At 43.2% G+C, this 144,179-nt stretch overlaps 3 protein-coding genes across 13 annotated transcripts in view; all 3 read right to left on the bottom strand.

Moving 5' to 3' along the window:
• Positions 1–13,583, bottom strand: part of eppk1 (epiplakin 1) — a 19,178-nt gene extending 5,595 nt beyond the window's left edge. Inside the window, exons 1-3 of the mRNA XM_079175935.1 lie at positions 13,505–13,583; positions 8,666–8,784; positions 1–7,463 (exon numbers count right to left, since the gene is read on the bottom strand). The exon at positions 1–7,463 is cut by the window's left edge and continues 5,595 nt beyond it. Coding sequence (XP_079032061.1) covers positions 1–7,457 — 7,457 coding nt within the window. The 5' untranslated portion in view covers positions 7,458–7,463; positions 8,666–8,784; positions 13,505–13,583. The remainder of the gene's footprint in view (positions 7,464–8,665; positions 8,785–13,504) is intronic.
• A 19,714-nt stretch (positions 13,584–33,297) lies between these two features.
• On the bottom strand, positions 33,298–113,553 carry pleca (plectin a; the record flags this gene model as incomplete). Of its 11 annotated transcripts, none has more annotated exons than XM_079175928.1 (35): positions 33,298–34,108; positions 34,189–41,126; positions 41,701–45,048; positions 47,028–47,126; positions 47,947–48,051; positions 48,128–48,211; positions 48,454–48,810; positions 48,939–49,077; positions 49,174–49,352; positions 49,611–49,768; positions 50,209–50,229; positions 50,416–50,599; positions 51,489–51,615; positions 51,710–51,864; positions 52,107–52,259; positions 52,407–52,532; positions 53,439–53,534; positions 53,693–53,797; positions 53,893–54,054; positions 54,288–54,365; positions 54,752–55,094; positions 55,532–55,686; positions 55,779–55,872; positions 56,499–56,626; positions 57,016–57,111; positions 57,209–57,328; positions 57,928–58,034; positions 58,164–58,279; positions 60,449–60,615; positions 63,656–63,748; positions 63,876–63,953; positions 65,746–65,835; positions 67,042–67,056; positions 68,529–68,590; positions 113,380–113,553. In XM_079175928.1, the coding sequence occupies 34 exons, from the start codon at positions 113,468–113,470 to the stop codon at positions 34,938–34,940; spliced, it is 13,620 nt and encodes a 4,539-aa protein (XP_079032054.1). In that variant the 3' UTR covers positions 33,298–34,108; positions 34,189–34,937. The 11 variants fall into 11 exon arrangements, with proteins under 11 accessions (XP_079032054.1, XP_079032057.1, XP_079032058.1 ...); XM_079175931.1 differs by lacking the exon at positions 113,380–113,553 and adding an exon at positions 98,504–98,627; XM_079175932.1 differs by lacking the exon at positions 113,380–113,553 and adding an exon at positions 81,290–81,418.
• A 17,673-nt stretch (positions 113,554–131,226) lies between these two features.
• Positions 131,227–143,322, bottom strand: eif3eb (eukaryotic translation initiation factor 3, subunit E, b; the record flags this gene model as incomplete). Its single annotated transcript, XM_079176219.1, is given in 17 exon segments — positions 131,227–131,306; positions 132,572–132,641; positions 133,806–133,919; positions 134,132–134,234; positions 134,531–134,640; positions 137,557–137,559; positions 137,563–137,601; positions 137,603–137,653; positions 137,730–137,810; positions 137,812–137,844; positions 138,186–138,248; positions 138,250–138,324; positions 139,231–139,356; positions 139,488–139,592; positions 140,253–140,295; positions 140,507–140,608; positions 143,318–143,322. Coding segments are annotated over 17 exon segments (1,203 nt in total).
• Between the last annotated feature and the right edge of the window lie 857 nt (positions 143,323–144,179).

Here is a 144,179-nt window from a genome sequence, read left to right as displayed (position 1 = left end):
GTTGTTGTTGTAGATTTCAGAATGAGTTTTGTTGCTTCATCAACAAAGAAATAAAACTCGCCTTTCTTTGCAATCACCAGTAAGCTAAGGCCTGTGATGGGATCTGTGATACACCTCTCAACCAGCTGAAGATAGGTGAGATTCTCTTTTGTGTTGGGGTCAAAGAATCCCTTGGTGTCATCATCAGGGTCAGACAGGATCTGGTTCATTTCTTCATCAAAGTATCCTCTTTGGTACGCCACCTGTACAGGCACTCTATGGCTGTGGACTGGGTCAATTATGCCTCCGGTGGCAATTTGTGCTTCAAGAAGACGGATTCCATGATTTTTGACAATGAGATCCTTTTTCAAGGCCTGGAACAATGAAATTGTGTCTCCAGTGTAGGGATCTTTGTATCCTGTAACTGCCCTTTCTGCTGAAAGCAGCTTGTTTTTCCACTCACTGCCAACCACCCTTTGAGCTACAGCTTCCTCTACAGAAAGTTTCTTGTTTTTCACTGGGTCTATGACAAATCCAGTGGCAGCTTGGGCCTCCAGCAGGATCAGAGAAGTACCAGGAGTCAGCAGGCTTTTGCTTTTGGCCTCATAGATGCTTAGTGTCTCTTTGGTGGACTGCAGGTACACTCCTGCAATGCTGTTGGTCCCTTCAAGGTACCTACGCACTGAATCCATTTCACTTACTTCTGTCACTGTGACACTCCCAGCAGTAATATTTTTGTAGAGGTCCTCATTGATGATTTTTGATTCCAGCAGCTCAGCAGCAGTGACGTCCTTTCTGATTCCATGGAAGTTTTCAACTTCATTTGTCTCTGTGACTGTAGTAGTGATGGTAGTTTGAGTTGTGCTGCTATCCACTTTTGTTTCTGGGGGTTGGCACATGACAGTTGAAGATGATGAGGTTGACGTGGTCTGCTGCTGATTGATTGTCAGGATGATTTCCAAGAAGCGTTCGATTGTGATTGATCCAGACTTATACTGCTGCACAAGCTCTCTCCTCTTCTCCTCAGTGATGTATTTGGAGTAGAGCAGATCCCACAGAGACACTGTTGTTCCTTGATATTTCCGTCCTGCTCTGGTTGTTGTTGTAGATTTCAGAATGAGTTTTGTTGCTTCATCAACAAAGAAATAAAACTCGCCTTTCTTTGCAATCACCAGTAAGCTAAGGCCTGTGATGGGATCTGTGATACACCTCTCAACCAGCTGAAGATAGGTGAGATTCTCTTTTGTGTTGGGGTCAAAGAATCCCTTGGTGTCATCATCAGGGTCAGACAGGATCTGGTTCATTTCTTCATCAAAGTATCCTCTTTGGTACGCCACCTGTACAGGCACTCTATGGCTGTGGACTGGGTCAATTATGCCTCCGGTGGCAATTTGTGCTTCAAGGAGACGGATTCCATGATCTTTGACAATGAGATCCTTTTTCAAGGCCTGGAACAATGAAATTGTGTCTCCAGTGTAGGGATCTTTGTATCCTGTAACTGCCCTTTCTGCTGAAAGCAGCTTTTTTTCCCACTCACTGCCAACCACCCTTTGAGCTACAGCTTCCTCTACAGAAAGTTTCTTGTTTTTCACTGGGTCTATGAGAAAGCCAGTGGCAGCTTGGGCCTCCAGCAGAACCAGAGTGGTACCAGGAGTCAGCAGGCTTTTGCTTTTGGCCTCATAGATGCTTAGTGTCTCTTTGGTGGACTGCAGGTACACTCCTGCAATGCTGTTGGTCCCTTCAAGGTACCTACGCACTGAATCCATTTCACTTACTTCTGTCACTGTGACACTCCCAGCAGTAAGATTTTTGTAGAGGTCCTCATTGATGATTTTTGATTCAAGCAGCTCAGCAGCAGTGACGTCCTTTCTGATTCCATGGAAGTTTTCAACTTCATTTGTCTCTGTGACTGTAGTAGTGATGGTAGTTTGAGTTGTGCTGCTATCCACTTTTGTTTCTGGGGGTTGGCACATGACAATTGAAGATGATGAGGTTGACGTGGTCTGCTGCTGATTGATTGTCAGGATGATTTCCAAGAAGCGTTCGATTGTGATTGATCCAGACTTATACTGCTGCACAAGCTCTCTCCTCTTCTCCTCAGTGATGTATTTGGAGTAGAGCAGATCCCACAGAGACACTGTTGTTCCTTGATATTTCCCTCCTGCTCTGGTTGTTGTTGTAGATTTCAGAATGAGTTTTGTTGCTTCATCAACAAAGAAATAAAACTCACCTTTCTTTACTATGGACAGTAAATTGAAGCCTGTATTTGGGTCAGTGACACACCTCTCAACCAGCTGAAGATAGGTGAGGTTATCTTGTGTGTTTGGGTCAAAAAAGCCTTTGGTGTCGTCATCAGGGTCAGACAGAATCTCGTTCATTTCTTCATCAAAGTATCCTCTTTGGTACGCCACCTGGACAGGCACTCGATGGCTGTGGACTGGGTCAATTATGCCTCCGGTGGCAATTTGTGCTTCAAGGAGACGGATTCCATGATCTTTGACAATGAGATCTTTTTTCAAGGCCTGGAACAATGAAATTGTGTCTCCAGTGTAGGGATCTATGTATCCTGTAACTGCTCGTTCTGCTGAAAGGAGCTTTTTTTTCCACTCACTGCCAACCACCCTTTGAGCTACAGCTTCCTCTACAGAAAGTTTCTTATTGTACACTGGGTCTATGAGAAATCCAGTTGCAGCTTGTGCCTCCAGCAGTACAAGAGATGTGCCAGGAGTCAGTAGCTGTTTGGTTTTGGCTTCGTAGATGCTCATAACTTTCTTTGTGGACTCAACTCTGACACCTGCTATACAGTTTGTAGCTCCAAGGTACTTCTGAATCGATTCCATTTTGTTAACATTCTCTTCAGTTACTTCCCCTTGTATAATCTGTGCGAAAAGCTCCTTTGAGATAATCTTTGACTCATACAACTCACTGGCTGAGACCTGCTTTCTTAGTCCTTTGAACTTTCTTTCTTTGGATGATACCTCTGTAATGATGACAGTGAGTATTTCAATGATCTCCTCCATTTTCATGGCTCCTGTCTTGTATTGTTGTATGAGCTGTTCCCTTTTTTGTTTTGATATGTATTCAGAGAGCAACACTTCCCACAATGTCACCTTTTTGTCTTTGAATTTCCCTGCATTCATGGCGATAGCTTTGTTTTTGAATGCAAGCTCGATCTGCTCATCTGTGTGAAATACATGGGATTCTTCTTGATACAGGGGTAGAAGAAGTATTCCTGTTTCAGGATCTTTCTCGCATCGCTTTATCAGCTGAAGGTAAGAGAGGTTTTCTTTGGTGTTTGGGTCAAAGAATCCATTTGCGTCACCAGTGGGGTTCAACAGAGTTTTTCTTATTTCTTCATCCAGATGTCCCTTTTTAATAGCAACATGAATGGGAAGCCTGAGACTTTGATTTGGGTCAATGATTCCTCCAGTTGCTTTCTGTGTCTCAAGAAGACGAATACCATCACTTCTTTGAATCAGCTGTTCATCCATGGCTTCAAACAGTGATATTGTTGCGTCTGTGTATGGATCTTTATAGCCAGTGACAGCACGTTCTGCTAAGAGAAGTTGCTCATGTACATCTGGTCCAATTACTTTCTCTCGTGCTGCCTCATCAACACCATAGAACTTGTTTTTGAGAGGATCAATGATCCATCCTGTTGCAGCCTGTGCTTCAAGCAGTGCAAGTGCAATGCCAGGTGTCAACAGATCTTCTTTTTTTGCGTCATATATGCTCATTACTTTCTGGGATGGATGAACCTTAATTCCAGCAATGCTCCCAGTTCCCCTTAGGTATCCTCTCACAGGTTCACTTTGGATTAGTGCCTCAAGAGTGAGTTTTCCTTCTTTCACCTGTTTGAATGTATTTGCATCAATGATATCAGAATCCAGTAGTTGTTGTGCAGAGACAGGTTTTCTTAGGCCCATTATCATTTTGGGAGTTTCATTCTCCAGTTTTTCAATGGTGGAAATCACTATTGTGATTATGGTTTGTGTGGTTATCTTCCTTGTTCTGTATTTTTCAAAGAATTCAAGCTGCTGATCCTCAGTGAAGTACCCAGAGTGAATCAAGTCCCACAGAGAAACTGATTTTCCTGCGTAACGTCCTATTAGTATGCTAACAGCTGTCTTTTCAAACTCTTGCTTTATCTCTGTGTTAGTGGACATATTTGTCTTTGTTCCCATAGCTGTTGGTTTGTCATTAAGTGGCAGAAGAAACAGACCTGTTTCCTCATCTTTTACACATCTACCCAACATCTCCTTGTAGGTCAGATGGTCTTGTGTCTTTGGGTCAAAAAAGCCCTTTGTGTCATCAGTTGGGTCTGATAGGATCTGATTAAGTTCTGCATCAAAATATCCTTTCCTGTATGCAACCTCAAGGGGCAAGTGAAGACACTTCAAAGGATCAATGATACCACCTGTAGCAATCTGGGCCTCAAGTAAACGAATGCCATGCTGCTTGACAATTAGATCCTTTTGCAAGGCTTGGAAAAGTGAGATCTTTTGACCTGTGTATGGATCACTGTAACCAGTGACAGCCCTCTCTGCAGACAAAAGCTTTTCATGCATCTGTGGACCAACCACCTTCTCTCTGAGAGCTTCTTCCACTGTAAGTTTTTTGTTTTTCAGAGGATCAACAATGAACCCTGTGGCCGCTTGTGCTTCAAGGAGACAGAGAGCAGTACCAGGTGTGAGAATGCCAATTCTCTGTGCCTCGTAGATGCTTAGCTTCTGATTGGATGGTTGCAGTATCACCCCAGCCACGCAACCTTTCCCTTGTAGGTAGGTTCTCACACTCTCCGTTTTCATCAGATCTGTGCTTGTCATCTTTCCATCGACCATACTGTTGTATGTTTTTTCGTCCACAATTTGAAGCTGCAAAAGATCCACAACAGAGACCTCTCCTCTGAGACCAGCAAAGCTCAACCCTGCTTGTCGTTTTATCTCCTTGCTCTCAATGACCTCTACAATGGTGACAATGAGCTGCTCAATTGTGATTTTCCTTGACTTGAAGAGCTTAAAAAACTCCTGTCTTTTGTCCTCCGTCACATACTCTGAATTGATAAGATCCCACAGTGTTGTGTGCTTGCCCTTGAACCTGCCATACTTAACAGTAATTGTTGTTGTTTTGAACGTTTCCCTAATATTATCATCTATGCTAATTCGGCTGCTTTTGCTTTTGAGTGGCAATAGGCACAGACCTGTAATGGGATCTCTGACACATCTGTCCAGGAGCTGCAAGTATGTCAGGTTCTCATGGGTGTTGGGATCAAAGAATCCTTTGGTGTCATCACTTGGATCAATCAGGATCTCATTCATTTCCTCATTAAAGTATCCCTTCTTATAGGCCACATGGACAGGAATGCGATGGCTGTTCACTGGGTCAATGATTCCACCAGTGGCAATTTGTGCCTCCAGAAGTCGAATTCCATGGTCTTTTACGATGAGATCATTTTGCATTGCTTGGAACAAAGAAATTATTTGGCCATCATATGGATTTTTGTACCCAGTGACCGCTTTCTCTGCTGAGCGCAATTTTTGGCACACATCAGGCCCCACAATCTTTGCTTTGACAGCATCATCCACTGAAAACTTCCGGTTTCCAATAGGGTCAATTATGAACCCTGTTGCTGCCTGTGCCTCTAGTAGAATCAGAGCAGTGCCTGGCATCAGCTTTCCTTTTTGTCTGGCCTGGTAGATGGACATAATGCGAGAATCAGGAAGCAGAATGCCTGCAATGCTGTCTTTCCCCTGTAGGTAGACATTTACATTTTCATCTGCTATCACTTCCTTCACTGACATTTTTCCCTTTTTCAGATCCTCCATAACCTCCTTACTAATGATTTCTGCTTCCACAAGCTGTTTGGCTGTGACAGTTTCTCTGATGCCTTCAAAGACAACATTTGTTGTTTTCACTGACTTTTCTATGACTTCCAGAACTGTTGTCATAATCATCTTGATATTGATCTTCCCCTCTCTGTACTTCTGAATGATGTCTTGCCTCTGGTGTTCATCAAAGTATTCTGACATCACGAGTTCCCACAGAGATACTGTCATTCCCATGTACTTTCCACATGTCACGTTCACCTTCTCCTCTTTGAAGGCCATTTTAGTTTGGTAGTCAATGAAGTTGAAATTCAGCCTGTCTGACTTACCAAGGAGAGGGAGGAGGCACAGTCCAGTGATGGGATCAATGACACACCTTTGCATCAGCTGAAGATAAGTTAGATTATCTTCTGTGTTTGGGTCAAAGAAACCCTTTGTATCATCCCCTGAATCCTCTAGTATGGCGTTCATTTCTTGATCAAAATAACCTCTCTTGTAGGCCACTTCTGTTGGTAGCCTGTGACTGTTGATGGGGTCTATTACTCCACCTGTGGCAATTTGCGCCTCAAGTAGGCGGATCCCATGTTCCTTAACTATGAGGTCATTTGACAGTGCTTGAAACAGGGATATCATTTCGCCTGAGTATGGGTCTTTGTAGCCAGTTACTGCTCGCTCAGCAGAACGCAGCTTTGCATGATATTCAGGGCCAACAAGTTTGTTTTTGATGGCCTCATCCACAGTGAACTTTTTATTTTCTACAGGATCAATCATGAATCCAGTTGAAGCTTGTGCCTCCAGTAGAACTAGTGCTGTCCCAGGCATCAGTACGCCTTTCCTCATGGCTTCATAAATGCTCATTCTCTGATTGGATGAGAGTACAGCAATGCCTGCGATACTGCCTTTGCCTTGCAGGTATTCTTTTACTGTTTCCATCAACATCACATCCTGTGTTGTGGTATTTCCCCTCTGTAGGTCATCAAATGTTTTTTTGTTAATGATCTTTGATTCAAAGAGTTCAGTGGAGGAGATACCTCTTCGCAGACCTTTGAACGTGATGCAAACGGGAAGGAGGACCAGGCCTGTGTCAGGCTCCAAAGTGCATTTCTCTAGGAGGTTTCGGTAGTTAAGATTTTCTTGTAAACTTGGATTGTAGTACACTTTGAGCTCTGACATCTGGTCATTGAGCAAACCTTTTTCATAGAAGCCCTTTTGAATCGCAGATTCAACTGAAATATTTGACTTCTCAATTGGATCAAACAGGCCTTGAGTGGCGATCTGTGCTTCCAGCAGCCTCAATCCATAGTCTCTTGGGACTAAATCTTTTTGCACAGCTTGGTATAAAGATATCATTTGGTTGGTGTAGGGGTCTACATAGCCATTGACAGCTTTCTCGGCTGTGAGGAGTTTCTCTTTCATCTCCGGTCCAACTATTCCCTCCTTAACAGCATCAGCAACGAGAAGCATTCGATTGTTTATTGGGTCTACAATACCCACTGTGGCAGCTTGTGCTTCAAGCAGGGCTAATGCTGTTCCTGGCTTAAGCAGACGTTTCTTCATGGCTTGATATATGGTTATCTTCTCCTTTGTTTTCTCCAGAAAAACGCCAGCCACAGGTCCATGGACCTCTGTGTGGCCATTTTGATTAGAGTCCATCTTCTCCTATAGAGCCATATAACAAAAAACAGTTGCTTAAATTGGTTTAGATATTGCATGCATTGTCTGCACGTAACATTAAAAATATGTTGTGACCTCTACAACATTTTATAGATACATAAAAGATGTTAGATGGATGATAGATGTGGACAGTAATTTTGAAGGCTGTAATTTATGTTGCTGTTGAGTAGTGTTACACTGAGAGGTGCTTCTACTTTGTATAAATAAAAGTAGACTATTTTCGAAAAAGATCAATGGAATTCAACATCACCTCTGACTACAGTCTCAAATTTTGCATAGACGTTTTGTAAAATGAATTATTTTTCCATTTCTAGCTCTGTTTTTTTTCCATTTTGAGTTAACAGTACGGTCCACCTATATATCTAATAAAATGTTAGGGTATTGGCTGCTCTTAAGGTTAAAGTGGGGATTATTTTTAATATTTTGCATTATGTTGTAGTTGGTTTGCATCTTTTTATTCCTTCACACAGTGTTATGTTGCTAGCTTTGCCTGGTTGACACTGTTTATTTGTAATCATGCACTAATTGTAAACCCAGGTTTCATTGCGGCGCTGATTACTGATCCCCTCCATATCTGCATGAATACGTTAACATCAAAGACAAAGCTTGTCTGATTCCAAGCTTGTATTGGTTGGCTAAGAATTTGGATTTTGTTCAGTCAGTTATTTATAGTCTGTAGAAGTCATAATTCAAGACCATTGCAGTGTTTGAATGCCTAAGTTACCTAAAAAAACTGTAAACCCTGAATGATTGAAAACAGCTGCTCACTACAACTTCAAAGCATTTTAAACATATAAACACTATGGTTGCTTTGGTTGTCTTATAGTGATTTAAAACTGCAGCTTACTTTTATTTCTTTTAAATTATTTTTGTCAAGATAATGCAAACACTTTTTCAGGGAATGCAAAAGTTCTTAAAACAAATCTGTCCACCTTAGACCTTAAGGGAATATGTAATATAATGCAGCAACATACTGAAGGTAAAATGTTGTCAGTTTGAGACCATTCATTTTCAAAATAATGAGGTAATGCCTTAAAATCACCAGCCTGTGGGGGAAAATACAAAGGTAAATAATAATTTGATCACATCCAAGGTAATGATTTTTAGTTTCCCTTAAAGTTCAGGAAGTGAACTTGAATTGCAGCCATAAAAAAAAAAAATTTCAATATGGGATCTGTCTTCCAAACCTTTCAGTTTCCTTATGAGTCTGTGGGCAGCCTCAGATCCTCGGGTGCTCAGTTTCCTTTCCAAAATCCAGGATGAAGACCAAAGGTCTGTAGGCATTTATGGTCATGAAACTCCGTTCCTGTAGAGATAAGGCAAGTAAATATCATTTTGTTTATCAAATCTCTTCCTCATAAGCATGTTTATCATTTGACGCTGTTATTTTATGATGTTTAGTTGTTGTTTTTTATCGTGTACTCGTAAGTCTTTATTGCACCTGTGTATTTATGTTATATATGTTCTTTGTTTTAAAGCAACACCATCAAATTCAATTGATAAACACAATATCAGATTAATAATCAACAAAGACAAAGATTATAATTATAATGAAGGTGATATTGATACAACACTGGCCCTGTGTATGTTACGCTCAATCCAATAAAAAAGTAAATTACCAAACTAACAAAAAAGAGAAATTAATATTTTTGTGACATGAATAGTATTTCTAGTTTGACATTACAAACTTAATTTTGAGTAGATATAAAAGGTAATTCATGTAGAACAATTATTTATTTAGTTTCAAACAATTTTAAAAATCTTAAATAATAAAAGAGGTCTACCTTGTAACCACCTGCAATTAATTGTAGTTACATTCCAATTGAGACCTTTATTCTACAGACCTTACAGATTTCAAGCACGGTCAAATTTTAATTTCCGTCTGTGCACAGATTAGACATGAACTCTGCCAGTTCATGAACTTCTTTCATCATGTATTTGCTTTGGCATTATGAGACATATTGCTTAACAACTGGAACAGCCAGATGCCCTGTGTTGTAACAACAGACACGGAACACAAACACTTTGCAAGTCTTAAGCCTTTAACCTCGTCTTTACATTTCTCAATGTTCACCCTCCTTTTACCCTTTGTTTTTGGCCTCCACCACCTCCTGAGGGAAATATCTGGCTCTTTAAATGCAAAATGCTCCACAATGTTCACCAGCTAATTGCTAACTGTCTGTACGCTGGTTTTCTGTTGCTAAAAACAGCTACCTGCTGCAGCTGCAACAACATTGATATGTGCAGAACAAGATGCTAAAATGCTCTTAAAGATGCTAATTTTCACTAAGAGCACTTCCTTTTACGTGCAAGTAGTCATGCAATCCAGTAATTCATATGAAAGTATTGGTTCTAGCCACTTCAAAGGGGTGGAAACTGTAACATTGGAGTCATACCACGTGCAGCTGCGATGGCTAAAATCAGTCAAGTCAGTGAATACATCTGTGAGGTATAATCAGAATCCAACTCTAGAACACAGTTTTATACACCCCCAGTACTATTAAATCACCTCTTACAAATAAGGACAATACCCAGCAGCTCATTCCACACCTTCTGTGGAAAGGTTAATGGATTTTATATGATGTCATTGCTTTCAGTAGGAGTGAATATTTCTCACTCTCAAAAAACAGGGTGTGGAGGGGAACGCTGCCATGACGTTCACAAACCTGCTCACCGTTTTAATGCACAACTGAAAGGGTAAAGCCAGACAAAGCCCTATTCTTTACACTATTAGTTCCATATGTTACCCACTGTGGGAATTCTGTCAGAAAATCAACATTATTTGCTTCACTGCATGAGATGGAAATCACTCAGCTACCGCTCAAGCCTTTTTGCACAGTAGCCTATGAGCACCTTTTAGTTAAAAACGGGGCTCTCCTGTCATTTCTTATCTCAGTGGACTAAAGGTGTGTACTGCTTTACGACACCTGTAAGGTCGCTATCCTGCAGTTACAGCATCACCTGTATTTGTATCCTACAACAGCAGTCATGCAGTGCAGCAGTATCTCTGCCTGCTGCTGCTGAATGCTCTGTTTGAGACCGTCACCCACTTTGTAAATGTTTGAATGTCTATAAAGATGTTGAACATTTACTTTGCATTTATTACGCCGCAAATGCATCACCTGCATGAAGCGTCAGAGTTGTTTAAATACCATGGATTCACTGTGTACTGTTCGCTATAAGTACTTAATCAAATTTACTTTCCTGCCCCGGAGGAGGTAGTGACAATGAAGTAGACTCAGTGTTACACTTCTTTCTGTCGCGAAAAGCAGTGGCCCCCTTGTATGATTTAATGCAGCGCAGCACAACAGCTCTGCCATAACGTCATAATATCTAACTCCTAATGTTCCACTTTGTGTTGGCACTGTCAGAAACGTGTCTATTCAATTACAGGTTATTTATTGAGGTCCTATAAAGGTGGTGTTGAACTGGACAGCATTTTTTTTGTCACTCCCATGTACAAACATGAAGGGGGGCAGAATATTTCAAACACCTCTAAATATAATGCAGTCCAGTACAACACCAACGTGCTAAAACATGTCATTTAATTAGCACTTCTATGACAGTGTCAACAAATTATAGGTGTTTTAAAAGCAGAGGATGAATGCACCTCATTATCTGTTCTGAATCTATCACGAATACAATGCTAATTACAGCTGCTATTAACTATTCATCTGCCGATTGATTCATCTGCCACCACATTTGTTTTGTAGCCCGAGTTTACATCTTCAGGTGTTTCCTTTTGTCCGATAAAGATAAACACGTGAAAGTAGAACGTTCTCACAGTCAGGAGGCTGGAGCTTGGTAATGTCTGACATTTGTGCTTGAAAATTTAATGCAAAATAGTTGTCAAAGAATTTCCTGTTGATCAACTAGATCAATGACTCTTTACAGCTCTAATTTGAACGACATCACCATTACTTTTAACTAATGTTTTCACTAATCCTTTCAGCCAACAAAGAAAATCTGGTTACCTTTAACTTTGACCAGATGTTAGATACCAGTAGTTTAATTAAGGAACAAGCGGTAACGCTTTCTATGACGCCCAATACAAACATACATATAATGCATTATGATCTGCTTTTAACACGGTATAATTAAAGTTATAAGCCTTCACAAATATATTTAAATAAATATAAATATCATAATGCTTAATAACAATAACCGTAACACACATTTTATTAGGTCGAGTATAATACTTCATCATTTCTGGTCACTCTCGGACATTTGGATCATTGTTGTAATACGTTATAATCTTCGAATGATGCATTAAAATGTGATTATAGGTTACTCTCAGTGGTCATTGTTTGCTTTAAATAGAGGGAAAAAAGATAGCATTAAATCTATGCAAGAACAACACACAAAGCGTTGTAGAATGAATGTGTTGTTTAATGGGTCATATCAGAAATCGAGTAGTCCAATTTGACTCAACTTTTAATGATGAACAACTGAATGATGGACATTTACATTTCACAAATATAACGTTTCCCCAAAAAACTAAACACTTAATTGACTCAAAATACTGTCTTTATCGTACATGAAACCATTTCTACTTCACCTGTAGCTGTATATAACGGGCCATTATTTGAGTCAGTTGGTTCCTTAGAATTAGAGTTTTTTGGGGAAACATTACATTAGTGAAATGTAATGTTCCATCATTCAGTTGTGTCAAATTGGAGTACCTAACCATTGTCTGTTATGACCCGTTATATACAGCTGGAGGAAATAGAATAGTTTTCAAGTATTATCTATATTTTGAGTCCATTGAGTCCTTAGAGTGGGTTTTTGGGAAGACAATACATTTGTGACGTCGGTTTAATTATATATTTACTCACTTTACTTAAAGCAAACAATGACCACTCACAGTGACTTAGAACCAGCCTGTAATGTATTATATCTGCCCAAACATCAGAAATATCATTACTTCACCTAAAGCACCCAATGGCCACTTAGAGTAACTTGTAATCACGCTGTAATGCATTATCAGAATATTATAATGTATTACAAGTTTGTGAATTATAATACACTATGAGTCAGTGATTATGAAGTATTATAATACTTGATCTTATAAATCATTCTAAAGCATATTTATGAGTGCTTGTCATTATAATTACACAACCCTATAACCAGATTTTAGTATTAAATATGAAATATTCAAGCATTATAAGTAAAACTGATTCACTGCACAATGAGTTTGACAAGTCAAGCCTCCGTGTCTGAATAAGTGATACGGTTTCCAACTGGACAGGGACCAGCTACCTTGTGTGTCTTGAAGAAAAAGAAGATCTAGACCCAGTGTTTCCCCTCCCATTGTATTAGGGGAGCGCATAAAAAGAGTTCAATGTACAGTTCAAATACTTGTTCAGCTGTTATATTGACTGCTGTCATTAAAAGAAACACATGAACACCAAGCTGTAAACCCAGGGGAAACACTGTAGAGCAATTTTAAGATTGACACCACGCTGCAAATTGCCGATCTGTTCTCACCCTTTGTATCTCACATAGCACACATCATTGCATCATGTATATGACACCCAAGTCTTTATCATTGCATTCTTGACACTATCTCAGCCGTAAAAGAAACAGGAATGAATGAGGCAATGGAGTATCAATTGTTACGTAATAGTTTCTGCCGCTGTAGAAAATGTTGGATTGCCATCATGTGTGCCAACAGCCCAGAGGGGAATGTAGACGCAATGTTCAGTCTTGTCAAAAGCCGTCACAGTTGCACACAGGCTGTGTAAAACTATATCTTAACAAGTGTGGTCAAAGGTAATCAGTGAGGAATGTTTGCTTTCCCTTTTTATCAGAAGGGAGTTGGCTGACAGTGCAGGATATTGTTTTTTTCAACACTACCTCGGTCCCGCTCAAAAGAAAACTAAGCTGCAGCTTAAATCTGCACTTTACTCTGGATTAAACAACACTTTCACTAAAACAATTAGCTTTCCCCTGACCATTTTCTTTAGAACTTAGAAATATTGAATTTCCAATCACCAATCTTAAAATGATACAGTATTTGCTCTAACCTGACGTTTGTAGAAAGTCCCACTCGGGTTAGCAGTCGGTGTGAGCCGGTGTGAGAGGGGACCTTGATGTGCTCCCAACGTCTCAGCGGTATAGTCCTCTGTGCTCACCGGACTCTTATACAGCAGGTCCAGCTGTTAAGTCCCTCCCCTCCCAACGAACAGCCTCCTCTCCTCAGGCTGTGACGAAGGACTTTTACCACTGAGCTCAGGGTGCCAGAAATTCCTGCAGACTTCCTAAGAACCATGTCCATTGTGCTATTAGACAATAACAAGCAAGCACATTGATCCTTTCTTATTGTGCTATAGGTGAGCAGATAATTCAACTGACAATCATGTAACCGAAGCTCAAATAATGTTACTTGTGTAAAAAAAAGTCTTAAAGATTGTTCTGGGTCAAACGCAGGTGTCTTAAACCCTCTTTGTCTTTTATTGACGCTCAGTAAATGATTTTTCTTTCACATACTAAAAGTGAGGTGGTTATCTTCCTTATCTTGTGGGACAAGCAGAGCCGGATGCGTTGGTGATTACAGAGAACTTTGTCGTTCCCTCAGGTTTATCAGGTTTTCAACTGTGAATACCAGAGACATTACAGGGGGGGGGGGGGGGGGGGGGGGATTATAGTGTTGCGAAACAAAACAGACACCCTTTCCATAGAATATATTTGATTAGGTGCATAAATCAGATGCGGAGACATTAGTCACATTATATTGTTAGTGGAAACATCCTGCCCAGGTGTGTGCAGCGACAACAGGCGATGACGACGTTTCACTCAATCAAGCGTGAGAACACTTCAAATTAGTGTCTCAAAAGAGCAGAAGTCACCCTTTAAAAAAGAAAGAAAAATGTTCTATAGAAGTTGTGCTCCAAATTTGTTCTTTAAAATAGAAACCAAGAAACAAGGCGATTAACTCACGATTAGATCTTGAAGACTGGGTGCTGGATCCTTCCAAAAATGTCCAATTAGAGTAGAGTGCAGTTCTGGTTTTTCCTGCTTTAATACAATTCACTAGCTGATAAATGGGCCTTGATTGTGGGTTTCTCTAAAATAAGACAGAACAACTTGATTGTAAGTGACTCGACATATCACAAAAGATAGAACTCCATAAACTAGAATAAACTTCTTTCTCAATTGTGCATAAAACTACAAATCCAGGCTTTAAAAAAATATTTAAACTGAAAATGTTCCTTTTTTTAAACTAATAAATGACCTCTTATGTCAAGAGAAGTAATAGATAATGTTCATAACCTTTTTGGTTTTCTGAGGATTGAGCTAGATATGCAATCTAGATCAACTTGACATGATGAAACCGGTACTACGACATGTTACACAACAAGTGACTCTCTGTGGTAGAAATTTGCTACAAAACCAAATAGCTAATCACGCCAACACACTTTTGGCTATCAAGTGCTTTTCTCACTGTCTTCTCACATTTGTCCCCCAGAATCATCAGACTCAGGTGCCTAATTAAACCGGGTGTGGTAGCCAGGAACTCTGGGAGAAGGGAGGATGTTTTGATGACTGAATGAATTTGAGCAACTTGGAACCAGACTGATAAGGTCACGGGGCAAGTCTCTCTTTGTTTGCTCTGAAGGAGCCAATTATAATTTTTCTAAAGTAGTAAAGAAGATTGTCGTTGCCAGCTAATATTTAAAGGTCGGCAAATTACTGGTAGAGATGAGATCCAACTTGCAATAATGATTTGGGATGGTTTCAGTGATGAACTCTTTGTATAACAAATTGGCCGGCATGATTCATAAGCTACAGGGCATATGTTACTTTACTGCAACTTACTTCAAACACCGCCTGTGCACACTCTACAGTATGTCGGCAGTTAGAGTTACAATGACTTTGTTTCATCTTACCTTACCAACCTGTAGTCAGAGATGGGCAAAAATACATCAAAATGTATTTTGATACAAAATACAAAATACCCCCAAATAAATGATTACAACAAAATACAAAATACAAAATACTGGTGCCAGAAAATGTAACAAAATACATGTATTTTGTATTTAAAATATAGGAAATACTTTTTTCTGGATTTTCCGTTTTCTCACAATGTGGTATAGCAGAGCATTCAGGTTTATATAATGTACATAAAGCTCTGGTGAACCCCACAAACAGGAAGAACAGTCACAGAATGTCAGTGTAACTTAGCAAAGCTATTGAAAGACAACTTGATTATGTATATATATATATTTGTATTAATGGGACTTAACAGCCCATAAACTTTGTTTTGTATCAACAAGAACATATTCATCACATATGACATACAAGCTCCCAATCTCCCTCTTCCTATAGCTAGCTACTCGACTGATAAGCTAACTTGCTAAACACTGGCTATGCACTAGCCTAAACAGCATGCTAGCGTCATTAGCATGTTAGCATCGATGGCTAGCTTGATATTATAACCATCACCATGTTTATACAATAGGCTATGTAGCCAGACCCAGACATAAATTATACATCAAGCTAGTTGACATCTGTCACACTCAGATACAATATTTACCTTGGCAGACAATCCGTTGAACTTGAAGATCTGAAGACTGAACTCAGTGAACTGTTTTTGATTCGTGGAGAAAGTATTTTGAGTGTTTTAAATACAAAATTACTCCACTCTGAAGTATTTTGTTACAAATTACGTTCGACTTTTAATCGGCCCTATCAAATACAAATTACAAAATACTCAAAAGTATTTGAAATACGTATTTCAAATACAAGTAATAGAAATACTGCCCATCTCTGCCTGTAGTTGTATATTAGACTTTATAATGTAACAAACATACATATCGAGGGTTGCTGGATTTTAATCGAAGACAGAAGAGAAAAAATGTCCTGCATTCACATAAGTTAAATAGAGAAGCATTGGCAAAATATACCTCATCAATACTTTTCTGATATATTTCTGTGGATTTGGAGGATGCCAAAACAGAACTAAAAAGAGAGTGATTATCGGACCTCTATAACGTCAAATTAATGCCAACATTGCTTTGAGTCTGCTGGCTGTGTGATTGTCATACACTTTAAAAGATGATAATATGTTAGTGTTGTGTTTACAATTTGTTTCTGCTGCCCCCAGGTGGCCAAAACGAGTTACTGCAGGTTGAAAGTATCAAAAGTCAAACATACTTGTTATACAGAATGGTTAATATGCACAGTTTATTACAAAATAATAATTTAAGCTTTTTATATGCCTTGGTAATGTCGTATCCCATCTAGTTGGAGCTAAATAACCACTTTCTATTTCTATATTTTGTTTTTATCTACCCAACACGCTAAATTAAAAACGTGTCATATGTTTCGTATATAAAATATTTATGCAAATATGTAACTATAGCTGTCGGACAAGAGGGAAAAGCAATATTTCTGTCTGAAATGTGGTACAAGCATCTCAAAACTGTGCTTGAGTAAATGTACTTTGTTGTATTCCAACCCGAGGCACTACTTACAGAACTTGAAATGAACAAGTGCTTTTTCTTTTTCCAGTCTCACTCATAATCCTACTGAACACCTACTCAGGCACAGTGTGTGGTTCCTCGTTATGTGCTGTTCAAACAATCTGAAACCACACTGTTGCTTTACACGTTCACGCAAAGAGGAACATGCTGTTGCATTTACTTAAGAAATTGCTTTGATGGAACCATGAAGAGATTCAACTTGAGAGTGCTAAACTACACACTACGTTACGTTACGTAAAGGTCATTCTTTATAGTTTTAATTACACCTTACAACCTTTTTCAACAAACCTGCATAGACTTATTAGGATGCCCATGCCCTTGCCAGTCACAATAAATAAATATTTACTTGGCAAACAGCCTGTCCAAACAGGACAAACAATGTTTAGAAAGGTTATTTGCTACCTCAATATTTACAGAAGCTCCTTTTAATCATCAGGCCAAAAGTCACGAGCACGAATGAACATGTTGAATGTTCTGTTCAGCACAGAGGTTATGTGACACAGAATTACACTATCGTTCAAAAGTTTGGGGTCACTTAGAAATGTCCTTATTTCTCAAAGAAAAGCACTGTTTCTTTCAATGAAGATAACATTAAATTAATCAGAAATACACTCTATACATTGTTAATGTGGTTAATGACTATTCTAGGTGGAAACGTCTGTTTTTTAATGAAATATCTACATAGGAGTATCTGGAGCATCACGTTTGTGGGTTGGATTATACTCAACATGGCCAGAAAAAGATAACTTTCATGTGAAACTCGCCAGTCTATTCTTGTTCTTAGAAATGAAGCTATTCCATGCGAGAAATTGCGAAGAAACTGAAAATTGACACAAAATTGTCTGGGTGACCCCAAACTTTTGAACGGTAGTGTATTTCTGCACACTAATGTGACAGCAGACAATTCTCTATTTGCATATTCAGCAGACATGGAGCAACAGCAGCAGTTATTGGGAGTTGATGAATCTAAGACCAATATTTAATTGTATCTGTTTTGGTCTCCACCGGCCTCAGTTTGTGCCTTTAGTGTATTAACATTACGTTCTCCTCCCAAAGCTAAGCATAGATGTCTCTTAAACATGAATACCTGGTATTTTCTCGACTGTTACTGTTGTAAAGATTCTTCCTCTGCATTGAAAAATATTCTGTTCGCTCTTTTTTCTAAGTCGCGACTCTTTTTCTCTATCCAGGTAGCCGGAAATTACATTTTCTATGACAAATGAAAAATGTCAAAGTGTTATTTTTGTATGAAAATATAAAATAATAGGAAGGTTAACTGATAATAAAAGTATTACATTTTGGTTTACATCATACAAATTGAGCACGAACATGCTATGGGATTTGTATGGATTAAGAAAAAGAGAAACGACATAAAATATTATTTTTGGCGTGCAGCAAATTGAATATTGTTTTCATCAGGATGCTAAGAAGAGCTTTTGAAGATTATTCAACATATCTTTGTCTGTCTGCTGCTTGGTGCTGGGTAATGTACGGCGGCGGGTTTGAGAGGAGAGTATGCAGGCTGTAAAAACAAAACTAAGAGCCAAAAGTGGCTAAAAAAAACCCGATAATGATGACGGGAGCTGCAGGGCTGGATGGTGCTTCTCTAGGGGTTCATCACTATGAGAGACCCCTTTCACACTGCACGTATTCAGTTGATCCATTGCTAATAGAGACAATATAGATTGGAGCTTTGTATTTAAAAGAACTCACGTCAGTGATCGCTGTTTTGTGGCAGGACACAGAAGTACTTTGGCCGCCAGAGGCCCCGGTCATTGTTCTAATACTGAACCAAGTTTGGGGCTTTAACTGGAAGCTGCACAAACCTGACTTTGTGCTGTACTACTTAAAAAAAACACCAAATTACCACACCGTAATATAGAAACCAAAAGAAATCCCTGTTGTGCAAAATCTAGGCACAATTCCAACAAGGATAGATGGGGATTTTGAAAGGCGCTCCTTTCATTTCATTGCACTCTGCATAGCCCTCCTCATATGTCTGTCATTGCCCACTTGTGAGCAGAGGATTTCTTCCTTTAGCTCTCCACATTGTGGAATCTGCTGCAGGATATTGCTCAGTCTGTTCCCAGTCCGCCTGATACTAATGCACCGGGCCAGGAATGTCAAACCATTGTCCGTTCTTGCCGGCACCACACCCAGCTCCCTCTGCTCTGAGAGCCCCTGACTGCCTCACCACATTAATATCTGTCCACTTTTCTTTAGCAGCATCTATAGGCAGATTATATTAAGCCTAGATTATGTGCTTTTGTTCAGATTATATAAAATCACAACAACTCTCTCTCTCTCTCTCTCTCTCTCTCTCTCTCTCTCTCTCTCTCTCTCTACTGACAACAAACATTCCTTACCTTCCTTACTTCCCTTAAGCTCTGCACTGCTTGCATGTGATCTCTCTGACCTAACCCTTGTGCTAACGGCCACTTTAGATCTAAACCAGATTTCTAATCTGAAACTAATCCCCTGAAGAAGTGATAAACCAGGCTACACAAAAATGTGACTCTACAACTCTAAAATGCACGAATCTCGATGATCTGGATCAAGAACAGTATTCTGCTGAAACCAGCGTGAACATATTCACCAGCTTCTGTCCCTGAGCTGTGTTGATTTAGCACTTCGTTAACGTTCATTTTCTTAGTTTTGACTGAGGACTCATTATTATCTGTTGACTGTTGAAACGCTTTAATCCGGGCAAAGCGTCTTCCAACATGAGGCCATGGTCTGCATTCCAGGACCACACTGGACAGGTTTGATCTGTTATCTTGGGCACGCCCAGCCTTTCTCTTTGCATGCGGCTGGACACCCTGACGGTGAGCTTGATCGCACATGTCAGTAGTGTGCAAGAATGCACGCAAAACAAATCGTGAACATCTACTTTTCTCCTTCTCTCTCTTTTTATTTGATCTCGCCTTCATCAAGGTGACACCACCCTGATAGAGTCAGAGTAGCTGAACGCATGGTGCGCTGGAGAACAGTAGTGAGAAGTATTTCACAAACTGTTTGAGGTTATTTGATATGAACCTGTGCCTGGTGACAACCTGCTTATTAATGCTTTGTATTGATGATAAAAAAAAGTTTGATCAAATAGTTCTGAGGCTGATGTGTAGATAAAAGGCATGACTGTGAGAGGATTAGTTCAACATCTTTGGGAAATCATGCTTATATAATACTTAATATTATAATACTTGTTGAGTAAACGGACAGTGTCGACTCACAATAAAACTGCGCATGAAAAACTTCAACGTATTTGATACATCCCACCTGTGCAGAAATGTATGTGGTGTATTCATGAGGGTGCCACAGATGTGGAGATGTAGTTACATCTCCACATCTGTGCTGCACATCATAGTTGGTTAACTTGTATGAATCACAGTATAATACAGTGTATCTAGTTATTCAGATTTGATCTGTTAATATATAGAACGGGAATTTCATTATTCATGTTTTTTTTTTTAACATCTGGTGAAGTTACACTAACCTTTTTTTTTTTTACTGCAAATAGAATAATAGTTTAGGTTTGCATGTTTTTTAATTGCATTATTTTGTATTAAGTTGAACCATAAAACGATTGTGTCGTAATATTTAACAGCCTGTATGAGTATTTTCACCTCTGCTAACCATCATGTTTATCTTAACATTTTGACTCAGAAGCTCTCAGACAACATTGAAGCGTCCATTGAGATCCAGTTCCAAACATTGAGATCCAGTTTCAAACCACAGTGAAAGTAGAACAGAGCCTGTAAGGTCATGTGGCGTCTTCCACAGAAGCTGACAAGATGTGCGGAATCTCTTTTGAACAATACTCGGCTTGTTTGAAGACACACCTGAAATGCATTTATGCATCTGTAAGCGCAGAAGGAACCTCTAAGTCTTGAACAATTATGGCTCGACCTGCTTATTATAAAAGCACAGTACATTTAGAAGCCTGTGATCGTTTCTCTTCGCCCTCATTGCCCTCATCTTAGATGCTCGATTGTGTAGTAATTGAGATTAAGCCCAGATTCTGTTTGGCAGAACATAAATCATTTTTTAATAAGGTGTGGGCAGATTTCAATGCTCAGACTTGAAGACTTCTCCCACTGTTGCTTCACTCATAATTGTCTGATGTCCTCAAATCACAGTCTCACTCCAGCCAACGAATACAGAAAGCAATGGCGGATTTCATAAGAACCAATACTTGCAGAGGTGTTGACATTGTTGCACAGATTAAGACAAAAGAATTAGCTGGAAGAGTGAACACGCTTGATTATTTCCTCGTTGTCGCCACCACATCAACAGCAGATTCTTCCCCTGTCATCACATTTCAGAGAAAGGTGCAGAAGGGTGGAGATTCTGGAAAAAACCTTTTTGTTTTGTTTTCATTTTCACTCACTCACATGCATGCCTCTTTAAGGCGTGTATCTAAAAGGTCATTTTAGGAGTGTTTTGCCATGATGTCAGTTTATCTGGCACATTCCCATCGGTGCAAGCCGCAAACTGCATTGCATTTCTACAAGCATTCCGGCGGAGCCTCCTGTGGCAACCTCAGCCCTTTCACAGCAACCAGTGCACTCTGTGAACTGTTCAAATATCTATTTGTTTTTTTTATGCTTTGCATATGATCATATGGCTTCTTATTGGCATACGACGTTGATACAGGTGTTCTTTTCCCAACAAAGCCCATATTGTGTGTGAAAGGAACTGCTTTTATACTCATGTATGGGATTTGAACGCCTGGTTGAAACAAATTCCCTCGCCGTTATTAACATACTTTCATATTAATGCATTCATTTTGAAATAATCCAATACTATAAGAATGCAACGATGGCAGGGGGCATTTTCACTTTCACTTTTTATACTTTAACTATATTTTGCTGACGATACAAAAAGGAAACAATCCGAGTACTCTTCTTCCACCACTGATGTGTTGGCCTGAAAAGACTTTACGGGTATGAAGGAGCTGAAGGACCAAAGCTGTGGCTCAGCTGGCACAACCTCTGCAGAAATAAAGCAGTGGAATTTTTGAACATTTCTGGAGTATTACAGTAGCTTCAGCCATCCGTAAAATCAAAAGCAGCTCCTCTAAGCTGCTGTTGGGTTTGCTGTTACAGAGTTACATGGAAGCCTGTCTGAAGTTATGTATTTCCTCAGACTTGCACATGCGAGACAATCGCCTCTATTGACATGCATTGTATTTCATCTGGTACTGCGTCCAGTAAACCTACACATTATACGTGTGTCGCCATGGCTCTACCAGTTCAATTAAATTGAAATTTGGAAACATTCTGAGCAGTGTCAAATCAGATTCTGGACTGGATTAGGCCGTGACCATGTTTTTCAAGATTGTGAAGAGTTTGCAATTTAAAAGGTCATATGCTAGTGTTGCTATTTCAGTGGACTTTCAAAAGGCCTCGGGCTCTTGGAGACTATGAAGACCTTGACAGTAAACCAGACCCCACTCAGAAACTCCTATCTTTGCCGTCTTTTCACTCACATTCGAGTTTAAACAAGCAAAAACTGAAATGACAGAAATCCTCTTACAGTAATGACTGAAGGTTCAGGTCTGAGGCAGATAAGGTGGTGTTAATGCTTTTATCACTTACTCCCACAAAGATCTAGTGTTTGCCGTGTCGAACTCTGGAACATGTTCTGCAGATGTATATTCAACAGCAGTGTTGACCTGCTGAATGTCGTATTTAGTCTGTGCTGACTGATAGGAGTTCTTTTCTTTGTCCTCCTGACCTCCTTTTTTCTTCTGTTCTAATCCCCAAAGTTTTCACTTATCCAGTGAAATTTTTCAACATTTCACAGCAGCAAGGTCAGCAGCAAGTGCTCATTCAAAACGGCGATCTCCACCGAGTTGTGACGAGTTCGCAGGTGTGACATTTACTAGATAGATTGGCACACATCTTTGAACAGACATTCATGGTCCCCAGGGGCTTTGGGGATCTTCTGACTTTTCATCTAGTGCCACCATGAAGTTGTCTCTTGTGTCAGAAACCAGCATTTGGATTGCGATGACATTTGGTCTGGCCTTTCATCCTCATCATTTAAAACCTTCAGTTTGTAAATTATTTTGATTTACGACTGAATACTTGCAAAGCTAATAACTTCCCCAACAGCCTTAGTTCTACGTTGTGTTTAGTGCTACTCAGCACATATTTGTTAGCATACCTGCTAATATCAGCATGTTACTATGTATGTTAGCATTTAGCTCAAAACACACATGTGCCTAAGTACAGCCTCACAGAGTTGCCGAATGGCAACAAACGGTTCACTTTGGCCCCATTCTGCATGCTGTTTTGTCACACCTGGCTTACCTTTTTCTTGCAGCATTTTAGACTGATAATGATCCTGAAGGGAACGTCTCCACCCACATCCACCCCCACCTGCTCGTCTGGAGCTGGCAGCCAGGTGAGGCGACGGCTGGAGTTACTCCACCAGTGCAAGGCTGTAGGCACACATCAGCCCCCAGAGTCCTCAAAGTCTGTGTCGACCAGCTGTGTGGGGGATTTTTCAGCCCCTGTTTAACCTGAGCCTGACCCAGGTGAGGGGGCCGGTGCTGTGGAAGACATCATGCCTTTTCCAAGTGCAGAAGAAGGCGTCTCCTTATGAGCCAGCTGCCCTGATATCTCATGTCATGAAGCTCATGGAGAGGCTTGTTTGCCACATCTTCGACCTTTTTTTGCAGCCAGTGAACAGAAGTTACTGTAGTTGGAATGCGGACAGGTCGCTTCTCTGATAGTAGAAGCGACCTGTCAATCACAGTAATCCCACCCTGAAGCATTCCCTGTTTACTAATTGAACATCATGCTGTCTTGAAGAAGACTTGAAACTAGAGATTGAGACCATAAACTCATGTTTACAATGTTTACTGAGGGAATAAATCAAGAGAGAAGTTGAGTCATTTTCTCACAGACTTCTATACAACCAGAGGAGTCGCCCCCTGATGGTCAGCAGAGAGAATGTAAGTTTTAAGACACTTCTGCATTGGCTTCACGTGCCACCAGGTTGGAGATGACGATGCCATCACCTGCCTGCTGCAGCGTTCTCACTCACTTCTGGACATGACAGAAAGCACTGTGAGGATCATTTCTTTTTCTCTTTTTTTACTTCTCAAGTGCCTTCAACACAATCCAGCCCCAGCTGCTGAGTGAAAAGCTCCAGGGGATGCAGATAGACTCCTCCGGCATCTCCTGGATTACTGACCACACAGACAGACGGCAGCCTGTGGAGCGGCATGTCTGACACGTTGATCAGAAGCTCAGCAGGGGGCCGTCACCTCTCCTGTTCACTTCACACACCTCAGACTTTCAGTACAACCACCAGTCCCTGTCGTACGCAGACATTCTCGGATGACTCCGCAGTTGTTGGGTATATTAAAGGTGGTCAGGAATCAGAATACACGGTGGCCAGCTTCACCGAGTGGAGCAGAGGGAACCACCTAATCCTGAACATGACTAAAAGATAGACTTCAGCAGAACCAGGACTGCTATTGATCCCATCAACATTCTGGGAGAGGAGGTGGCGGATCAAGGGTCTTGGAGTTCACCTCGACAACAGCTTGGACGGGAAATGCAACACTGAGGCCGCTCACAGGAAAGGACAGAGGAGACTCTACATCCTGAGGAAACTCCGGTCCTTTCATGTGTCTGGTCTTGTTGCTGCATGCACTACTCTCTTTGCTGCAATGGGGGCAGTGGCATCGGGAACACCTTTTGTATTGAATGAGTACAATACATCTATGTGCATGTTACATAATCATCCTTCAAGAAACCAAAGTTGATGATTTAACCGTTTGAATTGCTCAGTCACAAATGCAGGTACATGCGGTTGTCATCACAGGTTATATTGTATCCCCACCCACACAAACATATACAGTACATACTTATCAGCCCCCTTTTTTGCTAAGCTGCTGTAACTGAGACATTTCCTGCTTATTGATAAATATCTATCCAACTAGCAAAGATGTCTTCACTGTCGCTCAAAGTCCCCTGAGGATGTAGACGGAGAGAGACACGGAGAGGGAGAGAGCTGAAGGTTCATTTGGATGAAGTATTCTCAGGAATTCAGAAGCCCACACACACACACACACACACACACGCAACACACACACATAACACACACACTCCTCAACTCCAAGTTGCTGATGCCGACATGAATCACTCTGATGACAATCCCACAAGGTGTCACACTACACGCCTCTTCCCGGAATGCTTCATACAGCCCCAACACTTTAGTGACACATTTCACCAATGACCCAACATAGTGTGACATCGCCTGTGGTCTTCTAAATCACCTGATCTACTTTTAGGTTTAATTACCGAGGGGGTAAGAAGTGTAGTGATTGATTTTCGATGTTGACTTTAAGACTTGTGTTAAAACTCACCCTGACTGCTGGCTCAGTAACTGTTATCTATCTGACTCGTGCTGAGACACCCCAGGATCTCACTATTAGGAACAACTCAGCAACCAACACCCACAGAACACAAGAGAGATTGGATTTTCTTCAGTTCATGTCGATTTATTTGCATCATAAAGTGTACAAGTAAACCGAGCTGTCCGGAGTCAACTCTTCACAGTGGAAATGTAGATCACTTCATACCCTCATTCTGTCCTGGTCTCCTCCCTCCTTTCCCACGTTTCCTGCTCTAAACTTTTACCCAGACACGTTACACTGTGTACCCCGGACATGTCAAAACAGAGGATACTGGATTTGGATATTTGAGGAGTCACAGTCTTCTTCCCCACTCGTCTTCCTCTGATCTGATCTGGCCGTAGGACGAGATGACCAGCGCTCGTCTTTGCCCTGTGAAAACTTAAAATGACCACGGGCTCCACTCCCCAACTCGGTGCATCTGAAACAGAGAGACGGTTGACAAGCAAATCCTCCCGTTGATGAGTTTGGTTCGTGATTTATTAACTTTTAGCAGAGTGGCGCATATTTTTGTACAAAGAAACCTAGACTCCCTAATCCTTCTCCCTTGACCGTTCTTTCACCCTCTAGCAGAGCATCCTGTTGACTTACAGAATGAACTCTGCATGTATCTGCATGTAAAAAGAGCACAAGCACCCTGCCTCAGTGATGTGGATATGTGACAAAGATACAGACATCACAGTATGATTGTGAATATACATGAATACATTTCAAACTATGAATATGAGTTTAGACAAATATATTTCGAGACACACAGAAGTATTAAGAAGAGTACTCCACAGCAAGTAAAAGTCCTGCATATTTTATTTATTTATTTCATTTTATTTATATATTTATAGAACTGCTAACAACTCACGGTCATAAGACACAAAAGTTAGCAGCCTGTGATATTGTACAAAGCTGTATTGTGTTATAAAACACAGCTTGTCATATATATTTTTTCTGTAAAATCTGCAAAGTAACTAATAACTAACGCTGTCAAATAAATGTTGTGGAGTAGAAGTTTAAAGTAGCATGAAATGAAAACACACACGAATACAAGTACCCCCCAAAATGTACTCAAGTACATGACTTGAACAAATGGACTCGGTTACATTCCAACACTGATTTTAGAGTTTGAGGAGTTTTACTACCAGTGGGGATGTGACGCTTAACCTCTCTTGACAGATCTTAAATGTTGAAAGTAAAAACTGCATCACAGAATAAACTAAAAAGTAACACTAAGTGTGTGCTTCTCCTTCTTTAAGTTCATGTTTCATGTGCAGGTGGAGAAGCTTAGACTGGTGGAGTGAAGCTATTAGGAGAGACTCAACGTGTGTCTGACACACTAATAACTGTTAACTAGCTATGGTACTTTAATGGGATTTTGAGAGAATATTTAATGGATATACGAAGGGATTGTAATATATTTTGGTATTTTTAATGGAATATATGCATGTTTTAAGGGGTTCTTAAGGAGGTTAAAATATGTTTTTGTAAAAGAGTGAACCCAATGGAAACCGCACCTTCATTTATACTTTAAAAGAGATTTCCATTTTTTAATGAAGGTGGAAATTCCCACCTGTCCATATGAGTTAGAGCATGACTAATACTGCTACAGTCATTATTCAAATGCTTTTTATTTTAATATTTTCTGTCGTGTAAAAAAAAACAAAGAACATGTTTGTTTTTTCAAAATGAAATGAAAGTTGTCGTCTTCAATATGATCCGCAATATGTAATGTTTCAATGACTAGTGGAATGACATTAAAAAAGATAATGCTTCATAAAAGAGCTACTGGTTACTAATAATACTAACAATGAAATAAAGTGATGGAATAGTTCAATTGTTGAAATTAGGCCAAATTAATGAATCATGCTTGTTGTTGTTTTGTTTTTTTATCTCTAAACTACTTTTTAGTTAGTATTACATTAAAGGTTAGCAGGAGGCAATGTCAATATTATTTGTGAAAAACATATTGAATAAACGTCTAACAGTCTTATGACGTGCCTCCTTCAGCCACGTTCCTTCTTTGGTTGCTGCTCTCTGTCCTCCAGACGCCTCAGACTCCACCTGCTCACCTGTTTCCACTTTGCCCTCGTCAGCGCTGCAGTCTGGCCCTTTACACTCATTCCCTCCCACATCTGCAAAGTCGCCCGCTTGCTTTCTTGTCATTTTCTTTCAAACCTCTGACACCCTGTCCCTGTTACCCTAAAAGTAACTTGACCGCTTGAACCATGGACTCTCTGCCTGACCCCCCCTTTGGAGAAGTGGGCCTTGTTTGGACTGCCCTCCTGGTTTTGGACCATCATTCGGTGAGCTAGTTCTCTTCCATGTTGTGTTTACATCCCTGATCTGTTCCTGTCTGCTCTGTCTTCTGCATCTGGGTCACTCTCCTTGCTGCCTTGCATGCATCCATATGACACACCAAAAAAATATGTATATGAACATTTTATTTGTCTTTGTAAACAAATTGAATATCAATTCAAAACTGAGACATACAAAAAGAATGACTATCGTGGACCTGGCTTCTTTTGATCAACAATGCCACAGCTTCATCTTATATCGATATGTTACAAACAAGCAGTGTGCAGAAACATTCATGTCGGCAGTGTGAACAGGACTTGTCAATACTTGTGTCTGAGTTTGTTGTTTGGTACCAAACAGCAGGGAAACAAACAGGTTTGCCAACAAACTGCAAAAAAACAAAACCTGGAGGAAATGGCTCAGTTCTTCTAATGCAGTCCCCCCTATGAACCTGCTCACTGTGCTTTAATCCAGCTCGTCCACATCTGGCTCAGTGGGTTTGGACGGAGTAGACGGTGGGTGCTGCCAGGACATCGGCTCCTCCTGGGGGGGCTCTGGGAGCGCGAGTGGTCGGAGGGTGAAGAAGACCGGTCTGCAATCCTGACGTATGTAACAAACGCATACATTGTTTCATTAGGTCATAATATCAGTTTGGGTTTACACACCTCACAGCTGGCCTACGGTATTCAAAGAGGAGCGGCCGTCTCACAGCAGCAGGTCCAGGCCCCTGTGGAGGCGGGTAATGCAGAGCAGCCGGCTGGAAGTGGGGGAACATCAGGGGCCCGCGGAGGCTATTGTTGTAAAGCCCAGTGGGCACGGGGGGCCACCACGGCCTGTTGAGCAGGAGGTTTGGACACGGCCCGTAGCCGCTGGGGTAACCCGACATCCACGGGACGTGAAGAACAGGCAGAGGTGCAGTCGGGCCAAATTCACCAAAGTAAGGGACATCTGGAAGGAAAGGTAAGACATTATAACACACTTGAGCATTCAAATCTACTTAAAGATACATTTTGTATTTGTTTTAAATATCATATAAACTGGTGTTTCGGGGGGGAGGGGGGAAGTTTCTCCATGTGCATTTACATTAGGGCCAAAATTCAACAATACGTACATGACAACATCACCAGCTGCAACTGATGATTCCACCATTTCATTTAATAACGTGCGATGAACAAAAGTGACAAAATATCATATATATTCCTGAGTTCACGGTGACGTTTTCAAATTGCTTGTTTTGTCGATCATATAGTCCACACTCCCCTAAAATGTTTATTTAAATATCATGTGTGGTAGAGGAAGTATGTACACTCTTTACTTAAGAGTAGCAATATTACATTGTGAACATATTGCTCTACAAAATGAAGTTCTGCATTCAAAACTCTAAATAAAAGTGTACATATTTACTTGTAAATATATTTATAAGTATTAAAAGTAAAAGCACTCGTGCAATACAATGCTCCCTGTTATTGTTTTGCTATGATGTTTGTGGATTCATATTACTGCTGCATTCATGTGCATGTTGCGTTTTACTGCTGTAGATTTGAACTCCTTCATATAATGTTTGGTATCATTTACAGAAATGCATCATGTTCTTTAAGATCGTCTCACGTTTGCAGCGTCACTGTCCTGTGAGAACCACGTGTCTCTAGAAAGACTTCGTGACGCTGCATTCTCCAGAGCTTTTAAATGTAACGAGTAACGCTGTCGTGCTATACTGTAGTATTTCCATATGATGCAACTTTAAAGTAAAGTAACTTGAGTCAGTGCTTGGCTTTTTTGATTGAAAAATGACTGAAACTATTGTATATGTCATAGTGCTTCATTGTAGTTGATAACCGTATCGTTTATTCAACTAATTGTTTTAGCTCTAAAAATTCGATGATATCTTATTTGGTTCCGTATATTTCTTTATGGATTCACGTACTGGAAAGTTGATATGGATGAAAGAAAAAAACGTTATCCATCAGTTTAATAGAAAGTGTGGAGCTCTGAGCATCCGAACGCTTATAATACGAGCGGAGTGCCCTCTGGCGCTCAAAGTGACTCATAACGAACGCACCCTGCGCCGCTCACTCCACGAGCTGCTCCGCTCATCTGAGCCACAGGTGTCCCATTAATGGCCGTTGATGACGTCAGCCCACCGGACATTTGGCCGCTGGAGTTTTTTTTTAAATACGCTGCAGTAAAACTAGTCTCGTGCCATCCGGAGTCTATAAACTCTTTACTCGCAAATCACAAAGTTGTTAATGAGGATAGAAAATCCAAAAGTGTATCGATTTACTCACAGGCTTAAAATATCATTGCATGTTATTTGCTACAACACACGTTGTGTTATCTGCATTGTGTCCCGTCATGTTCGTGATTAACATTATTTTTGGTGCTTTAAGTTAATTTGTTGTTTTAGGGAGCGAGCTCCGTCATAACAGTTCAGCTTATGTGACGAACCTTCAATATTTATCCAACAGTATCCTAACAACGTTATCGGTGTGACGCTATAAGAGTTGTTTAAAACATGTTATAATTAACGGTAATGATAAAAAATAACTTACTAAAGCGGGTGCGAGGCTCTTCCTCACTGGAAGTGAAGGGCACCACCTCTCCGCTGTCCAAACCGGTCGACTTCTGCCCCCACGCGGCAGGCTTACTCCGGGTAGCGGCGGCCAGCTCCAGGGCCCCGTCCGTACCCAATGCGGCCGACAGACCGTCTTCATCCGGGGCCCTGGGGCGACAAGTCTCCTTAGCCGCTGGTTTCCCCGCGCTGACGGCGGTGTGCACGCCGAGTCGTTGCTCTTTATTTTGGGGGTTCTTTGAGGCTTTCTTCAGACTTCGCTGGAGGGCCGTGATGTGAGTCCGTTGTGTGATGATATAGCACTTCCAGCAGTCACATTTGAGAAAAGGACAGAGCTTAACGTGGCCCTTCTGCAGGACGATGATCCCATGGTGTCGGCACCGGGTGCATTTAGGCTGTCGCGGTTGCTCTGCGGCGGCTACCGACAGTTGATCTTTGGATAAGGACATGTTGAAAAGTATAATGCGCTTTATTCTAGGTTTGAACCCCTCCTCACACGTGTGGGGGCTTTTATACAGTCCATGCTTATGACCCAGTATGAACTTTGTATTAAATGTATCATTTCCATGCGTGGGAAAATGACATTGGCCCTCGGCCAGCGACCATTGAGAGACCACTCAAGCGCTGATTGGTCGGTCTGACCCATGGATACATTGAGAACCGGTGTCTTTGCACATCAGCACTGACACTACGTCCGTGACAGACAGGTTTGTCAAAGAGTATAGAAGCGAAGAGACGCTGTGGTAGCGTTCTGCAGCCATTTTGAAATAAAAACGCCGATTAATGTGTAAATTGACGTCTGCAGAGAGGATAACTACTCCCAACACTCAAACACACTTATTTAAATCATAATGTCCTAACAGTTGTGAAATGCACTGAAGTAATCAAGAGTTTTTTTCCCTCGACATACTATACTATGACTTTTATTTTATTTTATTTTTTTACATATACTATGACTTTATTTGTTATATTATGGCCTGTTTAAAACTGTTTTCGACATTCTTTTTTTCTTAGAATTACTATACGATGGCTTTTTTTTCAACATGAAAACTATACAACTATGATTTTAAAGAAATCATTTTCACGTACTATACTATACGTAGATATTTATTTTAGTTTTTTTTCAGATCTACTATATTATGGCTTTTTTGAAACTTCTTTCTGACAGACTTTCTTTTTTATACATACTATACTCTGTTTTTTTTCAACATACTGTAGCTTTTTGTTTACTTTTTTCAACATACTATAAAAAGATTTAAAATAAAATCTGTACAATTTTTTTGTTACTTGTTACGACATACTATGCCATGACTTTTTCAAAAATCTTTTTTAGACACATCATACTATGAGAATTGTTTTCTACATACTATACTGACTTTTTAAAAAACCTTTCCACATTTGATACTTTTTCTCTGTTTTCTTACATTTCAACATAGTAAAATATGACGTTCTTTTTTTAAGACGTACTATAACATTTCTTAAAAACGTTCCTCAACATACTATGCCATGACTTTCTTGTATCGACATACTATGACTTTTGACCTTTCTTTCAACACTATTCTATTACTACCGTATAAGTCTTTTCATGCTACACTATAAAACAATTCCAACAGGTTTAAATATGAGGTGTTGCTATATATTAAATTCCATAACAGTATATCATTGCATTACATTTCGCATTGATAGTATAACAGTGATGTGCTTCTGCCTCAATGAGTATCGTTGAGTATCACTGAGTTTACAGTGAACCCCCCCTATAACATATATATTACCTATAACATCAAGAGCACAACCAGCTGTGCTCCCAGTAGACCACACAACACTAACACAACACCAAAAAACACTAATAATCTCTACAATAATTACACTGTGCAATACAAAATACTCTGTCTGTATATATAATCTTTTATTATAATTTTTTGAGTTTATTGTGAATTATTGTTTTACTTAGTTGATATTCTTTACTGTTTAATATTTGTATTACTGCTGCTCTTGGTTTTTACTCTGTATCTTGTGTGCACTGTCCACTTTGCTGCTGTGATCCTGTCAATTTCCCCGCTGTGGGACTAATAAAGGATTATCTTATCTTATCTTATCAGTCGATTTTGTCCACAAGAGTTCACACACAACACGTTCATAGAGATCATAGACAGCTGTGTGTTATGTTGTTTTACTTCAGTCTGCCAGCAGATATATTTACTTACTTTTTACTTTCTGAAAAATGAGTTGTTACAAATGTATTAGTTAAAAATGCTTATATTTATCTCTGTAAAGTAATAAATCATCATGTCTTTCATCATTATGTCATTATGAAAGTCATGTCTATAATGCTTTATAAGCACAATCCTAACACATAATGTATCTATAAAGCCTTATAACCAGGCAGCCTATAGGATAATCTCATCACAGGTATCACCTGCATTAACTTGTCACCTTTTCTTTTTGGCTGGTTTCAGTAAAGATTCTGGATCTTTCTCTGGTCTTGTTGTAACAACAATCAGTCTATTGAGGAGGAAACTCGTTTGTTTGGAACTTGTTTTTGTTTTTTAAAGATCCACAGATTTTATATCAAAGTCTCAATTCTTCACAATCTGTAGTTGCCTTAAAGGAAGACTTTCTTTCAGTGGTCTTGGATTAAAAGTGTTCCTGTCAGTGGGTTTAGTGGGAATACTTGTTTGTAGTTTTTTCACCATTTTCTATTAATTTAACATCTGAAAAGTTGATTGATCCAGAAGTGAAATTTGTGTCAAAAGGTGAGTTGGCGTCAAACTGTTCAAATACATTTTGAAGTCTTCCAGCTTTTCTAACTCGCCACTGAACTCAAGACAAATATCAACATATCAGTATCAACATCTTTGTAGACGGTGAAACATGGCACTCAAAAGTAAAGGTAAGCTGTGCTGGGTGACTTAACACACACATTTGTGGATAGTAATCATGTTAATTGAAATGAATCTGCGATCATCTGATACAAACGTAAACAAACATTTTCATCAGCTTTAAATTCAACATGATCTGTCAAAATGTAATAATGACTAAACCAGAGAGAACTTTCATTTTCATGTTTATTTACATAGCGTACGGTGTTACAATAAAAGTCCTTGTCACCATTTTATTATAAATACACCCTTTTCAACAAGGTTCGACAACCCTCTTTAAAATAAATCCTTCAAACCTTTTGAAACGTAAAAGAAATGCTTTAATGGATTCAACTACTTTTGTGTTTGCACCTTTTTTAAATGTTAGTAAATCATGCAAAGCAGAAATAAAGAGTACGAAAATAAAATGATATAGATCATATGTGTTGCTTTACAAAGGACAATTCAAATAAGTATATGCTGTGGAAAATACAAATACTGGGTCTGGTGGCAAAGCTTAAAGATCTTTCTCAATCGTCAATGTACATTACATTACTATCTGTGTAAGGGGGGGGGGGCTATTGTTAGCTATTAAACATTCAAACATTACATTTGAGCCCTGTGTGAATACATTTATGACATGAAGAGTTATTCTTGGATTGTGAGATGCTGTAGTTGGACTATAAAAGAAGCTTACCTGATAACACAGTAAACATACCAGTATGGGGAGCGTTGCTCAGCCAGTCATGCATCAGCCAGTTTGCAGTGTAGCACTGCACCATGTTATAACACTCAACAGCACAGTTAAGTGTTTCAGAGTACTTTTGCAGGCATTTACAAAGCATGGTATAGGCCTTAAACAAATTGAACATTAGAATGAAATGTCATAGAAGCAATTGTGTTTCTGTAACTGTTCGATAAACTCATGATTATAATTAAGGTCAGAGTCCAAATGAATGCGAGGGGTCACTGGAGCTGGAGATGAACTGTGGAGGCAATATCTGAAACAGAGAACAGCGACATTAGACTTTGGAGCTTAGAACCTAAATGACACAAATGTACCAAGAAATAGTAAACGTACCTTTTTAAAGTGTTCAGAAAGGCGGGCTTCTCTGTCAGATGGTGTTAACGGTCATAATAGGCTACAGAATCCTTCCATTTATGGGAGCTTGCTGTTTGAGGATCATCACGAGGTTAGCATGTTGCTGTAACTCCGGGTTATATGACAGACAACTGGGAATGGAGTAGATAATGGGAGAGAGTATATGCGGCAGTGTAGCCCGGGAGAGAAAAGATCTTGAAGCTTGGCGTTTTTAAAGCAGACACTCTTAGTGTTTATTCATCTTGGGGGGGGGACTCCTTATTCTGCTCTGCAGGGTGGCATTTATCTTTCTTTTGCAAACTTTTTTCTCCCCAAATATTCAGAAATTTACACATGTACAGAAATGTTTGTTTGGTTCAATCAGGTAATGAGCGGTTATAGTGTAACACGCACAATATTGTAAATAGAATCCTGTTTGTGGAGCCATAAGAAAAAAATAAAGCATACACTTGAAACTTTAGCGATAGATATTGGAAATAATAAACAGCTCTTGCGTATGCTGCTTACAGTACGGTAATCAGAAAGTCTGATAGAATAGCATAGACATAACTAAAAGTAAATGTGACATAAAATAAACAAAATGATTCAACTTGTATTAACGTCCTGTAATAACCACATGCAGAGCAGAATAAAAGTAGTCCATATTCCACTGAGAAGTAGGCATCTGGTGAGCACTGTGGCTTTTTAGTGTATCCTTCCCCTAGAAAATCATTGCTTGACTTTCAAACTCAGTATCGGCGGCCATAGCTTGGTGAACTAAAGGAAGAGGAAGAGAAGGTTGTTGTAAAACTTGATCCTGTGGCATCAATGCTGCCTCTTCTGGAACCAGACCTTGAGCCGGACCGTGACCCAGAAGCGGAGCCCGACCCGCTGACGCTGTACGGACTGTACAGGCCTTTGCTTGATTGGGACGATGCTTCAAGTAGTCGCAGACCAGTCCCCTCCTCTACCATGCTCCTTTCCATAGCATCCTTGTAAGAGATCTTCAGCTTGGTTTTAGGGCACGTGAGGTATTTTGAGTATGCACTAACATCTCGTAACTTCTGAGCAGTGCGTGCATCTAAGGTTCCCTTCTTCACGGCCTCATCTATGGGGACTCTGCTGGTAGCATCTGGTTCAATTAATCCACCGGTGAGATACTGGACCTCAAGGAATCGCTGGCCAGCCTCATAGTATAGCCAGCCTTTCTTTAGGGCTTGGGCTGCTGACATTTTGGTTTTGGTTCTGGGATCCTCAAATCCGTTGCACGCCTTCTGGGCGAGACTGATGCGGTCAACCATGATTTTATCCACAAGCCCCTTGTTCATTGCATCCGCAACAGCAAATTTCTCTCCCGTATTTGGGTCGATAATACCTCCTGTGCAGGCCTGAGCTTCCAACAACCTTTGACCTGTTATATTGTCAACAAGGTTCCTGTGCATGGCCTCTGTGATGGACACCTTCTCCAGAGTTTCTGTGTCTAAGATTCCAGCCACAGGGCCAGTTTCCTCAGTTGGGTCGTTCCATGTGGTTGCTGGTGCTTTTATAGAAGGTATTGGGCTCATGGGGTAAGAGGAAGAGGAGCCAAATGAGGATGACCGTGATCTGACACCGCTCGCGTTTCCAGATAGCATGTCTGCAAACTCAGTGATGGACAGAGTTCCTGCACGGTAGTGTTCCAGAGCTGACTTGTCAATCAGGCCCCTTGAGATTGCATCATCGATGTCATACTGCCGACCAGACCTTCTGTCAATGATCATGGATTTCACAACTCCATCGGATGAGGTGATGGTAATTTCCTCCCACTCACACTCTTGCTCAGCCAGCTCAAGATAGGTCTGGTGGTCAATGAGCCCTTTCTGGTACGCCTCATACACAGACATCTCTTTGCCCGTCTCTGGATCGACGATGACGACCCTGCGCTTGCGAACGGAGGACTTGGATGATGTCTTCCTCTCGCGCTTCTTCTCTTTCAGCAGCAGAAGAGCGAGGCCTGTTTCTGGGTCTATCATACATCTCTCCATCAGTTGCAGGTAGGTGAGATTTTCCTCAGTGTTGGGGTCAAAGAAGCCCTTTGTGTCATCGGATGGGTCAGTGAGGATTTCATTCATTTCCTCATCAAAGAGGCCACGTTCATATGCTGTTTCAACTGGCAAGCGATGGCTCTCCTGTGGATCAATGATTCCACCAGTAGCAATTTGAGCCTCTAGCAGACGAATGCCATGATCCTTCAGAATGAGGCCCTTTTTCATAGCCTGGAATAGTGAGATGATCTTGCCAGAATAAGGATCCTTGTAGCCTGTGACTGCTCGTTCAGCTGAGTGGAGTTTATCTTTAAACTCTGGGCCAACAACACCCATCTTAACAGCGTCAATGACATTCAGTTTCAGGTTCTTAATGGGATCAATTACATATCCTGTGGCGGCCTGAGCCTCGAGGAGCTCAAAGGCAGTCCCTGGTCTGATCATGTTCTTCTTCATTGCTTGGTAAATAGACAGACGGTCTTTGCTAGATTCTACAAACACACCAGCAATACAGCTGGTACCCTCCAGGTATTTCTTCACATCTCTGCTGACCTCCTCCACTGTAATGGTACCCTCTGTGAGTTCATTGTATGTCTTTTGGCTGATGATCTGTGAACGAAGCAGCGCGTCCACAGTGATTTGCTTTCTGAGACCCTTGAAGAGAAGTCTTCTATCTGCTAGTGAAAGTAGCCGCAAACCACTTGCTTTATCAACTCTACATCTTTTCAGTAGCTGGGCGTAGCTCTGTTTTTCATCTGTCGTTGGATCAGTGTAGCCTTGCACATCCTCAGTCTGTTCAGATATTCTGTCGAGTGTCTCCTTGTTGATGTATCCACGCTGCATGGCAGCATCTGTAGGGAGGCGGAAGTAGTATTCAGGATCAATTAATCCACCGGTGGCATTCTGGGCCTCCAAAAGCCTCAAGGCATAATCCTCAGGAACAAGGTCTTTTTTCATTGCCTGGAAGAGAGAAATCACTTTCCCGCTGTACGGATCCTTGTAACCTGTAACTGCCCTTTCAGCAGAGAGAAGTTTGTCATGAAGTTCAGGGCCCACAAGCCCCTTGCGCACAGCTTCATCTACTGTCAGAAGTTCATCTTTCACTGGATCGATCATGAATCCGGTCGCTGCTTGGGCCTCGAGGAGATTCAAAGCAACTTCAGGTTTAATCTGTCCGCTCTTCATTGCCTGGTAAATGCTGATCTTTGGAGGATTGTCTGACATGATTCCAGCAATGCAACCTGTACCAAAGAGGTACTGTTTGACTGATGGCATTTCCATTACCTCCCGAACAGTCATCTTCTCTTGTTTTAAGAGGTTGTATGTCTGCAAGTCAATAATTCGAGCACTGTATAACTCTTCAATAGTAATTCTTCTTCTGATTACATCACATGACATGCTCTGCTCCGACTTCAGAGTCTCTCTTTGTTCAATGATTTCAATGATGATGATTAGCATTCTTTCCTTTGTGATTTGTCCCGAGCGATACTGCTCCATGAGGCGCAGTCTCTCCTCCACAGGAAGCATATTTGAGTTCATGATTTCCCAAATGGTCATAGTCTTTCCTGCAAAACTCTTATGAGGGATCTCAATTTGAGTGTTAGCTAGATCCGTTTCAGCTTGCTGCTCTGTGTACTGATAGGATTTCTCAACAGGAGCAGGAGCTTCAACCTTTGACAGAGGCAGGTAGCACAGACCAGAGTTGGCATCTCTTACACATTTCTCCACCAACTGTTTGTAAGTAACGCTTTCATTGGTGTTGGGATTGGTGAAGCCTTTAACATCGCCTGAGGGTTCATTGAAGGACTTGGTCATTTGTTTATTGCAAAAGCCACGCTGAATGGCCACATCATTGGGAACACGATGGCTGCTGACCGGATCGATGAGCCCTCCTGTAGTAAACTGAGCCTCCAGCAGAGGAATAGCATGCTCCCTCAGGACAAGTTCTTTCTTCATGGCTTGGAATAGAGAAATTGTATTGCCTGTATACGGATCTTTGTATCCAGTCACTGCTTTTTCAGCTGAGAGAAGTTTCTCATGAAGCTCTGGGCCAACAACTCCATTCTTCACAGCATCATCCACAGAGTATTTCTGATTTCTGACCGGATCAGTTATGAAGCCAGTTCCAGCTTGGGCCTCAAGTAGCGCAAGCCCCGTGTTTTGCTGCAAAACATTCTTCTTCATTGCTTGATATATGCTTAACTTCTCATTTGAATCTCCCATAGTGATGCCATCAATGCAGTCTGTGCCCTGCAAGTACTTCCGCACCTTATCAGTTTCACTAACCTGTTTAGGTGTCTTTTTACCCTGTTGGATTTGGTCAAATGTCGCCTTATCAATGATGTTGGAATCAAGCAAAGAGCTGGCAGTGACTGGTGCTCTAAGGCCTTCAAAACAGGGCTCTTCCTTTGTTTTGTCTTCTTTTTCGTCAACCATTGTTATCACAATCGTTATCAACTTTTCAATTGTCACCGTCCCCATTCTATACTGGCGAATCAGCTCTATTCTTTGCTCCTCAGTGATGTATTCAGAGTGTATGATCTCCCAAATTGTGACTTTTCTGCCTTTGAAAGGGCCACAGTCCAGCTCCATAGTTGAATGGTTCAAAGCCTCTTTTGTCTTCGCCTCTGTAACCTGTTTGTCTTCTTTTGGCTTTGCAGCCTTCTTTGAAAGAGGAAGCAATAGGAGTCCAGTTTCCTTGTCTGGGACACATTTATCCATGAGCTGAGCATACGTTGAATGCTCTTGTGAGTTTGGATCATAAAACACCTTTGTGTCATCAGTGTTTTTGTTCAAGGTTTTGCTGGTTTCCTCATCAAAATAGCCACGCTTACAGGCCACCTCATGCGGGATGCGATAGCTGTTAACAGGGTCAATGATTCCACCTGTTGAGAGTTGGGCCTCAAGCAGCCGGATGCCATGGTCTTTCTTGATGAGGCCTTTGTTCATGGCTTCAAACAGAGACACCTTCTTTCCTGTATACGGGTCTTTGTAGCCGCTGACGGCTCGCTCTGCTGACAGGAGTCGTTCATGGAGTTCTGGGCCCACAAGTCCCGACTTAACCGCTTCATCAACAGGGACCTTCTCATTTTTGACCGGGTCGATTACAAACCCAGTCGCTGCTTGAGCTTCAAGAAGGTTTGACACAGTTTCTGGTGACAGTAATTCTTCCTTCATAGCTTGATAGAAAGGCATTTTCTCCTTGGTTGGTTCATTCAGTAGTCCGGCAATGCTCGATGTTCCTTGTAGCGCCTTCTTCACAGGCTCCATCTCGGAGATCTCCTTCACCGTTATCTTGCCATTACTCAGTTTGTTGAACAAGTCTTTGTTTATAATCTTAGACTCCAACAGTTCACTGGCAGAGACTGGAGCCCTCAAACCACTAAACATGTTTTCTTTATCCTTCTCCTTGTCTTCCATAACAGTGATGACAATTTTGATAATTTTCTCTACCGTGATCTTTCCTGTCCTGTACTGGCGTATCAATTCTCTTCTTTGCTGTTCTGTAAAGTACTCTGAATTTATGACTTCCCAAATGGTGACGGTTTTGCCCTTGAATCTTCCAAAAGGCACAACAACATTTGACGTACTGAACAAGTCTTTGGTCTCCACATCTGTGTATGTTCTCTCACTCTCAGCAGCTTTCTCGCTTACTGGTAATATCAGCAGTCCTGTCTCTGCATCCTTGGTGCATTTCTCCAGCAACTGTTTGTAAGTGAGTTGCTCCTGAGTGCTGGGGTCAATGAATAACTTGCAATCATCACTGGGATCAGTGAGTTTCTTGTTCATGTCTGCATCAAACTGACCCTGCTTGTAGGCAGTCTGAAGTGGCACTCTATGGCTATTGATGGGGTCAATGATGCCGCCAGTTGCAAGCTGTACATCCAGGAATTTGGTGGCCGGCTCCTTTTCAATAAGTCCCTTCTTCATGGCCTCAAAGAGAGAGATTTTCTCTCCGGTATAGGGATCTTTGAAACCAGTGGCCGCTCGCTCTGCAGAGAGCATCCTGTCATGAAGCTCGGGGCCGATTAACTTATCTTTAACAGCCTCATCAACAGTGAGGAGTTTATTTTTCACTGGATCGACGATGTAACCAGAAGCTGCTTGAGCTTCCAGGAGCATTGTGGCAGTGTTGGGAGTGATCTTGTTCTCAGTCATAGCCTGATAGATGCTCATTTTCTTTTTGGATGGAGTCAAGACACCTCCTACACAGCTCTGACCCTGAAGACATGATTTCACTTTATCAGTCTTTCCGAGGTCTTGCACCGAGACCTTTCCCTTTTTCAATTTGTCCAATTCCTTTTTGGTCAGGACACCAATGTCATGAAGCCTTTCAGCAGGAACTTTCTCTCTAATTCCATCAAATGCAAACGGTGATTCTGCAGCCTTCTTCGCTGCGTCCACTTCAACAGACCCATTGAAAACTTTCTTTGTCGTTCCCACCATTGTCATGGCAACTAACTCCTCCTCAGGAACCTCATCAGTCTGGACTTTAATGTTCTTCGTTTCGGAGGCACCCTGTTTGGAGGCCACCTCAAGACTCTGGAGTTTTTCCCTGAGCTTCTTGTTTTCCTCTCCCAGGAGTTTTTCTTGCTCAAGCCTTTTCTTTTCGAGCACTTCCATTTCTTTCTGCTTGTTTTTCATCTCTTCTTCAGCCGCCTTTTGCTTCTTTACAGCTTCATCCAAAATGGCCTTAAGTTTCTTCTTCTCCTCTTCCATTAGCTTCTGCTGACGTTCTTGTTCATCTTTGAGAGCTTTAGCCTTGTTGACTTCATCCTCAAACTGTTTCTCAAGCTTCTTTTTCTCATCTTCAACAGCCTTTTCTCTTTTCAACAACAGTTGCTTCTCTGTGAGGAAAGACTGCTGAAGAATGGCCTTCTGTTGCTCAATTTGCTCTTGTTGGGCATTTGCCATCTATTTGGAAAAAAGTAGAAGACAATCATTAAAATGTCATTGCATGTAACTTATTATTCAGACTAATAGTTCAACAATTTTGGAAATATGCTTTCTTGCCGAGAATTGGATGAGAAGACTGACCCTATTCTCTGTATGAAGCTTAGCAAACAGACTAAACATGGAGGGAAACATTCAGCTCTGTCCACAGGTAACAACATCTGCCTACCAGCAGCTCTAAAGCTGATTAACATACATGCAAAGACCAAAGTGAACTTAACAAGCCAGGCTAGCAGTTTCAAGTCTTTATGCTAAGCTAACATCTCCTCTTCAGCTTTTTCCTGCTTCTTTCTGCAAGAAGGTGAAGAGTACTTCACAAAAAGTCCTTCAATGTTTTACTAGTGACCATTTGAGCTGTGCAGTATTGTGTTTTGAATGGCATTCATATAAATTGCTGATTGTTACTTTAATTAAGCTCTGCAATTTACATGAAATGCTACATGTTATCCCACAAATACTGTAGTTAGAGTGTTGACTGTGTTAATTGGAAAGGTTGTGTAAATTGATTTTACAGTGTTAATCTATGTCAAAATACCTCTTTAGATTTCTTCTGAAGTTCCTCCGCCTCCTTCTTCAGTTTCTCCTTCTCATTTTCAAGGCCAGCAATGGCTTCCTTCAAGTCACCAGCCTCTCTGGTGCTCTGCAGCCTCTGTGTCTCCAACTTCTGCACGACAGTTACTGTAGTTTGCTTTTCTGTCTCCTGGAGACGCTCCTTTGCTTCATCTGCTTGTTTTTTGAATTTCTTAGCCTCCTTTTCAGCTTTTGACTGAGCATCACTGAGCTCTTTCACCATCAATTTCAGTTTCTCCGCCTCAGCTGAAACTTCAAGCTGCCTCTTTCGCTCAGCCTCTAATGATTTTTGGAAGTCCCCTGTCTCCTTATCAAGGCGCTGCTGGATCTGCTGTTTGTCCTCTTGTAGTTTTTTAGCTTTTTCCTGTGCCTGGTTCTTCTGTTTCTGGAGCTCCTCTGCCTCGGCTTTAAGTTTGGTAGCCTCTTGGATGGCCTGCATCTTCTCCTTTAGCATTTTCTCTGCAAGTGCCCTCTGTTCCGCCAAGTCAGACTCAGTGGTCTGTCTGTGCCTGGCTGCTTCCTCAGCTTCCACAGTGAGTCTGGCAGCATCCTCCGCCAGGCTCTTCATTTTCCCTGCTTCCTCCGCGAGTACTTTCTGTGTATTATCTTTGTCTTTCTGCATGAGGCGGCGGTTTTCTCCCTCAATCTTAAGCTTAAGTTTCAGGAGCTCGTCCATCTGGATCTTAACTTTGGACAGTTCCTCCTCCACCTGTGCCTTTTGCTTGACGGCATCATTTACTTCACCTTTAACTCGCTGAAGCTCCTCATCCAACACAGCTTTCTGCTTATTAGTCTCGTCCAGCCGCAGTTTGACCATTGTAAGTTCCTTCTCAACCTGGGACTTCTGCTTGAGTGCTTGTTCGGCTTGTTTCTTGTGCTTGGCCATCTCTTCATCAGCCTGCTTCTTCTGCTTCAGTGCTGCCGCCTCAGCTGCCGCTCGCTTGGAGGCCTCCTCCTCTGCTTCTTTCCGGAGTCTCTCCGCGTCTTTTTGAGCCTTGGCTTGTTTTGCGGCTTCATCCTCTGCAGTTTTTTTCTGCTTTTCAGCTTCTGCAGCTTTTTGTCGGAGCAGGGCAGCCTCTTTCTCTGCTTTCTCTTTGGCCTTCTCCGCTGCTAGTGCAAGCTTCTTCGCATTTTCAAACTCATCTTTCAGCTTTTGCTGAGCGAGGCCGTCTTCTTTATTCTTGCTGAGAACATCTTGGGCTTTCTGCTCTGCTGAACTGCATTTCTGTGCTGCCTCTTTGGCCAGAATAACCTGCTTCTCTGCATCTTTCTCCGCCTTGTCTTTCTGTTTATTTGCTTCAGCAGCTTTCTTTTTGAGACGTTCCACTTCCTCCTGAGCGACTTTGCATTGTCGAGCTGCCTCTTCCTCTGCTGCAGTAATCCTCTTCACCTTCTCCTCAGATTCTTTCCTTTTCTTCTCTTCTTCAGCTGCAAGCTTTTTCAGTTTCTCAGCCTCTGCCTCAGCTTTGAGTTTGCTCTTCTGGGCTTCCTCAGCAATACCCTTCAACTTCTTTAAATCCACCTCTAAAGCCGACTTTCCCTTTGAAGCTTTCTCAAAATTGATTTTAATTATGTGAATTTCCTCTTCAACGACCTTCTTTTGTCTCAGAGTTTCCTCCACGATTGTTTTTTGTCTCACCAACTCAGAATCAGACGAGCTCTTCAGGTGTGTGATTTTCTCTTGTATGTCTTGTTTATGCTGAGCAGCTTGATCCTCCAGCAGCTTTCTCTGATAAGCTTCGTCCTCCGCTTTTCTTTTCAGTCTTTCGTTTTCTGCTTCTTTGGCTTTCAGGGCAATCTCGGCTTCAGTCTTCAGACGAGTTGCCTCGTTGATGGCGGCCAGTTTTTCTTTAAGTATTTTCTCTGCCTCAGCTCTCTGCCGCGCTGCCTCATCCTCCGCGGTCTGCCTCTGCTTCTTTGCCTCTTCGGCAACTGATCTCAGTCTAGTCGCTTCATCAGCAAGTTGTTTCATTTTCAACGCTTCAGACTCAAGAAGCTGCTTGCTCTTTTCTGTGTTCGACATCGTCTGCTTCTCAGTTTGAAGCTTCATCTGCAGAAGAGCATCCATTTCACTTCTGACTTTGGCCAGCTCATCTTCCAGTTGCTTCCTCTGGATTTCGGTAGCAGTCACCTCATTCTTCAGACGCTTGAGCTCATTATCCAACAGGCCCCTCTGTTGTTCAGCGTGGTCAAAGTCGGCCTTCAGTCGTATGCATTCCTGTTCAGCAGACAGCTTTTGCTGGGCTACTTGTTCTGCAAATTTCCTCTGCTTTTCCAACTCTTTCTCTGCATTCTCCTTCTGTTTAAGAGCAGCATCTTCAGCTTTAGCCCTTTTCTTGGCATCACGCTCAGCCTCTACCTTTTGCCTCTCTGCATCCTCTTGAGTCTGACTCTTCTTTTGAGCTTCCTCTTCAGCTTGTAGCCTCAAGCGGAGCGCCTCATTGGCTTTTTGTCTCCATGTTTCAAGCTCTTTCTCTGCTTGCTCCCTAGCTTTGTTAGCTTCCTCTTGTTGCTTCCTGAGCCTTTCAGCTTCCTCCTGCAACTGAAGAACGGTGCCCTGCTCTTTCTTAAGGGATGCCTCCAGTTTTGTTGTCTTCTCACTGAACGACATGGAATGGGATTGCAGCTGTGTGGCGGCACTCTTTTGTGCCACCTGCTCTACTACTTTGATCTGCCTCAGCTTCTCCTCCTCAGCCTGTTTCATGCGCCTCTCTGCCTCCTCTGCTTGCATTTTGAATTTCTGCAGGTCATCCAGTGCCTTCTGCTTTTGCTTGGCAGCCTCTTTTTCTGCCTCAGATTTCCGTTTCAGCTCATCTTCTGCATTCTTCTTCTTCTGAGTCTCTTCAGTCACTTGCTTGCGAAGCCTCTCTGCTTCTTCCTGAGCAGCTTTCCTGAGCTTCTCGGCATCGGCAGCCTTGTCTCTGAGCTGCTGTAACTCGGCCTCGGCTGTGCCTTTCTGTCTTATGGTTGTCTCCAACTGCAGTCTAATTATGTGGATCTCCTCCTCAATTTTGGTATGACTGACTAGCGCCTCCTCCAGCTGGTGACTCTTGGACTTGATCTCCTGCTCGGACAGACTCTTCAGATGATGCAGCTCATGCTGTATGTTTTGCTTCTGTTTCTCAGCATCCACCGCGACATCTTGCCTCTTGCTGGCTTCTTCTTTCATCTTCAGCTTCAGCTCCTGGGCTTCTTGTTCCGCTTTGGCTACTGATTTAGCATGAGCCTCCGCCAACTGTTTCTGTTTATCTAACTCGGCTTGTATCTCTGCCATCCTTCTCCTCTCCTCTTCTTTCAGTTTCTCTGAAGCTTTCTGTATTAGTAGAAGCAAAGAAGGAGCAAAGGGAATTGAGAAAATGTTAGAGGTGTTAGACTACAAAATAAAACATGTAGGTACATGAAAATGTAAATACATGAGAATATGTTACAGTTAATTATCTTAATTAACAGATACAGTTCTTTTTAATTAGAGAGAAAATACAGTATAGGGAAATGCTTGTCAAGTTAATTTAATATGTGGCACACAGAATGACTTTACTTCACAACATCACAGCACGTCACTACACTTTGCTCTCATGCACTTGAGGTATTTAAATTGATCAATGTTTTGTATAATCTGTGATGCAGCCTGGTTATATTTTATGGGTTTGTTGTAAATACAATGATGTATGTAGTGTGATGTTGCTGCTTTGGAATATTTCATGTTTGGGTTTCTAGAGGAACGTTGTTGTGTTATTAAGTCACCATTTGATATTTAGGGTTAGACTCCTCCATCTTTACATTCATACAGAGCAGCTTTCTGTAAAATGTGTAGACTCATTGAGAGGACAGAGGCAAGGAGTAATAAATAATTAGCAGCATGCAACAAAAGATAGCAAGGACAGCAAGTCAGAATACCCCCAATAAGAAGAACAGCAGAATGATGCAGCAAACACAGCATGATTCAAATGGAAGTGACGAGACATAGTAAACTCTGACAACAAACATCAAGAGACGACTTCTACTCTTTAGTAACATGAGCGATGCATTGTGTAATTGTACAGGTGATTGACATTCTAAAAAGGAAGGTCCAACACTTTAGAAACCTGTCATATGTATCTCTAGTTCAGCTCTGGGTTAGAACAGTTATTTCTGGTATATTTGGTAGTAAAAAAAAAAAAAGCTTTACAGCTGCAACTGACAGAAAAATAATTGCCAACTACTTTGATAATCGGGGGGCAAGAAAATAGAGGATGTGTTGCCTTTCTTTGTTGTATATCATTTAAAGATCTTACTTTTGACTCAAAGCTGGAAAGTTGCGATGGGCACGTTTTCACTATTTTTTATTTCATACACTAAAAGAAATCAATTAAAAAATCAATAAATAATGAAAATAATTAGTTGCAGCCCTAAACGGTATTGATACAACTACTAATAAGTCCTTTAAAAAGTGCTTTTATGACAGTTATTATATTAAAATAGTAGAAATACATAAATCTAGTGAATTTCATTAAAGGTTGACATGTCGCAAAGCGAAATCTGATGCCAATTGATTTCAAATTGAGACTTCTTAACTCAATAACGAAAGGTCTCCAAAAAAATCCTGAACCTTCCCTTTAGTACAGACAAGGGTCTGACACGGATGAATGACATGAACTGTGAGGTTTTTAGTTCCTTCTTTTAAATACCTGGTGCTTTGGGGTTAATTCATCTCTTAAGCGTGAGATTAATATTCATCATGACAAAGCACTGGCGAGCAGGTCAAAAGGATCAAACACAATAGAAAGTTAGAAAAGGGTGGGGGGGGGGAGAAAGTAAAAGGTAAAGTAGATTGAAAAATGATACATCTGAGAAGGCAGGCAGCCAAATTGAAGCCTTCAAATCACAAGTGTGGGTGATTTCAAGAGGAAATAAAGAAGCGGATACTAAATCAAGCAGTTGCAAAACGTAAGTGAGATCAGGGCAGATGGCTGCAGCCAAATCAGAGTCATATGTTCTGCCTATGTGACATGATCTGACTAAATACACAGTGTAGGGGAATGAGAGACATATACTGTAGTGGGGATGTGATGCGCTGAAACACCAGGATGAAACCGTTTGCTTCACCACTGAACGCTCTCCTGTCATTCTACACGATGAGTAATCATGTTCAAGTTTTGAGTGCCAACATTTTAGGGAGGAGTTAATGACAAAATGATTTCCCATACATCAAATTGGTTAACAGGAAAAGGGTGGCATTGTTTACGTTAGTAGAACTTTTGGTTTTTGACAGAAACCTGCTCCCGCGTGTCTCCAGAGTCTGTGTGTGATTACCTCGTCATCCTCCAGGCGGCGCTGCGTCTCTGTCATGAACTTAATGTACTGGCTGGTGAGGGTCATCAGCTCACTGTAGCGGGTTCTCAGAGTAACGTACTGAAAGAAATGCAGTGTATTTATTTATCAATTTCGCGCACTCTTTACAGTATATACTTGGTCCCCAGGATCATGTGTAAGCGTTACAGGGATAGTTTGAAAAACGTATTTTAGAGCCCTATGGGGGAAAAAGTGTAGACTGTATATCTAGAACATTTCTTCAGCTTTACCTTGATGTCAGACAGCCCTTTCCAACGGAGAGCTGAAGCCTTTATCTGTGCTCTCCTCAAAAGCCACAAGACTCCATTGCTTTAAAACTTAAAACTTTATTACATTTGTCTGGGTGCAGTGTCTTACTCATAGACACCATGCGGGCAGTAGGAGCCAGAGAACCGCCAGCCTTGTGATTCATGGACACGCCGTTCTACCCGCTGAGCCACAGCCTCCCAGCAACAATCACTCCACCTCGTAAAACACGCGAGTTGCTGGTCTACCTCGACCTCGACTGGTTAGTTAGTTTGTGTCATTGTGCGACTTTGGTGAATCCGAACCAACCTTTTAAAAATACCAAACTATTAAATCGAGGCAGCGGTAGACCAGCAACTCCTGTGTTCTGTGAGGGAAAATGAGGGTTTTCGTCACAGGAGTCTGGTGGCTTTGAAGAGAGCATAGATGGATATTACGGCTTCAGTTCCACGTCTGAAAGGTCTGTCTGTCTGTCGGCAAGTTAAAGCGGTGAAAATATTTTTTCTGTTTTATGGATAAGTACCTCAGGCAACCTCACTTCAAAACATCTGAACTCTCCCTTTAAAGGCATTTTTATAGCAGAGATTCATACCAACTGGCTGTAAGCACATCTTTGCTCTTCTGATAAACTTACCTCTTGAATGATATCATCAGATGCACACTCCATTTTGGGTTTCTTTAAAGGAGATGCTATGGGCTCCTGGAGGGCTTTGTAAGTCAAAAGCTGGAGCTCGTAATCCTAAAAAAAGAAGAAAATAATCTTAAACCCAGCCAGAAAAATAAAAAATAGTAAAGTTTAAAGTATTGGCACATACCTTGACTGAATCAATGTAAGCCTTTGCATTTTTCTGGCAATTTTCAACCTTTTCTTTGTTTTTCTCAATCTCTTCCAGGAGTTTCTGTCAGTAAAAATAAAAACATTTAAAAAAAAACAGACAATGTTTCCCTATTAAAAATGACTTTTTTACATTTTCATTGTATATTTCATAATGATCAACACAAAGCCACATCTACTACAACAGCCAGTAAGTTGTTAAAATCAGTGACGTGCACTGTAACTGAATCTGTGCTATCACTGTGACCACCAGAGGGCATAATGACCTAAAGTCCCCTCACAACTCATTCCTTTCTTATACAATACCTTCTCCTCCGCCAGTTGCTCCTTGAGAGCCTTGCTGTCACCGATGGGCACAGCTTGAATTTTCTCCTGCCTCTGCCTCGCTTCTCCGAGCCAGTGGATGAGCCACTCGTAGCTTCCGTTGTAGGAGTTCATGTGGCGCCCGAGGAGGTCGAGCTCCCGCTTCCTCAGGTCCATCTGAGCGAACACGGCCTGCCAGCGATCCAGCAGGCCGTTGACCAGCTGACGGTAATGCTCCAGTTCAGCGTCGCGCTCGCTGTGGATCCTCGTCATCTTGTCGTTGACAACCGTCGCCTTCTTCAACTCGTCCTGCAGGCGGTCGAAAACAACCTGGTCGCCCTCTGCTTCAGCTTGCATCGCCTGTCAGACGAAAAGAACAAACTCATCACCTATGCAGTCCAGTTTGGGAACAATCCTCGTATAACTTAGAGTTCAATCATAGTATAAAACAAAATATGTACATTGATCTTTCAAAGAAGAGGAAATACCTTCAGCTCACTGCGCTGGTCCTCCACCTCCTTGTCTTTGGCTGGCACTTTGCTAACATCACGCAGACGAGTCTCATAAGTCTTCAGTGTGTCTTCTGCGTCTTTAGTGTTTCTGATCACGACGTCAATGGTCTTCAGCCTGAAATCAAAGAGGTTTGCACTTATATTTTTAAAAAAAGCACAATACCAGCTGGAAATGCACCGCGAAGCGCTCAGAGAGTCACAAAAGCCTCACTTGTCCAGGTAGACGGAGGAGAGGCCGTAGACGTGGTCCATCTTCCTCAGCGTGACGTCCAGTTCGGAGCGCAGCATCGGGGCCGAGCTGGTCTGCTGAGGAGACACCAGGACCTCCTCGGTCTTCTCACTGATGGAGTTCAAGTCTTTCTTTAAGCCCTCCAACTCAGACTGGACTTTCTGTCATTGAAAAAATGGAGGTGGGTTAGAGAACTAATATTATAGCCAATAATATAAATATGTTGCCATTATTTTGGCAGTAAAATCCAACAGTATGTAACAGGATACCTGATGAGTTTTTAAACCCATCATCACTAAGTTGATGACACACTGCTGAGCTCTCCAGGAACACAGTTTCATTTAGGTTACTAGCTTTCCTTCCTGACTTTGTGTTGATGTTGTAAATCTCAGTTTGTTTGCACTGATGTCCGTTAGTACCATTTGCTCTGCAGTCTTCAAGGCGCAGGCTTTGAGCGGCTCCCGGTCCACAGGCTGGCGGAGACGCGTCATTGTTCGGTTCTCACAACCCTCCAGCCTCAGACGGATGTCTTTGATCTTCATCAGGTACGTCTTACACACAGACTCGTCTTGCTCTCCTGGTTGGATTAAAAAAAGTATTGAACTCAGGATAAAATAAGCTCGTTGTTACTCCAAGTGTGATTGTGTGTATTACATTACAAAACTACAGGGTCTTTAGTGTAATTATTGTCTATGATTTGCGAAAGTATTAATGCCACATTGTGCACAGTAAATGTACTTCTTCATGCTTGATTGGTTTCACGTTGATTATTCGTCATAGTGGTTAATTGATCAGTTAACTGATTTAATCATTCAGTGCTAAAGATTGAAAATCAGCTGCTGTTAAACCCATGCAGAGACAAGAATGCAACGATGAGTGAAGTTAGGAGAGGCACAAGTGAGGAACATGAAGCTGATTGAGTTAAAGGATGGGATGAAACATGACACACACAAACACACACACTCCTGTTCAGCCAATCAGAAGCTGCTGCTGCACACTGTAACTGAGGCACCTTACCTGCTCTGGGTGGCACATAGCCTGTAATGTGAATCCAACAGTCAACTTACACTCAAATGACCATGGCTGAATTTCAACACAAATGTCTGAGAAATGATTCGATGAGAAACCCACTAAAAACTGAATAAGTGTGTCTCATAACCATTGAACGACCATGTTGGGGTGACAGAAGAACCGGTGGTCCATGAAATACTGAACAGTACACACCTTGCTCTGCAGAGCTGACCATTGTGTTGTAGTGCTGGTTGGCTCTGTTGTAGTTGGACTCGACCTGCATGCGGTCCTCCGCCCCGAACATCTGGGAGTCCTGGCTGTCTCTCAGGAAGTCCTGGTAGTGCAGCTCCAGGTTCCTCAGTGATAGACGGTACTCCTCCACCCTCAGGGTCTTAAACTGCAAGGGTGCAGATAAGGGGGGGGGGGGGTTAAATGATCGGCAGTATAACAAGTAGAAGAGAGAGGCTAAACCAGATAAACCAAGTTTATTTGAAGTCAGATTTGTGTTTGCATGGTAAGTATGAAACTAGATATGATGAATACTTGTTTAAATGAGGTGAAACAATAACCCTGGCCCCTTCATCTGAATTTAAGTTTACTGAAGCCCTGAGAGGAAAGAGAGACAGAAAAAACCCTGCTGATCTAAGTCTTATATAAATAGTTTTCTCTCTTCCGTTTGTGACTTGAAGGAACATTGTGTAGGATTTAGGGGAAGTTTTGGGCATTCATGTTTTCTTCCAGAGAGTTTCAATCTCTCCATGCACTCTAAACACAAGGTACACATATTGTGTGTTAGCAAGTTGTGTACATTAAAACTCACCGTGAAGAACACATGAATGCTTTTAGAACATTTGGCAGTGGTGCACTTCTGCCTCTTGTGGCCAAAATGATCAAAAATTCTAAAGTTTTTTTTCACCATTTCTTAAGTCATAAACACAGGAGAGAAAACAATTGAGATCAGACATGGATCACCAGAATTGTACTTTCTCACTTACCTCTCTGGGCTTCAGAGTAACTGAGGGGGAACTCATCCGTTTCCACATATTAATGTTAATTGCAGCAGATATAAGAGCAGCAGGTATACTGGCTCAAACAATATCATGACTAGCAGACAACGTTTAATGACAACGTAGATGCTGAATATATTAAAGTTAATAGATTTCTCCCTCCCGTCTTTGGTAACAAGTTCCATTCATTGTCACTGTGCTTCATGGATTTTCTAACAACTTAAAGGCACTGGTAGTGCATTCGTTTTTTCTCTAATACGGTATGCCCGGTGTTATTACCATGGTGATGTTCCAGGTCTTGATGATGTTGATGTCTCTCATCAGGTACTGCCAGGACAGCATGCTCTTCATGTCCACAAACATCGTCTGCCACATCGTCTGCAGCCGCTGGAGGTTTCCGTCCAGTCTGAGGAGGGTTAATGGAGATCAGCACTTAACGCCACACTGTGTGCATGTGAATTTAGAGTTGAAGTAATCTCAGACGGCGACTCTCATCTCACCCGGCAACGCTGTTCACAGCGTCCTTATTAGTGGGTGGAACCAGGAAGCAGATGGACGGCACAGACGCCTCGCTGCCTTTGTCGTTCAGCACCCTCCACTTGAAAGGCTGCGAGTTGTTCAACAGAGCGCACTCGTCCCCTCTGTGGACTGTGATCTGGAAGAAGGTAAATAAAGACTGACTCAATCTGCTACTTGATATTCCTTTAAATTTACTGGTGTTTACCAAGTAAATGACTTCACTTCATGAAAGTGAACTGAAAGCTGGACGCAGCTTTTGAACTCATTCATATTCTCATATTCAATATTAAATAATGTAATCAATTCTGGTTATATCCCAAAATATGAAAGAGAATGAATTAGTTAAAAATAATAACTCCATGCAGTTGAGAGGCCTACCTCCATCTGTTTGAAGTCGCAGACGGCCTGGACGGGCTGTTTGCCCTTTATTGCGGTCGCGGGGTTTCGTGGTTTTAGCTGGATGATGGTCTTGGCCCTTCGCTTCAGGCCTTCCAGGTGAGTTTTGAATTCAGTCAGTTGCTCTTTTTCATCCTGTGAAGATTTAATAAATTGATGTTTTATGGTGTCCCATGCACAATTATTATGGTTAAGCATTCTCTTTTCACTACAGAGCTAAGGTACGATAACGGTGTCTTGATGTGTTTGGTAAGGAAACAACATGATGGTGAAGGAACCCACAGCTGCGTCCTGCAGTAGATCTTCCAGCCGCGTGACTGTGACGGAGCGGTCGCAGGTGTACCTCCTCTTCATTGCGTCCTGCATCTTTTTGAGCTTGTCCTCAGCCTCCTTCACGTCAGAGAAAAACTAGACGAGGACGAAAGTGGAAGAAGTTAAGCTGCAGCGTTGAGAACTCGCCCTAAATACCCAGGCAGCAACAGGTGGTCAAACTAAAGGGCGACACGCGTACTGATGGACAAGAGAGCAATGAAGAATACTAATCGTGCTTTCATTAAGTTAACTCTTTATAGATAAACATCGAAGGGACAGTTGAAAAATGAACGACACATATTTTTCCACCACAAGTGCTATTTATCAATCTAGATGTTCGTGTTTAGTGTAGAGTATTGAAGATACCAGCCGATGTCTTCTCTCCAGTATAATGTGACTAGTCGGCTTGAGGCGCTCAAAGCACCAAAACAAATGCATTTTAAAAAGTCAACAGTGACGTCTCTATCCAGAAATTATGACCCAGTTACTGAAGATAATTCAAAGACCTTGTTGTGAGCCGTTTCATGTCGGAACTATCTTCTTTCTACTAAACTACACGCTCCAACAGTATCAACGCGCAGAATGAAGAATCAATCTAACCTCGATAGCGCTAAATAGCTAACGTTATAGCTCAGGACACCATTAATGTTTACATCTCGCGCTTGCGTGGAGATGTAGTTCCGTAGAAAGAAAAAAGTTCCGACATGAGGAAGGTCAGTGGATAATCTTGAGAAAACGGGTTTAGGATTTCTGGGAAAAAACCCCCATTGCTGTTGAGTTTTGTCTTTGTTTTGGTGCTTTGAGCACCACAAGCCCAGTGCCATCTTGTTCCATTATGCTGGAAAGAAGGCAGACATCTCCACCACTCACACCAAAACTGTCTGGATTGATAAACAGCACTACAGGTCAGAGGATAAATATGTATTTTTGATGTTGGGGGTGAACCGTCCCTTGAACTGGGGTCTTGTGATCTTGGGGTCTTGTGTAAGTTAGTAAACATACCTGGTAGTAGGCGGTGTTTTCTTTCAGGTGGGTTTCGACGCAGCAGCACAGCTGGAGGATCCAACTCCACTGAGTCTGCAGAGCTGCAGTGAAGGCCTGAGCAGGGAGGGTAGTGGTGGAGAACAGGTGTTTTGATGAGGAGGGTAAACATCTGATTTAAAACTAATATAGTCAAAGGCTTTAATTAAAACGTCTACAATTTGACATGGTGTTGAGTAGTCAAGTGAGTCCTTCTCCGTCCTGAATCATCGTACCTCTACAGTCTTCCTGGCAGGGTGACCGTCCCTCAGCAGCTTGTCTCCTGTGGCCTGGACTTCGTTCATCTTCCTCTCCCTGAGCTCCAGATCTCTCATCAAACCCTGCTCGGAACCGAATCACATCACATTCATCATCGTCACGATAAAAGCACTGCCGGTAAACTTGATCAGAACACTGCGTTGCATCGTCACTCTACCGAGTAGTTGTCTTTCTTGGCCGTCATGATGGTGTTTCGTTCGCTCCAGTCGTAGTTGACCTCCTCCTCCTCTTTGTCGTTCAGCCACATCAGCTCTTTGGTGGCTGCGATGACGAAGGCGTGGAGCTGGTCCAGGTACTGCAGACGGGCCTTAGAGGCGTTCTGCAAGTGAGCGTATGACAAAAACATTATGGTGCCTGTTGAGGGACTGATTCTGAAGAAACTGGATGGGAACAGAGCCGCTAAAAAGTGACATCATGGTAAAGTTTCATGCTGTTTTGACTTTACTGAACCTCCATGAGATCAGCTTTATAACATGCACACATAACTTGCTTAAGTTAAAGAAATGAATCTCTTTACTCAGGATCTTTTTTCATGTATTTGTCGTAGCTTACCAGGAGCTTGCTGTACTGCAGCTCCAGTTTCACCAGATACTCGCGATAGGCAGCTTTACTGGCCGGTGAGATCTGACTCTGGAGCAGGAAGAGGCAATAAGAAACATTCCAAACAGGTCAGTCAAGATATAAATGGGAAACAATTAGAAAGAAAAATACTTTAGTTGATTCTGACGATTCTGATTGTTCTAATATTGAATATTAGAGTCTTCTTCACAATGGCAGCAAAATGACTGTATATTATCCAAACCACTAAAGAAAGACAGTTAAGGAAACAAAAAAAATAAAACAGGCAAGTGCAAGAATTTACAACTGCCCTTCCTTTTTTACTTAAATTCTTAAAATATCTATGAATGTCATCATCATCAATGCTACCAGCTTGATCTACTGCGGCTACTATGCTACACCCAATAACCCAATTTTCCCAAATATATCTCTGCTCATGTCAGCTCAGAAGTCTGTACCTCATCCGCCTTTGCCCTCTCGATCTTGGAGCGGAACTCCTCCACAGACTGGTGCAGGCCACGGTGGCTGCCCAGCTGGGACTCGACGGTGGGCAGGTCGGTGCCCCACTCGCCGTCATCCACCCGCCGTTGGTTCTCCTCCACCCAGCCCAGCAGATCCCGGATGTAACGCATGGTGACCTCATCCAGCTCATGCCGCACCCTCATGGGGGCCTGCTGCAGGGTGGTGACCTGGGCGGTGTGGATCTGAGTCATGGGGATCTGTGTGGTGGTCACACCGGACTTGAGGCGCAGGTTGTACTCGCTGCGGAGGTTCACCAGCCTCTCATGGAGACGATACACTCTAGAGCCAGAATAGCAACACAGAATGTCAATTCATTCATTGATTAATCGAAAATAAATCTACAATACTTTATAATTGGTTCATTGTTTAAGTTTTCAAGATCATTATTATCTTCGGGTTCTAGATTATTGGTTCTACAAATTTCACGACAGGGACATTTTATCAAATGAACAATGAATAGAGTGCTGCAGGGATGATGTATTTCTGCCTATACCTTATGTCAGGCTTCTAACCGAAAGCTCATTAAAAAAAGAAAAGGGGAACTGGAAGTGCATAAAACCAAACTCATTTCCAGATAGGACTGAATCCTGCAGCACTCTATTGAGTAGTTAAAAAGAGAGATTAGCAGATCAATTGATAATGAGGAATACTCATTAATTGCAGCCCTCATGTCAAAGGCTGGTCATTTTAAATGTTGCAAAGTTTGATTTTTGCACCTGCGATACATCTGCTCAGCCTGAAGGTGGCGTCCGTCTTTGAGCAGCTGAACATCATTGAAGAGGAAGCGGATCATTCCTTCTGCTTTGTCCAGGTCTGCGTCCATCTCTGCTGTGTGCTGAGCGGGTCTCCCTGAGCTCAGCATCCTCACGTCCTGCAGCACGGAGACAAACAACGTTACATGTGGCTCTAATGACTTCCTGGTAAAGCCGTCTGGATTTGGTGCGTCCTATGTTTGTGTCTCACCGACTGCAGCAGAGTCTCCACCTGGTTGAGCTGCTCCTCACACACCCCCGACTCCATCTGGACCTTACTGACGACCCTCTGAAGTCGCTCCAGCCTGCAGAGGGAGAGGGGGAGGTCAAGGGTCAAAAAACACTTTAAATAAGGTAGACTAACTGACAGTCAAATTAGCCTCCGTGGTACTTTCTAGCTTTTTGTCTGATGTGATTAACGGATTATCTGTTGACAAGGTAAAGTCAGACTAGTGAAAAGAAAGGAACTCACTCTGTCTTCTGGCGGAACAAATACTTTAACTCGTATCCCTGATGCATGAAAGCCATTTTAGAGCCCTGCGTGTTCACTAAAGTAGAGTTTGTGTTTTTTAAAACTCCCCACAGCACTTTCTCCAGTCGTGAAAGCAGCAAAAGCAAAGGCAACGCCCCGATAACCTTGTGATTTTTTTATGACTATATTATTTTTGAGAGATTGTTGCCATGGCGAAAGGCACAGTTGTCATGTGTTTGCCCAATTACTATTTTCACTTCCCATCCCACAAAGCCACCTCAGTTTCCTTGTATTGCCTCAGTGGACTTTATCATTGGGAAATGAGTCATCGTCATGGTCACACAGTAACCAGCTGGTGAATCATTTCTGATCTTTATTTCTGAATATTTGGTTTTTTTAAATGTGGAGTTTGCTTTGGCAGCAGAGCATGTGATGAGGTCTAGATCGTGGTCTACTCACCTCTCAAATTCGATCCTGAGGAGACGCTCTCTCTCCAGTATGGCGATGTGCAGACGGCCCCATTCCTTCTCCACATCAAAGGGATGGTAACCTGGCGGCACCTTCACGTGTCCTGCCTGAACGGCACCCTGCACAATAAGAAGCACATTAGGGCTGCAGCCAACCTTCATTTTCATTATTAAGTGATCCCCCGATTATTTCTTGATTAATGGTGTTGAAATGTCACCAAAAAAGAAATCACAAAACGCAAGTTAACATATTCAAATGTGTTGTTCTGTCCAACCGTTTGCAAAACAAAGTGTCACATTTTAGTAGCTGTAACTAGTCACTAGTCACTAAACAGTAACTGCAACTATGAAACAATTATCAGAACAGTTGCAGATGAATTTTCTGTCAAAGGACTAATCGAGTAATTGATTGATTAATTCAGCACTAAAACAATAAAAACTAAAAGTAAACTGAAGCTAAACTGAAGCTAAATGTTACGATTCTCTCAAACGTTGCTGAGGAAACTCACCTCAAAAGACTTGAAGATGTGTTTGGAGCGGTTCTTGTCTGCCTCTTTAGCAGGAAGCTCGGTTTCCTTATACTTCAGAAACTGACGCCACAGAACCTGCAGATTAGAAAAGGGAATAATAAATGTATCGTCGTCATTGCTTATTCTGCTGTTAGTCGAAACACTTTAAGACTTGAGGCCCAGATCCACTCACCTCGATCTCCTCATAGCTGGTGGGGAACTTCCTCTCCTCAAAGACGAGGATGTGGTGTCTGATCCACTGCAGCAGCATGGTGACCAGCTCATAATACTCCTGCCAACGAAGCTCCAGCTCCTGAAGCACAGATACAGAAAGAGGTTCAAGTCAACAGATTGTTTTATTCGTCATTATTCATTTTTGAGGCATTTCTGCGTTGATTTGACGGAGTAGAAATGAGGGAGAAAGAGGAGAGTGTACCATGCAACAACGGTCCCACGGCTTTGAACCCAGGACGTTGCAGTTATATAGCATGTGCTGCATCCACTCAGCTCCCAATGCTCTCCTATTACACACATCTTTAAAGCTGCTGATGTCGTGACACTGCTTTTTACCAGACTCATGCTTTCTTTGAAAAGGGATTATAAGCTTTACTTGTCTCCTAATGTCAATCCTGCTTTATGGTTTCATGGTGATGATGCTGATAGAAATATGTTATGGTAATTTGCAGTCCTGAGCGGGTGCAGACAGCTGCACAGATAAATAATAAAACTCCGATTTGCACTGTTGCAATCATTGTGAACTGCTCTGTTACGCTACAACTACGCCACAGCTATTACATAAATCAGTAAGGTGATCATTTAGGCCACGTTTAAAATACTACTTCTTGTCTCTGCTGCAAAATGTCTTTATAGTGCTCCGAGAGATGATGTGATGATGAGGAACAGGGGACTCACATTGGCTTTGACACCGTCCTGAACGTCTGGTACCCTCGGCATGGCGTCGTACATAGAGGAGACGTATGTGATGATGGATTTCTCATCTGGATGGGGCACATCCACATCTGTGGATAGAGGTAAAAAAAAAAAGCATTTAAAAAAATAAAAATAGAATTTGAATAGTGTGACGCTGAAGACAAGAAATGCAAACAAGCTCAGATATTCCCTGAGTGAAGCGTTCAGGATTCTCTCACCCTCGGGGTCCAGCAGTCGGGTGACGCCCAGGTCCCTCTCTGCCACGCTGAAGGCCTGCTCCAGATTCTGCTGGTTGCTCTGTCGGTACACTTGGCTCATGTCGATCAGAGTGGGCCTGCAGACAGCAAGCAGCCAGAGAGAACCGTGAGTGCAAATTGGTGGTTACGCTGTTATAAATGTCAATAAAGACTTAATAAACGTACATCATGTGTGACGGCTGAAAGTCTCAGAGAGAAAGATACTCATTAATCACCTTTCAACATTCCTCTTTCATTTTCTCACCTGACAGCCATAATTTCATGTTGAAGGCTGCCAGGTAAAAAAATATTTGACATTTGACATATTTGATGTTGCTGCAGGGAGGTTTGATCACGTGTGTGTTTCCTGATACCAGGGAGGGCAAGCAAAAACATGAGTCCTCACTGCCAGAGATGCTTCAAATTCCCCCATCAGTTTATACACAAGGAGGACAGACACATTGCCTTTGAGTGAACTTTAACAGGAAGATAACTGCAGTCTAACATGTCGCCACAAGTTCAGAGCATAAAAGATAAAAGTGCCTCTCATGCCTACAAACAGCAAAGACACAGATAACTTTCAGGACACAGATTGTGGAGTAAATTCTGCACATTTAAGCTTCATTGGAAAAAGTATTTTGCATACGCTTGCACGACTCTCTGGATGTAGTATTCTCTGTGTGCCCGGGTCGGTTCCTGCTCCACGTAGCAGGCCTGTCTGTAGGACAGCCTGTCCCTGCTCAGGTGGAGGAGGTGAGGCTCCGATCCCGACTCGTGCTCCTCGCTCTGGGAGACTCGCCGGGAGCGAGCACCGGGGCTGGTGGAGCCTCGGCCCGAGTCGAAAGAGTTCTCGGTGGGGATGTCCTCACACAGCATGACCACCCGGTCCTCCAGGTCACTGACTGAGCCCGCTGTGCTGCTGGACGCACTGTTCAGACGCCTCTTTGAGTGAAACCTCCTCTTTAGTTTCATCATTGTAGCAACGGTCAAGTTTCGCGGCACTTCCAAGTGAGTGAGGTCAAAATGTTTGCTTTTATATAGCAAAAAAAATTAAATAAATAAAAACTATGAAAAAAATACCACTGATTTTATTCTGGCTCAAGTCCACTGGTAATTCCTAATTATATCCAATTCTCTTCTTATTGTGAGTTGTTGGTCAGACTTCTGTTGCAGCCGATCGTCGCCGAGACTCCTCGCTGCAGCCGTTAAATCTCTGCACGTCCTGCTCTTCCTCCTCCAAGAAAGAATCTATGGTGGAGCAGTCAGCGTACCTGTGTTTTGCTACAACCTGCCGAGGCTGCAGCGAGCATAGCTCCAGGGCATCCTTTTCTCAAATGAGATTGATACACCCACACCGGGAAAAGAAAACTCTCTCTCTATTCAAACCGAAGGAAGCTTACTCAGGTTGTTGATGTTATTTTTGTGTTGCGTGGTACGCCCTCCTGCAGGGCTCATTGTGGTGCTCCACCCAAAATATATGGTTTGAGTAGAACACGATCGCCTGCTGTAGGCTTCTACATTTTGTAGTTTCTGTATTGAGGTGGTCAGCTGGTTTTCACAGCAGGAAAAAGTATTAAATCGTCTATAAAAGCTTTTTAAACTTCAAACAAAAATCTTTTTTTTTACACCTAAGTATGTTCAAAACAGTCTTATTTCTACCTAATTACGACTGGTATTCTAATGGACGCAGCTTATTCAGAGTTACCAGAGAGATTCCAGGTCAGAAGCCATCTGAATGAAAATAAATCACTGAAACGACTGAGCTGTGGTATTTATCTCGACGTTTGATTTACAATAGCCGAGCCACATTTTGTCCCGACAAGTCAGGTGTGCTGCTGTAAAACTCAAATAGGATTTTGGCATTCCTGCCTCTGTACAAGTGAAATATGAAAGGTCACAGAGAAGATTTTTGAAGAAAGTGGAAATTTCATGTCCTACGGTGTTACAAGATCCCAAGTCCAGGCAAGCTCTTCTAATCAGAAAATACTTCTGCGTGGTTTTAAAAAAAGAAATGCTTCAGTGCAACAAGCTCCCATGGCATCCCTTCTTAGATAATCCTAAGGCAGTGTTAATCACATTTTAGCTCCTTATGGCATTGTCTGTTTATTGCATGTATGCTAAATTCAAAGTTTTGTCTTTCTTGCCCTTTTCCCCTTTAGCGTACCATTTTTGTCCAACACTTGGTAAAGACCAGACGTAAGAGGTAAGAGGTTTGACTCAAACTCCTAAGCCTGGCAGCCTCCGTCTACTGAGCATCGGCGTCTCACCTGTGTTTGTGTATGATGGCGTTGAAGAGCTTGCCGTCCCTCCAGCCGGTGGTGAAGTTGTCGCAGCGCAGGCCCTGGTATCCCTCCACCATCCTCTGGGACCAGAGCAGCAGCTTCTCCTTGGCCGTCATGTCGTCCGACTGGCCGTTCACCTGAATGTCTGAGATCTGAAGGAGGAGACGGTGCAACTAGTCAGAGATGGTAAACTTCCATTTCATTTCTTTTAAAAAGTTCTGATGAGGTTTAGCTCTGGATACTTTGGAGTTTGAAGCACTTATTTTAAGTCACTTTGGATGAAGGTAACTTGAGTTTCGAGTGAGTTTCGAGAGTTTTTCCTAATTGTTACATCTAACGCTTCCACCAACACCGTTATATTTATAAAAGTAAAAATAAATTGACTTTTTTTCCTCTTGGTATCGACTTTCTTTCCTTTGATGTTTCTGTATTGAAGGAGATTGAAATGTTGGCTGAAGGGCTGGATAACTTCCAGTTTGCCCGCTGATTTCTTCCAGACTTGAGATGAGTCACGTTAGAAACCTCAAATAACAACCAGAACTTTTACTCGGAGGGCAAAAGAAACATTTAACTCACTGTTTTGGAGAGAAACACAAAACCGTTGATTAAACGCCAGAAAAAACAGAAATCATAAGAGTGAAAAGTCACAGATCTTAAAAAGTTATACTGTTCCAAACAAACATGCTCAATAAATACTCTGGCTGCTGTGAATGAATGTTGGACTGTGTACCAGAACCTCCACAGGCTGATCTCTCTTTCTTTAAGAGCCGCGAGGCTCAGCTCTGCAAGAATACACTACTGAAAATAATCACTCAACAATGTGTCTTTTCTTTGTGTGAAAGACAAGACTTCAAATAAACCTCAGGTTTAATCAGTCCAGATGTCCTCTTAGGTTAATCCTAGCGCTGCTATGAATTTGACTATTTACATTTTGCAGCCGTTGACTCGCTGTGTCTATTTTGCATGAATCCATCATCCAGTAGTGTCTGCCGGTGACATCTATCATCAGATGCACAAACGGTACTTATTAAAAGTCCTCGCTGTTTGTTTTGGTGTGCTTGACGTGCCAGACGGGCGGGGCTCTCTACAAAACTAGGCACAAGTCGTAAAAAGTCCCAACAATCACAGGAAAACCTCTGAAAGTGAACTCTGTATGTTTGATACTTGAGTTGTCTTGATGCAGAAAACTTTACAGACTCCGTTCAGTTCAAAAGAAATGTCTGCAACTCGGGGTGTCTATGTCACTACTTGGGGATGTTTTTACCCAAATATAAGACCAGATATGAATTATATATTTTATATATAATATATATATATATATACACAGAATATACTGTATATATATATTTCATTTTTTATCCAAAAGCGAGGTAAATTTGTTGTATGTTCTCTGCACATTATGCGTGAAGTGAAGCTCACAGTCTCTTACTGGAAGAAATGTGGTTTTATAATCACGACATACTATTTCCAGAGTTTTTAGGTATGACGATGAGTCAGAGCAGAACTAGCAATTTCACTTACAGGCTCTTCTCTTTTTTTTTTTTTTTTTTTGCAGGAAAGGGTGGAGGAGGGAAAAAAGAATGCATCTCTTCCTTCTGCTATTTTCCCTTCAGAAGGGAAACCCCGGTGCTACAGTGTGGACGTGGGCACAGAGTGACTCAGAAGCTCAAACAGGACCTCCGCCCTCGCAGCCTCTTTTTTAAAAGTGTCGAGAGAATATCGGCTCCCTCTGTCAGGAGACGGGACCATTGTTCACACCGGTGTATTAGTGAAATGGGATCTGCACCTGGGGAGCTCAGGAGGAATACACCATTGTGTGTGATGACCAAAACAAAGAGGTTATGGGTTTGTTTTTGAAGAAATAATAGCTGCCTGATGACTAAGTGCATCTACATGGACGTTTTGTTTTGTTTTTCTTACTTATGTTCAGGTAGATATCAGAGAAAATATAACTTTTATAACATTCCTGTCATTTCCACTGCAGCTTCTGAGTCACGCCCACGTCTCCTTCCAGCTTTCTCATGGGAATCACTGAGTCACACGGGATGGGGAAAAGGATCCCACATCCCAAAATAACCATCATACCCATCAAAGAATCTCCACGTACTCCCACTGCTTCCCCCCGAAATCTACCAAACCATCAGCTAAATGAATATCCAAACACGCCTCTTCTTAAATCAGGAACACATCTGCCCAACGACGATTTCTTTTCTCCATTGTGGCCTCTGCTGCTATAGGTGGTATAAGCAATTTCATACTGTTAATGTTTGAGTGAAACATTTTTAATTTAATGGTAACCTACAGAAAGAAAGCTCTGAAATGTACCTGTGAACATCCTTCCTGTAAAATGAATGAATAGCTTTTTTTTCAATGTTTAGACTGGGTGTACTGGAGGACAGGAGAAGCGGTAGAGGTTGTATATAAAAGCCTAAATGCTGCCAAATGTTCAACGAAGCCCATTTGGAAATGATTGGCTGTTGGACTCTGTGCCGTACTGTAACTGCTGTGTCAACATCAGGAGAAATCAAGGCTGATGATTGAACCCCGAAGAGGGAACGGACCTCCGAGCCGCGGAAGCAAACTAATCACAATGTAATGAAAGTAAACTATGAAACGCATGGTACTCCTGCAATGGAAGAATTTGATCTGAAGCAATTAATGTGCAGTTTAAAAGATAAACAACACATGCAGTTCAGGAAATGTGAGTCAGCTGCTCCCAACAAGGCTCAGTCAGTCTACTTTGAATACATGCAAAATGCAAGAACATGCAAATTAAATAACGACTGAGTTTTTGTGTCCAAAAGCTTCTCTCAAATCTCCTAATTTAACTTCACTGTCGTACTGACAGTAAACTAGGGCTGGAATGTTTTGTGTATTTAAACTGAACCGTCACTGTAATTTGATTGATGCAATTAGTGCAGAACCGAAGTTCACACGCCCAAATTCTGTCTGGAAACTGTTAACGCTGTACGAGTCAGTCCAGAAGAGATGCTTTTAAGTTTTATAGTCTATTGAGGACTGGTGCCGATTATGAAAGTATTTGTTCAGTGTTTGCTTTGAATTTTCCGTTCATCTTTGAAACCTGCACCAGTCAGTTTGAAATAAATGAAAAGAAATGGATCTTTATGCATTTGCGTTTCTTGCATTGCGTGACTTCTGTGTACCGTTACACACCTACAGTGTCCGACATACCTGGAAGTGAAGGATGATGGTCCATATCAGCCCCAGGGTCAGCTTGGGGTTTCCATCTGCAATGTCGTCATTCCTGATGTTGACCAGTTTGACCTGAAAAGGTGCCGTTTTCAGGTTAGCGCGGAAAGTTGAAACAGAGAAACGGAACTCAACAAGGAGGAAAACAGAAACATTCAAATGCTCGTTTTATGAAAATGTGCATGATTAAAAATCGACTGACCTGTCTGCGTTTGAGGAAGTCCAGGGCGATCTGTACATTCTGCAGCTTGTGGAAGCGCATTCGGCCTTTCTCCCGCGGCTGCAAGAGAGGAAGAGAACTCATTAAAGTGTGTTGAATGATCGACAAACAGCAAGGCCCCATGACTGAGGAACAAGGTGTCTCGGTGTCCAGCAACACCTTGCTTGTGCTTGAAACAAAAGATCTACTCTACTGGATAAAAACAATCATCACAGTCATGGTCTGAACTTAAAATTAAAAATACAGCAAATTTGAAGTGCGATTTCAAATTCTGCGTGATTGTGATCAAAGCGTTTGGTCAGATCTGACCCTAAATGACGCCAGAAATGCATTCGAACAGACCAGCCAGCATGTCTGCAGGTGAGAGCATGTTGATGAATGATACACGATCTGAGTGATTCCCCCCGATCATCCTCCTCATTTTCTATTAGACCTGCAATCAACTTTCTTCTGCACCATTGTTCTGAAACACCTTTTACATCTTATACTGTCTGCAGTCCAGTCGAGCAGGATCTCTGATTTCTAAACCTGCTCAGAGTTACCCAGCAGCGCCGGGCCACGACATGCATTGGTGCTCCACGTCTTAAGGCGGTAAGAAGCTTTGTTGCAGAATTAGTCAACATATCAGCTCGCATGTGATGGAATTTGTGCCTTTGCTTTCAATGCAGTGAAGGAACCCGATACTTGACAATCTTAAAGGAGCATGCCAGTGATGGTCTGTATGTTTAAGTAAAAAAAAAGGCCAGTTTGATATTTAACTAGCAGAGAGACAAGACATGTCTGAGATAATGACCGAGATCACTGATTCTGCTTCATTTTTTTTTTTATCATCCTGTCCTGGTGATGCAGGCGCACGCCGGAACCATTGTGTTAAGAATCTCCTGGTTGGTGCGTTCAGGTGTAATCCAGTGATGAAAAGCTTTGGATTCATGAACCATTTGTCAGAAAATTAAACAAATCATGTAAAAGGATCATGTGAATATTGTCTTCTTCTTTTTTTTCCTGCAAATTCTAAAATCCAGGATGTACGGTCGGGTCCTTTAAGTATGTTTTTTCAAGGTTCCAATTGAAATTTGAGTGAAAACTTAAAATTGAAAGAGCTGATTATTCGACTCCACATACGAAAAATAACTACCCTAAAATGCATTTTAAATAATCAATGCCTGTAGAAATGATCCCACTAAAACCCCTACTAGCACCTCCCATCTCCTCAAAGACTCCTGACCTCGGCTAGCTCACTGATAAAGTGGAGGACGACGATGTGGACACAGAAAAGGGAACAATACAGGGAGTGTGACTGTCATCATGCACAACCCAGCAGCCCGACGCCCGCAGTCCTGGCGCCACTCACCAACCGCACGTTCCTCACAACGTCGCGCTCCCTCGGCTACCGCAGCAAGAGCATCGCAAGAGAGGAAGGCGGAGGCACAGGGGAAGAGGTCAGGGCAAAGGTCAGCAGGAATTAGATAAAAGGAAAATAAACCAGGGGTCAAACAAGTCAGTGCAGAAAGGTTACGAGATGGAAGCAAAGAATGAAAATTAGTGTCTTAGGGCGACATCACCGGAAGGTGTGTTCCCAAGAAAACAGCTACGGTAAGAAAAGTAAAAAAAAAAAGAGTGCGCATAACCGCAGCATGTTCTGAAATGTCCAAAAAACCTCCACAGAATCAAAGTCAACACATGCTCAGAAAAACATATAAAGCGGTTCACGTTTACAGCTGACTGGACAGAAGAACAAATACGGCAGCAAAATAAGTCAGTGGGACAAGAGGACAGGTTTGGACAGGACAGGGCGGTTAAGGCAGAAGCAGATGTCCTCACAGCTAAGGGGTTAAAGGTCACCAAAGCTCACCAGCGTCTCTCCGGAGAGCACCTCCAGCAGGGAGATGAGGTTGTGTCCATCTCTGAGGTCCTCGTACAGGTCAGTGATGTGTCTCTGGGTCTGTGGAGAGAAGACAGGAGGCAGATGTTCCTGATAAGAATATTGATCCACACATTTGAGTCAGCGTCAGTGGAGAGCCACAGCTTAACGTTCACACATGATACAAACAGCACTGGACCACCTCAACACAAACAGTGGGGAGGGATTGGACTCGGCACAGACACCTGTGACTGAATCCCATAATGTTATGTAAAAATGAAAAAAAGCAACTTAAAAGGAAAGTGTGGATGTTTTGAAGTGGGGTTGTGTGAGGTTCTTATCCAGAGTCAGTGTATTGTGGAGTACCAGGAGTACCTTAGTATCAACTGAGGTAGAGTTCTTTAAGTAGCTGAATAGGTTCTGCTGCTGTGCCCGTCCACAGCAGTACATGATGCTTCAGTGCTGGTACCCCACTCTGTTTCTTATAACCGGGGGCCTTGCCCACCGCCATCTGCTGTGGATGAGTACCTCATACAACCGCACTTCAAAACCATTCCTTAAAAGGATGGGGCACAACAACAACTGTCTGCCTCCTGCAGCGGCAACTGCGTCCACATTTGGGGTTCTTTTAAAAAGTTTTTATGTTCATAATTTTGGCTGTGATTCAGGTGAAAACCACAGTGAGTACTAGAATGTTGGTTAAAATCCCTCATTGCATAGTGAAGCCGTGTACAGAAGGTCAAAGTTCAACCCTGAAGTTCAGTAAAGCAAAATATAAGAGATTCTTTTCAAATGTTTTTTGGGTAAATAAGTTTATTTTTGCCTTCATTTTCTTTGGTCGCTTATTTCCCATCATCCTCTTGGATGTGGTGATGTTGCCGTATCCCCCTAATCACAGCGATAAAGTTGATCATCAAAATATTACGTCATAACCAAAAGGACGGACATCAGAACTATTATCTGTATAAAGGTATATATTGATGACACGTCCAGCTGACTTTATTATTTCTCTCTCTTATTACTTCATAAACTGTATTTGTTATTTCTTTTAGCTGTTGTAGTGAGTTACAGAAGGTGAAAAGACAAGTTGCACTGCAGAAAAGGCTCTGACAGGAGTTAGAAAGGAGGCCGAGTGTTAAAATGAAGGAGGAAAACAAGGGTCAGGGGTTAGAAGCTAAGGAGCTCAGGTAACGGATGGGAGGGAGAGAGGGTAGAAATGTGTACACAGACATGCAGGCAGGAATGAATGTTTGTCCACTCAGCACTCTGCTCACTGACAGCACCTACCTCTGCCTTCCAGTGCTGATGGGAAAAGGATGGGAGGACAGGATGAAGGATGGAAAGAAGAAACAGTTTGATGAGAGGAGGTATAAAACAGCAGGGACTCGTGAGGGAGGAGAACAGACGACAGACAGCAGACGCTGGTTGGATTTGACACACAAAGACACTTTTCCTGTTTGTTATTTAATCGTTTGATTTGACTGGTCCCATCCAAAACGTTCTACAACTGTTCTTTCAGCATTGTTTTTATGAATGTTTGTGGTCTGCATTCGCAAAAGTGAAATCAAACACAGACCTACGTCTGGTCTTCCTTCCCTGAAATCTGAAGACATGCTGCAGTAGAGACAGCTGGCGAACAAAAATGGAGCGTTCATGTAGTTTAATCCCATGACTGTCTAAAAATGCCTCGAGGGCAGCCAGATCGCCGACCCGCTCGGGCTCTTTTGGACCCAAATCTGAGGGATTTCCAGACAAAGGAACGAGGACTCGGACAGGACGCACACTGAGAGGACAGCAGACATTCCTCACAGTTTAACACACTCCAGTTCCTGTGTGAAAACACTTGTCTGTAAGGAAGTCACTTAACTGTGTCTGTTATAACCGTAGACTGTATGAAACATTTTCATTTAGTTGCTAAAAGTCTTCATGTTTTAGTGGATTCACTTCTTAATCTTTTAGTCCATAGAAGGACATGAAATAGTCAGAGCCATCTTCACATGATAAATCACTTGTTTTCTGTCAAATGACTAATAGTTTTATTCATTAATTGATATGTAAAATGATTGTCATTGTAGCCGCAGCCCTTTATTCTGCACCTGACTACATAGATTGGGGCTTGCATTACACATAGGAAGTGATTCCTTTTTGAAGGGTCATGGGCCAGAACCCTAGACGAGTATTGCCTTACAGTACAGTATACCCCCCCCACAGTTCTGCTGTGGAGGTCCCTGCTCCCCTGCAGAGCCCTGAGACTGGAGCCCAGATGTAAAAACCTGAGCGATGCCGCTGTTCCTAAAGCGAGGCCAGGTGTCCGTGACTCACCCCCTCACATGCATACAGTTAACACAAAGGAGGAGCGATTTGTATAAGGGTTTTGGGGTTTTTTTTCTTCAACTTTTCCAAAGAGGGTGAGGGTTAGGTTTCACTTGTTTTGTCTGATTTTGCTTTGTGTATCCGTTTCCAGTTTATCTGTTTTTACAGCCCTTAGACTCATCGATCAGACACAGTGTGTGTAATTGAAGCTATTGTAACCAGGTGGGATATGAAAGTAACTGCTGGAACTGAACTTAATCACAGCACCCTTTGGGGTCATTTAAGGACAGCTGAAGTCCTTCTAATTACCGGGAAGAATGCACTCAGTTACAAGCTGAAGTGACGAGTTTATTTACCTTTTTTTTTCTTCCTTGTTTCATAATCTACATCATCTCTAAACAAATGTACATTTGTATGACAGTAAGTATTGCGTTATGAGTGTTGCTGGAGACGGATGTTACCTTCATCAGGTGCTTGTTGACCCATTTTGTGAAGGTCTTTTTCTGAACTCGGTCACGTTCATCTGTGGAGAGACAGATCACACAGACGCTCAGTTCAGTCAGCTGTTACAAAGCAAGAGTTGTTACTCCGTTAGCTACACCCATTAGTGGTGATCATTTGTCCAAAACATTTACATTAATGTCAGCATGCTAAATGTAAATGATCTCACAGGGACATAAAACACATATACTTAAAAATAGATCAATAATCTATCACTGTATCACTAGTTGTACTGGATGTTTAATGATTGCTCAAAGAAAAAAAGAAAAAATGCAAAGATATTTTTGTTCACATAGTATAAATGAATCAAGGGCTGCCTGGAAGACCTCTCTCTATAGAGCAATGCCTCCCAAACGTGTGGGTTTACGAGCTCCTCAGAGGGAGCCATGTCTTCTCCCAGTCGTCACAGACTGCACATGTCTACCAGCTTGAAAGAGTTAGCCAAAGGGTTCTCATGGATTTAGTCAAATGATTTTTAGAAGCCCGAGGCAGTCAACTTAAGCAGAAATTGGACCACGTCATTAAAAAGAAATTCCCATCCCATACAAAAATAACAGTGAAATCCCAGAGGGGTCCTGACCCACGAGTTGGGAACCACATGCTGTAGAAGATGGTTGGCGGTAAACATAGTGAGGGTCCCACATCTGATGAGACCCCTCCTGAGCTCATCACTTAGGTTAAGAAAAGAGAGACAGTCTGATCCCCGAAGCCACAAGGCTGAACATGAGACTGCACAAGCTGCTTCGGGTGACACAGAAAGGGAACCACCCTCCCTCTTACAGTAGTTTAGAATGAGTCCATCCACACAGAGGAAATAAAAGGTGTCTCGTCGCTTGTCAGGTGGGATGTGTAATTTACCGCCGACATCCCTCAGATTAGCACCTCTACGGGAGCGTGTTTCTACTTGCACCACTGGTGCTCTTGTGGTTTTCACTTCACAGTATGATTACTACAAACAGGGCTCTCGCACACCAGCAGGTTGATCTCGTGCAATGTTTCCCCTTCTCTACCAACTGCCACAGGAACACTTTCACTTCTTCACTGTGGCGATGAGAGTGGCTGTCAAACACAAGAGGCCGGTATGACGCAACAAAACAAGTCTGCCTTTGAAGAATAAGTGATTAGGGACCTGATCTGAAGACACAGTGAAAGCATTATGTTGTCATTACAATGATTACATTATCTGGATGGATTGAAGAGATCAGATGAAGAGGGAACAGAGAGAGAGCGAAGGAAGCGGCATCCCGTGGTGCCGACGCCCATGCCGAGGTGGCATCAGGCCGCTGACTCACAGGCGCGCTCGTGACTGTTTCAGAGTCTAACCACAGCAGTGAAATAAACCCAAAAGGCAGAGGGATTCCTCAAGTTAATAATAAGTTCCGTAGAAAACAAATGAGCTGACATGTCGGCTGTTATTCCGGCTGCTCGGGACACTGTTGTTCATGATCAAGGTCTAACAACATTCAAAAACTCAAACAGGAGAAATGAAGGACACCAAAGCTAACTATACCCGACTTCCCTCTAACAGATAACGTGTGTGCTTAGCAGCAGGCAGCAGGCCGAGCTGTGGATGTTTCCTTTCATCCGCTCAGTCAAAGGAACCTTGAAGATGAGGTGAGAGATAACGAGTCTCCTGAAAGAACAGTTATTGGTTGTTCATCGCGGCGCGCTGTAATGTGGAGCGTCACACGGAAAGAGGACACACACTTTTAATGAATTAAGTTTCTGGCACAAGAAAAAACAAGTCTGGTTAATGCATCTGATAACTGGACTAGAAGAATACGTTCTTTTGTCTCTAAATAGGCAGCCTAGTCATCTGAGCTGCAGCCAACCTAACGGGTAGTTAGAAAGCGAGTCCTGCCAGATATCGTCACTGCTTAGTCCGTCTATCGTACCAACATGGGTGTCAGCACGTGTGACCAATAAAAAGAGGAAACGGCGTGACACATGAAGGGGCGTGGCCCGTTTGATTCAAGAGATTGCAGATGACCACCGCAGGGTAGACACGACGCAGATTCTACCTTTCAGACATCAAACTACATTTACACCAGTTCTTCATAGACTAACACAGAATTTCACCCTGGTGTGATGGACACAACCAGAAAACGTACAAATAAAACTAGAATTAAATTAGCAGAAGGAAACACAAAAGGCCTCCACGCCTGTACAACTGAAACAATGTAAAGATGACTCTACCTTTCCTGTGATCCATGGCTTTGAGCATCCCCTGATAGGGGGAGTCCTCTATGAAGACCACGTCGCTACCCACACTGTCAGAGGAGTAGTTTCTGAATCTCCTCTCCATCGCCATGCCGGCCTTATCTCAGAGATCAACAACAAATCAGCAGGTTGAGAGACGACGGTGTCTGCTTTTTGACTTCTTCTTCTTGCCTGAGCCTCTGCTTCACAGTGTCACCCTGTAGTTAAGTGGGAGTGTTCAGGCCACTGATTCAGTTCTTACTCCCTTTTTTTTTTCCTTCCTGTGCATGTCTCTTGACATTCTAGGCTGCAATTTGTTTTTCTGTTTTTTTTTTCCAGCAGCTCTTGCAAAAATGCCTGCCCCGCGGGCTACGATGTCAGAAGCTGTCATTCAACACGCAGGCAGTGATCTGTGGGAGGAGAGGGAGGATTCTCCCCTCCTGGACCAGCACTGTTATGTAACCGCCCACCAAACCACACACCAGAGACCTCCACTGAGCACAGACCCCTGCACTGATTACATGTAGACCGGCATTAACTTCTGTGTGTCTCCAAGTTTACTTTACAGTCGCACAAATAGTCACTCAAGACCAAAGACAGGTTTTTGTTTTACATGTTGCACTTCTCTTATACTAATGACAAACATTTTCAAACTCATATAGTTTAGGTTCATTTCACTGCAAGCTTAGTATTTTCAAGGATAGTCTGATATTTCAGCAGTCAAGCAACTACGTTCTTAATGCAACAAACAACTTAAAAAAACAGATCCTTTTCACATTTTATGTTCTAGCAACAACGCCCAATTTCCACAGCTGTCCACAAAATCTGGTCCTCAAACGCAAGATCTGTTTTTGTTTTGATATAAAAAATTCCTGCCTGTGTATCTTGAGAGAAAGGTCAGAGGTCAGGCTAAAAAACAGAAGCTTCAACTCGGTTCATCTTAGGGAGGAAACCATGCTGTTCCAACACATACAGTGTGTGTCCTTGAGACTCGTTTGTTAAAAAGACAAAGGGGGGGCATTCCCTAATATAGACCCAGCTGTACAGAAACGGTCCACTGGAGCTTGTTAACCCCAACTGAGCTCCACGAGCGCAGGCTGGCAGTCACCGCTGTGTGGTCGGAGGCTGGCAGGCTGGACCATGCCACACAACCACAACCCGGAGCCTCAATGAAAAGCCTGTTCCTCCACACGGACGGGAGGCCGGGGCGATGGAAACAAACGTCCGCGGCCATTTCTCGTCACGGAACAATCACAAGGAAAGTGAGCGCTCTTCCACCATCAGGACACAACCAGAGGGGGGAACTGGCTCTGAGGGGTTTGTTTCCGTACAGCGCAGCAGCAGGAAGTATAGAAGCAGTTATAGATCTCTAATGAGAACAACCTGCGACACCAACATTTTGGTTCTCCTATGATGAATTTCCAATTTTCAATAATTTGCTTCTGGTGAGCCAGTGGCTTACAAAAACCCCCAACAAAGATCTTAACAGAGTAACCACGCTGATCCCAGACACAGAGCAGCTATTGTGGCTCTGTGTGGACTGAACAGTGTGAGTCTATGTGCATGAGTGGAAAAAGAAAAAAGGAGCATTGTTACGGCATCTTTTTCATGCAATAAAACTTGTTTCCAGCCGCACAACAGTCTCTGAACAGTTATGCATTGCGGTGCTCTGAACTAGCACCTCCCTCACTCCCACATTCATGTCCCAGAGCACCGAAATACCTGCACCCCACCTCTCACCCTTGGGAGCATCAATATTCCGTGCAGATACTGACACAAGACGGACTCAAGGAGAGATTGTTTTTTTTGTATGCCTACACAGGGAGGTGGCTTGTCAGGACTTGTGTGTGGAAGCTGCAGCCCACAACTTGACACTATCGGCTTTGTACGTGCTGAAAGCGTAATCCTAGGATCGTACTTTTGTCATGCAGCAACCGAGGACATTACATTTAATTCAATTCCAAGTTATTTTGTATTGCACAAAATCACAAATCACAAAATGATTTAGTGGCTTTAGAATCAGAAAAGTACAACGTGTACAAAGTTGAACTTTTGCTGTCGTGTTGTGCAGCTTCCAAAACACTGCATGCTGAACTCTGAATGTGTGCAGATATCAGCTGATTGAAGTCTTGACACAATCAGATGCAGTGAGATTAGTTGTGATTCATTAATTTAAAACACAATCCTGTATGATGTTTATGAAGCACTTTTAATGTGATGCAATCATGTGGCTCTTATCAGTAAGGGGCTGATAGGCGCACACAGTGCAGTACTGTGTGGTAATAAAACCCAGAGCATCGAGAGCAGATAGGAGTTTTATGATGACAGTTCTGGCGTGAGAAGCTCGCAAGTCGATGCATTCCTGAGGGCGCGCCCGCCCTCCCCGCAGACAGGGGGAGCCGCCTTTCTGAGATAAACCCCCCCCCCCAAAAAAAGAAAGGTAAAACTCTGTCCGCCTGCTCTTTTGTGCAAGTGACAGCATGCGGTGTCAGTCCCACCAAGGACAGGAATGTTGGCGTGACATCTGGCGAGCAGGTCTTCGTGGAGTTCATGACTGAGGGGCGATGGTATGAACGTTGGACAGTTCGGGGAGGAAGTTTGCCAAGGTGAGGAATGAACGCCCCAGGGCATTATGGGGCGGATCTAACCTGGAGCTGGCAATGAAGAGGGCATGAAGGCATGAACCACCACCAGAATAAGACCGAGCTGTCTGTTGTTACATCTGTAAGGAATGTGTTCCTTTTCAAAACAAACTCAGGTGCTGATAGGCGGTGTGTGTGTGTGTGTGTGTGTGTGTGTGGGGGGGGGGCTTCGTGAGATGCAGATGGACAATGCACCCAATGATCCCAAAAAGCATCAATGAGACATTTAGTTGTCCTCCAAGTGGCCCACCTTATGTCTTCTCTCCATAATTATTCAGGCCTCCAACTCACTTTTGCAATAAGAGCATAATCTTTAGGGAGGGTGCATTCAAAAACCGACGTGTAATTAGCCACATGTGGTGTTTACAATCTTGCGGTGATACGAGGACAAGATAATTGCTATATTTATGATCTTCAGATGGGACAATTAAAGAGCAGACGAGGTTATTACTCCACGCGGTTTGTCTCCCTCTTCTGTTGGAGAAGCTGCACTACAACACACGAGGAGCCTGAATGTGCAACAATGATAAACGTCTAACTAGCAGCTGACGATCATCTCAGACCCAGGCCCTGATCAAGAGTTTAACTACTGTTAAGAAAGTGAGAGGTCTCCTGGGGCCCTGCGGTGTTGACGGACAGTCACTGTGAAATATGGGAAGAGTGTTTTGTGAGAGTGGTTGCCGTGACAACGCAGCAAACACACACAGCCAGAGTCCGTCGGTGTGTTTACAGAGGAGCGGGTTTGGTCCTAAACCTCTGGAGGAAAACAGTTAACCGTCACAGAAACTACAAATCATCTTCGTGACACGTTCAGACGGTAAAGCAGGAGGTAAACAAACAAACAAACAAACCTCCATTAGTGTGAGCCTCTTAGCACACACACTGAATGTTTACACAGTCACTGACGGTTAGCTCTATTCAAATGTGAGCAGTGGGCGTCACTAACGATTTTCTTTTCATTACTTATGAATCTGAATATCATTTTCCATTATTACTTTCTTGTTAAATCATAACTCACTTGGTTTATTATCAATAATCATAAAATAGTTGCATTATAGAAGCTGGAACCAGAGATTTTTTGGTATTTTTGCTCACAAAATTACTCTTTTTTACATTTGTTTTGCTTATCAAAATGTTTTCGTTTTTGGAATCAACTAAACATTAAGTCGTTTCAGCTCTATGTTACAGTATGTGGGACACAAAGCATTACTCAGAGACGCCCACTCCTTTGACCCTCGAGGCAGTGGCACGGAAAGGGTTAACCTCATCGCCATCAGCACCCCCAACCCCCCCACTCCGATGCCCCTCCCAACCCGGTCATCCTCCTATTACAGGCGCTGAGCGACGGGGGCGGCGGCGGACGGCCGGACCTACCTGCGCAGCACATCCGACTGTACAGATGAGAGCCCACTTCTCCGCAGCTCATCTCGTGGATGTAATTCGTTCGTCGGTAGATCATTGCGTCGCCGCACCAGGACGGCGCAGCGGCGCGCAACGTATCCTCCACCTCGGCCATCCTGGTGTGTGTGTGTGTGTGTGTGTGTGTGTGTGTGTGTGTGTTTTTGGGCTGCGCGTAAAACCAAACGGCGCGCTGGACTTTCCCGGAATAAAACGCGCCCCCACTGATTCGCGTGTTTCTCGTGAGTGGTACCAGCCCTCAAAAACTTCTCTCTATCCGAGCCACATGGAGGAGGAAAAAAAAAAACACACACACAGTGTCAGATTGCAGACAGTTTGTCACAAGCCCAGCCCACTTTTGTTCTGTTTAGTGAGATGACCGGGAGCGCTCCATCCTCCTTTGTTACCGCCTTCGTGCGTTAAAAGTTGAAGCGCGTCTGAGAGGAACGTCCCCCGAAATAAACTAGCGTTGTATTTACTGCTGTCGACTGTCACGCTGTCCTTATTTTAGCGCGTGATGTGCGCCTCTCCCCAGATTACACAACCACACAGACCCCTAAATGCGAAGCCGCTAGAATAACTTCTGCAGGACACTTTTGATAAGAGACGCTCCCACCTATTGTCTCACTGAGGGCACTGGCTGGTAACAACAAAGGGCAGAGAGCAGGTTAAACGTTGGCTGCTGGGTAATAAATTATCACTCCTCTCTCCCCCAAGCCCCCCCCCCCCTCCGCCTTCCTTCCCGCACATGCACAGCAGCTGTTGGTCAGGAATAACTCCCCCATAGGAGTCCTGTTTTCTCTTTCCTTGCAAACACTTAGAAATACTTCACATTCACAGGCTCATTATATTGGCTCATGTTCAAGTTAAGGCAGCGTACAAACCGCCATGACAAGTACAGTAGATCCACTTCACTTCTGCTATCTGGACTGTAATATAAACAATAAAATAATACAGCAGCCAATAGAGCTCATTCAACAACTTCACTCGACTTAAAGGGACAGCCATCTGTAGGTTTCTCCATTGGTTACAAAAGCACGAATAATAAAGCAGGAGTAGAGATCTCGGTTGAACACTTTTTTTACATGCATCCACTGTTTGATTATTCGCCTTTTTGTTTGCATAAAATATTGTAAAGTTTGGAAGAAGAATCAACACATTTCATTACATCTGATGTACTTTTACATTCTCTGAGGATGTTTACAGTTTTTTTTAAAACAGGTTTTTTTTATCTCCGACAGCGATATTTCAAAGCAGGAACCACAACTCAAAGCCTACATGGCTCTGTTTCATCCTCTGGATCACAACAGCACGGTTCAAATGTTGCAGCAGCAAACCACGGCCTGTGTTTACCAATAACTGACTTCAATAAACACAGACACGTAAAAAATGAATTGGATTAAAGCAATTTATCCAAATAAATGTGTCTTTAATCTTTAAGATAATAAAAACTTGGACTGATGGAGGATGCATGTGTTTTAGACGTTGGCAGGAGGAAACACAAACTCCTGCCTCGACACGGGCACACGGTGTACTGTGTGGCCCGACTACTCGCGAGGTTTACCACTAATGTGTTTCACGTTGCGTTGGCTATTGTATTGTGGAGGCCGTGTGGGGACACGGTGGGCGTCCTTCAGTAATGGCATGTTTTTTTTTTTCCACTTTCCAGTGAGAGCAGAGTGGGCTCCCCCCCCCCCCCCCCCCCTCCAGTCTGTTATTACTGTGCCAGTGAAAGGAGAGAGGGGAAGTGAGTCACGGCTGCACACCACCGGCCAGAAAGCCCAGTCCTTCTGTGTGTGGCGTGTGGTTCAGCAGACGCCGGCAGTCTAGTGGCTCCTCCATGGACACTGGTGCAGACCTTGGGTGTGGCTTCCCAAATGGATTAGACGTGTTTAGTGTTGTGAAGCGAAACGCAGCTTTTCTAATCTTTTGAGCGCCTCGCACTACAATTGTTAACAGAAATCTCAAGTTTGAAGTCGAGCTTAACAAGAGAGTGTGCAGAGTGTTGAAGAGGAGATCAAGATCAACTGAAGCCCCCTCGCAGATCTCATAATGGTTTATCACTCTTAATTATCCAACAGAGAACTCAAAAAGATCCCGAGGATCAGGGTGAGGCCACGTGAAGGAGAACCATAGGCCTCCTCCTCCTCCTCCTCCAGTTTGTTATGACCGTATCCAGGACACACAGTCCACCCACCCCAGTGTCGAGTTTACTACCATTAGCCGGCCGCCATGTGTGGCACTTCTGTGGGCTTTTTTTAAACCCTGCCTCTGGAAATCCCTTTTACCTACTTCCACCATTCACCCTGTGTCAAAGGCACCTTGTGGCTCCGGCACACTACAGTTCAGACTCACACCCAGCCGCCGTGTGCTTACATCCAGCGTGTTTGTCACATTACAGGCTCGGTACAAAATCAAGCGGCCAGACATCGATCGAGCCACTTCCCTCCTCCGATCAAAATACATCATTAAAAGCGCTGGGAAGAGGGAACGAGAGCGTTGCTGATGCACAGGGAGCAGACTTGTTGTCTGCACTGCGGCAGCTGAAAGCAGATCTCTTCATATGAAAATGGGCTGGATATTGACAGAAGGTAGAGATAGCACGAGGCCCGCTTTTGCAATGCAATGTTTGATCAAACTGCTCTTCCAGGAAACCTTTGCACTTGAGCTGTGCACGGTTTACAGAATGTATAAACTCACTGCACAGATGAGGAGAGGAAGGTCACTTTCTCATGTCTTTTAACTTTTTGCTTTGGTTCTATGATTTGCATATTAAGCGGTTTTATGGGCTTTTTATCCTTTTAGAAGTAAGTTAACTTTTTCTGATGACTTGTCACTGCGTACTCACTACAAACAGGCAAGTCACTGTTGTGAAAAACTGCTTTTATCTCATCGAGACGTGTCCTCCTCGACTTTCTGTTTTAAAAGGATTGTGTTGTTTATTATCCGACCTCGACCCCTGGGAGCGATAAGGACAAAGTACACCGCCTGGCTTCAGTTTGGCAAAAACAACCCGAACATTTCCGGGCGGTGGGCATCCTGTAAGATACAGTTTACAGCTGGATTGCTTTCAAGTGCAGGTGGAGCAGTTTAGATGTGATTTGGGGCTACTTTATCGTTTTAGGCTGCTTGATTGTCCAAAGTGAGTGTGCTGAATGTTTTTTCAAAGGTCCTGTTTGTCAAACTGGTTTCTCACACTACTTTCAGAGGTGGGGGAAAAAACAATTGCCCTTTATGAACACCTGCAGACCGTCAGTCAGACATCCTTGGCCTCAGGGCGTGTCCCCTGCAGGGTGTGTTTGAAGGCCGCCATTGTGCCAAGCTGTGTCAACAGCCAAAAAAACAAAAAACAAAAAGCCTGCGTGAGGTGTGTCTGGTGACATTAAAAGCCACAGGTGTCTGCAGGTAACCTTCAGCCTAGTCAGTGGGTCTAATAGAGAGTAATTGTTCTTCGGCTGACAGTACACTTTAAAGCATTCCAAGAAGAAACTGGCGGAACCGGTCTCTTACCTATGAAGGCATAACCACAAAGATAAGAAGCTCTGTCTGGTCAAAGGCTCAAACTCACATTGAGTCACCTTAAGGAAGCCACGCAACTCGAGACGCAACTCGAGCCGCATCTCGACAAAACAAAGAACTGAAAAAAAAGGGACACTGCTCAAGGACAAAGCCCAGACCAAAGCTCTGACAGAATGCTGTGCCTCCAAAGTCATCACATTCTGACCAGCATTTACGGGGTTAACAGCAACATCTCCATACCACAGGAAACCCAGAGTGTGAGAGGGGGAGAAAGAGGAGGGGGGGGGGGGGGGGAGAGAGGAAGAGAGAGAAGGAGTGTGCGCCATGAAAACACACGGAACAGGAGAGAGCAGAGACGACGGACGACGACAGCCGGCGAGAAACTATTTTGAACGGAAAGACCTTCCACGCACGCTCCTCTCATAGCACCGCCACCTCTCCCGAAGTAAAGAAAGCCTCCCCGGCTTCTCTTACCTTGCTTCTTCCGTACTCTCCACTGCCAGGCCAAGATTAAGGTAACAATGTGGCCCGCGACCACCAGGGCCGGGAACACACTTCCAGGGGGGCTTGCCGGCATCGGGCCTGGTGTAAAGTGGAGAGTCCCGGGCTCTGAAGACAGACGGACGGGAGCGTGGGGAGCGTGGGCAGGGGAGGGGGGGGTGAAAGGTGAAGGGGGAGTGGAGAGGTGTGTGCGCCTAGGGGTGTGTTGCCATCCCGGACTTTAAAAAGCAGCCAAGTTGTCCGTGACTTTCACAGGAGAAAGAGAGAGAGAGAGAAACAAACGAAAGAGCACCCCCCCCCCCTCCCTCTCCTCTCGTCCCTGTGACTCAGTCTGCTGGCGCAAGTGGCCGAGCTCCCTCCCTCCCACTTTTTCCCCTGTACTTTACTCTAACAGTTCCTCTCTGTCTCTTCTTCTTCTATTCTAAATTGTACTTATTTCAAAATCTGCTCTGAATTCTGCCAGCACAAGCAACTTCGCAGCTTTAAAGTAGTTTAAAGAAGTGTTGTCCGCTGCGGCTCAAGTGACTGCGCTGGTTTCCTCGCTCTCTGCAGCCTATCTGCAGGAGTTAATAATACATGAGGCAGGCTGCTTTGTGGGACACACACACACACACACACACACACACACACACACACACACACACACACACACACACACACACACACACACACACACACACACACACACACACACACACACACACACACACACACACACACACACTCACTCACTCACTCAGCCTTGATAAGAGAACGAGTGAGATCCACCTTGAGACTATGTCAAAGTTTCCAAACTCACTCCATAGGATTTTCTTCTACCCACTGAAGCCCCTTCAGTTATTTTCCATCGCGGTTTACGACTCACAGATCATCTCGGGACAACCCCTTCCTCCTCCTCCTGCCAAATGTTTATACTGAAGCCATGCTTTTTTTTTTTCCCCTTCACACAATAATCCACTCCCTCTCAATTCATTCTCGTTATGCAAACTTCACTACTTCTCCCTAGACGTTACTGTAATTGCTTCCGTATGTTTGAGCAGCATAGCCGCTGCCTCTAAGCTTCCCAGAAACCTATTTAACATACTGTTCTACCACCAAACCCTTACAAAATCTCTCTTGAATTTAACCCTATCATTTCAGACATGGCGTTTCATTTCCCCCTCGGGACAGGTCCTGTTATTTGAACACTGAAGAGCCTCAAAGGAAAACGTCTGCTTAAACCAGACTGAGCCGCCTCTGACGTCACCGTAGACATTTTCAAACCTGTTGTCCAGTTATAAATAAAACTCTGATCACCAGTAGATCCCTCTCTGTTCTCAGCAACACACCTTTCATATTCAAGGTGTTCCCTTCCCTCAGTGTGTAGTGCTGCATGGACTGTAAGCCCTTGACATTTAATGGATGGCCTCTGATAAGACTCATGTTAACTGCAAAAATACACACACACACACACACACGCGCAACACCTGCTTGCATCACTGTCGAGACATCAAAATCTGCTTGCTGCGGGCAAAAACGGCATCTCTGCCAGAACATCACGCAGGGAACATTACTCTATCGGTGTGCACTTCAAACATTGTCACGGAGAAACTCGACACCAAGACCGGTGTCACGATCCCACAGCGCCGGCAATTCAATGCCACACGCCAGCAGATACATAACACAAGCAGGAATAGACGGCAGAGCCTCGACCTCAAGCCGCCTGAGCACAGCGTGACTTAATGTACAGAGGAGAATTCAGCAGAGTCTGTTTTTTAATAAAAAACTGAAAGAAAACTTGGGTACTTCAAATGAATGAACACAAATTTGCCTCAAAAGAGCGTCCGGGAACAGAAGCTTAATGTACGCTCTCAACAAAGAGGACAGTGTAACGGAGTGATTTCATCTGAGGAGAGACCTCGTGTGATCCCCGTTTTCAAAATGTCCTCCTAATCCCCAGAGCCTCAGAAACTGGCAACTCAAATTGGAAATCATTCAGAGTGAAGACTGGGCAAAGGGAGTAGAAAGCGAGGGAGCCGTACAGATGTCTGGAATAAATTCAATCCACCACTCCTTCATGGGAGGAGTCGGCCCCCTCCCACGCCCCTCACATGGTATGCGTTTGCTCAATGATTCCCATATTGTGACACATGCCCTGCATACCCACACAAAGGCAATAAAGCCCAACTTCACATCAGTCTAGTTGAGTAAAAAGTTCTTCATTTCATTTAAAATGCCTCCAATCACTATATATATATATATATATATATATATATATATATATAACAGAGATATTCCAGGTAAGGTGAGCAATGACAGGAATGTTTTTAATCTGAAACCCTCTACAGAGACACTGGTGCTGGGAGTGGCCCTGTCCTCAGATGGCATACATAATGCAAGAAATACAACTCTACTCAGTTTGCCCCCATTGCAGCATCCCTCAATGCAGCGATATAGAGTTTCAAATGAAAAGGCAAACCTACCGTCCGGAGGTGCAGGACACAAGCAGCAGCATAAGTCCATCTTTGCTCAGCGTCTTCGCAACTTTTAGAGGAAGCACTGAACTGAACTGCCAAGGAGTCAAATCTGACCTCCCGACATTGTGTTCTGATGAAAACCAGGGGGGCGTGCTGAAAAAGCAAGCAAGAGAAAAAAAAAAAAGGAAAAAAAGAGAGAACAGAGAAGCGGAGGCTCGGCTGGGAAGTGAGAACTCGACAGCGCTGCGAGTTTTGACTTAATTCGAGAGGCTTCCTCAGTGGAAACAGCGTCTCATGCGTGGTGGTTTCTGACGAGCGCCTCTGGATGAAATCCATGCGCAGCGCTGCAGAAACTCCCAGGGACACATTTTCTTACTGCATTTAGACAAAGAGCGGAAAACGAGATTTGTTTTGCCAGCCAGCTACTATAACAAAGGCTTCTCTGTGGAAGCCATAAAAGAGTGGAGGACAGTTAAAATATGCGCCCACATCCACAGGATATGGATCATACAAAGCTAAGACAATGGGAGCTGGGAGATTAGACTGATATTAATAAATAAGTAGAATTAGAAAAGGAGGATATTGTTATCTAAAGATATTGGCTGCATTAGCACACACACACACACAGTAGCATCTTTGTATAAATGTATTGCTTCCTTTGGTCCTCATGATGGTTTAGTTGTGTTGAACTTTGATTTAACATTAACTGAGTACTATTCCTTGTACTACGCAGTTGCAGTAACTTTTATGATAAACGGTGCTGAAAAAACGATTTGTTTTGACAGCCTTTGGATTGATGACCGGTTCATTACGCAAAAATGACAAACATTCCGGTTTCTCAAATATGAGAAATATGCTTTATATGATTGCAGATAGTCGAACACCACAAATGAAATGAATTTACCATCTAAAGCTCTGAACATTCACATTTGATCAACTAAAGGATTCATCAAAAAAATAAAGAAATAAATCATTAGTTCTGCAGATAACTAAAAATAATTGGACAGTCTGTGTATCTTCCAGGCATGCTATCTATGCAGCTGTGAGCCCACCCAGGCCTGGTTCTTCACTGTGGGGGCTTGACCGCACGATCTTATGCAAAAGAGGAGAGATGTGGAGCAGCCAGTCAGGGGCCCTGCTGCCGCCCACGCCCGCTGGGATTTAGCACCATGGAACATGATCCCAGACACTGCCGAGCAGCGTGGGTGGTGTGTTCTTCAGCGTGAAGTTACAGCATGAACTACAATCTCCTTCACTGTTATTCTCTAAATAAACACATCTGGGATCAGAAAACCATACACAAAAAACACGTATGATGTGTCGTCACAAAGCCCGGTCCTGGACTGTTATCTGCTACACTGGCAGTGAGAGACACACCCAGACCTGCTGCCTCCTCTTTGGTCCCCTGCACTGAGCCCTCGCCATAAAGTACTTCTGTGCTGACACCTTTTGGTAAGAAGACAGAACTGTTCCAGCAGCGGAGGCTTCCTACCTTGGCCGTGTTGAATCAAAGCCTCCATGAAGTCTCTTGTGTGATTCATTGTCCGTCGCAGCTCGAGCGGTGTCTCGTTTGATTTCCTTCTATCACGTAATAAAATGCAACCCACAGCACGATGAGACTGGTGACTCTCAGCGCGTGCGCTGCCGTGGCTGGTCCATTCAAGCACAGTGCAGTCTGTGTAAATGTTGGGAGTTTACGTTCATTGCAGGCTGGGCTAACACACTGAAGGGCAGATGAAAGGTGGCAACTGCCACATGTTCTCATCTGGACTGCTTCGCCCCTTCAGCAGGAAAAAGCTGAGTGTGGCTTAACTGGGCTCACATTTCCCGGTCGCTCTGCTTAGTCATGTGCACCGGGCCCCGGCGACGGAAAGTTTGCAGGCAGGCTGCATGTTAAGGTACAGCACGGAGCTTCCATGTGCGGCTTGTGCAGAAGCTCTGATCGTCATCAGGCTGAAATTTTGTGTGAGTGTTTAGCGATATGGGAGATCTGGAAAATGCTGCGTGTTCTGCAAGATGACGAGAGAATGACTGGACGGTCTGTGCACGGAAGCAATGTGCACAGTGCAGTAGCAGGACAGCATTTAAAGCAGCTCACTGTGTCCCCAGCAGATGGCAGAAGGAACCCCATCAGTCCTTAGTGTGCAAAAACAACTCAATATCAACAATATCTACATGTACGTATATTATATGGAAAGTGAAATATCAACACTTTAATAGGTTCATTTATTCAAATTTGTTAAAGGATGCACAAGCTGTGAAAAAAAGTAAACAGTAAAAAAACTAATATCTACAAAATACCTACAAATATCTATATAATAATAATAATGTTTACATCCCCTGATGTAATAAAGCTGGTGTACAGAGTGATACAGCCTGAGACCAGTTCACTATGAGGATACACTGGATGTGTGAATTCATGTGTCAGTATAGAGTATTAATAAAGAGGGTGACTGTCTGTCTGTGTGGAACAAACATGTAACAGCATCATCTGAGTAACATGTTGGAGTTACTCAGGAAGTGTAATAAGTCACGTTTTACTCCTTTAAAAAACACTACTTATTTCCTGGTATCCAAAGTAATAAGTTACGTTACTCGTACATTACGATATTACTTTTGGATGCGTCCGGTTACCGGGGCCTCTTTATTTTTAGCAAAAGTAGCGTCTTACGTTCTAGCCTTGAAACACATTGCAAACACTTGTATGTAACAGTGATTATTAAACTATGTGACCATGTGCAAGGTGATACATCAGAATTATTGCTAAAATAGTGTGGTCTCATGAACCGTTTGGCCAAATCAAATTATTTATTGTATCATTACAATACCTGATGACTACCTGATCATCCTCCATCTGAAGATCTGTGGCGATGTGTGTTCATGACCATCCGGACATGATGTGCAGCTTTCTGTTTGCTGATGTGTCGTCAGTACGTTTGACTGTGATTGACACGGCTGAGCTATGAGACCAGCGCCGTGACTGGCTATCTAATAACCATCACACCGCTGACCCATGTTTATCTTCAATTGGCCGTTTTGCACGATGCGCTGCTGCACAGACATGAACCAAAACAGAAGATGTGCATGGACCATGGATCGCATTTATTATTCAAATTTCAACTGAGGTTGCAAAATGTTAAACTGAGGGTGAAATACATGCGTTTGGACCCTCGTAGAACCGGACCTGTCTCTTCCTCGGCTACAATACGATCACACATGTGCTCAAGGCGATAATCGCCTGGTAGTCCACCAAAGATCATCTTGACACAATACGTGGACGCCTACTGACCTGCTGCGTGTTCACATCATCGAACCACAAGTTAACCTGCCACAAAATACAAAACGCCTTCTGGATTAATAACTGTAATATAACTACTGTGATGGAAAATGTAATCCCCTACACTACTCGTCACTGGGGAACAATATTTGAGCAACACTGATCAGCATTACTTAACTGATGATCTGCTACCTCTGGCTAACATGCAAGTCACAGCTTTCTGTTTGAACTTGAAAACTCTTGCCTGCACAGAAGCCCCCTTTTTAACAGAAAATGAACTAACAATTGTGCAAACATCTACACAACACTTCATAAGCGGTCATGCAAGCAAACCGCAGGTTGGCCCAATACTTCATGCATCCGGCAAAAAGACAGTCTGGTTATTATTTGGCTGTATGGAAAATGACAAGGCCATTACTTTAATTGCTAGAAGATCAAATTATCCCTCTCTCAACCTCCCAAACACAAGCAGTGCCCATAGCAACGCCAAGATAGCCTCTGCTGCAGACAAGAGGAACGAGGGGGAAACGGATGACGAAGAGGAGGAGAACGAACTAAGACCAGCTCAAACCTTCCAGGAAGTCAGGACCCTCTGAACATGCTGCTCATTCTCAGGGTCCTCTGTGAGGAAGCCCTGGTCTCCCTGAATTAGTGTAGTCTTCAGGGCAACAACGGGACACTCCGGAGGGACAACAGGGCCGGACCCTGCCTCAAAGGCTGGACTGGTGGAGGTCACTAGGGCGATATTAACCTTAGACATGGCTGTCATAGCAATGCTCTTCTCCATGACTTTATGGGTAATAAGAGCAATGCCATAATCCACCACTTTTTCTGTGGCTGTTGATGTAGGTGTTGCTGATTTAAGGTTGGGATCAGAGTTAAAGGTCTTAGCTTTGGTCACATAGACAAAGAGCTCAACATTCAGCTGCTTCATCAACTCAACATCATACTTCTCAACCGTTTCTTCAGTCGCCACATCAGCTTCCTCACCTTGATCGTTAACGTCCTGTCGTTCCTCCTTTTCAGTAAGCTCTGTCAACAAAGGGATTGTGGGCCTGTCCAGGTACTCTCCAGGTACCTCAGAGGCTGGGTTGGGGGATTCTCTGGGATCTGGGATCCATTCTTCTGGGGTCCCCTTAATCGTATCCTCCTGCATCTTCACACACTCAGACTCTTCAAAAGCTGCAGATGGGTGAGCAGCAGTCATTTTAACAAACTTCTGCAGGACTTCCTTGACTGGGGCACGAGGAGTCATGTGAACGGTTGGTATCTCTTTGGAGGACTTTGGTACAATTGAAGACGAGGAGACAAGAGAAATGGGTAGCTTGGCCTCCTTGGACGAGTCGGGACACCAGGTGACTCTGTCCTCATTGGGGAGATAGGAAGCTCCAAAGCTTTTCCGGTTACCCTCATTGGCCCAAAGTTCCTCTCTGCAGAAACCCTTCTTGGTCTGAACACAGAGCTGGCCGACAGATGCATCACAGTGGTAGGAACCTCTGAAGTTTTTTGGAGGCCTTTCAGATTGCTCTCTCTGCTCTCCTACTCTCTTGTAGCGGTAAATGTGCCTGTCCTCTTGGATTTCTCTTCCAGGCTTGGGTTTCGGGATGTACGATGTGGGGCCTTTCACGGTAAGGACTTGAGCGGAGGACTCAGGGCGACGAAGGCGTTGAAGGGGTGCAGGCATGATCTCTGGTGGCAGGTGCAGGTAATCTCGCAGGTATGCAATTCCTTCATTGGTAAGATAGTAGTAGGCATGTTTCCAAGTGAAAGTCTCCCTGACGCAGCCCTTGGATTTGAGGGAGCCCATGGCGCGGATCACCTTCAGGTTGGTAACCCCTGTGAGGTCAGGGTGCATGGACTGTGGACGCTTGTCCTTCTTGGCCACAATGACACCATCCCGAAAAAGAAGCTCATAGATTGCCTTCAGGTCGGCTAAAGGCATTACCATTCCAGCCACCATTTTGACTTTAGCTCTTTGAGGAATATCTTCTCAAAATATTTCTGACAACTACAACTTCAATATACACTGTTTGCGTGCAGTAACATCACACAAACAATATTTCCTTTTGCATTAGTTTTGCCTCACTGTGATAAAAGACCTATCTTCCAAATTGGCATCGTGAGTCAGCACGGAGACAGCGATGCTCACAACCCCTCCTACCTTTCTCAGTCCCAGTCGAAAGAGAAACTGTGTAGAGGAGAGTCAGGAGGGAAGAAAGGAGGAGAATTGGAGGGGGTGTGTGCACACGGGATGGAAACAGGAACCAAAAGGATCAGACGGAGCTGCGTAGAGAAGGTTGGTGTCCTGTGTGCCTGATGTTACTGCTACAAACCCACCACCGTCTCATTAGCCAATCTAACCGATGAACAAACACACCAATCCTCAGCTAATACTGTCTCACTGTTGCTCACACATGTAAATAGCCTAGGTCGCTCTTTTCTAAATATGAATTTAAATGTAATGGGCAAGGATTAAGGAAAATAAATAACGTAGTTTTAGTTCTACTAAAATATTCTGAAAGAAACTAAAAAATAAATATATATATAAACAAATAAAAATATATAAAAAAATATTCCCATAGTTTCTTATACAAATCAACAACCTCAATATATTTTTAGAAATATAAATGCCATAAGTATCGAAAGTATTTTGTTTTGAAATAGTCCAAAAATTGTAATTCCGTAAGTAATTTTGTAAACATTGTGAAAGCTTAGACTTATCTCTCTAATGGGTTTAACAATGTGTATTACTTTGTGAGATGAATAGCTTTTGTAGACTGAACAATATTTTTTTTCTAGATAATGTAAAACAATAAGAAATAAATTCTGTGTTTCAGGCCTTAAATAAGTCAGAAACATTGAATATTTTCATATATTTTATCATATTTCTTGTTATCATAGAAATGTAAACTGGAGGCTTTGCTCCTCTCTTGATGCTTTAGTCATGCTTTAGAGAGCACTCAGCAACATTACATCCTTTGTCTGTGTAAAGATGTGTAATAGATAACTTTGAGTCACAGTGCGTACTGAGAAAGCTGGTGTACAACTGATGCTCTGTTTGAAATAGCAGGTCGAGTGTATCCAGAGGAGGAATATTAAGAAACATCTGACAGAGTTGACACACACAACCCGCTATCAACAGGGCTGAGGGGAAAACCACCATCCACACAAAGCACACAGCTGTACCCGGCTACTTGCTAAGCAACAGATTGATGGTATTGACATGTCACTTAAGCAAGGGTACAAAATGAACAGCACTCTTTGTGGGTTAAACTGCTGAAGGTGTCCAATATAATACACTGTCAAAGCATCCATTCCTTTCCAAAGGTTGTCCATGATCTCTGGTCTCTTTTCCCTCAGCAGTCACAGCCCACAACCAGCCAACTCTGCAAACCTAAATGGAAAAGCCATCGAGTCATTTTGTTCCCTTAAGAGAAGACAGAAGTGTTTGATTCTCTGTTTTCTCGGCCTCCTCAGAGAGTGACTGACACTGGAAAGGACCGTGGAGACCAGGATAACCCCGGTTGGGCTAAAAATACAAAGAGGAGGCTTGGAAAAACGTCGGCAGCGGATGGGTATTTTTTCCCCGTTAGCCTTTAAATAAGGTGGTAGAACTGTGCCCTCCTCTGATAGCTGTGCGTCTTCAACGCCATCCAGAAATGAATATCAGAATAAAGCACATGCTACAGTGCCCTCTGCAGTTCGCATTGGGAGTCCCCAGACGGTGCACCGAGTACAGGGAAGAGCGGTGAGATAACGGAGAACCTTATTATTCTGCAAAATACGGGCGAACATCAGCTAGCACCGTTTAGCTTCGAGGAGTCGCCGATTTAATTATTCAACCATTTTTGTAATCATCTTAATGAAAATCCCCTTTGCTCTGCTTGTTTGTCACCCAGAAGGAATGTGAAACAGATTCCCTCCTCTCTGCTGGGAGTCTCTGGGACTCCAGCAGAGGAGGTGATAAGCTTAGTGAGGACTCAAATACAATAGCATGTATTTCAAACTGCTTTTAGTCACACTGAACTCTGGATGGAGATAACCCCACCCTTCTGGGACATGGCAACGGTAAAACAATCGCTGCAAATAATTATTTCGCGCCAGTCGAAGCTTCACTGCAGATCATACCAGATGATGTGCTGCCAGTTCGCTGGTATTTTGATCGTCAAAGATGATTTACTGAAGCGCTCAAGTGACGATATCTAGGAGAGCGAATCACAAATCATAAACGCGGCTGAACTGCTGCTTTGCTAGCTTGGGTAAAGTCTTGATATACGGCGTGGGCGATACAATCCTGCACGGTCGAAGTAAACAGATCTCTCACAGTGCACACATTCCGTGGTATTTCTGATCCATCAACTTGAGGCCTGGGTTGTGTCGGTTTATTGGACGGAGAGACTCTTATCTTCATGTGCTCTTCATTACCTGTCCTTTGGCTCGGAATCAAACAAAACCGCGGCAACAACAGACTTTTGTTTGGTTACCAATCACCAAATATGTACCTGCGTCAAACCTCTTCCAGCTTCAGCTCCAAAATAAAGCCTTTCTTTTAACACACAGCACACAAAGTACTGGCTTCAACACATTCAAAGTGTATAAATAAACACTACTCGGTCACAAATTCATTATCTACCAAATGGAAGTTGATTTACTAGGTGGGAACGTCTCCAAATGAAGACTGGATGAGAAAAAGAATCATCAGAATTCTGAGCAGCTACCCCACGTGAATAAGTGTAACCATGAATAAGCCCGGCATGCTTAACCTTTGCCTGGATATAAATAAAGTCGTAGTCTCTTTGAGCCGTGATGGAAGCTCATCGCCATGGTGGCACCTCGAAGTGGCCGCTTTAAAAACAAACCCATTCAACTCCTCTGGCAGATTGTGTGCTTTCTGCATTCCAGTACAGACTTTACAGCGAGTACTTTAAGCTATATGGTAGTCTTCCAAGTCGTTAAACGCAACCATGCATTATTTGGAAAACGGAGCAGTGGGAAAGGCACCGGGGGGAGTATTGCTTTAACAATACACACACACATCTGGTGATAAACTCTGTGACTAGTCTGCAACGATAACAACCCAGCATGCAGATTGATAAACACCTATAAGGTCTGCATTTCTCAGTATCAAAGGGTGTCTTCTTGATGTTCCATCTGTTTTCTCTGTTCTGGAGTTGGATCTGACATCTGTCCGCCTCATGTCCACTGAATTTCAAAAATCTTTTACTGATTCGAAGTGCGTACTTTACCCATAGCAGACTGATTACCCTTTGATGTGTCTTACAAAACATCGTCCTGAGGTTTAAATACTCAGAAAACAACTTTGAGCAGAAAGTGATGACGACCAATTAAAGATGAATTGTTGAAAGCATAGATAAGGAAACCATTGTTATTCAGACCTATGTTCAGGCGTTCAGTAATCTCCAAACCCATCAGACATCGGCCTGACGATGATTTATCCTCTGGGGTTAATGGCTCATTTTTCGGGGGTTCAGGTGTAGCCTGAGAATATCCAGAGAGCGGATATCCGGGCTAATTCTTCCTCTTCCGTGTGCTGGTCAAATGTTTACAGCCGATTAGCAACTTTAGACACACGAATAAAGTTGAGAGACGACGCCTTTCAGATAATCTCTAAAACAGATATCTGCTTATGAATGCAAATAAATGAAGACGATAGCCGACGGGTTCAGATATTATATTTCGGCCAATGCGCTCCGCTCAGCATACGGACTGATTACATGCAACCAAAGCCTGCTCACACGTGATCGAAGAAGAAGAGGAAGAAGAAATCATTATTATATTAATAACAAGAGGGGAATAAGAAGAACATTGGGGAGGTTGGGGTTCGGTGCCTTGCTCAAGTGCTCAAGAGTACCTCGGCAGTGGCAATGAGGCAAAGTAACAGGGAGTGTAGGGGGGAAAGTTTCAGCTGATATTGCACAAACCACTCAGGCTGTAAAAGTTGTTCAGTATAGAAGCGCTGCAACATGAGCGGTCTCGAGGGCAGGCTGGGTAAAATGGTGTGTTAGTGTGAGCAGCTAATGGACGCTCACAGCGCTGAACCTCAGAGACTTCAGGAGAAAACCTCAGGGATGAACAGAACCATACCGAGCATCTAACGAGGAAACGCTGATCAGTGCAAAGCTGACACGACTTAGTCCGTCTGCGAGATCACGGAGCTAAAATGGCCGACTTGGAAAGCGGCTAATGGATGACTGAGCTTTGCCGCAGTTGCCGGTTTTGCCAAATCAGATCATAACCATTACTCCACAGAGGAGGAAATATGAGAGCTCCTGTGTGTGTGTGTGTGTGTGTGTGTGTGTGTGTGTGTGTGTGTGTGTGTGTGTGTGTGTGTGTGTGTGTGTGTGACTGGCCGCTGCAGTGAGTCATCAAATAACCCATGGTAGGGCGTGGTCGGCCAGAAGTGTCTGTGAAACCATGGAAACGTGACGCACCACAGAAATATGAGCAAATACACACAAGGCCAGACCGGTGGTCAGGGCGATAGCATCGCTACTGACAACACACACAAACAGTGAGAGTCGGTCAGCGGCTCAGCACCACGCGACCACAACCGTTCCATCCCAAAAGCTCCAGATGTAGAAAAACTGTCAAGTGTGGGCACAGGATGAGGCGAGTGCAGACCGGTTTGGACACTATTTTAAGTCTTTTCATGTTACCATGCCCTCACACACACACACACACTTTCTATAAAACCTAAACTCAAACCATCAGCTGTTTTGTATGTTCCAAACATTCATAGCTTCTCCTGTAGCTGTTTGCACCACATGGTGTTATCAGAAGCATTTTGAGTGATTTACTGGTGAAGAGAGGAATGTTTACAACATACTGAACATACCGATCAACAGAAGGAGACGATATGACGAGATGAAGGGTTCAAGGCCTCAATCTGCCGGCTCCAGGGCTCATTAAAACACTCTAACCCTCAGACTCTGAACACTTTCTACTTAGACGCTAACTAACGACCAGATGAAGAAGAAACAGTCTACAACGGCAGTCACTGTGAGGATACCAACCGAAGGGGATTTGAGGTAACGGGTAATATATCCACGGTGTTGCTCACCGCCGGAGGAGCAAGAACAAAAGTGAACCGTGGCAAAGCCCTGGATGACAGTCCCTGTAGATACAAGCCTCTTTGGTGTGGGAAAGACAGCATGATATGTGACGGGGGCCGTTAGTGGAGTCCTATAGATCAGCTCTGCCCTCCTCATAAACCCGACGGTGACAGCGTGAAAGGGGCCACTTTAAAATGAACCCTTTCACTGATTCACTGTCTGGCTACATTCCCCCCTCTTCTCTGTCCTCCACATCACTCTGGGACTTTGCACCACTGTGAGGAAAAAATGCACAGAGAGCAACTAAGATTTGCCTGGAGGAGAGTGGGCAAAGAAGAGGTCTTTTGAGGAGAGAGCCGATTTATTTTCATGAGAAGGGGCGTCTTGCTGGCTGTTGTTCGGCCGTTATGCCTGCGGTGAGGGTTGGCCAACAAACGGCCCCTGCAGCTTTTAGAGGGTCGTTTCGTGCCAGGCAAGTTCTGGAAACGGCTTTAGAACTTACAATTACTGACTTAAATGTCAGTCGGAGGGAAGCTTGAATATAATCCACTCTCAAGCAAAATATAGCGCATACATATAGATCTATATGTGAAGTGTAGGAAGTGGAAACTTGGGCTACTTTGAGCTTCAGGCTTTGGAACACACAAACTCATAAGTCTATCAACAAGTCAAGAACTTTCAATTAATGCTGGAACGACTACCCGACTGATCAATGAGTCAACTCATTTCGTTGTTAGATGAATATCTTTAGGTTTTGGAGTGTTGATCAGACAAAACAAGTCATCTGAAGACGTCATCTTGGGCTCTGAGAAGTTGCAATGCTCATTTGTCACCACTCTTTGCATAGAGAATAAATACAATTAAAATAGCAATAAGCTTTAACCCTATATATCACACATAAAGCAAGTCCTCAGACGGTAAACACTGACCACATGTGACCTTCTCCTCTCACCAAGGGGTTAAAGATTTCATTAGAGACACAGAAGACGGGGACAGAGACGCCCCGAGCTGCAGATCAGACGCAGTCGACTCACTTTGGCATCGGATCAAAGAGTTCTCTGACACCATGACGAACATCAGCCTGCAGCCTCTAGTGCCACCGACTCATGATCATTATTACGTCAAATAAAAAGCTGTATTCATTTGAAGGCCATGCCACATACAGAGCTGTTGTGTAACAAGAACATGTATTTGGATCAATGGCATGGGGGAGCGCCAATTATATCAAACGTGTCTTGTCTGAGAATACCGCTGCATTTGGAGCTCACCCTTTCTGTGCCGGCTGACAGTCTCCACTGGCCCGCTCCCATCACCAGGGAGCCACAACTCAAACCCACAAACAGTCTTAAAGGCAGGAACAGCCACTTACCTAAAAGAAGAAGAAGAAGAAAAACCCAGCAGTTAGCAAAGAATGCAGCTGGTTCCAAGGTGAAATCTCAAAAACATACTCTTTAAAATGTAACTGCCTGTAAAAATGGAAAGAACACTTAAAAATAAAAAATAAAACAGAAGTGTTGCCACACAGACATGCAGTGTTACTGCGGTTGTTAATGGACTGAGAGGGGCAAGGCTTTTAATGGCATAAGATGCAGTTTAATGTGGAGACCACAGGACCATTTAGGAAGGATTAGCGAAGAGAAAAATAAAGCCCAACATCTATAATAACTCTATCTCATTAAGGCAATTTGTATCGGCCTGCAGTAGCTTCAGTCACACTGCCACCTTCTGGCCCCTTCAGGGAAAGCTCAAAAGTCAGAAGCAGCGGCGTTTTAAAACTCCTCTTACAAGCGGTTTAAGAGCCACATGGTTTCAATCCCACAGCCGATTCCCCTGCTGCCTCACAACACAGAGCACAAAGAGTGGAATCAGGACCCACCGAGCGGAGGATTAGAGGAAGGAGCTGGGGCGATCAGAGAGGATGTGTCAATTTACGGAGGCCGTCGCCCTTCTGAATTACAGGAAACCTGGGGTTAATGACATTATGTAATCACATCAGCTAAGTCAGGAGGCCACTCAGAGCTGTCAGTCACGCTCCTCATAACAGGATCACACTGACTCTTACTGAGGAACACAGGCCCCGAGCAGACCACACATTCAGACCTCACAGGCTGAATCATCACCAGGATGGTCCAACGCATTCACTGTGCTGCTCATTATGACAGGGCTTTGTACGCCATCACTCACTTTTCTGTCAAGCTGTGACATCAGTACAGGAGAAAGTCCCCCCAAAAAAAACTTTAACAGGGAGGAAAAAAATACTTGGTAGAAATATCTGCCTCTTTAGCTGCGAAGTATCACTCAGCGCTGAACAGATAGTATGGTGTGAAAGTCTGAAAACATTGTTAAAGGGATAGTTCGGATTTTTTACTTGTAGTTGTCAGAGGTTTGGAGTAACAGACAGTAGTACCAGCACGAGAGCAAAGTAATACTGCTGTGGACGGGCAGCAGCAACAAAAACTATCTATATCTGTTTAAGTGTACGCTGTATTTAGAATATTTTTACGGCTTTACTTTACCCTTTCAGAAGGGGAACTTTAGTCGTTATCTAAGCTCTCTTCAAAGCCACGAGACTTCTTTCACAAAAAACAGTTGTATTCAGTTCGGTTTGCTTTTCTGCAGGATTATGGGAAAACTGATTTTCAAGGCACTTGGTGAAAGGGTTAAGCACAGGCCAAAGAAGAACCCATTAAATGTTGGTGTGGATCCAAATCACAAGTTATGTTTGACATTGGTGAACATTGTGAGGTAGAGCATTTGGCTTTGGCTTAGATCTGCGCTTCCCGAGTGCTCTTATAGCTGTCAACCTTCACACACAAGTAGTACTGTGATCTACTGCTAATATAAAAATATTGATGAGAATTCAATCTGGGCGGGAGGAACTCTTCGATGTCTTTTTATGTCTCTGCCTGCAAGATAACGTGGCTCCAGTTCTCCCATCTGGAGTGAATCCGACCCCTGGCTGGGCAGGAACGGGACGAGGAATCTGAAACGTGGCCGTCCTCCGATTCGTGCAGCTCAAGTAGCATCTGAAGCATCCGAGAGCTGCTGAATACCGCTGCTGCTGAAAGTGGGAGGGTGACATGTGAGCCCCACATCTCTGAGCGTGAGGCGGATGTACTCATCAGCCACATCCAACAGACACGCCTGATGAATGAAGCCACTTGATACACTCAAGAGTTACGACTGTACACACATATTTAGTGCAGCAGCCGCTTATTTGTCCCCTGCATTGGATCACTTTATGCTGGGAAATTTCTTGGCACGCAGAAAGTGCAGCAGTGGGGGAAAAAGAAAACGCTGATCTGATGCTGGACTGTTATCTGCAGATCCAACAGATACACATGTACGGGACGTTGTGGGGCAATAAGGAATGAGATCATAGAGGGATGCTTAATCATCCCCAGACTCCAGATTAAAATCTAAAGTATGTACTTATAGGGTCATCAGGGAACCACATAATGACCCTGTTATGATGCTAACCAAGTTATTTTTACTTTACAAATGTGGTTAAGGAGAGGATCCACATGCTGCAATCAGGCCAGTGAATCAATGCATCATGAGGAGAGTTCACATCATGATCACTAAAAACATCTGCGAAAAACTGGAAAAGTAATATCTAAAGTTCATAAATTAAAGTTTATAAGATATCAACAAAAATGCATGAATTTATCACAGCTTTGTTGAAAAGTGTGCACGTGCTCCACATGGCCACATGTATCGCCTCCTTTAGGAAGCACTTCCTGTCTGCCTCTGTTGTGACTCTCAGCGCTCAGGGCTGCAAGCGTGGAAAAGACGGTTGATGACCCAGAATCCCCTGCAGGCCTTCTAGTGAACTGCTGCCTGATCAGCACTCTGTATACCTCCTAATACACTAAACACAATGGCGGACCCTGCCTGAGCTCCAGTCACTCATACTGTGAAAAGGGGAAGAACTGAAAGAGTCCAACAAAGACCGATGTCATCATTAAATGCACAACATCTGTAATATTTGTATATATATGGTGTACTGCATGTTTGCTTTCTTTCTGCACACAGATGTGTTTACTGTACAGTATATCACTTGTGTCACCATTTAAAATGGACTTTAAAGTTTCTTACTTTAACTTGAAATGTTTTTTGATGACATTTTAATCCCATTTTTTTACTTGCTTGAAAAACAATTATTCTTTAACATTAATTAATAGCACTGTTTCAATTTGTCATGACCTACATCTGCAGAATAGAAGAGTGAACCTGCCGATTGTCACAAAGCTACTTTGCCTCTTCGCCACGCACGTCTGAAACCCTAAACCGCTCAGAGGTCAAGTGCACCGACCCCGAACTTCCTTTTAACTGGATACGCCGTGTTTGAACCGGCCCCGCTAAAAAAGCCCCGCCATCGTCCTTTCACCGCCTGGCACGCGACGGCCTGAATTCACAACAGTCGGCTGTTTGTGAAAACACGCTGATACGTGCTCGACGGAGACCCTGGAGTAGAGGGAGTGTTCAAACATACAGAGTTACAGGCAACGCAAACAGGAGAGCTCCAAAGGTCAAAGGTTAAAGCCGGTTAAGAGAGACAAGCTTGTGGTTAAAAAGCAGAGGGCCTCGTTTCTTAATGTGTTGTAGTTGCTTTTGTTGTTTGAATAAAACACATTTTGAAAGAGAAAGACCACGTATTTCACCAGGTAAGCACGTTTGAAGGGTGAAACCTCTACTGCAAAGGAGACCCGTCCATGACAAGCATAACCAGTAGAATAAAACAAAACAAAGATCAGACAACAGAACGAGGAATACTAACAAAAGACAGGTGACAGAACAACAGAAAGAAAGGGAGTAATCTCATATCGTCCTTGTATGTTGGGTTTTATTCAGCCAACGGAGCTAAAAAAACACTTCCTCAGTCTTTGTTCATAAGCCTGAAATGAGCTCAACATATTTGGGTCAAGACCTAAAGCTGGCTGGTAGAAAGAAAAGATCTCCATGCTGCTTGAACAGGTTAAGGTCCCTACCGTCAGTGATGGGTAACCAAGGCCATGTGTCAATAGTGGCCCCCGCTTGTCTCAACACATACAGAGGAGCATCAGCAGGCTCTTGTGATTAAGAGCCGATTCTCTACCAAGTGCCTGGAAATAGCCGACAAGAATGCACAATGGGGAGCGATGGTCTAGAGGTGACGACATGCGTACAAATGAACTGAGCTGCACTCAGTGAGATGTACTCAGTGAGCAGCACTCAGTGAGCAGCGGTGTTGGACACGTTAAGTAACTCCTTTGGGAGCGCTCGGTGAAGCGAGGCAGCTTTTGTCCCCCCCGGAGCCCTGGAGAAGGCATTGTGGGCCCGTCCCAGAGGGCAGGACTCCTTCTGATCCCGCTCCAGGATCATTTAAATGTCCCTGTTCCAAAGTGTTAACCACATTCTGCCAGAGAGCTCCAGACAGACCTCGACTCCACACAGAGCAGCATGTTAAAAAGCTTCTCCTTTGGGCTGAGCCAGCTTCCGTCTCCTCAACGTGGGGCCTTTGTGTCCGTTTAATAGTCTGCTGTTAATCCTCGACTTAGTGAAATGTAGATGGTGCACACTGAGTCACAGATCGGTATAGAAGTAGCACACTCTCCGTGGCCTGAATACCTGATCAGCTGAGTGTTTGAAAGAAGAATACATTATGGAAGAGAGGCCTTTGGTTTACTTTGCAGGTTGAGGAACAGCACTGGTTAGGTCCTCCTGGGTAGATCTATTGAGAGTGTTGTCACAGCAACAACATGTCAAACTAACTTTCACTACGGTTGTTTTGAATCAAACTCCGTGGACGTTTCTCCAACACCTCAATGTTTTTAAAACCCATTGTGTCATTGTTCAACAAACAAGAAAAAACAAACATACATTAACTTTCTCATATAAATTGAATCGTCTAAAATTGCCAAAGTTTGATTTAAATCAGGAAGTATCTGATCTAGAATTGCTGCTTTTCTCTCTTTTATAGCATCGTATAATGAATATCTGTGGGTTTCGGACCGTTGATCAGACAAAAGAAGATGCCCGTCTATTTTTAGGATATGTTGATGGTGATTCTTGCACTTTTTATGATGATTAGTCTCGGCAATAACTGTATGACGAGCAGATAATGAAAATAATCAATAGATGCAGCCCTAATCCGATCAAAGAACAGGTAAATAAGAAAGATTGGTGTTTGAGACACATTTCGGTCAGATATCCTCTAACTGACTGTGCGACTGGATCTCTACCTCTGTGACAGAGAAGCAGTGAGACACCTGGGAGTGAGGGAGGTGGGAGGAGCAAACTTTGCTGATGTAAACATCAGAGACATCTCACCGAGACAAGTGGCGGACAGGAACAGAGACAAAGAAGGCTCGTTCCTTCACGACTCCAGATAAACCATCCCACCCCCGGCTGAAGGGCAGGGCAGCACTTGGCCGTGTCAATGCAGTTACCGCGGCGATGCAGCAGCCGCTCTGCTCTGCATCTCCCGGCGCAGACGCATTCAACGTGCCGCATGCAGCAGCAGCAGTAGCAGCAGCAGCAGCAGCAGCAGCCGAGTGACAGCTCGTAAAAACACCGCCTCAGCACAATCATCCCCCTGACCCTGTCTCCATCCCCTCTGGACACAAAGGAACAAAAGCTTTTCATCCCTTTTATCCACAAAAACATGCCGAGCGCAAGAGAGACCAGAGGATTAGGATTCCTCCATCTGACCCAAACAGCCCTGAAGCCTTTCAAACTTTTTGTGCAGCCAGCATCTATGCGATGAGGAAGTCCTCACCAGAGAGGGATTGTGGGAAAACAAGGCGGTCCCGCAAGCATATGACGGTGATGACAGCGGTCGAGAGAAGAAGTGACAATCTGTTTTTTAAAAAAGGGTGAGAGGAGTACCTTTGAGGGAGCTGATCTCATGCTGGATGGACCGGGCAGGATCCATGCTGGCTGCACCCACTGACACCACGCCGGAGGATGCAAACGTCTCTCTGCTAGCTGCAGGCTGTCTGTATCCCACTCTCCCTCTCTCTGCTCTGCTGCAGCAACACAAGTTGGCAGCTTAGTGTTTTTGCTCTCTCCCTCCCTCTCTCTCTCTCTCTCTCTCTCTCTCTCTGCTGCCCGTCTTGCACACAATCCCCGTCAGCAGAAGGAATTTTGAAAAAAAAGAAGAAAAACAGCACGTCTCCCTTCTTTCCCACCTCTCTCCCCTCCCCGGTGTCGTCCCGTCTTATCCTCGTGGTGCCTCGACCAATAACAGCGGCGCTCGGCCGTCACATCACAACGCTGAGCTGAAGCAGCCAATGCAGCAAGTGTGAAACGATGAGTGTTTTGACTGAGGGGTAGGAGGTGATATGAAGAAATACTGCTGAGAGAGAAACCTGCTAAGTAAAGTTATAAATGCTCTGATATAATGTTTCTCTACTAGTCCAGGAGATCAAACAAACCATCTACTTTGAGGTCTGTTTAAATCAAATACCAAATGAAGGTAAAGCTGAGAAATATCAAATCACTGGCTGGTTTATTTCTCCTCCATCAGTGACTCAGCATTATACTCTGGATATTTCATGAATAGTGCTGCAGAGGGGACCTTGGACCTCGGAGGGGTTCAGATGACAGAGCACTTTTTTCAGGAAACTAAACTTTGTAATCCGAACAAAATTAAACATTTCCATAACAGCTGAAATCACTCATTAGAGCTGCAAAATAAATGTCTACAAATGAACTAATTAAATTCAGCTCTGTGAGGTGTGAGTCCGCCAGTTGCTGTTTGTACAATTGAATCTAATCTGTGCTAATGGGATGATAAAGTTTTAAACAATAATCAATAAACCAAGAGCCCTCGAGTTTACATTGTTCGATCCTGTATTGTATTATTTGAGAAGATGACAGTGACTGTGACTCAGCAGTCTCCTCTAGTCTCCAATGACCGGCTGGTGCTCTGATGTGTCGTGTCTGAAGTCAGCAGTGCTGACATGGCTGGTCAGTATGAAAGGACTGACAGAGGGCATGTTACAGAGGACTCTCTTCAACATGTGTGCAGTATGGGACTATTTGGAGCTGCTCGGGGAAAATTTACAAGTCGGCAGCTAGAAGTGAGGAGTTAAACATTTTAAGAAAGATTATGTTGGTATAACATATTGCAAATTCCATTTGTATAGAACATGTTTAGATGTGTTCATTCCTGCACAGTAGATCGTTTATGTTGAAATGAGATTCTGTGACAAGGTTTTTACAGATGTGGAAAAAAAAGCATTTGAGGATTCAGGATCAGTGTCATATTTGACCTGCTCTTCTGATATCAACACCAGAACTGACCATCTTTCTAAAATGATGTTTTTTTTTTATCCAGAATCAAAGCTCTACTTATGGAAACTGACGAGTCAAAACAGGACGACAACAACAGAGGAAAGCTCAACTACAGAAAACACAATCAAGAGTGTTGTCTAACGCTCAGATCATCCGCTTCACAATGTACTGAGTCAGCAAAGACGCTTTGGGAAAAAAAGGCTTTTACTTTGTGAAATAGGAGCCGTATGGTTTGTGCAGCATATGATCTATTTGTGTGTAGGTCCGTGTGCTGCGCTGCTGCTGTTGTCATGCTGCTACTTCAGTCACTAAGTGAGCAGATCAATGACAGCGCTCTACAGGATGGTGATCAGTGCTGTGCATCAGGGCCACATGTCCACACGGCTCCTAGTTTCACAGTCAGTGACACTTCCTGCTAAAGGTTTGTCTTGCTCCCAACTGCTGCTACGGGACACTAACTAAGTGTTCAGTGACCATACTACTTCACCGCAAGATTTAAAAAATGTGTTCTCAGTGCTGATTTTAAAAATATTCTAGCAGAGCTTTGACAGCTGCTTTTTATCATAAAAGAGAAATAGCTGAAATATTTCACGTTGCCTACAAACCACTGGCACTGAATCACAACAGGGTTGAGAAGTGCGCTGAAACAAAACAAGGCTTCCTTTGAGAGGTAAATCATGTGTTTACACTTAAAGATTGGGGACAAATGAGGACATCTGTCTTAAAATCCATCAGGTACAAGTCCTTTGGCCCATATGAAGACAGACACGAGCAGATAAATACATGTTCAAAGAGTAAAGTCAGCTCTCCTTTACTCAACTTCATGCGAGCCACCTGGTTTTATCCTAACAGAGAGCTGCTGAATTCAACAGCCTGCCTCTGACCTCTCACACACACACACACACACACACACACACACACACACACCCTTCATGTTAGGCCAGATGATTGCGTCAAGACTTCAGTTAAAACTGAAGTAGGACACTTGCATCGATGTAAAACACCTGCATAGCTAATGACACTACGTCGCTGATGTATTTTCATGGTTTGCTACGGGCTGAAACGACCCCTTTTACAATCGATAAACAATCAATGAATGCTTGTCGACACGGATCCAGTTTCAACCAGCTACAGAGACAGGGGGGGGGGGGGGGGGGGGGACAAACTCTATTCTATTATCCAAATGCTGCTTTTTATTGCCCAAACAGGACAACAACACAATTAGACAAAGCATGCAGTCTCTTCCTGGTCACAGACTGACATTCTGTTTAATCAAATATTTTACTGTGTCTCACAGAGGACCTCCTGAGACCGGCAGTCTGAACTCGGTACTTTAAAAAAGGATTATGGAGGAGCCCCGACGCCCAGAGGTGCTTTCACACACTGAGTCAGGGCAATGGCGAGCCGAAAGCAGTCGAATGTAAATGGACCTGCATTGTATAGCGAGTTTCTAGCCTTCTGACCTTCGCCCTTCCACACGCATTGGTACACTGATGGCAGGGGGCTACCATGCAAGGGCCCATAAGGACTACACTAATTCATATTCACACCCATTCATACGCCGATGGCACAGCCTTCAGGAGCGATTCGGGGTCAAGTCACAAGGACACACCGACGTCGACTGTAAGAGTCGGGGATCGATCTGCCGATCTTCTGATTGAAAGGCGACCAAGACGAGGTGGACCTCTTCGGGAGTGGTAAACAACCTTGAACGTCTGCAGATGTGACTCTTTTGGCTCAAACAGGAAGGACATGTCTTTAATAAATACTGGGATGCGATGATGGGGTGTGTAACCAGCCTTTCTCACAGCAGACATGCTGACTTGTTATAGCAGAGATGGCGCAACAGTAACTGATAACAGTGCTGATGGATGCGCTCCATTTAGGTGCGGCCGTAAGCCGTGGCAGTGAGCCTTGGAGCTGGCACACCTAAATGGAACGCAGCCATCTTTAATGTTATTAGCTACACCTGTTTGAAAAGACAAAATGTCTGCAGTACGGCTCTATTTCTCTATCAATAATAGCTGGATATGGGGCACAACAGCTGGCCCATCCTTATTAGACACTGCTAGATTGAATTTGTATGCAGATTTTGTTCTTAAAATCGGTTTGAAGCATTACAATTTTTGCTTAATACCACATGATGAATGCCATTAGAAAATGAAGAAAGTCAAGTTTCTTCGCTAAATGTCACGGTGTGTCATGGGAAGCCACCTGAGTCCACACCCCTGGGTGAACGGACGTTTGCTGTATCCGTGCAGCTGTTCAGTACTACGGTGTCAAAACTCAGTCTGAAACACAGCCAAAAGTCTCATGCCCCTCTTAATCAGAGGCGGAGGACCTGATACACCCCACCCCACCCCACCCCACCCCACCTCTCTCTGGGGTGTGGCTCCCCCCCCCCCCCCCGGAGCTCAGCCGTGAGAAGCTGGAGCTGGACCAGGACACTCTGTGGTGAGGGTGTGCACTGAGCCGGCTAAAGGCGACATCAAACTCCATGTGCAGTTGTTGCAACCCGTCTGCACACACGTACACAAGCATACAACCGAGTAGCCAAAAATAATCTGTTTACTACTGCCACTCCATCTAGCTTCCATCACACGTTGAGCAAACAGTTGAGCAATAATACACGATACAAGATACAAGATATACAGAAATAAGAGAAAGGGTGATGATCCTTCGTCGGAAGTGACCCGGTCTTTCAGCATCTACCAGTACATGAAATCTGTGTGGACTATATATATTTTTAGAAAGTAACCACACTTAAGAGCAGAGCAAATGAAATGGTGCTTCTGTCGTTATGCTCGCCCAGTCCCGCCCTTGTGTGCTCTCTTTTCTCTGTCTGATGAAGTGTGGAGAACATTCACGCTCCTCAGTTAACCCGACTCCCGGTCCACGGTCTGCAGTGCAAAAGAAGGTTCCTATATTAAGCTAACCATGGATGTATACAAGAGAACTGGATACAGAAAGAGCGCTGGGCTTCGAGGTCAATTTGACATAGTGGACAAACGGTAAATCAACTTCCTAGTACAAACACTTATTTCATTCATTAGGTCCTTATAGTTACACAATTAATGAATAGCCAAATTCAAAGTTCCTTCCAGAGGCTTAATGAACTGTCATTTATGTGAGCGAGTCGGAGCGGTTGGGAGGCGGAGTTAAAGGAAACTCTAGTGCGCCTGCTCTGTGTGCCACCACTGAGCAACTTTGATATGACTGAACGAGGCCCCGCCTCCGACGCTGTATCCATCCATGGCACTAACTAACCCGACAGCCAATCAGGACCAAACATTTGACATGGATACACATGTTATAATACCTGTTATATTATTCCAAGATTATGACCCCTACAGCTAGCCATGTAGCCTTATAGCATCTTTTGCATGTAACGTATTTGTAGCAGTTCGTAAACTCAGAGTAAACAAAGTTTGTTGACGCTTCTGTAGTTCTGTCACTTAGTGGGAGACACCATCGCTTGATGGAACACAAGAGAGCAACTATAGAGTAACATGGTGTGTGTGTGTGTGTGTGTGTGTGTGTGTGTGTGTGTGTGTGTGTGTGTGTGTGTGTGTGTGTGTTCTTTGAGACACGTTCAGACAGAAGAAAGAAAGAGCTCTTAACAGGGAGACACCAACACGGGAGGAATTCACAGAATGTGCCAAGATGAAGAATGGATTGTGAGGCCCGCTATCCTTCAGATCTACAACCGTGAAAGAGACACATTCAGGCCGTCTTTCTGCCTTTTGTGTAGCACTGACGGAGATCCACTAGAGGCTGTTCTAGGGCCACCTGGAGGAACAATTCACTACCAAAGAACAACGGATCCATTCTGTGTGGAAGCTGCTGCTCCCGTTAACTGTGACCTTACAGATGCGATTGAAGATGAGCAATACAACTATTTTTTTTGACCAGCATGAACTTGTGACATAAACCTGCAGACCGGAGCATTTCCTCAGCTCATGGTGAGCCTTTTAATCCTCTGATTGAGCATTTTGACTACGATTGTATCGCCATAAGTCAATGACATAATTCACACCTACGAGCTCGTTCTCTCTCGGCCTTGAGAATTGGATGGAAAGGTGAGACACAATCAGTGTAAATGCGGTTACTGTTGAATCACTGCTGCAGAGTAAATAACCTTCCCACGTTTTCAGCAGTAGCTGGGCGTGGACTCGTGGAAAAGGCAGCAGTGCTTTGTCAAACTCAGGCACCCTGCTGAAGGAGTACTTGCCAGCCAGCTCACTGCTGACATTCCTGGCATTAGTCTGGCTTACTGCAGCATGCCAGAACCAGGGTGTTAGCACCATTGTTCCACAGCCCAGGACCCTCACACTGTACACGGGTTAGGGTGAAGGATGAACAGTCGACAAATGGTGAGACTCTTCTGAAGGTGGCACTTCGTAAAAGACAGATTGATGTTTTCCTATTGCATGGTTGTACTGAAGTAATTAATCAATACCCAAAATGCACACAGAGTGCTGCAGGGATCACGTGTTTTTGTGGGCTAACCAGGAAGTTAGCATCACATTGATTCCGATGGGAAAGAGCCAATGGGGTTTTTCCACTGGATTTTTGATTATTGTAGAAAATGTACTTTTCTGATACTTACACTTTTTGTTCAGTAAGATAATCTTCACAAATGAACACAGATTTTATGATTTTTGAAGGGTGAATGCAATCGGCAAAAGTAAAAAGCTAACGCTAGGCTACGAACGCGCTACACCAGAGTCACAGGAGCGCCAGTAAACACGAGGAGGCTGTGAAGGGGTACTTACTGTTGTATTTTATGTTAACCTCTTCAGCTTGTGTTAACCATCACATTTATTTTTAGGCATCTTACCAAAAACCCATCGACTTTGAGACGAGGGAACCAGAAGTGCAAAAATGCTGATTCATTGTTGGGTTTTAGGGCTCAATCCAGCGCCACTCTTCATGTGGGGATACAATGCTACAGAGCACAACTCCTTAGTTGGAATGGTACTTCAGTTTATTTTTGCATCCACTCACAATCTTTCATAGCTCCACCACACAGAGCACTCAGGCGGGATGAAATGACAGTTTGTGTCTGACTGTCTCCTGGAAACAGAAGTCTCTCTGCGACCAGACACATTTATCCGCCGGTGACATCATCCCCACAGGCAGAATAGAAAGACATCCTTCATTGTGTCACTGCTGTCGATCAATATCTTACCAGACGCTCGGTGGACTCTGTCTCTCAGAACACTGTGGGAAAGTAAACAGTGACTTCACACTGTAAAATAACCTGAGGTGAGATGTTGAAAACCTCGTTGATTCTTCTTCTTTCTTTTAGCATTAAATGTAACAGATACAGCGACAGTAAAGCTTTTCTGATTCTTGTTACAGTGAATATTTTGCATTCTGGTTAGTTAGGTAATCAACGTCAGCTGTTATTGACTCCCTGGTTTGGGAGGACACTAATCCTCTGCTCCAACACAAATCCCATCTCAGTTACAGCCGCTCTGCCTCGTCCCCTCTGGGCTCCGTTCACTGTACGCTGGTTCATGGTTCAACACTTGAAACTGTTCCACAGAAGAAAGCAAAGAGTAAAGAAACTAATTACTTCCCGATGTCATTAATCATCAAAGGGGTTTCTGACTCCGTGAAAGAATGTGGACTGATCTAACACTGCCAGATATGACCAGTGGAGCCGGTGCTGCAAACTGCTCTTTCTGCAGAACAGTGCTGCTTCAAAACGCACAGCTGTCACGGCATTTTATCTTCTCCGATGTAAAAGCTTCCTACCTTTTTTAGGGGGTTTGGTGGCCATGGTGTAATGTTTAAAATGTCTCTTACCAATCAGAATCCAGTATTCAATGTGGCCTTTGTCTCTTTTCACATTATTTTCATGGTCATTAGCTTCCATTTAGGAGAATTTCACAGTACATAGTTGCTCTTTGCGTATGAATCGGCTCTGAACACAAGTATTCCTCCATCTTTTTGTGTCCATGTGTTGTTTTAGCTTGATCGTCTAGTTGAGGACCAAGAAATAAATATTCAGCAAAATCATGCAAATCAGTACAGAAAAAACCAAAGCAGTTTGAAGTAGCTTTCTGTGGCTCTGGGAACTTGTTTGTTTCTAAACTACAAACCTATTAATCTTAAAAAATGAATGAATTGGTTAATACATATAGTAAAACTAGCAAAACATATGAAAACAAACCCTTGGTTTAAGGGAGGCTAAATGTATTTATTTATTGGTGTATTTGGTAGGAACAGTGCACATTAATAAGACATAAATGTACCAGAGTTAGCCAAAGAGGCTATTTTTCATCTAGTCCCAGAGCAGATGACACAAAGTCAACCTAAAAACAGAATATAAGATTAAATGTGTGGAGATACAACGTTTTCACTCGACGGATAGTCGTGTTCAATTACTCCACATACATAAGCTAACACATCATGTGCTCGACACACAATATGTTTCAGCTGCACATGTGAACAAACAGAGACCGAACAGGTCATCTCACAAACTCATGTGAAGTAGCAGACAGGTGAGAGGATTTCTGGGTAATCTACGCCACACTGAGCCGTCCTGTTGGCACGGAACTGTGGGATCGAGTGAAGGTGCGAACATATGTGGAGATAATATACGAGTGTGTCCTCTGTCAATGGAGGTCATCACACCCAGAGGCCCGAAAAGTACATACAAGTGACCCGGACATTTAGTAACTTTCATGAAAGAATAGCGTGCTTATCTGCCGGTTAAGAAAAGTCCCCCAGACATAAACAAACACACTGAGGTCCAGCTAAATGAATGCTGTTTGTCTTTGTCACTATGACGATCATTCTGACAGACAGAAGAAGACACAGACACACCCTCGGGGATCAAGCTCTCTCTCTGAAATAACACTCTGTTAACGTCTCGGTTCATGCACGCAGACTAAATCTAAATTCCATGACTGAAACTTTCCTCTGGACCAACCACGCACACCGCCTGCTGTCCAACTGCAGCGCAGAGAGACTGACGAACCGATGGATGAAATTGAATACCGCTGCTTAAAAATCCTAAGTCGATGATTTCCACAAATACGTCCAACAGCTACAGTCCGACTCATTTGCCTGATTGGTTTAAAACGGTCATTAAATGTTTCTTGTTGCGCGTGTTGATGCTCATCAGATTACGTCAGCAGATGATTGACAGCTCACAACAAGCCAGCAGCAGACAGGAATTTATTATTTTAATTAAAATAAGGAGTCACTTCACTTTAGGAGCCTCTTTCAGGGTTGAAGACAAACAGTCCATTGAAACAAGAGTTTACACAGTGAACCAAACCGCACAACACATTCAGATTACTGAGGTATCAGAGTTCAGACCATAGACTGTATAAAACATTACGGTACAGCATTTTGGCCGTCACCATCTGGGTTTTTTGGAACCAGTGAACAGAAGTGACCATATTTGGACTGCGTATAGGAGTGACGCTGTGAGACAGACGCCATATACGCCTCTGGTAGTGACCTGTCAATCACCATGTAGCCCCGCCCTACATCATACCCTGCCCTTTGGTCTATTTGACTCTAAATGGACCATCATTCACTAAATGCTGTGTTGAACAATTCACCTCAGGTTATAATGTGTTGATTAAAGAGCTTTAGAGGTGCTGCTTTGTAACTTTAAGAAGCTAACCGTCTCCTGGCTCCAGCGACTGTTATATTTACTGTACAGACATGGATAGAGTGAATGCCACTGTGTTTCTCATATGGCTCTCAGTAAGGAAGCCAATAATTCATATTTTCTTACATTTTGAACTATTTGTTCAATGACAGACTCAGATGCTTTATTTCAACATGGATGACCCTTAACACAAAACACACATGCAGCTAAAAGGGTTAAATGTTGACATAATGTACAGCGATGATGAACTAATGAAAAGTTGTTCACTGACATTCAATATCTGTTTCTATTCACATATTTTGTTGGCATATTCTGAGATATCGCCTTGGAAAAGCTGTGTGGAAACGGTAAGCTTTGATAAACTTCCTCACCTGCGCAAAAAGAAAATAATAATTGTAGTCTTTGATGCTCTGAATGGGATGTGGAAACACCTTTGAACAATAAGTTCTGACATTTCACTCACATGACTGATCAGCTGTTTTTGCGGTCTGTGTCTTTTCAGACACATATGTATATCGTCTTCGTCTTAGGACAGCGAGATGCGTAGACAATATGACTCTGTTTCCTGGCAGAGTACAGCGACGTGTAGCCTATAGCGCCAACTGTAGTTTATGCACTTCAAACCAGTTGCTGGAAACGCACAGATGAGAACATTTACATAAATATTTGTATTCTTTGTCCGATAGCTTTCTAATATATGCATTACTGTTGGAAATATAACATAGCCTCCCGGCCCTGATTTCATTACAGCACACAATATTTCCTCCAAATCCCAAAACCTCCTCCAGCCTCCATGTGTATGTTTTCAAACTAAAATCTAAACTTTTACATCGTAACAAGGTTACTGGCTAAAGTTATGTGTTTTGATTAAGCATCGATGCATACAAGTCGTTTTCTGTGTGCACAACATGCGTGCATAACTTGAGGACTAGCGCTATTTTTGAATTTGAGATCAAGTTGCATGAAACTGATCTGAGTACTGGAAGTGAAGTGTGGAGGGGGCTTCTCTGTGGACGCTCCGGCTCAACAGTGATTCACAAGATAAACTTATCACAGCCCTTTTAGAAGTGAACCCTGCTGGTATTCTCTCTCACTCACACACACACACACACACACACACACACACACACACACACACACACACACACACACACACACACACACACACACACACACACACACACACACACACACACACACACACACACACACACACACACACACACACACACAGGGGTCTGTTGTATCTGCAGGCCTATTTAAGAGTGTTTGAGAAGGGGGAGTGGGACACTGAATACATTTAAAATCCACCTTGCGGGTTGGATTTAATCACACACTGACCTCCACTCTACAGAGCAAACACAAGGATGAGATCAGCAAAGACAAAGACTTTTGTCATCGCCTTGTGAAACATGTCAGTTTAACTGGAAGTTCAAATGAGCAAAGGGAAAAATAAAAAGGGAGAATTATTTTATAGACAAATCTCAAAGATTTTCACTTTAAAGTGTCGCAGTCGATGAACGGGGCAACACAATGTGATTGAGCCTATGGACAACTGATACAAGTATTGCAATATTTAAATGTTTGCAGTATTACGGACTGGATGTCTGTGGCGTTATTCCTGGAAGAAATGTGCTGTAATAAGTTACTGCTAATGCAAACCGAACATTTCCTACTGAAGTACAATGTGTTAGTCAGTGAGCGTGACACTGACCGCTATCGTTCAGCATGTGTATACATCCGGTAACGTTATACGTTCAGCAGCTAGCATAGCATAGAAGTGTTGATGTGCTATACTTTGCTAATGTTAGCTCCACGGGCTTTTACTTAGAAACATAACATTTAAGAAACGTATTTCTCTTTCCAACCTCTCCGGGTAACGAGCACCATGACTAGCTCCAAATCCACTCTAGCAGCCCGAACATGAAGACAATCTGAGTCTACGGAGCAGAGCCGGATAGATTAGCTTGATGCTACGCTATGATTGGCCTTCTGTGTCTTCATGAGTGTCTTTCTGCCTTAAATAATTACCCTCTGTGCCGTTTAGTTTTGGAGAGTTTATATTTATTTCAGTTTATTATAAAAGAGTATTAGCCACCTCAGGGCTTGAAATTAAGCTTTTTCAGCTACTTACCCAAAGGGCAAGTGGCTGAGGTGTTTTACTTGCCCCACAGCCAAAGTTACTTGTCTATAATCGAAAATCAATAGAAAGCACTGACATATTTTTCACTTTTCACCTGGATGAGACATTCCACTTGCACCAAACACAGAGGGTACTTGCCCTGTGCAAGCGAGCAACTGTTGATGTTGAGCCCTGCGCCTAGTTTTCACTTTAGTTTTTAGTTTACAATGATGATCTTAGAACTTTATTCATCTTAAAAACAAAATGTTTGAGGACAAAGTCTGTTACTTTGAAAATAATTTTTAGATATTTGGCAGCAAAACCACCAACTAAACTTGAAAGAATGCATACTTGAGGCTAAGAGGTCACCCGAGTCTGAGGCGAGGTCATGGAGTTTGTGTTGGTAGATCTACTGTATTTAAATCCTTCCATCCTGCAATGTTCCTGCCTCAGTATTTCAGACTTTCTCAGTACTTCAATGGGAGGATGAACAATGCAGCCAAACTGCTTTAATGGCAAAATCTTGTTCTAAAAAGAAGATATCCAACATTTGCAAAATGTGACTTGTATTCCAAAGACATTGATTGCACACAAAATACTTTGATGGTGCAATACTACTAACATTTGTTGAGGGAAAGACTTTTATTATTTAGTTATTGCAGCCTTTTGAAGCAACATCTCACTGAGCTAAATGTCAAAAGTGGTTTTAGTCGGTCTTTCAACCAGAATAACCTGAAGACTGACAGAGTAAACTCCTGGGATATATTTGTTGTGAGTATTTAAAGCAGAGCTGCTTGTTTTACACTAATAGATCTGTTCAGCTACTATTATAAACCAGAGCTCCACTCAACCACGCCATCATTCCCAAGGGAATTTCACCTGTTGCAATAGCTTATGTAAATAGACCTCCCAAGACAAGAATACCAACTTGATTAATGTGAGATAAAGTCATTTCGTTTTGGAAAAAACATTCACATTCAACATCCCAGCGGTAAATACAAGTTGTACATGAGGCATATTACTTCAGGATCCGATACCTCTCACTAAATCAGTGATACAAATAGAGCAGAATGCATCACTGTCAGCAGAGCAAGGTATTTAAATGATCCAGTAGTGGTGTAACAGAGCGTAGTTTATCCGTGACCCAGAACCCCCCTCACGGTTCGGCATATGAACCGCAGACTTATTACACAGTTTAACCATCATAGTGAAATAAAGTTTCATTATCGATCGTTAAGACAGATATTCAGTAGAAATATGCGACTAGCAGATTGCCATTAATGCTTTCTTGGTGCCGATCCCTGATAATGCTACATTGTGAACAATAAATGTGTGTTGAAGAGCTAGTAAAGTTAGCAGCACCGCTAACAGCTAACGTACGGAGGTTACATTATGGTGCGTTCAGGCTCTGTTAAATGAAAATGACAATTTAACGAAGGTAAATTATAACCTTATCATGATGTGTTCAAATGTTATCTTGTAAAAGTTAACATACGATGAAGTGTGATAGCTTTGGAGAGAAACTTGATTAAATCCAGCTGTTTGAAGGAGATTCACCAAAATATTAAATAGATATTAAAGATGAATTATGAGCGGTTTCACTTTCTAACACTAGCTCTAAGCAGCTTATAATACATCATTAAACTACTAATGACAAAATGTATCAACCAAAACACTATCTTTTATTTCCTAATCACATGAGTTGTCTGTTTTTATGCAAATTCAACAAAACAAAACACGTTTCCCTGCTTCTTCTGATATGACATGAACACAGCATTAAGTGGCCTTTACTTGAGTCATTCAGTTCACACACACCGTCATCTACACACATACAGATTCAAGCAGTGGCTTGGGAGAAAGGAGCTGTCATCTCACGACAAACCCCAAAACAATAAACCCACTTTTAGCTCAAAAAACAGATCGGCTTCCCACCACTTTCACTCTCTTTAACCAATACCTCCCTGCTTTCACACACACAGATGAGTCCAGACTTTTCCATTCGCTCTGGATGTACAATCATCTAAAACAAATAGCATCAAGCCAAAAACCAACAACAGGAACGAGTAACAGGAAGTTGGCTCTGTTGGCAGAGGGACTGGAGGTTGTGACGGGGGGGCGTGGAGCAGCAGACTGGTGCCAGAGCTACACAGCAGGAAGTCTGCCCACAGTGACACACACAGTAGGCAACCGCATGGGAAGAAGAGGACTAGACCGTTGGGACTGGATGGACCGCTGCTGTTCCCAGCATAGACTCACACAGACGAGGCCCATTTGCCCTTTTGATTCTGTTGTACGTGGGGTGGAAATTCTGCCCACAGTCATAATTTCTGCTTTTATTTCTCACCTATTTTTAACCAGAGATTTAGCTGAAAATCCATGCTGCCTTGCTGTGATATCGCTACACACAGAGAACCTTAAAGACCTCCACAGTACAAATTACTGCCGGCTCCACAGAAAGAGAGCTGCTCCTTCACTTGTGCCCTACTGTATATATGGATAGCAAGTGGAATAAGAGAGCGCAGCTGTTCCTGTCAGCCTGTGTCCTAGCTCACATCAACTCCAGATGTTGCTGTAATTCACCTGCCTAGAATTGCACATTGAGCTTGAGAGAGACACATATAGGCAAGAGGTAGCTGGTCAAAAACTCAATCTGATGTCTGCCTCAAAATGTCTGTGGCTTTCATTGTAAAAGCAACAGAGTCTGGATTGGAAAGAAATAATGAAGTAAATCACATGAGGCTCTTCTTTGGGTGCTACATGGTCATGAGGGAAGGGTGCTTGAGCATCGGTCAACTTGGACATTGCATGACATCATTGATAGGGGCTGCAGCAGAAGCATTTCAACAGTTTATCTATTCCAGCTTTCCTTTGACAGATTTTACATTCATCTATTTGGTGCATAAGTAAACCAGCTGAGCAGTGTATAAAGAAACTGCTTTGACCTGCTGCTTCCGGCAGCACAGAGGTCACGGTTCCCTCCCAAGTTCTGCATTGGTCAGATTCAGACTCATGAACAAAGTAAGCAAATGATCTGCAGGGAGCGTCTTGAGGTTGGTCGGGCTTCCTGAAATGATGAACTCTATTCGAGTCATGGCGGTGTGTTTACCCAGACATAGTCAGGTGAACGTCCTTCTGTCTCGTTGGCCGGTAGCTCCCATCACTCATGTTGTTCTGTTGGACCCGTGCCAGGCAACCAAGGGCCAAATGTCTCCCCTCTCTGTGCTCGGTCCACAGTGATTCCCCAGCATGCAAAGGAGGCTGCCAGCTCAGAGAGGAGGACACAGGCTTGTGTTTTATTGGCGCGTGATTGCTGAACCTGAAGGCCACAGCACAGCCTCCTGCATCTCAGAGAGACATCTTTCCTTTGAGCTCTCAAAAATCACCACAGAGGAAACCACTGTAGTGACACTGTATCACTTCCACCAGTTTGAAACTATTATAATAATAAAGATTTGATACCGAACTTTGTCCAGCAGCTCTTTGCAAAGAGTGTCAGACAATATTCAATGTCTACAATAGAAATGTCATACTTCCTGTTTCTACGTCCCACATTAAGTTTTCTTAAACTAAATCAATAAAAAAAAAAACTAATGCCGGTAGTCAGTCAACATCTATACTCACACCAAACCTCTCATTCACACATACTGTCATTTGAGTTATGTACAGTGAACACCACTGAAGAAGAGAAGAAGGGGGGGGTGCTGTTACCTTTATACTTTTCCCTGACGTTCTCATAGGCCTGCACATAGTCCTGCTCCTCTGACAGCCGCTGACCTGGCTCAAACATGGGCATGGACATGGCTGATGCTGAGTCTGGAGTTAGGGCACCTCTCTTCAAACTGTCCACCCTCTCTGTCCTCCTGCAGTGCTGCTGAAAGCCCTCCCAGCTGTTTGTCCACCTATCTGTCTGTCCCCACCCTCTTCCTTACCCACACACAGTCACAGTTTTCCCTCTGAAGCGGTAGGTTTCATTCCAGACCACCACCACTCCCCTCCTCAGCTTGAGAAATACCCACACACACGCACACATACTTATCAGACCCTCCTCTTAAAGGCACAGACGCGGACGCTCGCCACAAAGATAGAGATACCAGTCTGAAGCAGACCAGCAGATCACACACACACACACCGCACGGGCCCACTCCACCCAGATAGAGACACACATGGCTACCTCGATGAAAAAACAAATGACGGGGCTGCGTGGGGTTATTTGAGTTCCTGCTGCTGGAGAAACTGGGACAAGGCACACCAAGTGGATCCTGAACTACTCACAGCTTTAAAAGAACACTTAACATGGTTCTCCTCAAAATCACGTCATATTCCCAAATCTGAATGACGGCAGATTTTTACGTTTTAGTGCCAGACGACCACACCTCTTCGGTACAGAGCTAAACACTGGGTCAGTGCTGGATCACACGGCTCAAAGACAAAAACAACTCTGAATATGTGTGAAGTTTACAACCACAGCAAAAGGACACTAAAGCTAAAGAGAGAACTTTTAATTCAGAAAAAACATCCATGTGATGTCTTGCCCAAAAGCCAAGACTTGTGCCGAAGTATACTGAAATGTCACAGTATAAAACATCACATAATATAATTATTAAGTATTATGTGATGTGACATTTCAGTATACTCGGCACAAGTCTCGTATATGTAGTACTGCTCATCAGCCAAAATGTAAACTATGAAATGTGACAATATCTATCAACTTTAACTGCCCGGCTGGGATTTAGGTGTGGGAAACTCAAAATGAATCAGATTCCAGCCATTTATAGTGCGAGATACAGTGTGAACAGATTCCAATTCTTTTAGACACTGTACTTCAAGCAGTGTGAGTGTAAGGTCCACAGTGTCAAGAAAAGATCTACTACTGCACTCAAAGAGCTCACAGACCCTCTCAGATGAAGCAGTGACAATAGCCGGTCAGGATGCCAAGAGAAACTGCAGCTACAACAAAGAAGTGCTTGGAAGAACTTCTCTCCGAAAGGAAAAGTTCACAGGAAATTGACTGTGAATCACTCAAAGAGTATTTCCTTATCAACAGTACCATAACTTCAGTTGCCTGGTGATGGTAAGGCATGATTGTTGATAGGTAAGTCAAATAAGATCGAAGATTTTTTTTATGAATTGCTTTTTTTTACTGTGGCTTTAAAATCAACATATCTATCTCGGACCACAGACTGTATATAAGAAGTGGACGTAGTCGTGGTGACGTCACCCATTGGTTTGTGGACTGACGTTTTGAGGCCTCGAGTTCCGCCATCTTGGCTTTTTTGCAACCAGTGAACGGAAGTGACCTTATTTGACCATATACGGCTCTGGTAGCGACCTGTCAATCACAAGGTATCTCCGCCCTAAAGCATACTCTGCTTTATGGTCTGTTTGACTCTAAATGGACCATCATTTACTAAATGAACATCATGCTGTATTGAAGAAGACTTGAAACTAGAGATTGAGACCATAAACTCATGTTTACAATGTTTACTGAGGTAATAAAACAAAAGAGAAGTAGAGTCATTTTCTCATAGACTTCTATACAATCAGAGGAGTCGCCCCCTGCTGGTCAGTAGAGAGAATGCAGGTTTAAGGCACTTCAGCATTGACTTCACTTTTCAGAACCAGAGGTTGTCTGTGTAGGCCTTTTACACAGCAGACACTCTGCACTACATTTACACTACTTCCTAAACACCGCACAATGCAATGCCTTTGATAGAAAATTACAATTACACCGATGGTGGAAAATATTGATGACGTGTCCATTTATATACAGTATATATGCAAACAAGCCGCCACACTGTGACAGTGAGCCGTCACGCACAACACCAAGGCCCCCGAGACTGAAGCAGACAGCCTTCATTCTACCGTCATAGCATGTAACAATTTGTGCCATGAAAAAGGCTTATAATGCACCAAGTCCTTTACAGTTGGTGCATGAATTTTACAAAATGACTTGTGCATTAACAAATGCCAACAGAAGTAAGTGTGACAGCATCTCGGGCAAATGTCATCGTGTGTGTTCTTTTAGTGTGTAGTTATGTGTGTGAGCCACGCAGCTCGAGTACCGTCTCAAAACTCTCTAGCTGTTCTATTAACATTGTTTGACAATATGCACCATTAAAGTCAGAGGAGCCAGAACAGTAATGCAGCTTCACTCTCACTGCAGATAACTTCTCAGCCTGAGCACATGTGTGTGTTATCATTTTCTCATACAGCTGGGAGCTTTTGTTTACTCAGCTTTCAGGCAGAATTAGGAGGATTTCACCAGCATGAAACTGCAAGTTGCAAAATGTGCATCGATAAATCCTTCACTTTAGGAATGTGAAGGAGTCTTTCAACACTCAAGAGTCACTTGAATAATCAACTTTGAGCCACCCAACTCAGTGTGGTGTTTCTCAACCAGTGAGTTATGACCCAAGCGTGAGGTTCTGACAATGATGTGGTTATTCATCTGTAATGAGTTCCAGGAACTAACACATTCACTGGAGGCGTTTCTTTTCTACACTACATACAAAATGATGGCTAAAATGATGATAATGTTGATTTTGTGAAGTATAATCTTTACTTATAAGGACTTCTTAAACAGAGCAGGCGATCTGTTTTATAAAGCCTGAAAATCATACAGCTCCATGCAGCCATAAGAGTGTAACTCATACATCACATCATATTGGCCTAAATAAATCATTAACATGCATAAACAGTGGCTTGTTTGGAGTAAAAAGCAGAAAGCCTTGCAGTTCAACTGGCAGCCACCAAGAAAAAGTCAGAGAGAGGCGAGTCACCTACAGAAGGTCAAACCGCATCAACAGAAGATCAAGGAAAGTGTTTGACAAGTCACCTCTGGGACCCACTACATCAACTCTCAGCTCCGCTCTCACGATATCACCAAAGCAACAACACAGAAGAAAACTTTAAAACTCTGGTGATTTATTCCAGAGTTTTTCTACAGCACACTGAACAAGTTGGCTCTGTTTTTTCTCATTGATGGACACAATGTATGAGTTTCTCTCTGCTTCAGTGCGGGTGTAAAAATAACTATCCCTCTGTGTTCTCATCCCTGGCCAGCGGATGGTGTCTCTCAGAGAGAGAGAGAGAGAGAGAGAGAGAGAGAGAGAGCCTCACTCTCTTTGTCTCTCTGTTTGCCGGTCTCACTTTGGCACCGCAGTGACTGACTGCGGTGCCAACCGGTCCTCCCACACATCACCCGGCTATAGACTCTCTGCCCCGGCTGAGCCACTAATTCATGTTCTCTGCTCAGAGAAAAGAAAACAGCAGCTCGACGAAGGAAGGATACGACTGCCCCCCCCCCCCCCTATTCATTGACTGCTTTTTGTGTGTTCACTGGTTTGTGTTTGGAAAACTTGCCCCTTTACTTGCTTGCAGGTCGGCAGCCTGAATACTAATCACAGGTTGAAATTACGGCGGGGTACTGATACTGATTCCCTGAATCCATACGATTCCGATTCACAGGATCGCAATTTAATAAAGATTCAATGAAGGATATTTTAGTTCTGGTAGAACTCATTTTGTATATTGTACAAGGAACCTTCTGACCTGATGCTTTATTAGAAATATTTATATCTACCCCCCCACCCCCACACTTTACACCCTTGTCATAGCAAAACCAGAGTAGATGAAGAAAACAACTTGTAAAATGCCACAGGCAAGCTTTGATTCTCGCAGTACTGTGCTTCAATGGTTTAAGTGCAATCCACACGTTGATGTATTATGCGGGACTCGTTGGTATAAGAGCAGTGTAATGTGTGGCAGCATCGTGTGATATGATCCATGAGAGCATTTCTTTTGGCTTATGCTATAGATGTTTTGTGCATCCTTTTTTAAACTATGAAAAAAATGATTTCAGATTAAACTAGAGCTGTGCCGAATGGCTTCTTTCATAATGCGTTGACATTATGAAAGACCAACGCGTGTCTGCTTGTGGCCTACATCCCATCATCCCTGATGATGTTGTTCTATATACTACTAAGTGTATACTACTAAGGAAGTAGGTGAAGTTGTGCCAGAAAGCCTCACTCTGCTAGGACATGAAGTAATGTATTGCTTTCCTTGTGTGGTTTGAATTTCAATGCAACATGTCATTTATAACCTTGTTTCATTTTCTGTTGCTTTTTTTCTGCAGTCTGAACATTGGCTCTGTCCTCTGACTCAGCTTAACACGTTATAACTGTGCACACGTGCAGTTCGATTAGACTATTAGACTATAAAATGTATGCAAATTTCCAAAATGTGGAATCAAATGGTTCATAAAAGACATTGTGAGCAGTGAACACTGCAGACGCTCCACTGCACTGTATCTTTACATGCTGTCCTCTAGTGTCCAGCATGTAAACTGCACAAACCCCTCGGCCCTGGTTCATGAGCATGAGTCTGAGCACAGTACTGTGAAGCATGTCAGTGATACTTTTAAAATAGGTATGCGTTGTCTGGTAACACTGGCAGTACAAAGGCAGCCTTCATTATTAGGGGAAGAGACAAGACAAGCCTCAGGAAACAAACGTGGTTAGTAAAAAAAAATACAAAATACATTGCAAAGACAGAGGAAATAAAATGTTGCACTTGTGAGCCGCACGAGAGTCCCAAAGATACCCAACACACACTGCTGATGCAAGCAGCCATAGTGAAGACTGTAAAATGTAAAATCAATAATGAATCCACGCTTCAATATTCTGATGAAAACTCCCCACGTTGAAAGCAGTTATGAATAATTTATCTGGATCTCTACGAGCAGACCCAAGGATGTTTCATTGACTCAGTTAAGAAACTACACCATGACATTTGGGACTTTTCTATATATTGAGAATAGAGAATTAATTGAAAAAAGAAGCTTGTTTTTGGTCCTTTCTGTCTGTCCTGGGCTTTATGTCAGACAGATCTATCTGACCATCTAACCAAAGACCGAAAGGACCATTTGTAGGAGCAGACAGATTGTTGCTGGTGAGTGTTGTGCTTTGAATGATAGATGATAAATGGCCAAGGGATGATACTGTCATACAACGGTGGTTCGAGTGGTGATATGTTGACAAGATATTGTTTTGATGAAACGCTGTGGGTGCTTTTCTGCCAGAAAAAGACACTATATGGACACAGGTCCTAAGAGCGTCAGTAAAGATGTCTACTTCAGGAGGAAGAACGAGATCAATCTAAAAGTTACAAAGAGAAAAGGTAATGTTCTGTGTCCTCCCCATGCCCTTACAGACTCGTCTTGTTCTGTGTGGTGAAGCTAAACATCCTTCAGCGATGATCCTGATGAAATGTGGTGCAGTTCACTGGTACTGCAATAACACTGCACTCCTCTCCCACACTGTGGGAGTGGGGCATGACACAGCATGAGTCATGGTGCAGCTCTCACTGAGAAACAAGATCACAGATTATTGGCTCACAACCTTTAAAAAAAGTATTCAGGACCTGACCACAGACCAAAAAGCAGCCAATCCTTCTGGACACCGCTCTGTTCATACGATCACTGTAACAGAACCGTCAATAAACATGGACTGATGTAAGGCAGACAACCTGCACCGTCAAATAATTCAAAGGCCGTGACGCTAGCATGGCAAAGCAATGTACTGCAGTGGACGGAGGCAGCAGCAAAAGATATTTTAGACACCTAAAGGAATCTATAACAGTATTCGTGTACACTATATATAGTGTTAATGTCACAGGAGTCTGGTGGTTTAGAAGAGAGCATAAATAACTGCTTCACTTCCCTGACGGCAAGGTAAAACGGTGAAAACATTCTGAATGTAGCATTCGCTTTAAGTGATATCGATTTTTTTAGGTGTCTGAAATACATTTAGCTGCGGCCCATCCACAGCAGTACATTGCTAAGCTTCAATACTGCCAGGACATGTTGAACCAGGATCATTCCCTCTCCTCCTCTCTGCAATTCTGCTGACCTGTCTATTCTTTTTATCACTTCTTACGGACGTCAGCAGAGCAACTGCAGTTACAGTTATCTGATCAATAAACACGCATGTTAGAAAGCTACAAAAACCTTGATCCAGTCTCACTGACATCGTATTTAGTATCAGCCAACACTGTCAGCCTCTCAAACTGTCTCCATTTGTTGTGAGATAAAGCTGCAGCTCCTTGTGCACACGTGTCTCACAATGAATCAGTCCAGGGCCATTATCCAAGCAGTCCAATGGGAAAACACTGATACAGTCACCTTTATCTGCTGGATTTCATCCTGCTCACATATAGAGGCGCATTGGTTATTACAGGAATAATAAGAACATAAAAATGTCAAGCTCCAGAAATAAATCAACCAAAACTCTAGCTCATCAACCAGCTCTGTAGAAGTACTCGGGAGTCATACAATCCTGCTGCTGCTGCTATTGTGTGTGCAGAGACAATAACAAGCAATCACACAACACTGCTGCAGTACCCCACCCCACCAAATCAATACCAGGGAGACGACCAGGGAGAGGGGAGGAGAACGAGGTCGGTGCTGCTGTCTGTGGTCCGAAGAGACGGTATGGACTCAACCCACACCACAGGAAGTGCTGAGGCAGCGAGTCACGTCTCCTGAGCCCTGCCTCTGTGTTCAGACAGCTGACAGAGGTGGAGGAGCTGCAGACCCCCCCCATGGGAACTAAATGAGCATAATGAGAGATGATAATAATATTGTTACGCAACATATCTCTTTCAACTGCCTATGAGAGTCTCGGAGGTAAAGTATTATGCAAATTCTGAACAGTAGATCTGGACATAACGGTGTCTAGTGAATTCAGATGGATGGATCTAAACCTGATAGGCAGCTGCAGCATGATAAACATCAGCGATGTTATAGTATATAGTTTACCAATATATGCATATTAATATTCCATGGAATTCATGGTTTGACGCAGACAATATCTTCTTAAGAAATATTGTTGTGCTGTTAATAACCAACAGATGATCATCAGTAAATTAATAATAGTTTAAGGTTGCCAGTGAGAGAGACACTAGAAGTACCGTAGTTATGAAATGAAGAATAGTAAACCAGCTGTCACATAAGCCCAGAACTTTTGAGTTAATATTTCTCTGAAGTGTTCGGAAAAGATGTTAATGGGACTCCCCGTCTGTGAAACAAGCCAAGATTACAGGGACATAAGTGTATGAATGGGCTGTGTCGTGTTGACATCTCTAAACCAAATGAGCCCATCCATGTGCCCACCGGCAGACCACCAAAACAACAGCAACAACCAAGTCAGCCCATAACACTCTTAATATTCACTATTACCTAAGTCAGCAGCAGGAGAGCATCACAAATGACTTCACAAATGCTAATGCAATACTGCACGTACTCAAAACACATGAGGAAAAACTACTGGCCATGCAAACGCCAAGCTATCACCAGCACACAGCTCTATGGTAATAAAACAGCCATGCAGCATCACAATGTTTCACTGGCTTTGCCAAGAAACACAAAAACACAGAGCGAAAGTCAGCATACGCCACAAATCCTCAGCTCAGTGAAGTCATGCAGCTTTAACTTGAATTGCACAAAAGCTGATATGACGAGTGGAAGACAAACACAGTCACAACATGCCAGCAGCCGCAGTGAGGCCCGCAGACCAAACACAATGATCACAAAGCCGCCCCCAAAGGGATGTGACTACTGAGGAAAGCTTCCACATAAAATACTACATGAATAGCAGCATTAAGAGTCAGTGTTTGCAGCAGTGTTGCAAATGTGCACTACAGCAGGAACATGGAAGAAAAAGATTAGGTAAAACAGTATAAAGACTGTCTTTCAACACCAACATCCCCCTGAACAGACAGTTTGGCCTCCATCTTTTTCTTTTCTATGTGAGCAGTGTACCTGCGATGCGGATGACGGCCCTCTCCGCTGCGTCCAGCACTTCTGCAGAGGCCGACTTGGAGCGCTTCATGCGATGGTGCTTGGGCAGGTTCCAGGGCAGCGTGTCCCCGGGGGACGGAGAGTAGTTTATTGAACTCAGATCGCTGGAGCTCTCCTCTGACGCGGCCCTGACCAGAGGCCTCCTCTTGGGCTTGTCCTTCACCTCCTCCATAGTCTGGATGGACAGAGTGAGAAGAAAAGGATAGTCATAGAGTGAGGAAAAAAATACTTCTCAAGACAGATAAGAGAGAGTCTCTGTCATCTATTTAATCTGTTCTGTGTTGTTATGGGCCAGGTTTACTTTTCTAGAAATCACGACAGCAGATCGTTTGGCACATTTTCAAGCAAACCAGTGGAGCTACTGAGAAACTGGTTTGACCTTTACAAGAACAAACCTCTGCCAAGTTTAACATTTTTCCATAATCATTCTGCTTACAATTATTGTATGAATCATTTGTCACGTGCATTGACTGTGTTGTAACTCTGTTATGATGTCCACCTGTACACGTGACATCTATCCCTCCTCTGTCGCTCTCACTGAGGTTTCTTACTTTGTTTCTCCGTTGAATTGAACATGCTAGGACGAAGACAAAAGTGCCCCCCCCCCCCCCCCCCCGACTGTTCGTTAGCTAACTTTACCGGAAACTATCTTTGCGGACATACCGTCTTCCAGCGGGTCTTTCTTTGACACCGTATTTCTTGGCCGCCTGACAAACAGTTCTGTAAAGTCCATTTCGCGGTTGAGACATTGGGACTCAGCGCGGCTTTTTAATAGTACATTTCCTCCGTAGCAGCAACAGCTATATGGTTAACATTAACCGGGACGAGCTAGGTTAACCTTGAAACGTCTCGAGCTGGCTAATTAACTCTTGAAACACCTGTTAACGGTCGGGCACTGTGTGAATTGCTCGCTTAACGTCAGGCTAAAAACAACCCATAATGCAACGCTCGCTGAAGACAACAGGCTCACTTTAAGAAACATAAACTCAGGTGTACTCATTAATTAATAACAAAAAAGAAGTTGTGAACAAAAATGTCTGGTCCTCAAATATAATATCACCACTAATTGTTCTTCAACAATTTCCAGAACAAAACAACACCTCATATTCCGGCTGGAGACAAAAGGGTTACATTACATAAGCTCAGTGTTGCTGCCCGACTCATTCACAGAACAGCTGTTGTAGCAGCAGGGCAGCTGCTGGTGCTGATGCTGATGCTGATACTGATGCTGATGCTCTGTACAAACGTCACCGCGCTCCCAGCGTCCTTTTCAGCTGACTCACCATCCGGCGCTCATGATGCTCCTACAGGGGCGCTGGCTGCACCGCCGCAGCCTCTCTGATTGGACGGGAGCACACAGGACCCAGGTCCCATGGTGTAATGTCTATGGTGCATCAGACTGCAGAGTCACATTCGGGTTATGATTGAATGCTACTTTTGGGCTACTGTTTGTGGTTAGTACAACAGTAGCCTACTACAACACTACTAATTTCTTAAAGGTTTACTGCATCTAATTCAGGCAGCTCAAAACAGAGCACAGCAAATAAAAAGAGGCTATTTTAAGATTGAAGGAAGAAATGATTACGCCTACTCGATCTGGAAGGTTGTTGTTTTTATGAGGAAAACCTGTGATCAGATTATTACGTCAAACCTCCTCGTGTCAAACTATATAGCAGCGTTTGCCTCTGACAGTAGAGCAGCAACACATTCTGCTTTTCTGTGGCACTTCATTGACTGATCTTAATGGACACATTTCGCCATTTGACCAGTCAGTTAACTTGTGTTTGGGGTCCAGATCGGCTTCTGTGTATGGATTTAGTCTTTAACGTGCAACACAAGATAGGCCTATACTGCAGGAGTATAGGCTACTTCAGAAATAAATGCAGATGAGAGGCTGGAGCCACAGTGAGGGAGCCATATGTTAAAAATTATAGCTTCTAAAATAGCTCTCATGCAGAGAAAGAGCACATTGCCTCGAGGCACCGCTGAAAGTTATCACACAGCCTCATTACAGTCAGCCGAAATCCCCTGCTGCTTTGACTTTGAGACAGTGAATGAATCTAATGATCATCTCCAGTGACAGCTTCACTCCTTCTCCCTCGAACACATTCAGACCGCCATTGACCTTCTGCACGAGCAGGCTGAAAGCGTCAGGGTTGATCTGCTGTTACCAAGCAACCCTGAGGAGCCGGAGAGCATTCTGCTGAACTGTCAGGACTTGGACATGAAGAAAGTAACGTGGTGTGTGAATAGACTGACAGCTGACTGAGGCTCTCTCTCTCTCTCTCTCTCTCTCTCTCTCTCTCTCTCTCTCTCTCTCTCTCTCTCTCTCTCTCTCTCTCCACCTCTCGAAAAAATCACTATATTTGGATCTGTTGATCAGACAAGGCCGTCATGTCTAAATCCTTTCCAGAGAAGACTCAACCCCCAAAATAATCGCACCCCCTCGGGCTCTGCGCTGCATCGCCGCCACACCTGAAATCCGGCTGACCTGAGCCGCAGCGATGAGAGAGAGGTGCACCTGCTGCTAAATGCAGAGAATAAAAACACGTCCTCGCCATTCCTCACAGTGGTGATAGGTCGGGTTATTTATTCTGCAGTTATTTTTTCAATGACATTAAAATCATTTGATTGGCAACGTCGGCAATGCGGCAAAACATGAATTATGAATATATATTCCTGCTTTACTCACGCCAAAAATATCCAGGATGACGCGCCGTTTTTGGTCCCAGATGAATGAATGAAAAAACAAAAAACAGTCTCCTGCAGTGGTGGTGATTCGTCCCGGCTAGATCTGCTCAAACTTAGAGAAGCATCATCCTCACAGCCGCAGCGGGAGCCGCGCCTGCGTCCTGCGGTGTCCCAGGACGTTCAGCCGGTCAGACCTGGACTCATCCAGGGGCCGACATCAGGACCGATCCGCTCCCGCAGCCTGCATGCCTTACTCCCGCGAGTACAAACGTGTCCCGGGCGAAGTTGTCGCTGAGCAGCAAGCAGGGCACGCAGACGACGAGAGAGGAGAGATCCGATCGCACGCTCGGCGCGCGCACGTGAATAGACACTGAGCTCAGATCAGGTTGACTGCAGCGCGCGGAAGCAGCGGCTTCTTCACGCGTTGCACGCGAGTGATTTCAGGTAAAGCTTGTGGGCGAACATATATTGTAAACTTATATTACGTTTCCCACTTTGCTCTTTTATGAGTAAATCAATCACAAATCCATTATATTGACAAACACATGAGTCTACTCTTTCCTTGAACTGCACACCTCCAGGATGCTTGAGAGAGGCAACGTGAGCAGCATACTGCTGCTGAGCTCAGCATCTTTCCCCTATGTGGAAACAGATGGCTGCTGAGATAGTAAACATAGTGAGACTACATTGATTATATGGGAATCTGTTGTTGTTGTTGTTGTGTTTTGCTCTGGTCAAAACTGTTAGTTTTCCATTTTAGATTGAAGTCAACATGCACAATTTAAAAAGGATATTTTGGGGTTAAATGGAACAAAGACAAATGTCTTCAATCCTGACAGATCCTGTCATGTCGACTGAGTATCTCCAAAAAAGGCCATGAAATGTGGTTGAAAGCTGAAGAGTTGCACTGGATTGGACCTTGTGTTGACTATTTTTTCGTCAAGTTAAAATATACATTTTAATGTATAAAAGTAACTTTCTCCCAAATTTGTCTCACCAAATTCTTCCTCAGTGATTCTTGTATATGTGGGCAACTGAATGATTAACACACCTATTGGCATTCAAGGATTCCTGAGACTGTTAAATATAATAAGAAAAAGACTACAAATATATGAGAAACTTCAAGAAATCCATTCATCACATGTACTGTATTGTGTATGTTTGTGCTAGTGTCCGCCACCTGACCTCCGCCTGCTCTTTCAGATCATAAAAATGCAAAATGACCAGAACTAATCAGTAAATCTGTTCCATTTAGTCTCTTCTTTTTGCCTCGCGAGACTGTTTCATCCTGCTTCATGTTCCTGCTTCGCCTCAAACGAGGCCGAGCTGTAATGAGTCAAATTAAAAACTGTCGTGCTGAGCCATTACGTAATCCCCACGATGTGCTTGTTTGTCCATTATCAGTCCTCCCAGTAGTCGAGTGAATCAAAGGGCCCGCAGGCACGCATCGGGTCTGAATAGCAGAGCGGGACTCATCCTTGGATCTGTCGTGCTGAACGGTTACACTGATCAACCAAGTGCTTTATGAAGCCAGAGAGGGAAGGTGAAGCGTGATCCGGGTCACTTTAGATTTCATTACGAAGGACAATCATCCAGTCAAGAACAAGCCTTGCAAACAATGATGTTTAAAAAAATCAATACTACAAATGCTCCTGCTCTGCAATGCCATTTGAGCCAATAATAATTCAATAAATACATAAATAAATAAGCTTTTGAAATAAATCCTGAAATAAATAAATATATGTAAATATACCTTTGTTTATTTATTTTAGGATTTATTTCATAGGCATGTTTATTTATTTATTGATCAAATATTCCATACTGCTGCTCTATGCGCGTGACGTTTGCTCTTCCAGACATGATATAATGGAAGTGTACACCGACACATGTATGTGATGCTTGAGACGCATTAAGTGTGTATCTTAACTACTACATAAAATGTATCTTAATTAGATTTAAAATAGTACATTTTCATCACAAGTATACTTAAAGTGTAAAAAAATGAACACAGCTTATATTGGGCTAAAGCACTGCAAAAAAGAACACTTAACACGCTCAAAGTTACTCCAAAGTAATACATTAATAGATGTAGTACATAGTACATTGAGAAGAAACACATCTTAAGTATATTTTCTGTCACCTGTTAAAGATCTTTGTGTTAATCTGCCTTCATAGCCTCAATACACTACAACATTTGTCAAAAGCAGCTCTCTGTTTGTTTAGGCATCATACCAATGCAAAGCAAGCTCATCACTGTCAAGTGAACTACAAGTTAAAATCAATACGCGTTGGTTATTTCTGCACTCTCCGTTTAGAACAGTTGCTTTAGAGCCATCAGAACAGGTGAACACACTCAAAACGGACTCATTAGAGCAGACACGGTGGAGAGAGTGGTCCTGACACGAGGCCTTTGATGACAGAGAGGAGAAACATTCCTCACCTTCTGTGACCTCACCGCCGTCACCGTTTCCACGGTGACTCTAGGTCGTCTCCTCCTCTTCCTGACAGCTGGACCCGGCGTCTCCTGTCCTCGGGCCACAGACTGCTTCACCACAGCTTCCTCTGACTGGACACAAGCAGCTGGCTTCTCTTTGGGCTTTTTCTTCCTCTGAAATTGCAAGTTGTTTTAAACATTATTTCATCAGAGCAGAGTTGTCCCTCCTGTATCGGCTTTAAGCAGCTGCCTCTCCGACAAACAGATTCTTATTTGTTTCAGTTTGGAGCTTCCAGAGGCTTCCCTTTCTTTCTGACAGAAATAGGCTACAGTTTATAAAAAGAAACACATAGCGTCCCACATGGAAGCACTTTATATTTCCACATTAATTAAGGCTCATTTTTCAATGTTTGCTTTGAGGAAAATCCACTAATGAAACAGCAGCTCCTGATAGCTGGCGTACACAGACAGAGCCGGACAAAAGCCTCCTCATTCACAGGCCGTTGATTGTGATCAATGCTGTCAGGTAAACAAATGGGGTTGTGTTTTTCCTGCTGCGCAAGTCGTCCAATGAGGTCTCTGCTCCCAAGTGAAAAAAATCGTTTTGTGTGGTTGAACGGCAACTCTGGAACGTTTCAGTTAAGTTACGGTCTTACTTGACATTATAATTATAGCTTTGTAGCGTCTGAGCTGTATTTAAAGATTATAAATTAGACAGTTTCAGTCTATCATGTGTCAAAACATAGCTGTTCTTACACAGTGGTGGAATGTTACCAACACTTTCTTAAGTAAAGTTTTTCAGGTTGTACTTTACTTGAGTATTTCCATCTTCTGCTACATTATACTATCACACCGCTACATTTCAGAGGGAAATATTATATATATATAAAAGCTGAAACAATAATCAGAATCAAGAATAATACAACACACATTATTCTGGAATGGGCCGTCCTGCATGAGCATTCTTACTTTTTAAGTATGTTTTGATGCTAGTACTTTTGCACTGACTTATGTTTAATTGAGTATATTATTTACACACTGTGCTTTTACTCGAGAAAAAGATCAGAGGACTTCTTGCTTGTCATCTCTCAGCACGCTTTGTGGGAGGAGTCATGACCTGTCAATCACTTCCTGAGGGATGAGTAATGTTCTGTCTTATCTTATCATCATGCAGCAATCAGCAGTTTAGAGTTTGGAGGCATGCGTTATTTTTGAAAGGACCGATCGTGAGCTTAAGAAAACACATGCAAGTGGACAAAAACATTTTCACTGATTTGTTTCATAAGTTGAATTGCTTTGAGCTCTCAGGGCCACCGTACCTTTTATTTGCTACGAATTACAACCGAAAGAATGCCTTAGTGACATTTCAATTGTGCAAAAACAAAGAACAAATCCTTGCTTTCATGCAGAAAAGCACATGCAATCCTAACGAAATCCTTCACACGTCTCACATGGAAGTGCACGCTCATACAGTGTTTCTTCCCACAATGAGAGCAATGTGTTCTCCACAGTCGTACACTTTGATATTTGGTACAAACAGTGTGGAGGCATTTGTCTTCTGTGCGATTCAAAACAGAGACTGACAGACTAATAGCTCCCGTCGGCATACGGAGACCTCACATGTCTCTTTGTCCACACTCTGGATGCAGTGGGAGGAAATGGACCTCTGTTTGGCGTGTCAGTGCCAAACGGACAAAGGGCCTCACTCACGGAGGCATTTCAGAGAGTCTCTCACACTTAACACACACAATGACGGCACAGTGCTTCTCCACTGTGAGACAACGCTCATTGTGACGGTGCCAAGACACACTGAGCGAGGATCTCTCTGTAGAACATGGGTCCACTTGGGAATCGTGGTAAAGCTAAAGAGAGTTTATCTGACAGCACATAGATTATATGGGAATGATATGAACAACGAGCTGGGACAAGAGGGGGCCGAAGCCGAGGAGGGTCCGTTAAATAGGTGCACTGCATTTCTATCGTATGACCTGCATGCTACACAAACTGTAGAAGTTGCATGACACGTTGGGATTTCTGGAACTTCTTTGTTTTGAGCTTCAGTAAAAGCCAGTTCCTCCTTGTATGTATAAAAGAAACGGTATGGCTCATGCTGGAAACATTGAATGCATCACTTCCCCTTAATAAGGAGACGGAACATGAAATGTAAAAACAGGACACGGTGCAGTTTGAATCACTGCGGTGCTACACGAGCCAGCAGCATTCATTTTCCAGACATGGTTTTAGCCGCGCTGCTAGCTAGCAGTGCACCCTCGTGACCTGATTTCTCCTCTATAGCGCCTCCATGTGGTTAACATTTGTCTGTTGTTTTTTTATTGGTTTGTGTTCCTATCAGGACGAATTGTTTGGGCATTCCTTAAAATTAAATTTAGCGCCGCCATCTGGTGAACGTTTTTATCGTTCATTACTTTTGACTCCAAAACTGACATTCCCAGCAGCCCTGGCTGTACTATGCTAATTAGCAAATGTTAGCATGCTAACGCCGACTAACTAACATGGTAAACATTACACCCGCTGAACGTCGCCATGCTAGCGTTGCCATTGCGAAACATGTGAGCGTGTTAATGTTAGCATTTAGCGCAGATTGCAGCCCGTTGAAACTTCTCCCGGGTGAGTAGTGGGAAGTGAGTTGAGATTAAACACTAAAGAAATTATACCATTTAATGTTGTATTCCATTTCTGCAAATAGATCCCCCTGAATGCTACACACTGTTCCTTTAAATGCTGCTGACCTGCTTTTTAAGAACTCATTTCAAGCTTCAACTGATGGACTGTTTAAGGCTGTTTAAACCCGAAGGCAACGTTGCGTTTGTTTCCACAGCAACATCACTCAAGGCCGACTCCACCAGTACTTTGTTATTTAAAACCTGAAGGACCTCTCAACAGAGGTCTCAAATTCACATTTTTTGACAGCCACTATATTAAGAGCTGTGATAAAATCCTCCAGTATGATTTTATCAAGGCATCAGTTTTTTGTCCCACATTGGCAGAAGCATATAATAATGTCACACCATTAAATAATAAAGGTTAAGTAGATGTAATAATGAAGCTTGCCGGTCTTGTGTGCTCCTCTGGTTGTTTGAAACTGAGCAAAGTGCAGGTGAACGAGGACCTCTGGAGTCTGGAGCGGGCGTTACAAGCTGATGTGCTACTGAGATAATGAGTGCTGACTGCCCGTCAGAGGACTTCTTAGTGATTACACAGGAATGTGAGGCATGAGGTGTTCACACCTTTAGTGCAAATGAGGGAGGTCTTTAAAACAGTTGTTCTCATGAGATTTATTTTCTCACCTGAGTCGGAGCTTTGGATTTGGAGTGCTTTGCCATCACTGTATGGGAAAAACAAAACAAAAACAATCAAATATCATTTTAAACAGAACAATACAAATGTTTGTCATGATGTGGTGAAAGAGATATTGCAGAAATATCCAGGTTTCTTGCAGTGACACGCAGGTTACCAGGACCCCATGACCCATCATGTCATATCTATTATGACATATCCTTAAGCTCACATTCTGGAGTGGGGGTACAACGTGTAGTTGCACATTCTTAGTCAAACACAAAGTATGCCTGCTCAAGGCAACGTCCTAAAAATGAAGATGTTTTATTGCATTAAAGGGTATAAAAGACCCATTGTATGCTCTCACATGGTTAAAAGGAACATTTCAGAACTGTACTCAGAACAGAGGCAGAGCCAACACGAGTTGGGAAATTTCTGGAAAATGTGCACTCTGAAGGTTTGGAAAGGAAACTGAGAATTTACAATTACTGGACTCGAGGGAGAGAGTGAGAGAGAGAGAGAGAAAAAAAGAAGCATTTCCACTGAGTGTTCCTCCTCATAGAACAGAGCCTGAGCTGAAGTTAAAACTTCACAGACAGCCGCGTCAGTCACAGGCCTCCACACACACACACAGAGAGGGGGAGTTGTGTGTGTGTGTGTGTGTGTGTGTGTGTGGGGAGGGAGGTCGAGGGCCCACCTACCTGCCAGGTACCGCTCCAGGGAGGGCGAGGATCTCTGGTTCCAACTGTAGCAGCAGAAGAACAGGAGCCAGACCAGGAGGGTGGCCAGCACCAGAGCTAGGACCCAGAGGAGCCGGGCCGCAGATGGGTTAGTGACAGCCCAGGCCGTCAGGACGTCCATGACGGAGGCCGGGTGAGCACGCTTTGTTTGTTCACCGGCAGAGCCTCCTTATCTTCTCGGGTCTGATTCCCAGAGTTGTGACTGCAGTAGAGCTGGTGAGCGGGGTTGTTCAGCTGGACCTGTTCGTGTCCTCTCAGTGCAGCCACGGTGCCTACAGCAGCAGGAAGAAGCAGCAGCAGCCAGAGAAACCACAGATGGATACCAGCTGTTCCAAAAGGGAGCCGCGCACAGACCTCAAGCCCACGTCAGCTCTGGAGTGTGTGTGTGCAAGCATGTGTGTGTGTGTGTGTGTGTGTGTGTGTGTGCGTCTGTTGTGTTTAACTCGAGTCCTGGAAAAGTGTGTGTGGAGTCTGGAGGAGTGGCTAGGAGTTAACAGCAGCAGGCTTAACCGTCAGCCACTCCCCCCCCCAGGCTAAACATCAGAAAGAGGTCTCTTGGCCACGCTGAAGGGAGACTCGAGAGACGCACCTGGGGGCACTTTCCCCTCTTCACCTGGCAGGAATGTTTCACGACGATGACAGAGGTGCATATTATCTCCTGACACTCCACTGTGTGCTGGAGCATTTCATTTCTTGGCGGTCGGTAACCAGGTTAGTCCCACTGACAATGTGAGGAACAAAGAGTGCAGACTTTTATTGACCCAAACTATTCACACCGACAGGTTTTACAGGCATTATGGGGGCATTCTCTGGAATGCTCTACCATGTGACCTAAGGTGTGCTGCAGCAGTGTCTTCTATAAAAAAGCACATTAAACACGTATCTTTTTCCACAAACTTTTAGTTAGGTGCAGTTAAAAAGGTAAAACCTTTGTTTTAGTATTCCATTTTTAATTATACCTCCTTATCTTGATATGCAATACCTTATCTTATCTTATTAACATTCCCTGTTGTACTAAATGTGCTCTGACCGGACTTGTTCAAACCCTGACTGCATGTTACAGTCCATCGACACAGGTCAAATATTTGCACTGCAGCATCATGCAATATTCTGAAATGAGGTGTGGCGAAACATTTGCTGCACGAGCAGAAATGACCGGCTCTAACTGACAACGAACAGAGAGGCCTTGAAAAATAAATGTGTGACTGATGTATGAACTGCCCCAGCGTTTGCCGTTCCCCTTCAATTTGATCTCCATGCCGACAGCATTTCTGAAGTTTTCCTTTTCAATCACCAAATCATTCGTGCTTCTAACGTGGAGGCTGGTCAGAGGAGAGCCGGGTTCAGTGCCGCCTTTCAAAGAGTTCTTTGGTTTCATTTAAGCATCAAGTTTGCATCCGTTTGTTCCCTTTATTCATTCTTTTTTACAACCAATCACACAAATGTTAAATTGAGACACTGTAGTGGGAGCCACAGTCTGGGAGAGATTGTTGGAAAATGCTACAACTGTCTGTAAACGGCGGGAAACCAAAATGAACCAATGGCGCCATCTAGTGGTCAGATATGAATAGAGGAAGAAGAAACAAATCTCTCTGAAGAGGCAAAAAATGTTTAATGTTTAATGCTGGATCGATAAACTAAAGTTTGGGTGAATACTTTAGAAATCAACAGTTGACACCAGAATAAATATAATAAGTTATGATGGAGAACGTGTCCACTTAATAAATAATACCTCGGTGACGATGTCTTAATCCAGACGTGTCGTGTCCTCTCTGACATTTCATACTGCAGAAGTCATGCTGCCAGTTAAATAACAATAGTTGCTAATCTGATGAATAAATAAATTCAATAAAAAGCCTAAATTATATCCAGTAGAGCCATCTGCATCCTCTTGAAGCTGATTTCCATTTAAGTAGAAGCCAGAGTCTTGAGCAGCCCAATTTGGAGTCTGAGAAAATATAAAACCAAACAAAAACAAACATTAGAAGAAATGCTCAAACTACTTTATAAAAAGGCAAAAAGAGATTTGCTCCATAATTAGATATCCACCACCTGAAAACACCTGCTTCTCTCTAGAACAGGACAAAAGCAATGTTGACAGAATTCTAAGGGACTCAAATTTGAATCATGATTATTTTACCCAAAATAAAATGTGTTGTACTATCGACGAGGAGGAAAGTTTAAGAGTTACATGAGGATGTTGTGTTTTCACACACATTCATTGGAGGGCAGTAGGACAGAGGTCTGAACATACCGACATGACAGGAGAGCAATCACAATGTGAGTTATGTGACATTTAGATCCAGTCTAATTCTAAAGAGTATAAACTTACGAAAAATGTAAAGAAATGTCTCAAATAATAACTAAATCGTGTCATGAACAATCTCCAAATCTCAACTTGGTCGGTTTAAAGTAAAAAAGAAAGAAAGTGATGATGTACGGTATTAATATCCTCTTTCCCTGAACATTAAATACTTAAAGGGTACAAAGTTCACATCCAGGCGGCAACCTCCGGGTCTGAAAAGTGAAGCCACAGCAGCAGAGCCTTGAAGCTGCATTCTCTCTAATGTCCATCAGGGGGCGACTCCTCTGGTTGTATAGAAGTCTATGAGAAAATGACTCTACTTCTCTCTTGATTTATTACCTCAGTAAACATTGTAAACATGAGTTTATGGTCTCAATCTCTAGTTTCAAGTCTCCTTCAATACAGCATGATGTTCATTTAGTAAATTATGGTCCATTTAGAGTCAAACAGACCATAAAGCAGGGTATGCTTTAGGGCGGGGCTACACGGTGATTGACAGGTCGTTACCACAGTGTTGTCCATTCTGGGAGTCCTCTGTGTTTACATGTTTGAACTTTAACCCTTTCACAGCGTGTTTTCCCTTCATGAAAGTTAAATAACGTCGCCTAAAGATGTCTTATTTAGCATTCGGTTGTTACAACTTTCCCGTTACAAAAAAAAACAAGATGGTGACGGCCAAAATACAAGACAGCCCGAGGCTTCTAAACGGCAGCCTACAAACCCACGGGTGACGTCCCAGTGACTCCACCCACGTCTAACATACGGTCCATGTCCACATGCACACACCTTATTTAGAGCTTTCTCTACCTCATTCCTGTTGCTGTGGGCCACTTTCTTCTCTATGTTCATTGCCAACATCTGGCTCTTCTCGGTCACCTGCTGGTACGGCGACACCGCGTTGTTGCCCATCACCACATGACCCCGAGGGACAAAAGAAATCACACAAATGCACATTTCTGAAGGACCGACTTTTAATGCACCGCCAGTTAAACACTTGTATGCTGCTTTCAGTCTTACATGAGCAAAATGCATACATTTCCTAAATCAGAAGACCAGACAGGGCCGTTTATGCTTGGCTCGGTGATTTGAAGCTCATCCGACTGAAAGTGGATCAGTGAATGGCGGAGCCTCACCAGTTTGGAGTAGATCTTGGCGTTGAGTCTGGCGTTACGGATGAGGTTGACGATCCACCTCTCCGCCTCCTCTGGCGTCATGTCGAGCTTGTCTGCCAGCATGCTGAGTGGAGAGAGCGCAGGAGGAGGGGCATTTCAGAGGAGTAAATATCCTCTTTGGGGTAATCCAGTCTTTGAAAACTCGTTTTATGGTTCTCTGTTGAATATACGAGCAGGACATGGACGACATCTAGAAAAAAAGAAGGAATGTGGAGCACTGAGAGCATCAATCATCTGGGTACAGAAGTTGAAAAAAAAAGCTTTCATTGTAAATGAAAAGGAACTGTGCCTTCACCAATGAAAAGGAACGGCACACTCCGCTCCTGACGAGTACGCCTGTTAGTTACAAAGACGGCGTACCTGATGCTGATACACTGATGGATCGGACAAAACGTCTCAAAGATGAAGAGACGGGCGTTCTCGATGAAATCCTCGAGGTAAGCGACCAGGAAGAAGTCGTTCACAAGAACCTGGAGGACAAAAAGACCAAAGTGCTCCATCGATCACGCCCCACACAAAGCGTTCACACGTAGGACTGCAGAAGAGGAAAACCTGGAAAAGACAACGTGTTCCTTCAGTTACTAGTTCTAGGCACACTTTCCAATACATGCAGTCACCTTCAAAACATAATGTGAGTGCAGCTATAATTCAAACCACATTCATGTTACACTGGAATGATAAGTATACTGGAGTACAGAACAGATAACCACATGAGGTTCTGGAAACTATCCACGGTTGGCTGTTCTGCCACAATTTCCAGCTACTGGTTTATCCACCCATACATTAAAATGTCCCGGTCAAAACGATGTGGTTTGGATGATTGGGATTTCTTTTGGTCCAAAATGACCAATTCTCAAAAGTGATATGGTCACACAAGGTCATTTTCCTGAATAAAATGCACATTGATGCATCAATGTGCATCCAAATCTCCTCAGGTTATCTGCTGCATAGGAGCTTCCTGTGGCGTGAGTGCGAAGGCTAAATCATGAGCTGATGTTGAGAATGGAGCTCGTGCGAGAACATTTCCCTCCTCTCATCTCAACTTCCTCTTACTGTTATTCCTAAAGGAGGGCTCGTACGAGTGAGCCACGTCAGCAAACCGCTCCGACCTTTGGATAACGATTAGCGCTCCATTAATGTCACAAAGCTTTTTTTTACACTGGTGCGCAGCAGCGTGGACTAGAACCCAAAGATGACGCGCGAGCTACGAGCACGCACGAAAGCGTTGACGCTAGACGTGCTGTTCGTTGCAGTTTTCTCTGAAACGTTACACGCTGTGCAAACTAAATATTCAGCGAAGAAGCAAGAAGACCACGAGTGTAACCGGCAAAACGCCATAAACCAACCTCCTCAAAGCAGAGGAGGAATTCATACTAACTGAAGCCTCATAGCTCATATTCAGGGACAACTTGTTTCCTTTATACAAGCCCCGTAAAGAAAGAAATGAATTATCAAATGTAGTATAATGAAACAAAGGTGGAATTCTGGGCTTCACTATGTCATGCATAACATTAGCTTACGGCTATTATGTCCTATATTTAAAGCCCTGCTTTCAAAAGGAAAGAATATGATTTAAACAGCGTCAGCAGCAGAATGAAGGGACCGGCTAAGGCCAAGGAATAGTGTGTGTGTGTGTGTGGGTGGGGGGGATAACGAGCATAACGAGTGCCGTTAATGCCGTGTCACCTGAGGGTCATACTAACACTGAAACACAGCAGAGAATGCTGTAACATGAAACGGGCCTCTCCACAGCACGCCGACTGATGACCGACCAGCGGGACAAATAACTGAAGTCGCTTTGCAGTTTGAGAGTTCATGTTGATATTGTAGCGTAATACAACAGCAGCAGCAGCCCATTGAAATGAATGGTGATGTCGTCGAATATTCAAAGCAAATATATGAGCTAACAAGTTAAACAGGACATTGTCAACATAAGTATGATGTGGAAGTTACATGGGGTTTGTAAAGTGAAAATTGCTTAATGAATTATACAATCCATCAGTGGACAGTTTAGGTTTGAACAACGGCAAAGAAATTGCGCAAGACTCCTTCGACAGGTCTAGGCCACTCAACTTCAAAATACGAGACTATTCGTGAATGTGACAAGTTCTCCTAAATCACTCGTACACAAAACAAAACGTAAGAACTGATTGTACTGTTGGTTCTTGCATAAGGCCCATTGTTCTGCCTGTAAGAATAAAGTCCCAAATACTAATGATCACAGCTATAAATATTTAATGTATACTCGGGTTGAGCAATTGTACAACTACATCATCCATCAGCCACTGGCTGGGTATCTAGGATTTTAGATCTCTCAGATGAAACTACGATAGATCGCTGCTTGTTGGTCTGACGTCCAACCATAATTTACACGCATGTTTTATTTAGATAAATACGATAAGATTACTATTGCACAACAAGATGTTAAGATACTGTATTTCTCCACCAACCCGGAGTGTGTGTGTGTGTGTGTGTGTGTGTGTGTGTGTGTAGCAGATTATGTTGAGACGTCTCCATCTGTGGTTTTAAAGCGACAATCACAGAAACATCAAATGGGATGTTTGACCATCTCAAATCTGCAGAGGGGCTTAGAGTTCTGAATATATTAGCGTCTGGGATGTTGAAAGGAGATGTGGCACCGTGATTTCACAAGGAGCCGTTATTGTGTAAGAAATCCAATTACTCCACGCTTTGCTGTGGTAAACACACCAACGAAGGCTCCATTATCGAGCATAAATATTACTTTACCAATTCACTCATTTTCATCATGTGACTGAGATGAACCGGGTCCACTGCTGACATTAATATTCAACATTAATCAAAAAGAGTTCTCTTCAGACATCAGGAGACCTTCGTTAAAAACATAATAACTCGTTTTTACAGAAATTAAGACATGTTGTTGATCTCCAGAGGGAAAATGAACAAAAACAAGTACATTTAAATTCCCCTGACGATTAAAAGCCGGCAGATTCCATGAGAGCTCACTCTCCGTATCTGACAGGATAGTTGAGGTCTTCGCAATCACTGCATAATTTACACAAGAGGAGTAAAAGCCAATTCACCGGGGTGCTCAGAGAACGGGCAAAGTGGTCCCCCGACACACAACTACAAGAATACTGCAGGGTTTCTAAAGAGAAGGCAACCGAGCCCCAAATCTGACAGCTGCTCCAGCTTTGAAAATCAAACTGAATAAAAGTAAGAGCCGGCAAATCAGGCCAGACATGGATTTGCTGAGGCTGAATGGCTGCAGAGTTAAATGCTTTGGGCTCAGGAGATCAGAGCGCCACAGCTAAGGGAGGCTTCACATCACCCCTCCGTCCCGCGAGACCACGACAAACACACACACACACTGTCAAGCAGGAGAAACCTCAGGAAGCGATCCTCACCAACTAGCACTCCCTCAGCTTCTTCTGGGCGCTGTCGAAGTCGAAAGTTCACATAGAGACACTCCACGAACTCTGAAAGAGTGAAAGAGAGAGAAACCTTCGTACAAATGTTACCTCGAGCCACTTTGGATTAAAAAGAAATATTAAAAAGGATTCTGCTGACATGTATTAACTTTACCATGTTGAATGACTTTCACCAAGTCCTTGAGCACTTGTCTGCGCTTCCGTACGTCTTTGTTGGTGATGACTGCGGTTTGTGAGGTACGGCAGGATGTGTGGGCACATTGTCTGGATCGATTGAATAAGAAAACACAAAAGCAGCACACGGTGACTGGGTCATTTTCCTCCAAAAGAAAACATGTACACTTGTGTGGCTGTAACACATTCTGATCAAAAACACGTTCAGGAAGTTAAGTGACAACACAACACACATTCAAGCTATAATGGTCCTTTGAATAAAAGAGCTCAGGTTTAAGCCGAGACAAAGCCAGCGTGTCCCTCAACCGTACGCTCTTGAGCAACATAAGGAATGAAACGCACGCTCCGGATGACAGCACCATCACACGCCCGTGTACGAGCCGTGTATCGTTTGTAGAAGCCGGCGGTTCTTTACGGTGTATTGAAAGCACGGAGACTCGCTGGGGGCTGGTATAGAGGAAGAGCTCGATGATGTTGTCCCGGCCTTTAGGGGGGGTTGAAGAACACAAAGGGGGACCAGTGGATGAGCCAGGTCCTCTGTTGGAGCGACTGGAGAGGAGAGCTCCCCGACTGAAAGGAGAGATTCCATTAGAGCTTTTTGCATACAACTTGCCGTCCCTTTGAATTTTTCTAAATTCCGTGTTCCGATTCTAGCACATTTTGTGTCTAATAATGTCTAAAATCAATGCGATTAAAAAATGTAATGCATACCAATGCATTTGATGTAACACAACGTTGCACTATTTTGTTAAAAGACATTAACAATACAGTTATAAAACCAAACATTGCATCCTATTGAAAAATAAAGTGCTTTAGATTGAGCTGATAGCGTCAAACTCCTCCGTTTTTTTGGATGGCTAACAGGCGACCCCTCCCCCACGTTTCCCCTCTACACGCGTCTTGAGCTCTCATTGGCTGTGGCTGCCCAACAGGTCAGATATTTGTCCTGCTCGGTGATGCATCGTGCAGAGAGTACCCAGCCAACACACAAGGTGCCCGTATATGAAACCAAAGCATAGCAGCATCGTTTTCATTAGACTTAGGTGCAGAGAAATAAATAATGGTAGAGAAACCCTTATTTTTCAGAAATTGCAGACACATTTTTCCATCATCATCAAATTCTGTGATTCTGTTCGTGTTTTCAGCACCGCAGACATTATTGGGCCCTGCATCTTCCAACCGAGCCTTCGTTGTGATCTCAGCTGCACACCTGTAGAGTTTTGTGTCTGCATTTTGCACGGAATGCGACGCTGTCGCGATGACAAAATCTGTCCACATAAAGACAGACGGGCGTATATTTAAAGCCTCTGTGGTAGTTCCCGTTACCGTCGGTGTCTCCGGGTCCACATTCGACACATCCCGTGATGACACACACACAGACGCACATGGGGAAAATAACAACAGTGACACTGTCGCGGCTGATAACGAGCTAATCCTGATGACATCCGTACGTATCATGAAGTATTATTCACTTACATTGGTATCGATAGTCTCCCTCAGTCGAGTCAGATCCTCCATGGCTGCTTCCCAGTTCTGCATCAGGATCTCAGAGGCCAGTTTCCCCCACAGAGAGCTCAGAGCATTCCTGTCTGTGGAGGGAACCTGAGCAGAGAGCAACACATTCAGTGTTTCACAATCAAAACAATGATTCAACAATCAAATAATAATAAAAAAATAGATGCTTTCCTGGGGCTTGTAGTTAACCTTTTCTATTCTTCTGTGGTTACTCTTACCAGGACACGAGAGAAGTAGAGGTATTCTGCAGCCCCAGAGTAGTTACCGCACTCGTACTGGAACTTGGCGTACCTGTACAGTGTGTCCAGGTATTCCTGTCGAAACTAAGAAATAACAAAAACAAACAAGAGACGCAGAGATTAAAGCACGTTGAACAAGGTGGACCCGGAACCAGTTCAATGGAGGAAAAGTCTGGCTTTTACTGAAAGGTTTTGCTGGCTCTATCTGCGACTTAGCTGGTAAAGATTCATTAGGGAGGAGGAGGAGAAGTGGTGTTCTAATGAATGTGGCTTTAAACAGCATATAGCCCCGGAGGGCAGTCACTCTGACCCACTGTTTTTCACACGTTCTAGCGCCTTTGAAATTGAATTGTGAGAGGTTGCAAGGCTGACACATCGGGGCTGATTAGGGAATGTGACAGTATATTTCATCTTTTTAGGCAAAGCCTGCTCATTTCCTCACCAACAAGTCCTCTTCACAGGGTGTTGTGCACACGATGTGGAAGATATCTTCATCTATGTGTAATCGATTATATAAAAAAGGTCAAATAAAGAAACCATTGGCAATGAGGTAGCAGGTAGTTACTCTAATCATGGAGCGAGTAATGAGCACGTTGGTCGGTGTCGTTGGGTGTTTTACGATTCTGAGGCTGGTTGTTATGGAAACAAAAACACATTGCGCAACCCGCCTTAAAGGATCAAAATTCAGCGCACTGTTTACACAACGAGGTGTGTGGTTACGCCGTTTAACATTTCAACACTTACATTGTGTTTCTCTGAAAGGCAGTCGAAGAGCATCCGTCCATCTCTGATGAAGAATAAACCAATCGGATGTCAGATGAGCCTTCAACGGCCCACAGACATACTTTCATACGTACTATAATACCGTCAGTACTACAATACCGTCAGTACTATAATACCGTCAGTACTATGATACTGTCAGTACTATAATACCGTCAGTACTATAATACGACGAGTGAGACAATCATTTCACAGAGATGCATTTCTTGCTTTCTGACCTCGTGGACTGCATCTGTCGAGTCGTCTCGGGGTCTTCAAACATCTTGACGATTGGCTCCGTCTCTGACTGGAGCGGCTTCAGTTGGGCCACCACAGCACTCCTGAGACAGAAACAATCATCACATCAACACTGTGGCGTTACAGCAGTGCTGCTTTTAGAGTGAATGAAGGAGAACATTATTGTCAGCCTCAAGGAGGTCCAGCTTTCCCCCGAAGGAGTTCCTTTTCATTGTAGATCTGTTCAAAACAAAAGCATATAGTTTCCTTTGGGACGCTGACTGTATTTAGGAAACATCTGTACAACCAGGAAAAGGGAAACGACTTCAGGACACCACAACACGTGACATTCAGCCGGTTGTAGCCAACGTTGATCCTCTGGAGCAGTGGTCACCAACCGTTTTAAGCCCAAGATCCCTGACCTCTGCCTTGGTGACAGGTGAGATCTACCTATTGAGGCGTTGAGAGAAGAAGACTGTCCAGACTGTACTTACAACTTGAGGATTTTTATTTGGCCTAATTGTAATTGAATGAAATCAAACACTTTGGTCCAGCTTTCAAATTGATGTGACCAAGAACACACTAAACATAAAAGGGAAATGATTTGTTAACCGCACACAATATGAACAAGAAAAAACACATTTGCAATGAGCAGGCTGGATGAACTACCAATATTAACTGTTGTATTTATCAACTGAAGTTACAACACAACACTCACAACATTCTCAGTCAGTGCAACTAATGTAAGTGCAGTTCAGCTCTGTGTCCCATCACAATGCCATCAGAACGTGACTCAGGTCAGTGTGATGCTGTGACTGAACACTGTCTGCGAGTGCCTTGTAGTTCGGCTCATAAGCACAGACAGACAGTCTGAGGCAGTCTGTGAGGCGTCTGTCAGTAAGCCGGCTCCTGTACTTTGATTTGGTGATTTTCATCTGTGAAAATGCCATTTCACAGAGGTAAGTTGATCCAAAGTAGGCACTCACTTTTAGTGCGCATGCGCTGAGGAGAGGAAACTTCTAATCTCACTCGAGTCGGGAATCTTATCGGGTTACGCATATTTGATTGGCTGAGTAGCATCACGTTATGTGATTTGCAGCAATTTGTAAAAGCTGTGCCGGTTAAAATAGAAGCACCCCATCAAAATGTAATAATTTTCATATCGGTTTTAGGTCCAGGATCCAGATACAACAACATCTGGGTTTGGACTCGGACCGCGGTCCGCCTGTAAGTGACCCCTGACCTATGTCCTTACTGAAAAAATTACATTAATTATTAAAATACAAATTAATTGGTCTGCTCTTCTTTTTTTCATACATGGGAACGTTATGCCTATATTCACACCAAAAAAATAAGATTAATTTCAGTTTACCATTAAAAATACAAAATGGTTTCACATACATATTAGTTTTCTGCCTACCTACAGTTTTCGGTAGGTAGGCAGATAGGTAGGTGTAGTTCATTCATAGCTGAAAGTTTTTTACTTCTGGCGATTGCATTTACGCTTCACAAATCATAAAAGTGGTCTTTGTGAGGATTATCTTGCTGAACAAAACGTATCATAATCGCTTGTTTATTTTCATCACTAATCCATTTTTGTCGAGGGAACCAGTGCGATGCTAACTTTCTGTATATGCGTCATCCCTGCACCACTCTTCTAGTACAGATTTGCTGCCTATTATTATCCATGTAGCTATTTCAAGAGCTCCAGACAGCCGGGAATGTGGTTCACCAAGCATTTCTGTGTTGGCACTGAAGCATAGAAAAACACAAATAAGTGGAATTACATAGATAGCAGGAAACATTAACATATTAGAGGCTGAATTGATATTACCAAGTACTTTAAATCTCAAAACTACTTTAGGTGAAACACGGCAAGAAGGAGACTTTGGACTCTGTGTTTGCCGACCCTAAATGAGACTATATGCTGTTTTATTGACCTCCTTGAAGTCAGAACATGGGCCGGTCAGACAGGTAGCAGCTGTCTCCACAGCAGGGACTGTGATCAGGGATGTGGGACACTCATCAGTCAGTGAGGATGAAAAAGCACTCCTCAGCCCGCCAGGGATGTTTCCAGCTCCAACCAGCTCTGATCACAGAGTCAATAGAAAGATCCATTCTGTTTAAGGAGGCAGGCTTGGTTTTGTTTCCTGAGTTTCCTGAGGAATGATCAAACACCTCACTGTGGCTGCCAGAAAATTGATGAAAGGGAAAGAAAGCCTACAGCTCCAGTGGTTCAAAATAAAGTCAACGGAAATGTGTAAGAAGCTAAAAAGACTTAATGAGCGAATATCTACCAAATCTAGGCAATAACTGATCAAAAAAACAAAACAATGCAATATAGTATGTGAGAAAATAAAGAACAGGCCTACCGAAGCCTTTCTTGATTACTCTTCACCAAACTTTCAGATTAGACTCCCATGGAAAGCTTACAAGAAATAAAGACTTGCCGTAATAGCAGTGAGGCTGTACACAAGGACAACAGCACTTTTAGCTAAATGCTAACATGAGCACGCTAATATGTTTACAGTGACAATGCTAACATGCTGATGTTTAGCAGGTAGGATGTTTGCCATGTTCGCTATCTTAGTTTCGTGTGCTAGCATGCTAACATTTGCTAATTAGTTGTAAACACAAAGTACACACGGAGACAGGGAGCGCCGTTTGGTCATAAACCAAAGTAATTGCAATCGTGTGGCCCAAGAGGAAACGTCAGAGGATCTTGGATTCTTCCTCTGAGGACCATGAATGTCTGTAAATTTAAGCCAATCCATACTTGTTGAGACATTTCACTTGAAACCACAAATGCCAACCTCATGGTGGTGCCAGAGGAAAAGCTCCAATAATCAAAGTCGTTCGGATTCTCCGTCTGTCCAAAACTTCATGGCAACCCGTGGAACGGTTAGTCGAGTCAGCGGTGGACTGAATGATAGGCCGACATTGTTATCCCTTGTGCATCGCAGCATGCCTAAAAGCACATGTATGATTGCATCACAAACCACAGTGCAATAAAATAATTGAGTTACCACCAGGGCTGTTACAAGAGGGGAAAAGCCCCAACTGCCTTCTTCCACGGAGCAGTGTGAGCGGCAGAGCATGTTTTTCATGTATACCTCAAAATGTTGCTGAACCTCAGCAGCAACCAGAGTGCCAAATTGGTCGAGAGCAAGGTCAGCTTTGTTCCCAGAACCCCCCCCCCCCCATGATAGAGAGCGCTGCTCACTGGCCAGCAGAAACATAATGTCTCGGTGTGTCTGTGCAGATGCACTTAAGAGTTAAGAAGAGGCAGAAGCTCAGAAAATGAATAAAAACTGCTCTCTCATCACTTTGCAGTTCTCTCTGTTCTTTTCTTAAAGGCTGCAGTTGAGCGCAGGTATTTTCATCCGTTTCTGAAAAGCTATAGGCGATGAATTGTGACGTGAAATCTCCATGGAAGAGCTACTCCTGCCTAAGTACAACACAAAGAAAACCTCGACTTGAGAAAATGTAATGTCGTTCCTCAATGGCACACATCCCCTTTTCCCTCAACTTTCCCTCTCTCTCTCTTCTTGACCATCCTGGAGGCCGGGACATATGACTCAATCTCGGGCGGCTGGCTGCCTTCCACTTCCACTTCTTTTTTTTCGCGAGAGCAAGAGCCAGCTGGACATTAGGCGCTTCAGAGAAGAAGCCAAG

The sequence above is a fragment of the Pholis gunnellus genome (assembly GCF_910591455.1).
Source record: "Pholis gunnellus genome assembly, chromosome: 16".
NCBI classification, from domain to species: Eukaryota; Metazoa; Chordata; class Actinopteri; order Perciformes; family Pholidae; genus Pholis; species Pholis gunnellus.
Note: the sequence above shows the minus strand (reverse complement) of the source record. Positions and strands in the feature narration are given on the sequence as shown.